The sequence below is a fragment of the Lycium barbarum genome, chromosome 9 (genome assembly GCF_019175385.1).
Source record: "Lycium barbarum isolate Lr01 chromosome 9, ASM1917538v2, whole genome shotgun sequence".
NCBI classification, from domain to species: Eukaryota; Viridiplantae; Streptophyta; class Magnoliopsida; order Solanales; family Solanaceae; genus Lycium; species Lycium barbarum.
The window spans coordinates 116778404-116922582 of NC_083345.1; the positions used below are offsets into that span (position 1 = coordinate 116778404).

The window sequence follows — 144179 nt, forward strand, 5'->3', positions numbered from 1 at the left end:
AGCTAGAAAGGGATCGGATGATGATTGAACAAGCTTGGAGGGAGAGGGAGGAGCAAAGAAGAATGAGGGAGGAGAGCCGAGCTGAAAAGAGGGATGTGCTGTTGACTACACTTTTGAACAAACTCATTGGTGAAAATCATCCTTGAGATGATTCATTGTATTCTGAATTAGGTAGATTCCAAAATATTTGGGGAGTTGAGAGTTTGGCTTACACAGAAATAGGAATTTCAAATCTGTAGAAAGTCACAGCTAGATGATACGTAGTTCATGTTCTCATTCTTGTAAATGTTTACAGGAGGAATTAATTGAGAGCTGAATTAAGTGTGGATAAAAAGGATTGACTTTGAGCTTTGGATAAGTGTGAATTGTCTGTAATTTGATGAAAAATCAATGGTGTATTGTGATTTGTAAAGCAGTCATAGTATTGGAATCTAAGCATTTGTACGACGCTATGTTTTCCAGCTTACATACTTTGGGTAGAATTATATGGCTTCGTTGATAATTATGTACTGAAAGCTACACTTTTCAATCCCAAAATTGTTTTAATAATTCACACGGAAAAGTAAAACTATGGCTGCGAAAAGCTGGTCAAATAACTTTGGTAAACAGAAACAATTTGAAACAAATGGATACTTTCAAAAGTAGACCAAGCTAAACCAAATCAACCTAAAAGACTGATATATTTTTTATTTGGCTTGGTCAGATAATTAAGATGAAAAATTGTGTGTTTAGTTCTAGTATATTGAATGAAATGGACTTGGATTTCATGTGAAAAGAAATGTTAAAAAGATCGAAAATAATACCGACAGAAGTAAGTGAATTTACCAAACCTAAAATATCAATTATTTTGCACCGAGGGAGTATTGTCCTTAGCTCCTAGTTTCTATACTCTGAGTGAATCAACATGACTAGATTTGAGTGTTCGTCTTTTTTACTACTTCTGTTTCAATTAATTTAGGGATAACTACGCGACAGAGCAAACATATGCTCTTATTTACCCTAAATAGCTATAGTTTGTAGAAATTACGGCCTGTAGCTAAATTTTAATTTTAATTATAATACATAGCTTTTGGCATATCCTCCATCTCCTACGCCCCTGCCCGATGGCCCTTCTGCTGAAGTTCAAGATATGGAGATATGTTGAAGGAAAGCATCATACTGTTGCAAGCAAGGAAGCTGATGTACCTTACATGGAAGAATTTAGCAATCAGATTTCTCCCTGTTTCATCGTCTAACCTCCTCCATTGAAGGAAACTGAGCAAATGACGACGTTGTTGCCGGATTTGAGTATTTTTCCAAATCTGACCGAAAAACACAATGTATTTTATTTTCCTGTATTCAGTATTTGAGTGTATTCGTTAATTTTTAGTGCAAAATTCAGTCTTTTGGGGTGTATTTTGAAGGATTTTTTTTATACAATCTATTTTAAATATAATAAAGTGAATACAGTGTAAAAGTAGCTACAAATAAATATAGTTGAGTTGAATACATTTGACTTAATACAACTTAGTTGAATATATCTGATTTGAATACATCAAAATCTGACTCAGCCGATCCGAATTTTGAATACAATCTACTGTAGCGCGCGAATACAATCTACTGTAGCTACGAAATGTAATTAGCTATGCTACTTGTTTTACCCTCAAAAGTTTGTTGTTTATGTAACTTTCCCAATAATTTATGTGTCGTATTTTTCATTTTAGTATGTTTAAAAAAGAAAACTACACAATTTTAGTATAATAGCATAAGATTCAAAAGTCTTCCTTACTGATTTAAACTTCATGTCTAGTCAAGTCAAAATACATAAATTGAAACAAAAGGAGTAATATTTATTAGATTTTGCTTTCTTTGAATAATTGAAATGGAGAGAGACAAGTAAAATTAGTCAAATTATAAATTTTCACAACAATTAAATAGGTAGAAGGAATTATTAAAAAACAATAATAATAATAAAGGAGATATGCGTAATACCATATGAATCATGATTTTCTCTATATTTAAACCACAACAGATAATATGGATATTGGGCAGACAACTTACACCTAACGCTTTATTAGGAGATGTATTTTGAAATGTGAATTCCTAGTCAATGAATCTCGAGTATATAAATGAGAAAGTTGCTATTGGGAATGGGTTTGTTTTACAATTCCAGATTGGTTGCACGTCAGTCCAAGATCTTCAAAGAGTGTAATCTAATAGGTATCTATTGCAAATCTTAACAGCTTGGATATTTCCTACTGTATGTGTGGCGAAATTACAACTGAAAGTACAATTATAATTGAAAAATGAAATGAAAAAATAAAAATATCTTCGGCTGAAGCGCGGATATCTCGCTCTCTTTAAGGAAATTCAAGCCCACTGCAGCAAATCTTTACCAGTCCAGCAGTAATCTTTCTGACTTGTCCTCTCCAGGATATAACAGTCCGATCACTTTATATAACTCAACAAACTCTGGACAAGATGTTGAGTCCAAAGGTCCACAAAAAAAGAACACATTTCTTCAACTAATAAACTCTCTTTTATTTTCCTCACTTTTTCAACAACTCTCCAATGTATATTTTTCTCTACACACATAAGGTAAGGAGGAAAAACTATTTATAGTTGAAAAATTCATCCTTGAATTGATTGGATGAAAAGAGTGGATTAGTGGGGTGCTAAAGTGGTGTGAATATGGAGTATAATGCTAGAAGGTTACAATGAAATAAAGTAACCATTATGTGCCATTAACCTGCAGGAGTAATGTAATAATGGTTATGAAAATTTCAAAGGAACTTATGTCCACATTCATCCATTTACTCAAATGAGTAATTAGGGAAATAATGATCCTAACGTAAATGGGAAATGCTGCAGAGTTAGGAATGTACAATTGATGCACTTTAATATAATATAAATTAATATTAAAATGCTCTAAAGGTCCATCAATCCCCCACTCATTTAATATTAAACAAGAGAGTTTATCAGTTGAAGGGAGACTGTTATGCATAATGAAAGTGTGCTCTATATTGAACCTCCACTTAGTAAAACAATAATATTTACTCCAGAGCCGTAGTGGTCTCAGACTTGAACTATGACTGCTTAAGGGAAATAAAGAATTACTGCTTGCACATAATAATCAAGGTGTTGACACGAGCTTTAACAGCCAGCACATTACGGCCTTGTGTTATGTTACACCTTGGAAAATTTCCCGTTAGCGTACAGTGAATGGGCTAGCGAAGAGCATGAGGTATACGATGATTCAGATAAGTGAGAGATAGCATTTGACGATCCTAATCGAGGTTCAAGACATTAGACGTAAAGGAAGAAGTTTGACAAGGAAGTAAAGGATATGTTGTGCGTCGGATAAGAATCATGGACGACGAGTCAACGATGGCATAATGATGTCTTGGAGAGGAGTGATAACGTCCCTTAGAATGGTATTGAGGTGTTAAACAAGTGTCAAGAAGGTTCCATAAGGATTGGAGATCAAACGAGTCGGCGAGAACGAAACCAGAACAACTGGGCACTATACGGCCCAACATACGGACCGTATAAAATATACTGGCCGTATGTTAGGCCGTATATTTAGCCAAGAGGAGCACCACCTACTGGACCAAACATACGGCCACACATACGGCTCGTATAAAATGTACGGACCGTATGTTGGTCCGTATAACTTGGTCGGGATAGGTTTCAACAATTAAAATAAGGGACCCTTTCTCATTTCATTTCATTTTACCTCACTCCTCCACAAGTCAAGAAACCTCTAGAACCTTCTCCATCATTCATCCACAAGGATTCAAGGGAAAACCAAGATCAACTACACCAAATCTATGAAAACAAGTGTGTGAAACCTAGCAAAAGCTCATCTACACCAAGAAAGCTCAAAAGAAATGAGTTAGGGTTTTGGTGCAAGAAGAGAAGTTCCACTCAAGGGTTGTTCATCCATCATCTAAGGTAAGTTTTATGACCATACCATGTTGTTTAAGGTATTGGAAGGATAAGACATTTGAATTGTAGAAAGATATAGGAGATGGGTCATGAAAGAGTGAATAGTGTCATTGTTGAACAATAGTTTGGATTGAATGACTAATATTGGTATGTTGTGATTGTAAATATGTTATGAAGGACATTTAGACCATGGAATAAGTATTATATATGAGAAAACGCGATAGGGAGTTATAACCATAATTGTGAAGAAATTGAAGGGAAATGGTGAATTGTGGTAAATGTAGATAAATGATGATTGTCGTGTGCGATGTTGCGAATGTTGGTATGAACGTTTGGGAGTTGATATACTATATGAGGAAATTTGTATAAACAAAGGAGATGCTGCCCAAATTTTCCTAGAAATAATAAGCGCGTTTAAGTAATCGATTGACTAACGTTCGTACGACCTCTCTTGAAGTTAGGAACGCGAATATTGAAGGGGAACGATCAAGCGGTGGAATAGCTAAAGAAAAAGGTATGTAAGGCTAGTCCCTTCTTTCTAACGCATGAATCCTATAGTATGATGGCCCCTCCTTCTTCATGATTTTCCTACGTATCAAAAACTATGAGTCTACGATTATAAAAAGTATCACAAGATAAAGAAAAGAGACACGTTATGAGCATGACGATATTGATGATGAATCTAAGTCTAGGAGTCCTAAAGCTCATGAACGACATTCCTACGAAGATGGCAATCCTTATACGATTCCTATGATATTATTTCTCTACCTCTCCCTGACTTTCTTATATTCCGGAACTACGAGTCAACATTGATAGGGATCTTCTTATGAGATAAAGATGAGGAATGCGTTATGAATATGATAATGAAGATGATAAGCTGAAGTCTAAAGATTCTAGAGTTCATGGTACAATGTTTCTATCAAGCTAACGACATTAACTATAATCTATTGGTGTTACTTGCTGTATACACTCACCTTATATACTAATTCCTCCAAGGTGAGGCGGAATACCTATGAATGCTCCATAATGTAATTGGGGGTTCTCGACCTTATGTCACCCCGACATTGTTATAGATTGTCCATAAGCCTTAATGCACGTCTCATGACCAATGTTCCACAAAGTTGCGAGTCTATGTTCATAAAGGATTTCATGTGAGATAAAGGTAAGAGACATGCTATATAAACGATAGTGGTAATGTTGAGCTTAAGCATAGAGATTATGAAGTCTATCCTACGATATTCATACGAGGTCCATGCTACGAATATGATGTGATTTTCATAGATTGTCTTTAAATTTAAATGTATGCATTAATGAAAGGTTACGATACGTTTATAAGGTGTATGTGATGACAATGATGATGATGAGATATACTGATCCTTGTTATGATGTATGTGATATGGTCGAGCCACTACGTGGCCGAATACGGAAGATATGCATGTGATATTGTCGAGCCACTACGTGGCCGAATACGAATATTGTCGAGCCACTCTGTGGCCGAATACGGATAATGTTTTATGTGTGTGAGCAGATAAGATACTACGATGATGAATTATATGACATAATGATGTATACGCTATGATGATTCATGTACGACGATTACGTATATATGATATGTGTATGAAATGTATTCGTCCCCAAAGGTCGCGCAAGTTTTGCCTTCATCTTATGACTTATGATTTCTCCATCATGTTTATTTCATTCATGCCTTACATACTCAGTACAATATTCGTACTGACATCCGTTTTCTTTGGACGCTGTGTTCATGCCCACAGGTAGACAGGGAGACGGCGCAGACCTTTAGGAGCGATCAACAGATTTGCAGGAGCACTCCATTATTCCGGAGGTGCTACGTGGGTTTATACTTTTGTGTGTGTGTGTGTGTGTGTGTGTGTGTGTGTGTATATATATATATATATATATATATATATATATATATGTATGTATATGTATTTTGGGCACGACGGGGTCTTGTCCCACCCCTATGTCTAGCACTCCAGTAGAGGCTCATAGATACGTATGTGTGGGTAGTATGGTCTCACGGGTTTCTCCTCGTATGTATATATATATTTTGATGGCCGAAGGGTTTATGTCTATTAAAGTAATTATGTTTCCAAATAAAAAATGGCTTTCCTATGATTGGAGTATTATATTAATGAATGTACGTTTAATGGGGATGATAAGTAATAGATTGAGTGGTGCTCGGTGGTTAGCCCCGGGTACCCGTCATGACCCTAGTCGGGTCGTGACATGTTATCCCGATTTCATGAGTGCTTTTGAGAATGAGCTCAATTCTCATAGGAAGCGGCCTACTTCCACACTCACATAGGTGAAATCTGTCAAGGGTGCTTCTGTAACTTTAACACCCCACTTATACGAGCTACAAAATTTCATTAAGAGCTTAAAACCTCAACCTTCACATATCGTTACATAATAATGCACTTACACCATAGGGAGGGAATAAATAAAAAGTGCATTTTCACAAGAAGCCATCATATGATTTGTTTTTCCCGTTGAACCTGGTTATAGGTGTTACACCCCGCAATTTTGTACGTTGAGATTTATAAGTGTTTGTTTTGTTAAGCATGGACTCTGGAGTTGCCTTCAAGGATATATATATACGATTGTATGTGCTTATCTTATGGTTATGAGGGTTTAAGTTCATATAATAAGCTACGGAAGGATTGGAGGGCAAGTGAACCAAGGAAATTAAGTTTGTTGGATTTTGGAGAAAATATAAGGGGTAATTTTGGCCCTACTTGGAGGAAGAATATATTTTAGTATATGAGGAGTTTTGAAGTAAATCAAAAGCCTAAATTGAAGTTCATGAAGTCTAGTTTCCAAATCAACAAACCGCTCATCGATGTGACACCAGAGTGGAGAGTTATGGACGTTACAAGTCGGGCTGGTAGGCTAGAAATTTGGTCAGTGCAATTGCGCAGAAGGGCAGAAATTTGGTCAGCGCAATAGCGTAGAAGGGCATCAGAATACCCAGCGCAATTGCGCAGGGTTAAATTTAGGTCGGTTCCATCAACCTTGGCAAGTATAAAAGGACTCTTTGGGTCATTTTTTGGCCATTCCTCCACCTCTAGATCATTCCACAACATACCTGCATGTTCTTACAAGTCCATAAGCCAATTTTGGTTATAAAGTGTTGAAGTTAGCCATCAACGAGGCTCGGGAAGTATATAGGATTTTGTAACTCTTGTTCTAAAAATTAAATTTTAACGGGACGAAGGAATATATCGAAGATAAATAAGATTTTAAGCTCTTCCAACTTTGATTGAGGTAAGGATACTTGCTATTTTTGGTATTATGAATTGTATTATGAAAATTTAGTTGTCAAAGCTTCGTAGGGTCTAGTGATTGGTTGAGAAATTGGGAAAACATCGTGTGGGATGTTTTATGGAGCATATTGGGGTTGATAATGTTGTTGTTGATGTTGGTATTGTTGTTGTTGTTGTTGGTTGTTGGATTGTGATTTCGGGCTAGGCATATAAACAGGGGAGATGCTACCCGAATTTTGGTAGATTCTAAACGGAATTAAATTGAAGGCTTAACATGAGCGGATGAAATTGAGCTTAACAATAGTATGAATAGTTTATATGTAGATTTACAAGCTTGGAAGGATAAACGTTGAGTGGTTAAGAAGGCCGAAGGTATGCTAAGGCTAGTCCCTTTCTTTCAAAAGGCATGATTCCTACGTTATGATTCCATATATGTTCCCATAACCTTCTTACTTCCAAAAGTTAGAAGTTCATGATTCTTAAAGCTTCTTATGATGTTAAAGGTGAGAATGTTTCTATGATGATTATGATGATGATCCGATTTCTAGAAATTTCAAAGTTTATGGTTTTAATGCTATCATGAGAATGTTGAGTATATTTCATGATTTCCTTGATTTTACTCATTGTTGTTGATCTCACCTCATGATAATTGTTCCTTCGGGGTGAGATATAGCGATGATAATTGTTCCATAATATAAATCGGAGGTTACCGACCTTACGTCACTCCGATAGAGTCGTAGCTTTTATTTGGGCACTCATGCATGCTACTTATATTATATATGTATATGATATATATATGTATATAGGGGATATGGGGAAAAAGGGCAGGCGTTATATACGCATAACCATCTGATCAGCTGGATATCGTCCCGGACGCGGGATGCCCGGACGCGGGGATATATGGGATAAATGGATCGGGTCATTCATTCTGTGGCAATATAATATGTTTATAGATTGGGCCGTTCGTTCCGCAGCAATATAATATATTTATGGACCGGGCCATTCGTTCTGCGGCAATATAATATATTTATGGATCGGGCCGTTCGTTCCGCGGCAATATAATATATTTATGGATCGGGCTGCACGTTCCGCAGCGCTACTATTTAATGTTTATAGATATATACATGAGAAAAGCTTTTCTAAGAAAAGCCAAGCATGCATGATGTTCGCCTTGAGAGGCAATCCGATGTACATGTTATCCTTAACTCATGTTATGTTCTGTATCTCTTGTTATGTTGTTATTCATGCCTTACATACTCAGTACATTATTCGTAATGATGTCCTTTTGTTGGACGCTGCGTTCATGCCCGCAAGTGCAGGTAGTCAGGTGAGCAACCCAGCGCAGTAGGATTTTCCCTCAGTGGCAGTCAGTGCGCTCCACTTGGTCCGGAGCCACAGTTTTTTTGGGTATGATATTTTGGTTTGTACATATGAGTATGATGAGGTATTTTCCCATCCTTCCTACAATTATAATCCATAGAGGTCTGTAGACATTTGTATGTAGTTAGCAAGTTATGTAGCCTTGTCGGCTCTATAATACTTGTGATGTTATAACGACCTTGTTGGATTGCATATGTACATATATGCTGGATTATCAGATATTTTTATGTTGGGCCCTTTATGTGTGCAGGTATTCTTTGAGTTGTGGCATATGATGTTCAAAGTAACTGTTAAATCTGGTGGTTCCCGGCCTATGGGTCGGAGCCCGTCATGCCCCTCGTTGGGGTGCGACAATAGGATCTCTAGTCCCCAAGTTAGGTTTCCTCATATGTGACTCATGAATTTATGGGCTTCAATCCCATCCGCTAGATGTGCTCCAGACCGTTTCTCTTGCCAAGGCCTTGGTTAGTGGATCTGCAAGATTATCACAAGATTTGACACAATCAACATTAATGGTACCACTTGTCAAATATGATCTCACAGTACTGTGTTTTCTCCTTATAGGTCTGGATTTACCGTTATAATAACGGTTTTGAACTCTACCAATTGCAGCGGTGCTATCACAATGAATTAAAATAGGAGGAATTTGCTTTTCAAAATAAGGAATTTAAAATAATAAATCTCTTAACCAATTTGCTTCTTCACTAGCTGAAGCTAAAGCTATTAGTTCAGCCTCCATGGTAGAGTTAGCAATAACAGTTTGCTTTTCTGATTTCCAACAAATAGCACCACCTGCCAACATAAAAATATAACCAGTGGTAGAACAGGAATCACCAGATAAGGTGTTCCAATCTGCATCAGAAAAGCCTTCAAGTACAGCAAGATATTTTTTTATAAAACAAGCCATAAGGTTTTGTACCCACTAAATATTTCATAACTCTCGTTATGGCATGCCAATGTTCACTACCTGGCTTGCTTGTAAACCTGCTAAATACTCCAACTGCATACGCAATATCAGGCCTAGTGCACTCAGTCACATTTCTCAAACTTCCAATTAAGCTAGCATATTCCTTTTGATTTATCACATCATTTTCACTTTGAATAGGAAACAAGTGAACGTTTGAATCAAAAGGAGTTACAACATGCTTGCAATCAAGAAAGTTATATTTTTTCAGAATTTGCTCAACATAATGTGACTGGTCAATGAAGATTCCATCACATGTTTTAGTAATTTTTATTCCAAGAATAAAATTTGCCTCACCAAGATCTTTCATATCAAAATGGCTTCTAAGAATAATTTTAGTTTCACCAATAACATTCATGTTAGAGCCAAAAATCAATAAATCATCAACATAGAGGCAAACAATAACATGTGAATTATTCCAAGACTTATGATAAATACACTCATCACACTCGTTTGTTTTAAAACTATTTTCAATCATGCAGGAATCAAACTTCTCATACTATTGCTTTGGTGCTTGTTTCAAGCCATATAGGGATTTAGTAAGCTTACACACTTTGCTTTCTTGGCCTGCTTCAACAAAACCTTCAGGTTGTTCCATATAAATTTCCTCATTTAGGTCCCCATTTAAAAAAACAGTTTTTACATCCATTTGGTGAATACGCAAATAAAAAATTGCAGCAATAACAATTAAAAGTCTTATGGATGTAATTCTAGTTACCGGAGAAAAAGTATCAAAAAGTTCTAGGCCTTCTAGTTGTTCAAAACCCTTAGCAACTAGTCTAGCCTTATATTTGTCAACAGAACCATCCGGTTTACCCATTTACACCCAATCGTTTTACAACCCGGTGGTAAATCAACTAACTTCCAAGTTTTATTGGAGATAAGTGATTCAATTTCATCATTTACAACCTCTTTCCAAAAAATAGCATCATGTGAGGATAAAGCTTCTTGTAAATTGAGAGAGTCATCTCCAACATTAAAAACATAAAAATCAGGACCAAACTCTTTTTCTACTCTAGCTTTTTTACTTCTTCTTAACTCAAAATCATCATATTCTTTATTTTTCAGAACAGACAAAGAAGAACTAGGTAGTGATAAAATATTTTCTTCAGTCCTATGTCCCCCACTATTTTTAGAATCAAATGAAAATTTATTTTCATGAAAAATAGCATCACCTGATTCTATTATTATATTATCTTTAAGACTAAAAAATCTATAGGCAATACTACTTGAAGCATAACCAAGAAAAGCACAAGTAGTGACTTTTTTACCCAACTTAGAAATTTTGGGATCCATTAGCTTTACATAAGCTAGACAACCCCAAACTCTTAGATATCCCAAATTTGTCTTGTGACCTTTCCACAACTCAAATGGTGTTAATTTTGTCAAATGGTGTTATGAGGCACACGATTCAACACATAACAAGCAGTAAAAATAGGTTCACCCCAAAAATTTAGAGGTGCACTTGACTCAATAAGCATGGCATTTGTTAACTCAACTAAAGTTCGATTTTTCCTTTCTGCTATGCCATTAGATGCAGGAGAATAAGGTGGAGTATTTTCATGAATTATTGCTAATGATCTAACAAAAGAATTAAACTCATTAGACTCATATTCACGGCCTCTATCACTTCTAATTCTTTTTATTTTTCTACCAAACTGATTTTCAACTTCTTGGAGATAAACTTTAAAATTTTCAAAAGTGATAAGCATCACTTTTATTTTTCATCAAGAAAACATATGTATACTTAGAAAAATCATCAATAAAAGTGATAAAATATCTATTTCCTCTACGAGTTAAAATTCCTTCAAGTTCACAAATATCAGTATGAATTAACTCTAACAATTCAGTTTTTCTTTCAACTTGAAAATGAGGCCTTTTTGTGATTTTGGCTTTACTACAAGCCTCACATTTTTCAAAAATTTTTTAATCATTGGGATTAATCCTAAACTACTCATGATTCCCACATAACGATTATTAATATGACACAAACGAGCATGCCAAAAATTAGTAGAAGAAAGCATGTAAACAAAATTAGAAACTTTATTCATCTCAACATTCAACTTGAACATCCCATCACAAGCATATCCCTTTCCCACAAAGTACCTTTTTCACTATTATATATTGATCAGACTCAATATTTTGCTTGAAGCCTGCTTTATTAAGAAGAAAACTAGACATCAAATTTTTTCTCATGGAAGGAGTAAAAAGTACATCTTTTAATGTTAACACCCTTCCTGAGGTAAAGCTCAACTCGACATCTCCCTTTCCAAGCACTTGAGTAGTATGAGAATCACCAAGCATGCTGGTTTTGGGCTCTTCAAATGGAGTATACACTTTGAACCAATCTTTGTCATAGCAGACATGACGGTTTGCACCAGAATTAGCCCACCATCCATCAACATTTTCAACCATATTTATGTCTGTTATCACTGCCACAAGTGGCTCTTCGGTAACGTTCACCTGAGGTGTAGGACCACGTTTCCAAAACGTACAAAATCGAGCAATATGCCCACTCTTGCCACAGACAAAGCATGGTCCTCCATTTTTGTGCTTGTTGATTTTGTGCTTGGTTATTACCACCATTATTTTTCTTGGGAGGTCTACCATTATTTTTCTTGAATATTTTCTTTCTTAGGCTCCATAGAGGTATTTTTGTTAGCATTAGGAGCATCATTATTTGAAGTAATTAAATTTACCTTATTTGTGACGGGTTGTAAGTTGCTCTCTTCCGTTTGCAAAAGTGCATCTTGGCCCCTTGCCTCTTCTTCCATGCGGATTCGCATAATCAACGTCTCAAGTGAAGTTTCCTTTTGTTTGTGGCGCATAGTTTTTTGAAATTCCTTCCATGAAGGTGAAAGTTTATCTATTATGCCACAAACAATAAGGTTATCTCCAATTTTTATCTCCTCGGACCTTAGCTCTCCAACGATCATTAGAAAGTCTTGAGCTTGGTCTACCACTGATTTATTGTCCAGCATTTGGAAACGAAAAAATCTACTAGCAGCATATTTTTTCGCTCCAGCCTCCTCGGTATCATATTTACTCTGCAATGCTTTCCAAATTTTCTTTGCAGTAGAGTAAGTTCTATCATAATAATCATAAAAATTATCTGATAGACAATTTAGTAGATAATACCGACACATGTAAGAATCCTCATCGTACTTTTCAATTTTTTCTTGAAGAGAAATAAGTTCTTCATCATTCATGGAAGGGTTATCTACTTTGTTTGGATCTTTCTCAGTTAACACATAAGAAACATTGAGAAGACTTAAGTAGAAAAGTACTTCACCCTTCCATCTCTTAAAATGACTATCGTTGAACCGAAATGGCTTGTTAAGATCTCTCACTTTGACATCCGCGGATTTTTCAATTGTAGCCATTTGGATCTCCTTAAAATTGCTGGTGAAATTACAACTGAAAGTACAATTACAATTGAAAATTAAAATGAAGAAATAAAAATATCTTCGGCTGAGGCGCAAATATTTCGCTCTCTTTAAGGAGATTCAAGCCCACTTTCAACAAATCTTTACCGGTCCAGCAGTAATTTTTCTTGTCCCCTCCAGGATACAACAACTCGGTCACTTCATATAACTCAACAAACTTTGGATAAGATGTTGAATCCAAAGCTCCACAAAAAAAGAACACCTTCCTTCAACTAATAAACTCTTTTTTATTTTCCTCACTTTTTCAAGAACTCTCCAATGTATATTTTTCTCTACACACATAAGGTAAGGATGAAAAACTATTTATAGTTGAAAAATTCATCCTTGAATTGATTGGATGAAAAGAGTGCACTAGTGGGGTAATAAACTGGTGTGAATATGGAGTATAATGACTAGAAGGTTACAAATGAAATAAAGTAACCATTATGTGCCATTAACGTGCAGGAGTAATGTAATAGTGGTTATGAAAATTTCAAAGGAACTTATGTCCACATTCATCCATTTACTCAAATGAGTAATTAGGGAAATAATGATCCTAACGTAAATGGGAAATGCTGCAGAGTTAGGAATGTACAATTGATGCACTTTAATATAATATAAATTAATATTAAAATGCTCTAAAGGTCCATCAGTATGGAGTACAAATTTTTGGTTTCTCTCGTGATCATCCTATGATACCCGCTTTGGGTTCAACTAATTTTAAGTTGCGCCGAAAAGTCTCACTGTATGAGTCTAAGGGCTTCCATGAAAGCAACTCCATTTACATAACTCGAACCCGAATATAACTATACATGGAGGGGTATGGTAAATGAGAACATATATATGCAATGACATATGGGTTCATGTCGTCTCCCTAACAATAAATATCATATACTTTATTGTGTAGAAGCTAAAATTGTGTGGGTCTCTTAGTGTTAATTTTGGTAGAAAATGTGATGCATCCATCTAGGATTTTTCCAGAAGAGAAGTAAATGGTCCCATTAGTCATATGTCTTTTAAATGTTTTAAATTATTAATTATGATGACTTATAATACGTTTTACGTAATTTTCAAATATGTAAATTTTATTTTGGAAGACTTAAAAATTTTATGTTTAAACACACAGTCAAAATTAAGATGCTTGACTCTCAAAAAGTAAAAAGTGTTAAACAGTTTGGGACGGAGGGAGTAATGACTAGTTAGGTCGAAGAAGGACTTTGAATATAAGATGTTGTGCCATAACGTGAATCTTACGTTGCCGTATAGCGACAAGCCGACTCTCCAAACTGAATTTATAAATAAGTCCTGCTACTAAATAAAATAAAGAGGATAGCATCAGCATGGTTGAAAAAGAAATACTAGAAACCTAAAAGTTTCCTATACCAAATGCATTTAGAATTTTAGATGCATACTTGTGTACTGTCAACTTTAGAATAATATCCAATACGTGTATATTGACTGACAATATTTTTTATCGTGCAATCAAATACTTAAATATAAGTAACATTCCCTTAGTGAAATTTTTGAACACGAGCCTTTACTAAGAAATTTATGATGAAAAAACAGAATAAAAGACCATATCTCATTTTCTCCTTCCTTTGCTGATATAGAAGAGAGAGCACACTTTCCAAGTCATACAAGATTACTTAAAGAACCATATTCATAACAAGTCCTGAAATTCTTTATATTGGTATCTTCCACTCCACTCTCAAAAGCCCTTCTTCTTCCTCAGCCATAATTTCCTAAGAGATGGAAGAAATTCAAGTCATCTCCACATGTTTAGTTGGTGCAACATCAAATAATGAATCAATCTCAGACAACAACACCCCAAAAGTTTCTAAAATTGAAATGACACCATGGGATTTACAATTCCTCCTTCTTGACACTATCCAAAAGGGTCTCCTTTTCCACAAACCAAAAGAAAATAATACATCATTCATTGATCACTTGAAAACATCTCTTTCTCGCACTTTACACTTTTTTCCTCCGTTAGCTGGCCGTTTTTCAACCGTTAAAAACGACTGTGATGACACAGTTTCTTTCTTCATAAACTGTAACAACGCAGGCGTGGAATTCACCCATGCAGTTAGTCCAAAATTAACTGTATCTACAATTCTTGATTCTAAACACGTACCGAAAATTGTTCACTCTCTTTTTCCATCGAACAATACTCGTAACTTCGAATGTGTTACTAAGCCTTTATTTGGTGTTCAAATAACTGAACTTGTTGATGGATATTTTATTGGATGTACTATGAGTCATAGCTTAGGTGATGGTACTTGTTTTTGGCATTTCTTGAATACTTGGTCTGAAATATCTCGTGGGTACGAAGTTATTTCCAAAAGTGCAGTTTTAGAACGTTATTTTCCCGAGAAAATGGATGATCCAATTCATCTTCCCTTGAAGTTGGATGATGAAAAATTGTTTGAAAAATTTGAAGTTCCACCTTTGATGGAAAGGATTTTTCATCTTAGTAAGGAAAGTATAGGTAGGCTCAAGGGTAAAGCCAATTCTGAAATGGATGATAAATCTATTTCTTCTTTGCAAGCATACTTGGCTCATCTGTGGCGCTCTGTTACTCGTTGTCGTAAGCTTGATGCTGAGCAAGAAGTCGTCATCAGTGTTATCGTAGGTGAGTATACTTTTGTTTACTTAATTATACGTTTTTAACATGCCTCTTATGATCACTCTTAACAATGATATTCGAGCTCACGAGTTATGACGTCTATTTATTGGATCAGGTTCATAGCATTTTTGTGATTCTTCAGTTGTTGGTATATTTTAAGTTTAGTGCTTGTGATATTTGGCTAAATGTAACTTTTAATTACTTGAAATGAACACTTTAAAAACCATTTACTTATGAATACTTATATATTTTCAGAATTATTAACCTTTACACAGAAATTATGTTAAACATGTATTGTTACTTTATAATTGAGAGCAATATACTTTAAAATCATACAAATTGAGACATAAGGTATACTTAATTATGTTTTCAACAGGTGCGAGATCAAGGCTACATCCTCCTCTTCCAGAAGGGTACTTTGGGAATGCAGTTTATATCAAGCAAGTAGAGACAAGTGCAGGGGAGCTACTAAAAAATGGACTAGGATGGGCTGCAATGCAAATGAACAAGGTAGTTAGTTCACAGAACTCTGAAGAAGTGGTGAAAATGTATAAAAGTTGGGCTGAAAATCCAATTTTATTTACTAAGGGCTCAGGATTTTTGGGGAATACTAACTTGGGGATTAGTAGTTCTCCAAGGTATAATATTTATGGTACTGATTTTGGTTGGGGAAAACCAGTTGCTGTGAGGAGTGGGATGGCAAATAAAAGTGATGGGAAAATTACTTTATTTCCTGGTATAGAAGAAGGGAGTGTAGATATTGAAGTCTGCCTTTTGCCAGAGACTTTGCAAGCAATGGAGAATGATCAAGAATTCATGGAAGCTGTAATTAATTAATGTAACACTCTTTCCTTTTTAGTTTGTCTCAGAAAGAATGATGTCTTTCTATATTTAGTAATAATTATATTTCAAATTTTTTATTTTATCTTTAATGAGATGATTTATAATAAAAAAAATTTACAACTCATTTTAGATTGTAAGCTGCACATAATTAGGACAGAGGAAATATTAAGGATCATTTATGTGTCGTATTTCATTGGAACAAGTATTCATCCCTACAGATGTCAAATAAAGCTTCATTGCTCATTGATCGAGTCAAATAGGCTCATAATTTGTCTCAGTACAGGAAGGAAGATTTTTTAAACTAATGATGTTAAACTTGTCATCATATTTATGTGACTATAAAAGTTTCTCGTTAAAAATAAAATGAGAAATTTAAAGTTGTATTATTTCAAATATAAGATATTTCATTCCTTTTTAAGCGAATTATCAAGAAAATATATCATATAATTAAGTTGAAAAGGAGGGAGAAACTAAAGCAAAAAATGTCCAATGATAACAAAAGGGTGCCTCCACATATTGACATCCGATCCAACCTAACCTAGTAATAAGCAATCTGCCAAAAACAATCAAAATATTTCTTAATAAATAGACAGCTAGTTGTTCGACGTTAATTTTAGGCTAATCTCATACTTCAGTCAATCCCTTCCACTACTAAAAAACCAGCAATTTTCGACCTCAAAAATTCGACCTCAATTGAGATCGAAATTTTTTTGACTTCATGAGGTCAAAATTTTCAGTTTTTATTTTTATTTTTATAGGATTTCGACCACACGAGGTCGGTTAATTAACGGGAAAATATAATTTCGACCTAATGAGGTCGAAACTACTTTTTTGTACAAATAATAAATGAAAAAAAAATATTTTATACAAAATTTAATTATATAAATATAAAATAATTAATTAAAAAATGAAAATTTTCGACCTCATGAGGTCGAAAAGATATTGGTCGAAAAAATTCCTATATTTTTAGTAGTGTTCGTGCTTCAAACCAATCAATCGATCGATCAAGAAGCTATCTCCACGACCCTATTGAATATTTTCCAGATTAGACTTATTACAAGTTGTCTCATGTCATTGTAAGTCATTTTAATCAAAGAATTAAAAGAACTATTATAGATTATCAATGCACCCCAAAAATGAAACTGTTTAAGAGCCTGTTTGGATGGGCTTAAAAAAACTGCTTTTTTTAAGCTAAGCCATACGGGACAACTTATTTTTTTGGATTTATTTTAAGCACAAAATAGTTTATAAGCTGACCAGTCAAACACTCAAAAAAGCTGAAACTTATAAACTAAGCCAAACGGGCTCTAAAATAGGTTTCTCTTTTGAATTAGGACCAAGTTAGTTGTCGAAATTCGAAAAAGAAATATAACTACTCCTATAAAAAAGGAATTCAATTTTGACATAAAATCTTGTGCCATGGAGTGAATCTTACTCTGCCGTGTAAGCCCGTCAACCGGTCCGGTTTAACCGGTAAAATCGGAACCGGTAGAACCGGTTAACCGTCTATTTCTTACCGGTCCGGTTTTGATTTTTTTGAAACCAGAACCGGTTTAAACCGGTAAAATCGGAACCGGACCGGTTAAACCGGTGAAATAAAAATAAAAAAATTTAGATATATCCGTTGCTGGGCTGCTGACCGTTATTGAATCGTTGACAACGGTCCATTTGCAAAAATGGCCGTTGCCAAATGGCCATAAATTCATTTTTTGCGCCCCCCCCCCCCCCCCCCCCCAACCCCCAAACTTTTTTTTTAAACACTTTAACTCATTCCCCACCCCTATATAAACCCTTCTTCATTTTCATTTTAATCCACACCAATTCACTCTTCTCTTTCTCTCAAATCTCAATCTCTCAATTATAGTTACTTTGCAATAATTAGCCACTTTAAATTTCTTTCAAAAAATATTATAAAGTCTTATTCTAGTTTCAATTATTAATTTTGCAATTATAATATTGTTGGTGGAGTTGGTGATTTTGCAACAATCCGAAGTAGCTTTGGTGGATTTGCAATTCTAGCCGCCTTCACTTTGTTGGAAATTAATCCGGCAATTTGGTACCTTCGTTCCAACTCTATCTTTATTTTTCGCAATTTAATTCTAGCAATTTAATTTGTTGCAATTTATTTTCTTGTGATTTATTTGATTGTGATTTAAATTAATTCTATTTAATAATGGCAAAGAGATTTAGACGTGGTGCCGGTAGTAGTAGTGGTATTGTTAGGGGTGGGCTTAATGAGGAAACATTTGTAGAAGAAACACCTAATTTAGGTATTGATGTTGGTGGAAATAATCCACTTTTAGGTCATGAGGCAATGCAACAACATTTTACCAACACTTTTAATGAAATTGATGATGATGAAACACAACCCCCCCCCCCCCCCCCCCCCCCCGAAAATCCCATAGGAGATACATGTCCTGCACAATCACATACACAAGACAAACCGCCTAGAACTCGTAAGCCAACCGCTAAAATTTGGAAATTTATGACTAAGGATAGGGAAAACCAATCAGTTACATGTATCCTATATAGACAAGTATTTGCTTTTAGGCAAGGAACTAGTAAGGATGGTGGAACGGGTACACTAAATGGTCATATGAGGAAAAAACATATGGATGTTTGGGGAGAGCAAACGGGTTCAAATGTGGGGGGTATTCAAATGACGATAGACCCACGAACCGGTAGAAATTTTAAGTATGACAAGAAAAAAGAGCGTGTAGAAATAGCTAAAATGGTAGCTTATGATTGTTTACCATTTTCCTTTCCCTCGGGTTTGGAGTTTGTTACTTACATTCAACGTTGTTATAATCCGTTATTTGAGGGTATTCCTAGAAGTACTTGTAGAGCGGATGTTATAGATTTGTATAAAAAATATAGATTTTATTTGCGCCATGTATTTAATTCTTTAAATTGTAATATTTCTCTTACCGCTGATTTGGGTCTTAACCTTAACAAGTTAGATTTTTTTGCTATTACATGTCATTGGATTGATGACAATTGAGTTATGCAAAAAAGAATTATAGCTTTTTTATATGATGAAGGCAAAAGGTCGTCACGATGGAAAATTTTTAGCAGATTCAATGTCTACTATAAAGAGATTTTTTAATATTTATAGAAAAACACTTTGTATTGCTTTAGATAATGCTTCTAATAATACAAAGGCGATTGGTCTTTTAAAAAGAGAAATAAACCCTCCGCTAAAAAATATTTTTCATGTGAGATGTAGTTGTCACATTTTAAATTTAATTGTTAAAGATGGTCTTGTGTGTTTTGACGATTCTATTCGAAAAGTTAGATATGCGGTTGCGTTTCTTTTTTGTAATGCTAATAGGGCAAGACTTAGAGATTTTAAGAATGCTTGTGTGGAAAATAACCTTAGACCTAGGAAAATTCAAGTAGAAATTGAGCCTAGGTGGAACTACACTTACATTATGCTACAACAAGCATATGAGTATAGGATTCCCATATAACAAGTTCACAACAAATATAATATTAATAGTGATGATTGGTTAAATTTTGCGCATTGGGAAGATGTTAAAGAATGTGTTAAACTCTTAGAAATTTTTTATAATGCAACTCTTGCTTTTTCTAGACAATTCTATCCCACGGTAACCGGAATTTTAGCCTACTTAGCGGAAATAGCTAGAGTTTTACAAGAGTATAAATATAAACCCGGTTATCAAGCGGCTATTTTTGAAATGATAATCAAATTTAAGAAGTATTTTTTTCCCATCCCAACTTTATTTATTTTGGGTTCTCTTTTAAATCCTTATTTAAAAGTGTCTTATACTAAAGCATTGGTTGGTCAAATTTATACATTTTTAGAAATTGAAGAGGGAGTTCAACCATCTTTAGCTGAAGCCGAACTCGCTATTGATGACGAGTTTAGAAAAGTTTTTACTCATTATTCTAATTTGGAAGAACGTGCTACACCCGTTGCTCCACGCCCTACTACTTCTCAAAGTAGCAAAAAGGGCTTGTCGGGTTTGTCGCATTTAAAAGTTTTACATTCACAGCCAACTTCTTCTTGTAATGCAAACTTTGATGAATATAACTTTTATTTGATACAGCCAAATGTGGATATCAATGAACTGGATGAATTGGACGTCTTAGCATGGTGGAAGAAGTACAAGGCAAGTCATCCGATACTCTCAAGAATGGCTCGAGATATCCTTATGGTTCAAGTATCAACCGTGGCTTCGGAGAGCGCATTTAGCCAAGGAAGACAACAAATTGCAAACCATAGACATTCATTATCCGACTTTAGCTTGCAAGTACTAGTGTGCATTCGCGATTGGATTAGATCGGAGCGACGCAACCAAAACTCAGAAGCGGAGGAAGGCGAAGAGGAAGAAATTGAAGATTTGATAGCAAGTGGACCGGACCAAATGGAAGACTTTGAAGATATCTCCATGGCCGAATATGATATGGGAAAAATTAACAAAATGATTCAGAATTGGTGAATTTATTATTCTACTATTTCTTTACAACTCATGTATTATTTGGAAGTTAAAAAAAAATACAACTTGCAAATAAATGTTATCCAAGAATGAATAAAATATATGGCTCATTGAGCTTTATTCTATTTACTTGTGTTCATATTTTTACTTATATTAAGTTAGGAATATACCTAAAATATACTAAGAATATACTTATGACATACATCTACTTAAATTAAAAACTAGAAATTTATATACTTGAAAAATAACTAAAATATACTAAGAATATACTTATAATATATAGTATACATATAACTTAAACATATATATATATATATATATATATATATATATATATATATATATATATATTAAGTTATACATATATATAAGTTATATATAACTTAAACATATTTATATATTAAGTTATATAACCTAAGTATATTGATATATATAAGTATATTCTTACTATATTTTAGGTATATGTATAACGTATATATATACGTATATAAGTATTTTAGGTATATGTATATATACGAATTTATAAACTTAGAAAAAAATTAAGCTATAAATAACTTAAGTTATAATATATAAGTTATAAGTATATATACTATATAGTATACTTAAACATATATATATATATATATATATATATATATATAAGTTATATGTGAGGACCCACAGCTGGGCGCTGACCATGCTGTGAACCTCTGGGTATCTGACCCCATAACTGACTGCTGTGGCATCTGCGCCCTGCTGACTAGTCATGACTACTGAGGTATTGTATGGCAAGAAATCACAGACAATTTGCACACGCTGCAGCGCTTCGAACCCGTGACCTCAGGCCTTTTGTTCTCCCTGAGGTCACGGGTTCGAAGCGCTGCAGCGTGTGCGAATTGTCTGTGATTTCTTGCCATACAATACCTCCAGTAGTCATGACTAGTCAGCAGGGCGCAGATGCCACAGCAGTCAGTTATGGGGTCAGATACCCAGAGGTTCACAGCATGGTCAGCGCCCAGCTGTGGGTCCTCACAAAAAAGGCGACTTGTGTTTGAGGATCCGCAGGTGTAACCCATGCATGCTGCGGGTTGCCCTCCATGACTTGCTCATGTACACTGCATTATTGTATGACTTGGGTCGCAGACGGATCGCACAACTATGCCATCTTCACTCTGCAGAGCTACGGGTATCGAACCCGCGACCTCAAGCTCTTTGTCCCCCGAAGGAGCGCCTCTTACCAGTTGAGCTGCAGCTCAACTGGTGAGAGTCGTCTCCTTTGGGAGAACAAAAGGCCTGAGGTCACGGGTTCGAAGTGCTGCAGCGCGTAGCGAATTGTTGTGATTTCACTGCTACAATACCTGAGTATGTCATGTCATGCAGATCATGTTCATGGGGTCAGTATGGTTAGCGCCCAGCTGTACCCAAGGGTTCACAGTATGGTTAGCGCCCAGCTGTGGGTCCTCACAAAAAAGGCGACTTTTTGTCGAGGATCCACAGTGATCTGCACTGTAGGTTGCCCCCTCTACTGACTGCTGTGGGTATCTGACCCTGCTGACTAGCTGACATGCATCTGCGCATGGACTACTGAGCTATTGTGGCAAGAAATCACAGACAATTCGCACACGCTGCAGCTCAATTGGTGAGAGTCGTCTCCTTTGGGAGAACAAAAGGCCTGAGGTCACGGGTTCGAAGTGCTGCAGCGCGTAGCGAACTATGTGTGATTTCACTGCTACAATACCTGAGTATGTCATGTCATGCAGATCATGTTCATGGTGTCCAGTATGGTTAGCGCCCAGCTGGCACAAGGGTTCACAGTATGGTTAGCGCCCAGCTGTGGGTCCTCACATTATACTTATAAGTATATATAGTATACATATAACTTAAACACATATATATATATATTAATATATATATAACTTAAACATATATCTATATATATAAGTTATATAACCTAAGTATATTGATATATATAAGTATATTCTTACTATATTTTAGGTATATGTAGTATAACACTATAACTTAAGCATATAACTTAATATATATATATATATATATATATATATATACACACGTATATTCTGTATTGCTGACTTGCTGTTAGCATGTTAGTCAGTAAATATTTAAACTTTACTTATAAACTTATATAACATATGTAAATATACCTAAAATATACTAATAAATACTATAATATATATATATATATATAATATAAAAAACAAAAAAAAAGGGATTTTGGACTGTTTGAACCGGACCGGTTCCGGTTTTTAAACCGGAAACCGGCCGGTTCCGTAACCGCTTACCGGTCCGGTTTGAACCGGTTGACGGGCTTAGCCGTGTAGCGACAAGCCGACACCCCACTCTCCAAAATGAATTCAGAAATAAGTAAATATAATAAAGAGGACAGCATGGGAGAAATGATAGTATAAACGTAAAGTTTCCTATTCCAATTGCACGTGAACTAAATTCAGTTCTTGTATCCTTGGCCCTTGCATACTGCTGCAGTTTACTGTCAACTTTCGAATATTTTCCTCAGCCTTAGAGCTCTACACATGATCAATTCGAATTTCTCTATAACGTGGTTAATTCGGATATTTTTTAATTGCTATAGCGAGATGCTTTTATAGAGAACATATAATATACTAACATAATATGAAAATCGATTTCAAATAAAACTTAATGTAATAATAAAATATTTAGAAGACAGACTGTTACAGGGAGGTCAGTATACTTTTACCCACTGTTATGGGTATAATGAGATGTACCTGACCTCTTTATCTTTAATTAGAATACTCTTTAATTATAATTAAAAGATTTATAATGAGAAGCGCTTCTCTTTAACGACATGCCTGTTATCTTCTAATAGTTCTTTGGAATCACAAATCTCTTCCATTTCACTTCCAAAACCCCTTCTCCTTCTCACTCAGTGATGGAAGACATTCAAATTATCTCAACATGTTTAGTTGGAGCAATATCAAATAACGAATCAATCTCATACAACAACAGCCCAAAAGTTTCTAAAATTGAAATGACACCATGGGATTTACAATTCCTCCTCCTTGACACTATCCAAAAAGGTCTCCTTTTTCACAAAGCAACAGAAAATAATACATCATTCATTGACCACTTGAAAACATCTCTTTCTCGCACTTTGCACTTTTTTCCTCCTTTAGCCGGCCGTTTCTCTGCCTTTAAAAACGCTGACGATGACACAATTTCTTTCTTCATAAACTGTAACAACAACGGCGTGGAATTCACCCACGCCGTTAGTCCAAAATTAACTGTCTCTACAATTCTTGATTCTACACACGTACCACTTATTGTTCACCATCTTTTTCCACTCAATAATGTTCGTAATTTCGAATGTGTTACTAAGCCTTTATTTGGTGTACAAGTAACAGAACTTGTTGATGGTTATTTTATTGGGTGCAGTATGAGTCATAGTTTAGGAGATGGGGATTGTTTTTGGCATTTCTTGAACTCTTGGTCCGAAATTTCTCGTGCGTACGAAGTTATTTCCAAGTTCCCGGTTTTAGAACGTTATTTTCCTGAGAAAATGGATATTCCAATTCATCTTCCCCTAAAGCTGGATGATGAAAAATTGTTTCAAGTAATTGAAACTCCACCTTTGATGGAAAGGATATTTCATCTTAGTAAAGAAAGTATAGCTAAACTCAAAGCAAAAGCGAATGCTGAAATGGGTGTTAAGTCCATTTCTTCCTTACAAGCTTACTTGGCTCATCTATGGCGCTCTCTTACTCGTAGTCGTAATATTGATGCTGAGGAAGAAATCGTCATCAACCTTGTCATCGGTGAGTGTACTTTTAATTATTTAATTATTTCTACCAACGTGTTTTCTACGTGTCTTTTACATGTAGTGTGAGATTCAACCATCGTTTGTTCTGATACCATAATAATTTATTTGTGTGACCACATAACCACAACATTTAAAAATTTAAATTATTAGAAAAAAAAAAACACTTCTAATTACTTCAATATGTCTTTCACACGTCGTATAACGTGCGTGCAGGTTTGTCCATTTTTTTCTTTTTCTTTTTTCAAGTGCACGTAAGTTCTTTTTTATGACCAATGTCTACAGTTAGACTTGAGTCCAGGATTTTTGCCCGTTGTGAGACCATATCGAATCCTTTGATCATGTCCGGTGGCGAAAAATTACAGTGTGTTTTTAAAGTTAAAATTAATTTATTATATATATATAGTAGATGTTGAACCCCCTGACTTCTTCGCGTATTTAACTTTTAAAAATTTTAAACCCCCTAGATGAAAATCCTGGCTCCGCCACTGATCATGTCATCTTAAAGTTTAAGCTACTAGAGATAATATTTGATTGGATATAGTCTTAGAGCCAGTTTGGATTGGCTTATTTTTAAGTGTTTTTAAGCCAAAATAGCTTTTAAGCACTTGTAGTGTTTGGGTAAAATAGAAAAGTGCTTTTAAGAACTTGTTTTTAAGCTAAAATGACAAAATAAGCCATAAGCCCATCCATACGGGCTCTTAGAGAGAAAGAAATACATTTGAACTTTATGGTCTAAAATAAGCAGGGCCGGATACCATAACACATTTGTGTGACTATAAATCATCTCATTAGAGTAAACTAAAAAGTTTAAATTTATTTTATTTCTATAAGTGACGGGTCCGAGCCGTAGAAGCAGCCACTGATGCTTGCATTAGGGTAAGCTGTCTATATCACATCCCTTAGAGTGCGGCCCTTCCCCGGACCCTGCTAAAGCGGGATGCTTTGTGCACTATACTGCTATTAGAATAGTATGTCATTGTTTCTGGAACAGACTAAAAATACAATATTACATAAATTGCGAAGGAGTACTTAATTATGTCTTCAACAGGTGCAAGATCAAGGCTAAATCCTCCTCTTCCAGAAGAGTACTTTGGAAATGCAATTCATGCCAAGCAAGTCAAGACAACTGCAGGAGAGCTACTAAAAAATGGACTAGGATGGGCTGCAATGCAAATGAACAAGGCAGTTAGCTCACAGAACTCTGAAGAAGTGATGAAATTCTATAATTGGTGGGCAGAAAATCCAGTTTTATTCTCTAAGGGCTCAGTATTTAGATTTGGCATTAGTAGTTCTCCAAGGTATAATATTTATGGTACTGATTTTGGTTGGGGAAAACCAGTTGCAGTGAGAAGTGGGATGGCAATGAAACATAATGGGAAGGTTACTTTATTTCCTGGTGCAAAAGAAGGAAGTGTAGATATTGAAGTTTGTCTTTCACCTGAGACTTTACAAGCAATGGAGAATGATCTAGAATTCATGGAAGCTGTAACTAATTAAGAGTTCTTTAGTTTTCAGGATCATTTTTCTGTGTTGTATTGCTTTGGTTAATCAGGAATAAGTATTCTTGGAAAAAGATAGGAGCAAGGAAGGGAAATGTTTGCCTCAAAAATAAATGATTTTCTTATTTATTTTGTTATGTTTGGTATGTAAGTAGAAAATATTATTTCAAAAGTATGTATATACTCCTTCCGTCCCAATTTATGTGATATAGTTTGACTAGGCACAACGTTTAAGAAAGAAAAAAAGACTTTTGAAATTGCGGTCTAAAACAATCCATAGATTTTTGTGTGGCTGTAAATCATTTCATTAATTAAGGGTAAAAGGGGGAAGTTTTAAGTTTATTAATTTCTAAATATAGAAATGTATCATTCTTTTTGGGACAGACTAAAAAGGAAAGTGTATCACATAAAGTGGGACGATGGAGTACTCCCTCCGTCCTATAATAAGTGTCACCTTAGCCAAAAAACACACATATTAAAGAAACTGATAATGCAATGTGAAGTTTACTAAATTACCCCTACATAATAAAAATTAATTAATTTTTCCTCTTGATTAGAACATGTATAAGTAGTAAGCCTTTTAACATTGAGAATCCAACAATACCAAGTTACAATGTGGCTTTTCCAATCATCATTACTTTAACTTGTCACTTTTTGTCTAAGGGTAGAGTTGGAAAAACTAGCCAATTTATGTCTTGGTTTCCTAAGGTGACACTTATTATGGGACAATTTTTTTTGGCTAACGTGACACTTATTATGGGACGGAAGGACTATAATCTAAGCAAACACTAGGGAATTAGGGGTGAGGCGTAGGGGAGGTGGGGATTGGGGCTACGGGAGTGAGAGCGGGATAGGATGTGTTGGAGGATGGAAAGGAGAAAATTAGTGTGGAATGTCGCTTCAAGAATTTATTTTTCACACTTTTACTATGAAAATCATTTTCAAGAAACTTATTTTCTTAGACAAGTGGCAGGAGTACTTTAAAAGTAAAAATGAGTAGATTGCTAAGTGCTAAGTGCAAACCTATATGTAAGAAAAACTAATAAATATGTAACAATGTGCATGCCTTTAACCCATCCTCACATTCACCCCCACTGACTCATTACAGACTCGATCAACGAACAATGAAGCTTTATTTGAGTTATTTATATCTTTAGGGATGAATACTTATCTTTTTTATTTTTAATTCAACAGTATTTATTACTGATTAACCAAAGCAAATAAGCAATACAACACGGAAAATCATCCTAGTGACTAACGATTATATAGCCAGTTTGTTATGTTTTTAAGAAGCCAAAAGTGTTTATTTTCTAAAAAGGTAGTATTTATTTTATAAAATTGAGGTATTTGGTCAAGCTTTTAAGGGGGAAAAGTACTTTTGACTACTAAATACGGAAAAGGGTCAAAATGCCTTTAACATACCAAAAATGGTTCAAAAATGTCATCCTTTCACCTATTAGATCAAACTTATCCTTCCTTCCACCTATTTGGATAAAAAAATACCCTTGATGTTAAATTTAAGTCTAAAACTACCCCTCCTTTTAATAAAAGTTGCTGTGGAATATATGAATTTTTTAATTAAATATGTGGCAATAATTTTTTTGGTCCAAATGTAATTAGACCGAAATTCAATATTAAGGCATTATTTTTATTGATTCACATATAATTAGACCCAAATTCAACTCATTAACCCAAACTCATTTTTAAAAGACCCAACATTCTTCTTCATCCAACATTAGACCTAGCTAAGATAACTCTGATTGATCTGGTGGTAGAACTAATGGCAATTATAGCCCTAAACCTTAGCCTTTCATACTGTAAAGTGGTTGAAGTTGAATAAAGTAACTTTTCCCTAGAAACTTCAAACCTTAATCAAGCACAAATTGATAATCTAATATTGTCAAAAGTGTTGTTCAAATTGACAAGTCAAACAAAAATTGCTATTTTCCAGAAATACTTTTTAAAAAAGCACTTGTACCAAAAAATACTTTGCAAAACAAACAGATTTTAAAACTTTGATCAAACAGACCAGTGTCTTAAGTCTGAGTTACAGCTTCCATAAATTCTTGATCATTCTCCATTGCTTGTAAAGTCTCAGGTGAAAGACAAACTTCAATATCTACACTTCCTTCTTTTGCACCAGGAAATAAAGTAACCTTCCCATTATGTTTCATTGCCATCCCACTCCTCACTGCAACTGGTTTTCCCCAACCAAAATCAGTACCATAAATATTATATCTTGGTGAACTGCTTATTCTTAATTTACTCCCCACAAATACGGAGTTCTTAGTGAATAAAATTGGATTTTCAACCCACCCTTTGTACATTTTCACCACTTCTTCAGAGTTCTGTGAGCTAACTATCTTGTTCATTTGCATTGCAGCCCATCCTTGTCCATTTCCAGTAGCTCCCCTGCAGTTGTCTTGACTTGCTTGGCATGAATTGCATTTCCAAAATAGCCTTCCGGAAGAGGAGGATTTAGTCTTGATCTCGCACCTATTGAGGACATAATTAAGTATTCTTTCTGTCTCAATTTATACGATACTATTTCTTTTTTCGTCGGAAGTGAATTCAAGATTTAAAGTTTATTGGTTCCTACAGTGAATTTAAGTTAATACAACAATAATAATTGCATTCATAGTCAAAATTTTAATAAATTATACTCCCTCCGTCCAGTTTTACTTGTCACATATTGACTTGACAGACCTATTAAGGAGTCAAAAATAGAATGAAAAGTTTACCATATTATTCCTAATTATTGCTAATTATCTAATGATTGAAATCAATTAAAACTTTAAAAAAATGTGCATCCAACTAATTAAGTAATGGGCTCCAACAATTCCCATATTTCCTATAAAAAGTTAGTTGTGGAGGCAAAATTTTTATATTAAGGCAAGTTTGACTAAGATCATTCTAAAGTGTTGGAAAAAGAAATTGAAAATTAGACTTATTAATATTAAGGGTAAAATAGGAAAAAATTGGTAAATTATCTTTTAATTTTCTAAAAGGAACAAGTAAAATTGGACAATTATTTTTAATATAATAGACAAGTAAGCTGGACAGATGGAGTATATATGATCTGCACAAAAGTTATCGGTTACAATGAGAGAAAATGATCAAAATGGTCCTTAATGTATGAGGGTTGGATTATTTTGGTCCTTAATATATTTCACTTGATTGAAATAGTCCTTGATGTTTCGAGAAAATGATCAAAATGGTCCTTAATGTATGAGGGTTGGATTGTTTTGGTCCTTGATATATTCACTTGATTGAAATAATCCTTAATGTATGCAAAATGTGGATGGTTTTGGTCCTAAATCCTAAATATAATGTCGTAACATTATTCAAATGTTTGACACAAAAAATCCATCAAATGTAAGTGAAAAAATTTTAATTTTTTTATTTTTACTTTTTTTTTTATTTTTATTTTTAAAATATATTATTCTTTTTATATTATTTATTTTTCATTTTCTTTCTTTTCATTCCCAACCTTTACTTCTTGTGATTCCATGTAATTGCTCGTATTTTTTTATTTTATTCATTTAGCATAACCGTGTTATTATTCTAATATTTGAAACTACACCTCTTAATATTGAAAAGAATGAGTTATTAACAAACTTGACATATAACGAGTGACGTTATTAAAGTAGAATTTCATTGTAAATGGGGTTATAAACTTATATTTTTCCTTTCTTTTGAATTATTTACTTAAGTTACGTTGAAACTTACTTATGTAATGTTAGAATTTGACATATGAGTATTATGTTGAATTTTTTCTTTTGGATTTTGAATTTAGGTTATATTTTCAATTTTAAGTTATTTGCTTTCACATTGCATGCTATTTATTTTTCACTTACATTTGATGGATTTTTTGTGTCAAACATTTGAATAATGTTACGGCATTATATTTAGGATTTAGGACCAAAACCATCCACATTTTGCATACATCAAGGACTATTTCAATCAAGTGAATATATCAAGGACCAAAACAATCCAATCCTCATACATTAAGGACCATTTTGATCATTTTCTCGAAACATCAAGGACTATTTCAATCAAGTGAAATATATCAAGGACCGAAACAATCCAACCCTCATACATTAAGGGCCATTTTGATCATTTTCTCGTTACAATGAACCCGAATTTCAGGAAAAAAGAAACAACTGAAAAAAAGAATAAGGCATACGTGATGAGATCGTTTAAAACATAATTAAAAAACTAAAAATGCACTCACCTATGATAAGGTTAATGATGACTTCTTCCTTAGCATCAAGATTACGACAACGAGTAACAGAGCGCCATAGATGAGCCAAGTAAGCTTGTAAAGAAGAAATCGATTTAACACACATTTCATAATTTGCTTTTGCTTTGAGTTTAGCTATACTTTCTTTACTAAGATGAAAAATCCTCTCCATCAAAGTTGGAACTTCAAATACTTCAAAAAAATTTTCAATCATCTAGCTTTAAGGGAAGATGAATTGGAAGATTCATTTTATCGGGAAAATAACGTTGTAAAACTGAGAACTTGGAAATAACTTCGTACCCACGAGATATTTCAGACCAAGAATTTATGAAATGCCAAAAACAAGTACCATCTGCTAAGCTATGACTCATACTGCACCCGATAAAGTAACCATCAACAAGTTGCGTTACTTGTACACCAAATAAAGGCTTAGTAACGCATTCGAAATTACGAACCTTATTGAGTGGAAAAAGATGGTGAACAATAAGTGGTACGTGTGTAGAATCAAGAATTGTAGAAACAGTTAATTTTGGACTAACTGCGTGGGTGAATTCCCAAACTGTGTCACCGTTGGCGTTTTTAACGGTGAAGAAACGGCCAGATAACGGAGGAAAAAAGTTTAAAGTGAGAGAAAAGGAAAAAAGTTTAAAGTGAGAGAAAGGGATTTTTTTAAATGTTCAATGAATGATGATTTGGGAATAATTTCTTCATTTGGTTTGTAGAAAAGGAGACCTTTTTGGATAGTGTCAAGAAGGAGGAATCGTAAATCCCATGGTGTCATTTCAATTTTAGAAACTTTTGGGGTGTTATTGTATGAAATTGATTCATTATTTGATGTTGCTTCAACTAAACATGTGGAGATGATTTGAACTTCTTCCATCTCTAAGGAAAGGTCATGAGGAAGAAGAAGAAGGGGTTTTGGATGGGGTGGAGGAGAGAAGATATTTTGTAATTGGGTTATATACTTCGGAAAAGGGTATAATTCACGCTCTAAGTATGGTTTATAGTTTACATTTGTCCTCTGTTAATGTTTGGGATTAAATTTGTCCTTCCTGTTAGGATACTTGATAAATTACCTTTATACGGATAAAAGTGTGACTTGAAATCAACAATACAAAAAAATAGTCACGTCAGATTCACCTAGACTTCCAAACCCAATTTTCTTTTTAACCTTTAACCAGTAACCAGTTTTCCAATTCCAATTCTCTTAACCCGTCTTCGTAACTATATTTGAGGGTTATTTAGGTTCTTTGAATGTGAAAGAGAATTGGATTTGAAAGTCTAGGTGGATCTGACGTGTCTATTTTTTTTATTGTGGAGTTCAAGTCACACTTCAATTCATATAAGGGCAAATTTATCAAGTATCCTAGCAGGGTGGGCAAATTTATACTTCGACTTTAGTGGGGGGACCACGACCAATAAAGAGGCTTATTGAAGAAAACTTTACACGTATAAGTTGTTTTTGATTGATTATTTGTATGTTCAATGCATAGGCGGGTCAAAGAACTTTTATAATATGGGTGCACCATTAAAGGAAGGGAAAGAAAAAAAACATTGAGTGGGAATTGATGCTTGCTCCCGAAGGTGAATAACTCAGCATTCAACCAAGTGCAACATGAATATTAGCCGATTATATTGGATCAATTTTAGAAAATATGTACATAAACTACTAACTAGTTTGGTAGATAAATCATGGGTTCACGTGCTCCATATATTAGGGTACAAAACTATCCTGCAGTAACATGCACGCAACATACAAAATACATATACCAATACAACAACATAATTGTATGTTATTTGTGTGCCAATTGCATGGTTTTACCAAATTATATATATTTTGTGAAAAGGTCAACTTTGTCATTCTACTTTTTTTTATTAGTTAACTTTGTACTCTATTTCATTATAGGGCCAATCAAGCCCCTGCGTTATTAAACTTCACACATCTACCCCCAGTTGGATGAAATCCCCCAAATCAACTAAAATTCCACGATTTAAATTAAAATTACCCAATTTATCTCGGTCCCTCTTTTACCCCTTTCTTTCTCGTTTTCCATTTTTTTCTCTTTTACTGTCTCTGTTGAAGCAGTCGACCATTGCTGGAATTTTTAATGGCCAGTGGCTATGGAGGTTTTTCAATTTCAACTTTAATCTTCAAACCAAAGTAAGGATTCAACTTGCTAATCACGGTTCTAAGCACCCAATAGTAATCCTTAACTCAGCTACAAAGTTTAATGTTCAGTTCTATAAATAAAAAAAACCAACTGAATTCAATCACTGAATAAACAAACAAGAAATTTTCAATTTGTAGTTCAAAATAATCAACTAAGCTAACAGGGATAAACCTATAGCATTGAGGTAAGGATTGATCTCACAATTTTCAAGAACATCCTATTATTAGTTTTCAAGATTTGAATCTATTGAGATTGAGATATTGTGATTCGGTATTGCTCGAAAATACGTGAAGCTATAGTTGAGCTTGTAGCTTAAAGTAAGTTGAGACTTAGGCCCCGTTTCCATAGATACAAAAAAAAAAACACTTTTTTTTTTGAATTTTGGAGTTGGAGTTGTGTTTGGCCATAATTTTTGAAATTGTAGTTTTTGGTGAAATGAAGTTCTAAAAAAGTGATTTCTTTTTTGAAAAACAAGTTTTTTGAGTTTTTGGTATTCAAACGCTGATTCCGGAAAAAAGTGAAAAAAAATTCCGGAATAAAGTGAATAATTTTTATGGCCAAATGGGGGCTTACTCTTCTAGTCCAATTTGTTTGAACTATTTTCTTTTTAGTCCGTGCCAAAATGAATGACCTCTTTCCTAATTTGGAAACAAATTCACTTTATGAATGATTTACAACCACACAGATTTTCAAGACTTATTTTGAACCATAAGTTTCAAAATTCCTTTCTCTTTCTTAAATGTCGTGCCCAGTCAAATAGGTTCATATAAATTGAAACGGATGGAGTAATAGATAATTTCATTAAAATCCACATATTCTATGTATTTGATGAAATTACTAAGTTATCTTTCTTATTATTGCTTCAAAATAAGGAAAAATGAGTCAATTTTGCCTTTAAACTATTAAAATGGGACAGTTTTGCCCTTATTCTTTTTTTTTTTTTAAATTTTTATTTGGAAGTGTGGGTTGAAAGTATGAGAAATATAATACTAACAACATAGAGCCTGTTTGGATAGGCTTAAAAAAAACAGCTTATAAGCTGTTCTTATAAGTTGCTTTAGATAAGCTAAGCCAAATAGACCCAATTATTTTTTTGGGCTTATTTTAAGCACAAAATGGCTTTAAGCTGACTAGCCAAACACTCAAAAAAGCTGAAAACAACTTATAAGCAACTTATAAGCCAATCCAAACGGGCTCATAAGAAAAGAAGTATAGGTGACATTTAACTATAGGTGACTCTTAAGTCTTTTTATTGAGTGGAGGTGACTCAAGTTTTAATTATTGAGTGGAGGTGATGTTTTTTGATTAGTGATTAAGAGGTTTTGACCTTGCCTAAAAGTTTTCATTTTGACACTTTGACCCTTAACTTTATTTTTAACACTTTTCCCTCAAGTTTTATTTTTAACACTTTGACCCAGCCAATATAAACCCTAAAATACCAAAATGGGTAAAAAAAAAAGGGCGCCAATAGCTGCACCCGTTTTTGCTCTTTTCCCTCCACTGTTCTTCTTCTCCTTCCTCGATTCGTTCTTCCTCCTTTTTCTTCTTCCTCATCTTACATTGCTGCTTCCCCTGCTTCTTCTTCATCCATTGTTGTTCCATTTTGAAGAATCTGCTCAACGAAAGAAAAAACTAAACCACCAGATTTGCAATTTTTTTGGTTGGATTTCGTTAGTGTCTACATGGGCATTACTTCATAAGTATTGCTGCTTCCCCTGCTTCTTCTTCTTCCATTGGTGCGGCATTTTGAAGAATTTGCTCAACAAAGAAAAAAACGAAACCAGCAGATTTTGCAATTTTTTGGCTGGGCATTACTTCAGAAGTAATTTCCGCTCATTTGGTAAGTAAAATATTGTTGTTTTGTTTCAATTATTTATGTGGGTTTTGCTGCTGATTTTCCAACAATTTACAGTAGCAATTGTACTTGTTGCAACAAGTGCTAAAGCTGCTGTATAAGAGCTTCTAAATTTTTGCAACAACTGTTGTAGTTTCTGCAGAAGCTGCTGTAGTTTATGCAACAGTTATTGTAGTTGCTGCCACAATTACAACAGATTATGTAGTTGTTGCAACTTCTATACTAATTGTTGTTAAATACGTAGTATGAATAAGTTGCAACAGATTTGTGAGTTGTTGCAAGTAGTGTACTACCTGTTGCAACAACTGACTGATCCGTTGGATTCAGCTTCAGTCCAATAGAACCCAAAAACTGGACCAAAAAAAAAACTGTAGCTGACTCTAACAGATTAGTTAGTTGCTGCAACAAGTGTATTACCTGTTGCAACAAGTAATATACTTGTTGCAACAACTCACTAATCTGTTGGACATCTTCAACTGTCTTTGGATTAAACAGAACTCAAAAAACTGAAGCTGACTCCAACAAATTAGTTAGTTGGTGCAACAAGGATAGTACTTGTTGCAACATGTAATCCATTTGTCTCAACATCTGATTCATCTGTTCCAACAAGTCATTAAGTTATTGTATTTTGTTACTATATTGTCATGACCTTTTTTAAAAAAAATAAAATATATTCAGGTAGCATTAATGGAGGACTCAATAACAATAGGTGTTGATTGTCATGGCGAATGGATCGAGAAGAACAATCGATATATTTGGCGACGGAAGGGTAGTCACACGTTAGAGACGATAGCGATGAGTGTCCAAAGAGATATTGTGTTTGATGATTTTGTGAACTTAATCATCACCTATTGTGAATTAACTTGTGAACCTAAAGATCTTGTCATCACTTACATGCATAGCTCTTTTGAAAACCAGAGGGTCTTGCCTTTTAAGATAACCGATCAGGATCGTTTGCGTACTTATTTGAATGATATAGCTAGGCCCATTTTAAGGGTATACGTGGTTGGAAGCCCGGTAGAGAACCATAATTTAGGTCAAGACCAACAAGATGTGTTAAATGATAAATTGGATGGGGTGGATATGGATATGGATATGGATATTCCAGATAATGGAAGTGGGGGTGAGCCGATTCCTACACCCGAAGTTGCGAGCAATACACCGTGTTCTACACAATCTTCACAGTACAGCCATGTTCAAGATGATGAAACAGGCTTTTATAAAAGGAATTTCATTCAAGAACAAGGAACAACTAGCAACTATGTTGAAACTTGCTTGCGTGAAGAAAGATTTTACACTCAAGAAGGTGATTAATTTGCGCACTGTGTATTGCTTTAGATGTGTACATCCGGAGTGCAAGTGGTGGCCGAGGGCTATGAAGCTTTTAAGTTCTGACAGATTTTGTATTACAACCTACGTAAAGTATCACACATGTGGTTCTGAGCATATTACTAGCCATAATCCACACGCCACAGTGAAAGTCATTGGTGAATACTTCAAAGATAGGTTTCTCGACGGTAAAGGCCCATCTACAAAAGATATGAGCCAATCATTCCGCACAGAATTGGGTTGTAAGGTAAGTTATTGGAAGGTCTGGAAGGGCATGGAGATTGCAAAATCTTTGACAAGGGGGAACATGAGCACGGGTATGCAGTGCTTAATGTGTACCGTTATATGTTTCGTTCTGCAAATCTAGGAAGTAAGACGGCATTGAAGGTTGATGCTAATGGGAAGTTCAAGTACTTTTTTGTAGCCTACAAGGCTTGGATGCTTGGTTTTGCGCAAATGAGAAAAGTCATAGTTGTCGATGGGACATTCTTGAAGGGCAAGTACGAAGGAGTGTTATTGTCAGCCGTGGCGCAAGATGCGGAGAATCATGTTTTTCCTGTGGCATTTTGTGTAGTGGACAAGGAGTGTGATGCCTCATACAAATATGTTTTTGAACAAATGAGAAGCTTTGTAGATGATACCAAAGAGTTGTGCATAATTTCTGATAGACATCCAAGTATCAAAAAGGCAGTTTCAATTGTCTTCCCTTTATCTCATTATGGTTGTTGCATGAAGCACCTTTGGGAAAATCTCTGAACCACCTTTCACAATACGAAGGTCAAATCTCAGTTTTATAAAGCAGCAAAATCGTACAATATAGATAAGTTCAATGACCATTTCAATCAAATCAGAGATACCGTCCTTGGGGCTGCCGAACATCTTGAACGTGTTGGATTCCACAGATGGAGCAGGGTATTCTTCCCCGGAAATAGGTATTCATACATTACCTTTCCAACAAATAACACATCTGTTGGAACAACTAACTCACTTGTTGCAACAGGTAAGTTAGTTGTTCCAACAACTCACTTAGTTGTTGCATTTTGTTATGACACGGAGACAATAACTGAAGCTCTCTCCAACAAGTAACACATCTGTTGGAATAACTAACTCACTTGTTGCAACAGGTGAGTTAGTTGTTCCAACAACTCACTTAGTTATTGCATTTTGTTATGACACAGAGACAATAACTGAAGCTCTCTCCAACAAGTAACACATCTGTTGGAACAACTACTTCACTTGTTGCAACAGGTGAGTTAGTTGTTCCAACAAATCACTTAGTTGTTGCATTTTGTTATGACACAGAGACAATAACTGAAGCTCTCTCCAACAAGTAACACATCTGTTGGAACAACTACTTACTTGTTGCAACAGGTAATTTAGTTGTTTCAACAACTCACTTAGTTGTTGCTTTTTGTTATGACACAGAGACAATAACTGAAGCTCTCTCCAATAAGTAACACATATGTTGGAACAACTACCTCACTTGTTGCAACAGGTAATTTAGTTGTTCCAACAACTCACTTAGTTGTGGAATTTTGTTATGACACAGAGACGATAACTGAAGCTCTCTCCAACAAGTAACATATCTGTTGGAACAACTAACTCACTTGTTGCAACAGGTAATTTAGTTGTTCCAACAACTCACTTAGTTGTTGCATTTTGGTATGACACAGAGACCATAACTGAAGCTCTTTATTTTCACAGGTATAATCTTATGACGTCAAGCATTGCTGAGTCGGTGAATTCAATGTTCAATGTTGAAAGAGAGTTTCCCATTACTGCTTTATTTGATGCCATAAACAGGAGATTTGCAGAAAAATTTCATGAGAGACGTATGGAGTTCATCGACTCACCAAACATCTTTGTTCCTTCAGTTGAATTTTTTTTTTTCAAAATTTGTCAACTTGGGGAACAAGTTGTTAGCCCATCAAATAGCCAACTACAAGTTTAGCGTCATCGGTCACGGTGCAGTTGCGACAGTCGATCTGCAAAGTAGATCTTGTACTTATAGAGTTTTTGACCTGGACAAAATACTTTGTCCATATGCAATGGCAGCGCTTCGTGTCCAATATGGTGACGACTTTGGAAGGTGGATTTATGACTACTCACCTCCATATTATAAGGTGGAGAATTATATAATTGCATATTGTGAGGAAATTTGTCCTGTGCCTTCTGAAGAATCTTGGAAAGTTCCTTTGGAGATATTAGAGAGAGAGAGGTACCTTCTCCATATGTTGATCCAAGCAAATCCGGAAGAAGGCGGACAAAGAGGAGGCGTGGAATCGGGGAATCATTTCCGACGAGGAAAAACAAATGCTCCTTATGCAAAACAGCTGGCCACAAAAAACAACATATCCAAGCCTAAATGCTCCATAGTTTTAAATTGCATTACGCTTTAATAATAGTTATCTGTTGGAACTTTATGACATTGTAATGTTATTGTTCCTTAGCATGGTAATTTATGTTTAACTTCCAGCAAGTAATAAATCTGTTGCAACAACCAAGTTATATGTTGGTGTTTTTTCAACTAAGTTATGTGTTACAACCATTGTTTTAAAAGGCAGTGTCAGGACTCGCCCCGGGGCTCGCCCCGGGGCAGGGCAGTGGCAAAAAGTCCTGGGGCTAACGTGCGGGGCTTAGTTCCTATGAGGCTTACGTCCTAAGCGTCCAACCGTACGCCCTAAACACGCCCAACGCCCAGGGCTCACCTAACAGTTCTTACACAAATTATATTTTAAATTCCTTAATTAAAATCATTCACCCTCATAATTGTTTAACAAAATAATGATACTTAATAGTTTTTCATCTATAGAAATAGAAGATTGGGTGTAACTCATATAACAAGTCGTAGTATTGGATATTTACTATTTGAGAACGTTGTGAGGGTGAATATCACTTAATTTTTTTTTTTAAAAAAACACATAGCGGAATTGTACATTTTCACTTGTCATTGGTCATAAGTTCTATGTATCAGAATTATCATATAATTTTATTTTTTGTTCATGAAGAAGTTATGTTTTAATTGTAATATTGATAAATTTTATTGATTATTTGCTTATACGGAGATAAAATGAATAGTATGATAGTAATAGTGTTTTAAGAAACTGTGTTTTTTTCCGTGTTTGAAAGTTAAAATGTTAGAATTGATTTGCATTTCATAATAGCTTTTATTTCATTGTATTGTTATACTTGTAAAATTATGTTATATATAATTACAAGTTATAAGCGGTGTATAATGGATTGCTTTGATCATTTTATTGTGAGAATCAAGCGCGTGCGCGCTCACACACACACACACACACACACATACATACATACATACATATATATATATATATATATATATATATATTTCATTTATTTACAGTTTTTTTTTTATTTTTTTATGTAATTTTATTTATTTAAAAATATTTATTGTAATTATATTATTTTAAGAAATATTAAAAATTAAATACTCATGGGGCTTACGCCCCGTGCCTCGAGGCATACGCCTCGTCGAGGCGTATGTAAAATGCCCCGCTTTACGCCCCCGCCTTTTAAAACACTGGTTACAACTTGTGTTTTATCCAACACGAGTAAGGATTTGTTCAACAACTTAATCACTTGCTGCACAGATATTACAATTGTTGCAACAGATTCTACATATGCTGCAACAGATACTGTACTTGCTGCAACGGATACTATAGCCGCTGTAACAGATACTATAGTTGTTGCAGCAGATTCCTTACATGCTGCAGCAGATACTATACTTGCTGTTATACCCCATTTTAAACGGGTTAAAGTAGGAGTACAACATATTGGCGATTCGTATTTTGCTTTTTAAGGAGTTGCCACCTAATTATTTTAACGATGAATTAGGACACCTATTTTAACTATGTGAGTGCTAAAAAATTAACTCCGATTAATAGTGTACTTAACTTAATGATCCTAGAACTTATATTTTAGGGATTTTATAGCGGCTGGAAAACTTGTTCAATTTTCAGGCGGCTCCAGCTTAATCTTTTCAATTCAGAAAACGATTATTTATAGGGGGAAAATCTAGGGTTTGCTTGGGGTTCAAAAACATTGGGCGGGACTTTGAATCAACAACGTTCAGATTTCAAATCCTTGGTCAGAAAAAGAAAGAAGTGGACAAATACAATTAAAATTCCCGTACCCGAAAATAAAAAAGAGAACTGATAAAACTGATTTGAAATCACAAGTAGACAAAACTCATCAAGGGATTCAGATTGAAGCAAAGGAGAAGGAAGAAGAAAACAAAACCTTACCCCTTTTCAATGGTTGAATCCGGACGGGGGAAGGACGAACCATTAATGTCCTTCCCCAAAATGACCATGTACGGTCTGATAGAAGTGAAAGGCGACTGTGGATTTACTTTTTCCATCGACGAAGGGAGAGGGAGTGAGGAGAGAGGGTAGCGGGGAGGGGTGCGGCGCTGGGTCAAAAAGAAAGGAACCCTAGTGGTTCCTTTTGTTCACTGACTCGGGTCGGATCATGGGACGGTCGGATCAGGTCGTCTAGTGGGCTGGATATTAAAATATGGGCTGGATAGGGTAGATGAATAGTGGGATAGGTCAATTAAAATGTGAGCTGATGAATAAAATGTGGGCTGCTTGATCCGAAAATGTTTATGTTGATTGGGCTCGGAGTTGGGCTAATAACTCAGCAGATGGGAGAGTCAATTTGAGCTTCTAAATTTAAATACAAAACCTATTTGAATTAACCATATACTAACGTGCGCTAAAATATTACTTAATATATGATTATTAGTGCTCAAATATCAGTAAATAAACACTATTATTTAACTGCACAAAGTAAATGCGATGCGTGTGCATAATGCGAATTATATAATACCGGTAATAATGATAATAACATAATAATAATAATAATAATAATAATAATAATAATAATAATAATAATAATAATAATAATAATGGTGGTAGTAATAAAAATAATAACAGCTAGTGACCGCAATATGATAACGAAACGCCGGTATTAGTAAGAAGCTAATAATTGTAGTAAAATATAAATAATTACTTTTTAGAGTTGCCAAAATATTAGAAGCGTAAACAGATATTTTGGAGGAGAGGCGGGACAAAATTGGGTGTCAACAACTTGTCCCTCTTTGCCCGGTAATGATGAAAGAATTTTCGGGCAAAGACGTTGACTCAGTAGCCTATTTTGTCCCGGCTAAAGGATTTTGGAGGGCTAAGGGTAAATAAAATTTGAGAGGATCATGGCCGAACTCCGGTCCCCGAGTTGCCTACATATCTCGGGTTGCACGAGAATCAGGTCGTGTGTAGTTCTGGGATAAACTACGGCACCTATGAATGACGAATCTCGATTGGTGCGAATCTTTGCAAAATATTGTCCCAGTGTCAAATTATGATGACACTGGGTGTTCCGATCAAACTTGAGAGTTCCGAAATATGAATATGCGGAATGCAAACAGAATATTTTGGGTTGGAGACGAGTGTTCGAGGTTGATCCTTGACCCTTGTCGGGAAGTCTGATTATCCTTCCCAAAGTATTGCCCCAGTTCGCTGCCGAAGAAATAGTTCCACGTAGCGCTAAAGCTCCTGCGAAATTTAAACTAGATAAAATAGTCAGTAAAAATAAATGCCGGAAGTAAAGCGATGTAAAATAAACCCGTAAAAATCTGCAATGATTTAAATAAATGATAGCCTTAGCTGAGGTTAATGCGAATGAGGTCCTAGGCCGATGATTCATGAGAATGATGCCTTTCGGCGATGATTAATGAAAATGAGGTCTCAAACCGGATATGAACATGGGCTATTTAAGCCGAATGATTTATGATAAATGAGGCTTTCTAAGCCGGCATGATGCGATGCGTTTGCAGGGCATTTGAAAGTAATAATGCAATAGATGTGTGGTGCGTCTGCGGGCATTCGCAGTGCCTTTGCAGGGCATTTGAAAGTAATAATGCAATGCATGGGTGGTGCCTCTGCGAGCATTCGCAGTGCCTTTGCAGGGCATTTGAAAGTAATAATGCAATGCATGTGTGGTGCGCTGCGAGCATTCGCAGGGCATTTGGAAGTAATAATGCAATGCATGTGCGGTGCGTCTGCTAGTATTCGCAGTGCCTTTGCAGGGCAGTAATAATACAATGGATGTACGGTGCATTTGCGAGCATTCGCAGGGCATTTAAAAGTAATAGTGCAATGCATGTGCGGTGCATTTGCGAGCATTCGCAGGGCATTTAGAAAGTAATAATGCAATGCATGTGCGGTGCGTTTGCGAGCATTCGCAAGGGATTTAAAAGTAATAATGCAATGCATGTGCGGTGCACTTGCGAGCATTCGCAGGGCATTTAAAAGTAATAATGCAATGCATGTGCGGTGCATTCGCAAGGCATTTGAAAGTAGTAATGCAATGCATGTGCGGTGCGTTTGCGAGCATTGATACAGTGCCTTTGCAGGGCATTTGAATGCAATGTATGTGCGATGCATTTGCGAGCATTCGCAGGGCATCTGAAAGTAATAATGCAATGTATGTGCAGTGCGTTTGCGAGCATTCGCAAGGCATTTGAAAGTAATAATGCAATGCATTTGCGAGCATTCGCAGGGCATTTGAAAGTAATAATGCAATGCATGTGCGGTGCGTCTGCGAGCATTTGCAGGGCATTTGAAAGTAATAATGCAATGCATTTGCGAGCATTCGCAAGGCATTTGAAAGTAGTAATGCAATGCATGTGCGGTGCGTTTGCGAGCATTGATACAGTGCCTTTGCAGGGCATTTGAATGCAATGTATGTGCGATGCATTTGCGAGCATTCGCAGGGCATCTGAAAGTAATAATGCAATGTATGTGCGGTGCGTTTGCGAGCATTCGCAAGGCATTTGAAAGTAATAATGCAATGCATGTGCGGTGCGTCTGCGAGCATTCGCAGGGCATTTGAAAGTAATAATGCAATGTATGTGCGGTGCGTCTGCGAGCATTCGCAGGGCATTTGAAAGTAATAATGCAATGCGGGTGTGGTGCGTTTGCGAGCATTCGCAAGGCATTTGAAAGTAATAATGCAATGCATGCGCGGTGCGTTTGCGAGCATTCGCAAGGCATTTGAAAGTAATAATGCAATTCATTTGCGGTGTGTTTGCGAGCATTCGCAGTGCCTTTGCAGGGCGTTTGAAAGTAATAATGCAATGCATGTGCAGGATTCGTACAAAATATTTGAGATAAGAATTGTGCAAATGCGAGATTAGTACAAAATATAAAAAGTTGTGCAAGTGCGAGATCAGTTCAAAAATATTTGAGATAAAAGTAGTACTAGTGCGAGATTAGTACAAAATATTTGAGATAAGAGTTGTGCAAGTGCGAGTGCAATTTCAATGCGCTTTTGTAAAACTTAATATGTCCAATTTTAAGGCGGACATGCCCCAAATTAATCAAGTCCTATTATAAGGCGGACGAACCCAAATAAAATGATTAAGTCCTATTGTAAGGCGGACAAACCTAATAATATTGCGTCTAGTTTTAAGGTGGACAAACCAGATACAATAATTAAGTTCTATTATAAGGTGGACAACCTAAATAATCAAGTCCTATTTTAAGGTGGACAAACCCAAATAATCAAGTCATATTTTAAGGTGGACAAACCCAAATAATCGAGTTCTATTAAAGGAGGACAGACCTAAGATGTTCAATTAAAGGCGAACAAGCCTAAAATGTAAAATGTCCATTTGAAGGCGGACAAGCCTAAAAGGTTCAATTAAAGGCGAATAAACCTAAAATGTCCAATTAAAGGCAGACAAGCCTATATGCGGTGCTTGCTTTATAATTATTAAAAAAACTGGTGCGAAGTGAACAGTTTGATGCAATGCTTGATTTGCAGTAGTGAATATCCATGATGCAGTGAGGAGAGCTTGTGCATTGCCTAGTTTGATCCTATTATTAAAGGCGAACGAGCCTACAATGTCCAATTAAAGGCAGCCGAGCCTACAATGTCCAATTAAAGACGGACGAGTCTAAAATGTCCAATTAAAGACGGACGAATCTAAAATTTCCTATTAAAGGCGGACGGGCCTAAAGTGTCCTATTAAAGACGGACTAGCCTAAAAGGTTCAATTAAAGTCGGACGAATCTAAAATGTCCTATTAAAGGCGGACGGGCCTAAAGTGTCCTATTAAAGGCGGGACTAGTCTAAATTCGGTGCTTGATTTATGATTACTAAAAATTGGTGCGGAGCGAAGAGCTTGATGCGATGCTTGATTTGTAGTAGCGAACGAGCTTGACGTAGTGCGTAACTTGCAGCAGCAAATATTCATGATGCAGTGCCAATGATTTGGGGATCTTTTACCCTGCAAAAATTTACATCTAAAAAGTTCCTGCACTCAAAGAAATTTGTGAGTTTCAAATTTAATCAGTATTAATTTGGCTTTGCCCTTTGCTTTATCTGAATCTTGCAATTGCCGACTTGATACTGTGCGATATCTTTCAAGAATAGCTAAAATATGCCCCTGCGTTACTCAAAGAAAATTTGTTAGTGTAAGATAAAATGGTTGCCTTGCATTGAACACTGAAGCTTTGGCGTTGAATCTGCATTTCTCGTGGTGATGGCATTGCAAAAATCTGGTGACGCTAATATATTGCTCGGGATTTCGATTCATGCTTTTGTCGAATAATGATAGGCCATTTGCAAAGCTGCCCCAGTGTTGCTTTGTGTGGAAAATGGAATTTTTCATTATATTAAGACCGTGTGCAAGAATGGACTGCCTACTTATCCCAAAGGAATCAGTTCAAAAGTAGTTCATACAAAGCTTTAGCAAAATTACGGGAAAGAAAGCTGATCATAGGGCGGGTGGGTGGAGAATGCTAGTGACGGTAGATCCTTTTAACCATCCTACTTAGTTCCACGCTTCCTTTTCAAATGTCTCGGTGCCAATCTTGATGGATCACAGGCAACAATAATTGCATTTGCAACTGGAGGGCCATTATTGTCGCACAATTTATTTTGTTGCACGCTTATCTTATCCTTTTCAATCATGTTCTGGATCTTATGCTTAAGTGCTGGGCAATCCTTTGTGTCATGACCTGGAATATTAGAGTGGTAAGCACAACTCTTGGACCAATCAAAATTTGGCGGTAGGCTTTTAGGGATCCATCCTTTCTTTGGCTTCAGGAGTCCTTTGGCTTTCATTCTCTCAAATATGCTGGTTAATGACTCTTCAAGAGGAGTAAAAGTGCGGAATTTTACGTGCTCTGACTGTCGTAAACTAAACTGTGCTTGATCGGGTTGATAGTGAAAGCCTCGTTGGTGAAGAGATATATGATCACGCGAAACTTGATGGTCTTGTCGTGATTGCGGCTGATATGTATACCTGACAGCTGAGTCGGTTTCTCTCTTTTTGCCATGCAAGTTGTTGAATGTCTCAGCTTGAAAAGCTGCTTGTACTGATGAAGTGTCAACAATTCTTCCTGCTCGAATGCCCTGCTCCTACTTTCTTTCTAACTTGAATTAGATCAGAAAAGTCACGTAACGCGCACATAACAACTTTTCATAATATATGCCCTTTTGCATTTGGATGAAAGTTGAAATCAACTCATTCTCGGGCAATAGAGGGCGTATTTTTGAAGCTTCCAATCTCCATCAGATGGCATATTCCTGAAAAGACTCATATGGCATTCTTTCTATCTCACGCATATCATAAAGATTTGGACTAACCCCGATGTTAACTTGAATTGTTCTACAAAGTCGCGGGCCATGTCCTCCCATGTGTACCATTTGCGAAAGTCTTGTTCTGTGTACCAATCTAATGCTAATCTTGATAGGCTCTGAATGAACAATTTCATTCGTATGGCTTCATCTTGTCCAATTCCTATTAATCTGCTACAATAGTCCTTCAAGTGCGTAACAAGATTTCCTCTGCCATTGAAGGTGTTGAATTTTGGCACTTTGAATCCTGGCGGCAACTCCGCATTTGGAAGCATGCACAAGCTTTCATATCTTAAACTTTGTACATTTCTTGCCCGCATCTCTTCTTCGACAATTCTCCTTAAATTGTGCAGCTCTCTATCTGAGTCATCCCAATTGATTGCATTCGTTTCATTGCTCAATCTCTTGTATGAGCATACTGCTAGCTGATTTTGCTGGTTTTTTGTGAAGGGTGCTGCGAGTGCAGGCTTTTGGACATTAGGCATCAACGTGACTTGCTAAGCTTCTGGTTTAATAGAGTATCTTGGCGGTATATATGTAGGAGCTGGGTGAGGAGAAATAGTGAAGGAAATGTTTTGGGTTGAGCTGGAAGCTGAAGTTGTGTTAGGAAGAAGGCTGGAGGTATTTCCTAAATTGACCAAAATGCTTCTTTGAACCACATTCTTTTTACCATCATCATTTTGTTCTCGCACCAACCCCATGCCAGTGTTGAATGATTCAAATATCTTTGCCATTTTAGTCCCGTCCTTAATGCAGATACGCAGCCAAAACAATGTTCAATGCTAGGCAACCTCTAGAGAATGCAATAAAACTTTTCCAAACACAAAATAAAATGTTAGTGCGTGAGAATATGCATAGGAATTAGATGCACAAAAATAATAAAATATGTGATAAATTAGTTCGTGATTTGATTAAGCAAGAATAGATGACCTAAGTTGTAGCACGAGCGGAGGAGAACGACGTATTGGCTTGTAGGGCTCTAACGCTTGAGCATTAATGAAAGAAAAGCAGACTACATTGGAGTAGAATTTGAAGCTTGAAGAAAATCTGAAAATTTGAAGTTTGAAGAAAAGCTGACTTATGCTGAACACCAAAGCTTGGCCCTGACTTGATTCTTATCTTTTGCTAACTCCGACGTATTTCAAAAAATTTGCCCCAGTCCTAGGAAGTTTTTTTTTTTTGAAGAAGTTTTGGTTGCATGCCAAAACTTTCCCCCAGTTTCATGCTCCTTCTTTGGGGGAATATTAGAATTTTGTAATAAATAAGACCGGGCCTTATATAGGCTGCCTACGTATCCTGTATCCGACAGGAAATCAGGTCAAACGTAGTTCATCGTGCATAACAAGGGACTTTTTAATAATGCAAAAGATTGGTCATTTAAGCTTGCAAAAGATAATGATTGATCGAGCGCTTGTATAAATATGATAGACAAACTCGGGATTAAGATAGAAAGCTCATGATTGATCGAGCGCACGACAGTTGAATTTAATATACCCGAGAGTTGCGAAGCATTGGCGGGTTGCAAAATGTCAAGGTTGAAAAACCTATGAGATTGTCCCTCGACTTGCATGCCAAAAATTGAAATTAATGAGTGCGCGAAGATAAATTAATGACGCGATTGAATGAGTGAAGACTCCGCAGAAGTAGGGTACTTGAAAAGTCATTCCTGAACAACTTGATGGAAAACGTTGAATAAATTGCAACAAGTGTCATTTGATAGATTGTGTAAATAAATTTGGACATCTACCAATTTAAGAAGCGATAAATGGTGAAAATGACAGAGTTTTGCACATAAGGGAAACAATAAAAGCCACAATAAGGGAAACAATAAAAGCAACAATAAAGGAAAAAATAAAGAAAAACAACCAAAACCTCCAACAAATTAATTATTATCCTAAGTTTGTTATGGTTAGAACCTAAAGTCCCCAGCGGAGTCGCCAAGCTGTTATACCTCATTTTAAACGGGTTAAAGTAGGAGTACAACATATTGGTGATTTCTATTTTACTTTTTAAGGAGTCACAACCTAATTATTTTAACGGTGAATTAGGACACCTATTTTAACTATGTGAGTGCTAAAAGATTAACTCTGATTAGTAGTCTGCTTAACTTAATGATTCTAGAACTTATATTTTAGGTATTTTATAGTGGCTGGAAAACTTGTTCAATTTTCAGGTGGCTCCAGCTTAATCTTTTCAATTCAGAAAACGATTATTTATAGGGGGAAAATCTAGGGTTGGCTTGGGGTTCAAAAGAATTGGGCGGGACTTTGAATCAACAACGTTCGGATTTCAAATCCTTGGTCAGAAAAAGAAAGAAGTGGACAAATACAATTAAAATTCCCGTACCCGAAAATAAAAAAGAGAACTGATAAAACTGATTTGAAATCACAAGTAGACAAAACTCATTAAGGGATTCAGATTGAAGCAGAGGAGAAGGAAGAAGAAAACAAAACCTTACCCCTTTTCAATGGTTGAATCCCGACGGGGGAAGGACGAACCATTAATGTCCTTCCCCAAAATGACCATGCACGGTCTGATAGAAGTAAAAGGCGACTGTGGATTTACTTTTTCCGTCGACGAAGGGAGAGGGAGTGAGGAGAGAGGGTAGCGGGGAGGGGTGAGGCGCTGGGTCAAAAAGAAAGGAACCCTATTGGTTCCTTTTGTTCACTGAATCGGGTCGGATCATGGGCCGGTCGGATCAGGTCGTCTAGTGGGCTGGGTATTAAAATATGGGCTGGATAGGGTAGATGAATAGTGGGCTAGGTCAATTAAAATGTGGGCTGATGAATAAAATGTGGGCTCCTTGATCCGAAAATGTTTATGTTGATTGGGCTCGGAGTTGGGCTAATAACTCAGCTGATGGGAGAGCCAATTTGGGCTTGTAAATTTAAATACAAAACCTATTTGAATTAACCATATACTAACATGCACTAAAATATTACCTAATATGTGATTATTAGTGCTCAAATATTAGTAAATAAACGTTATTATTTAACTGCACAAAGTAAATGCGATGCGTGTGCATAATGCGAATTATATAATACCGGTAATAATAATAATAATAATAATAATAATAATAATAATAATAATAATAATAATAATAATAATAATAATAATAATAATAATAATAATTGTGGTAGTAATAAAAATAATAACAGCTAGTGACCGCAATAGGATAACGAAACGCTGGTATTAGTAAGAAGCTAATAATTGTAGTAAAATATAAATAATTATTTTTTAGAGTTGCCAAAAATATTAGAAGCGTAAACAGATATTTTGGAGGAGAGGCGGGACAAAATTGGGTGTCAACACTTGCTGCAGCAGATACTACTTGGTTCACCCATATTTAGTGATAAACAAAGAAAATCAACCATATTTAGTGATAAACAATAGAATACTTAATCAATTTGATGTATTTTGAGTCAACAAAGAGGATCTCCTAAGCCAGCATGCACTAAATCGAGTGATCATTAGAGCGAATTGATGTGAACTACTCGATTCACCCATATTTAGTGATAAACAAAGGAAATCAACCATATTTAGTGATAAACAATGGAATACTTAATCAATTTGATGTATTTTGAGTCAGCGAAGAGGATCTCCTAAGCCAGCATGCACTAAATCGAGTGATCATTAGAGCGAATTGATGTGAACTACTCGATTTACCCATATTTAGTGATAAGCAAAGGAAATCAACCATATTTAGTGATAAACCATGGAATACTTAATCAATTTGATTTATTTTGAGTCAGCGAAGAGGATCTCCTAAGCCAGCATGCACTAAATCGAGTGATCATTAGAGCGAATTGATGTGAACTACTCGATTCACCCATATTTAGTGATAAGCAAAGGAAATCAACCATATTTACTGATAAACAATGAAATACTTAATCAATTTGATGTATTTTGAGTCAGTGAAGAGGATCTCCTAAGCCAGCATGCACTAAATCGAGTGATCATTAGAGCGAATTGATGTGAACTACTCGATTCACCCATATTTAGTGATAAACAAAGGAAATCAATCATATTTTGTGATAAACCATGGAATACTTAATCAATTTGATGTATTTTGAGTCAGCGAAGAGGATCTCCTAAGCCAGCATGCACTAATTCGAGTGATCATTAGAGCGAATTGATGTGAACTACTCGATTCACCCATATTTAGTAATGAACAAAGGAAATCAACCATATTTAGTGATAAACAATGGAATACTTAATCAATTTGCAAGTGCATTGTTGCAACAACTAAGTAAATTGGTGCAACAGAAGATCCATATGTTCCCCAGATTCCTTACTTGTTGCAACATCTTCAGCAGCTGCTAGATTATTTGCAACAGAATATCCATATGTTCCAACAGATTCCTTACTTGTTGCAACAACTAAGTAAATTGTTGCAACAGAAAATCCATATGTTCCAACAGATTCTTACTTGTTGCAACATCTTCACATCTGTTGCAATATTTGCACTAGTTGTTTTATTTTTACCAACAATTTAGGTATTTGTTTCAACATATCTGTCACTTGCGTAAAACTACTGAAACAACTTAAACAATATATAAGGGTACTGAGCATATAATATATATTTAACAAATTTACATAATGTGTTCATCCACCATAATTCAAATGTAAGCAAAATATGAGAGAAATTGTTTAATGCAAACATAGTTTAAGAGAAATTGTTTGTCCCCACATTAGGGCTCCAACACCTTATCAATAATTCCACAAGCCCACCTCCATTGCATCCTCTCCACAGTATTGTCACTCAATAAGGTATCGGGCTTGGTCATATTCGTGCGGGTAAGCAAAGCTTCAACAAAAGCAAGTGACCAGGAAGCACATGCCTTATTGGTCTCATTGCGGGGGATATCCTTCTTCCGAACAAACTTCCATGATTCATTCAGCAACTTTTCATGGTAAGTGTGAGAACATGCCACTCTGCTTTAGCAACTTGGGGAACAAATCCATTAACGACAGCATGTGGCAGAAGAAAGCACTGTCTTCATTACATGGGATGTTGCAATCATAAGCATTTATGATACCCTCCTCAATGATGATCTCAACAATGACAAAATTATTGTCATTAATATTCATGACAGCTATGATCCTTTTGCCACCAATCCACTCGCAGCCACCTGGGTAGGGCACATTACCTCTGGGAAAAGCGAGACCATCATCGTCCCACCTAAAGAGAGCAAGTCTATGATCATAGGGCACGGCACCCACATTTGTAGACTCATTGGACAACCCTAAGTACCTGTTGCGACAGTGATGGTAGAAGTTGAGGTCCATGATTCTATCAAAGGAATCATAGTACTCAGGGAAATTGAGTTGCCTCATACGCATCAGCAATAAGATTTCATCTACATACTGCAGTAAAAGTATCAAAATAGTCAGTCACTTGCTGCAACAGGTAGTTAGAGTTGTTGGAACAACTAGTTAACTTGTTGCAACAAGTTCATCGAATTACATGACTTGCTCAAACAGCATACTGAATTATATACATATATATGAGTGTTGAAACTTACCCAATCCTCCCACCATTCGTGCATGTTTGTCATAACCTTGAAGTCTTCGGCCCCAAATTCATGCATTGAGTACAGTGCTCTCCCACTCTTTTTGGATTTGATCAAGGTTTCAAGCTTCTTCATTTTTGGGGGGTTTACACGCTTGAAAATATCAACTTTTTTCAGCACTTGTGGCACAACTTCAGCAGGAGGAGTAGCAATAGACTTCTGTGGAGTACTTGTTTTCCTTGCTCTACAATCAGCAAGTGCCTTGGAAATTATTTTTTCCCTCTTGCGAATCCCAATAGAAGTATGGGTGAGCTGAGCTTTTTGGATGGCTGGACACCCTTCTTGGACATCAAACTCTTTATAGCTAAATTCAGTATCTTTTTGTGCCTGAAGCAACTCTTCAACCTTGTTTATCAAACCTTCTATTTTCAGCTTGCAAGTACTGCATTCACAAGCACAAGAATACACCTTGGAGGAACCGGCACCAACTGAAGAATATCTACCCAACCTATAAGGGATATCTATGGTCTGCCCACCACCACTACTTTGGGGAGTATATCCACCAACTCCACCACCAACTCTATCACCACCACCATCATCATCTCTTCTTTTATCAGCAAGACCTTCCACTGCTTGTCTTGCAACATCAACAACAGTATTCATATCAACAGCATCACCAACACCATCACCATCACCAACAGCATTAACATTAACATCACCACCACCAACTCCATCACCACCACTATCAACAACACCAGCCCTTATGATGGTTGTGGCTCCAGCCAATTCTTATTTTATCTGGTCAATCAATTCATCATGCACAGATTCCCTATGCCCTAAACTAACAAGGCATGGAATCTGCACCTCTCATTTTGTCGGGATAAGCCTTGAATGTACAACCTACAACAAACAAACAGATATATTCAACCAATAAGTGTGTAATCTGTTGGAACAACCCCCACATATGTTTCAACAACCTTCTAGGTTGTTGCAGCATATTCTTTAGCTGTTGGAAAAACCAAAACAGCAGTTGCAGCTTCCTCTGCAACTGTTCTGATATTTTCAACAGATTGTGAAACTGTTGCAACAACTGAGCAAGTTGTTCCAACATCTTAGGAGTTGTTGCCACATATTCTGAGGTTGTTGCAGTAGATAAATGTATTTGTTGCAACAAGTAGTTACTTGTTATAAAACTATTCAGGGATATTTTCCAACAGATTCTGACTTACTACTTCCTTGGGGGGGGGGGGGGGGGGTTAAAAGGATCAAGATTCATTTTTTTGTTGTCTGTTTTTGGTAGTCAACCATCTGAGGATCCTTGGAAAATAAACTTCTTCCGAGTAGTCCCTGACTTGACTCCGTAGGTGAGGAATGACTTCAAATGCCCAAGCCTAGAAAAAATTATGCCACCAAAAATCAGAATAATCAATGAAGGAAAAGAATTAAAAAGATAAAACATTGAAGAAAGAAAGTTTACCATGAAGGCCCAAGGGAAGCCATAGATGTTGGAAGTCTTCACATTAGGGTTCAAAGCTTTGCACAAATATTCAACAATCAACTTAAAACTTTTATGACCCTATGGATAGTTATTGAATGCCTCATGATCCTCCGACAGTTTAATCAAACCAAGTTGTATATTATTCTTTACATCCCTTGCCCAAAGAATAGAATTCACAAACCAAACTAAGCACAATGACTCCTTGTGCTTTCTTGACATAGTTTCTGACTTCAAGTTTGCTAGCAAATCCGCAGCCTTGTAGCTCTTTCCACAAACATCCACTAAATCCAAATCATCACCAAACTTGGATTTTTCTTTCTTGGCTTCCTTGGATGACTTGGGTGTCTTGGCTCCCTTCTTTAATGTAACTGTAGGAAGAGGCTGAGAAGGAGCATGACACCTCAGTCCGGTGATTATGGCAAACTCCTTGATGCCAAAACAAACTGGCATGCCGTAGTAGTTTATCCATATCTCATCAGTTTTGCTGCAAATAATTCTTCGTTTGAGAAGACCATACACAATGGTCATTTGAAACCTTGCATTGTTGTCCTTAGGCAAATCTAGATACATGTCAAAACATGTGGCCCTGAAGAAATCCTCTAAGTCCTCCTCATGAAGTATCTTCCTAAAGTAATCAAAGGGCTTGCCCATTACTGATTTTACAACAAGATCACCATTCAAATCACCTAGTTTATCCATCGGCATCTGCACACGGAACTTCTCAATACTGAAAGTTTTGACAACTTCATCAGTGGAAGGTCTGTCAATATCAGTCCCAATAGAAGAATCAACAGCCCCGGTCGCCGACCTTTCAAAAGATGCAATTTTATCCTCTTCATTGTCATCATTATTTACATCATGTTCTTCTTCTTCTTCTTCTTCTTCTTCTTCTTCTTCTTCTTCTTCTTCTTCTTCTTCTTCTTCTTCTTCTTCTTCTTTATTTTCATCATTGTTTTCTTCTTCTTCTTATTCTTCTTCTTCTTCTTCTTCTTCTTCTTCTTCTTCTTCTTCTTCTTCTTCTTTATCTTGTTCATCTACTTGATATTGTTTACTTTCTTGGCCAAAAACTCCTACTTGAGAGGTTTCCTGTTCAGCAGTTTGTTCAGAAAGAATATTTGCCTGTTCAGCAAGATCATCTAATGATGCCCCCTTAGCTCTTTTACTAACTGTAGATGATTCCTCCCTTTTTCTTTTTCGTGAAGACATTTTATCTGCACACAGGAGATAAGCAAAAACACTTTCAATTGATTTGTGCACCATTTAAAGTAAATAAATAATGAATTTTTACAACAGCTGAAGCATATGTTGCAACAAGTGTGTAATATATTGGAACAACTCCATCATATGTTCCAACAACTTCATAGGTTGTTGCAACAGATTATACATCTATTTGAAAATATCAATACAGTTGCTGCAGCTTCCTCAGCAACTGTATTGATTAATTCCAGCAGATGGATAATCTGTTGTAACAACTGGTAAAGTTGTTGGAACATATGATTGAGTTGTTCAGACAGACTAATCTGTTGGAAACCATCAGAACAGTTGCTGCAGCTTCCTCAGCAACTGTTTTAACAATTTTCAATAGATTTAAAATCTGTTGCAACAACATATTCACTTGCTGCAACAACCTCAGCAACTGGTTGGAATTTTTACTAACAGATTAGAAATCTGTTGCAACAGATTACTCAGCTATTGGGTAAAAATAAAAAAAAATGCCAAGGCCCTTTTTCCTAAGCCTTACAAGGACAACAATAGGACAACAACATCTATTTCACTATCAGGGTGCAATATCAGTGTATTACAAACACACAACAGTAAAAAATTGAACAAAATACACAGCATTGCATAGACACCCTGCCCATGTTCTTCCTCATCTTCTTTAACCAAAATTAGTCATTTTCAGTACTTTTATTTCAAAACCCTAACTTTTGAACCAGAAAAAACATTTGTTTCAATACAAACACACAACCATCACAAGTTAAACAAAATAAACCAACCTCAACTGTCAAACAAGTGCTGAAGTTGCTGCAACAACTTACTCAGTTGTTGGAAAAAATCAAAAAAAAAAATCAAACCCTTTTTTCGAAACCCCAAGGAGAACAAGAACACAAACAGTACAAAAAATCATAATTTCACAACCACATACATTATTTAACAACACAGAAACCCCAACAAGTAGAACAAATTGAGCAAATACGGGTATTGTCAACCCCAACAACTCGAACAAATACAGCAAATAAGCGTTTCACAAGTATTGAACAACAAAATAAACAACATTGCAGACAAACCCATGTTATTCTTCTTCTTCTCTGACCAAAATCATCATTTTCTCACTTTGATTTCAAAACCCTAACTTTAAAAGAAGAAAAAGTAGAGCGATTTTACCTGAGAGAAATGGAGAGCAGCAGTTCGTATGAGAGTCGACTTTTGAAGAGGTTGAAGACGGTTTCAAGAAGCACATTTAGCAATTAAAAGTCACCTTCACTTAAATTTTCGGACTAACAATATTTTTTATCGTGCAATCAAATACTTAAATATATGTAACATTCCCTTAGTGAAATTTTTGAACACGAGCCTTTACTAAGAAATTTATGATGAAAAAACAGAATAAAAGACCATATCTCATTTTCTCCTTCCTTTGCTGATATAGAAGAGAGAGCACACTTTCCAAGTCATACAAGATTACTTAAAGAACCATTCATAACAAGTCCTGAAATTCTTTATATTGGTATCTTCCACTCCACTCTCAGAAGTCCTTCTTCTTCCTCAGAGCAATAATTTCCTAAGAGATGGAAGAAATTCAAGTCATCTCCACACGTTTAGTTGGTGCAACATCAAATAATGAATCAATCTCAGACAACAACACCCCAAAATTTTCTAAAATTGAAATGACACCATGGGATTTACAATTCCTCCTTCTTGACACTATCCAAAAAGGTCTCCTTTTCCACAAACCAAAAGAAAATAATACATCATTCATTGATCACTTGAAAACATCTCTTTCTCGCACTTTACACTTTTTTCCTCCGTTAGTTGGCCCTTTTTCAACCGTTAAAAACGACTGCGATGACACAGTTTCTTTCTTCATAAACTGTAACAACGCAGGCGCGGAATTCACCCATGTAGTTAGTCCAAAATTAACTGTATCTGCAAATCTTGATTCTAAACACGTACCGAAAATTGTTCACTCTCTTTTTCCATCGAACAATACTCATAACTTCGAATGTGTTACTAAGCCTTTATTTGGTGTTCAAATAACTGAACTTGTTGATGGATATTCTATTGGATGTACTATGAGTCATAGCTTAGGTGATGGTACTTGTTTTTGGCATTTCTTGAATACTTGGTCTGAAATATCTCGTGGGTACGAAGTTATTTCCCAAAGTCCAGTTTTAGAACGTTATTTTCCCGAGAAAATGGATGTTCCAATTCATCTTCCCTTGAAGCTGGATGATGAAAAATTGTTTGAAAAATTTGAAGTTCCACCTTTGATGGAAAGGATTTTTCATCTTAGTAAGGAAAGTATAGGTAGGCTCAAGGGTAAAGCCAATTCTGAAATGGATGATAAATCTATTTCTTCTTTGCAAGAATACTTGGCTCATCTGTGGCGCTCTGTTACTCGATTGTCGTAAGCTCGATGCTGAGCAAGAAGTCGTCATCAGTGTTATCGTAGGTGAGTACACTTTTATTTACTTAATTATACGTTTTTAACATGCCTCTTATGAGCACTCTTAACAATTATATTCGAACTCACGAGTTATGACGTCTATTTATTGGATCAGGTTCATAGCATTTTTGTGATTCTTCAGTTATTGGTATATTTTAAGTTTAGTGCTTGTGATATTTGGCTAAATGTAACTTTTAATTACTTGAAATGAACACTTTAAAAACCCTTTACTTATGAATACTTGCATATTATCAGAATTATTAACCGTTACACAGATAATTATGTTAAACATGTATTGTTACTTTATAATTGAGAGCAATATACTTTAAAATCATACAAATTGAGACATAAGGCTATACTTAATTATGTTTTCAACAGGTGCGAGATCATGGCTACATCCTCCTCTTCCAGAAGGGTACTTTGGGAATGCAGTTTATATCAAGCAAGTAGAGACAAGTGTAGGGGAGCTACTAACAAATGGACTACGATGGGCTGCAATGCAAATGAACAAGGTAGTTAGTTCACAGAACTCTGAAGAAGTGGTGAAAATGTATAAAAGTTGGGCTGAAAATCCAATTTTATTTACAAAGGGCTCAGGATTGTTGGGGAATACTAACTTGGGGATTAGTAGTTCGCCAAGGTATAATATTTATGGTACTGATTTTGGTTGGGGAAAACCAGTTGCTGTGAGGAGTGGGATGGCAAATAAAAGTGATGGCAAAATTACTTTATTTCCTGGTATAGAAGAAGGGAGTGTAGATATTGAAGTCTGCCTTTTGCCGGAGACTTTGCCAGCAATGGAGAATGATCAAGAATTCATGGAAGTTGTAACTAATTAATGTAACACTATTTCCTTTTTAGTTAGTCTCAGAAAAATGATGTCTTTCTATATTTAGTAATAATTAAATTTTAAATTTTTCATTTTATCCTTAATGAGATAATTTATAATCACAAAAAATTCTACGACTTATTTTAGATTGTAAGCTTCACATAATTGGGACAGAGAAATATTAAGGATCATTTATGGTTGTATTTCTTTGGAACAAGTATTCATCCCTATAGATGTCAAATAAAGCTTCATTGCTCATTGATCGAGTCAAATAGGCCCATAGTTTGTCTCAGTACAAGAAATCACATTTATGTTACTATAAAAGTTTCTCGGTAAAAATAAAATGAAAAATCTAAAGTTGTATTATTCCAAGTATAAGATATTTCATTCTTTTTTAAGTGAATTAACAAGAAAATATATCATATAATTAAGTTGAAAAGGAGGGAGAAACTAAAGCAGAAAATGTGCAGTGATAACAAAAGTGTGCCTCCATAGATTGACATCCGATCCAACCAAGTAATAAGCAATCATTCAAAAGCAACCCAAATATTTCTTAATAAATCGACAGCTAATTGTTCGACGTTAATTTTAGGCTAATCTCCGACTTCAGTCAATCCCTTCCACTACTAAAAAAGCAACAATTTTCAACCTCATGAATTTGATATTTTCAAAAAAAAAATTAATTTTGTTTTATAGGATTTCGACTTCACGAGATCGGTTAGCTAACGGGAAAATATAATTTAGACCTCATGAGGTCGAAATTATTTTTTGTACAAACAATAAATGGAAAAAAAATATTTATACAAAATTTAATTATATAAATATAAAATAATTAATTAAAAAAATATTCGACGTCAAACATGAATCAAAATTTTGACCTCTTGAGGTAAAAAGTTTTAAGTCAAAATATAGATCCAGATCGGGAATTGCCCTTTTTTTCCTCTTCTTCCTCTCTTTCTCTCTTTCCTCTCCCCCAAAATTCCCACCCCACACCACCGCATCTCCGGCCAGCCCTTACCACCTGCATTCCCCAACTCGACGTCGCCGCCTCATTACACCACCAGACCACCACCAGTCGCCGCCGTCTGCATAGTGAGGTAAGTGATTTTTTTTTTGTTTTGTTTTCAATCTCATTTTATCATTATTAGTTGCATTACTTTGTACAATTGTAGTTTAATTAGTAAAATTGTTAACTTTATTTATTGTTCAATATTTGTTTTAGGGTTTAGGATGTTAACTGTATTTTGGGGTTTTGAATTATTGAAATTGAATGTTGTTGTTGTTGTATTGAAATTGAAATTCCAATTAATTTGGTCTAAAGATTGCATTTGTGTTTGATGTTGATTGTTTTCTTGTTATTCTTGGTGAAATTATTGGTTTCTTCAACTTTTTGAGATACCCATTTGGTTTTCCAAACATAAAATGTGAGTTCAAGTGTGTTATCCAATTGACCAAATTAATTGTATTGAAATTTAAATTCCAATAAAATAAAATAAGATTATTATTAATTAAGTTAGTGTTAACTTTTGTTGTAAGTGTAGAATTATTTTTCAATAGGGTTTAACAATTTAAAATTTTGTGCTATTCGTGTGGATGGAATCTCGTAGTTGGATGTACGATAGAACTAATATTGCTCGATTTGTGTTGAGGGATGAATTTGTAGCCGGTGTTTATGGTTTTGTTGACTATGCAATGACACTTGAGGATTTTACAGTTCATGGTGTGGTTAGGATGTCCTTGTGCTAAATGTGAATATATGAATTATGAGAAACCTAGAGATTGTTAGGCTTCATCTATTTGAAAAAGGTTTTAAAAGTGAATATACAGTGTGGACTAGTCATAGAGAAATTGATAGCAGTTTTAGTAGATTTCAGAACTTTGTTGTTGGTGAAAGTAGTGGGGGCGTAGAATCTAATGTCCAAAATTCTAGAATGCACGACATGGTTCAGGATGCTTATGGCATACATTCCGTCCTTCCGCTATGGGTTATCAACCGACCCTGAGTACCGAAATGGGTTCTTTACAAGAAAGAATTACTTCTACCAAAGAAGGGTCCATAACCTCTATTCAAGCAGTTTATGTACCCGCAGACGATTTGACTGACCCTGCCCCTGCTACGACATTTGCACATTTAGATGCTACTACCGTACTATCAAGAGGATTGGCTGCCAAAGGTATTTATCCAGCAGTAGATCCTTTAGATTCAACTGAAATTCGGTGGCCATGTTGAAGAACCTCCCAATGAAGAAGCCAGACGTTTTTTTTTTTGAAAAGTTAAATCAAGCTAGTCGGCTGTTGCAACTAAATGTGATAGGAAAGAATGCTAGAGCCTCGAACAAGGGTGGATCGCTACACACTAGTGGAGCTACGAGCCAAGTGACCAGTAAGGAGGAAGCTGGTATGTCTCCTTAAATCATACTTTAAATATACTCAATTTATTTACTTTATTTGACAATTACTCAAATAATTTGTTTGCAAGAGCTCGAGAGGGGGCTGAATATTACCTCAAGACAAGGCGTTCAATATCACTCACACAAAGAAAAACAAAAGCGCTGATGGTCAAGAGGAATGGGTTGACTTAGCCAACCTGGGTAAGTCGCTAATCAAACAATAATAATTACTTTCTTTTTCTAAATATATCTACTAACATTGTTTCTTTTATACTTAGCGGAGTTTCATGCCACGCTAGCTAGCCGACATGCCAGTAACCCCAGAGCTAATAGAGCAGAAGTGGATAGAGAGTGTTGGTGGTCCGACAAGGTATGGGACTGCTTATGGCATGGCGAATCAAGCATTTCGTCGCTTCCCGCCTGGCCCTTCAAGGCGTAGGTAGTTCTAGTGATGCGGATGCTATGGATCCTACCTAGCCATGAAGGAGCAGGTTGCTCAACTAACAAACTCACTAAATGCCGCAGAGGCCAGGGAAAGGAGGAGGGACAACTGAGAGGTCGCGTATGAAGGCCCAATTAGATAGCTTACTTAATTCAGGGGCGTTTTCGATTCCCCGTGTCCCAGGGATGCTCGTAGGTCACAATCCCAGCCTTCACAAGGTGGACGACTTAGGTCACGTGCTCACGTAGATCATACTACTCTTGTTGATGAGTCTAGTGAGGAGGATACAGATCATGTCTCTAACACACAACGCCATCCTTGATTCATATAGTTTGTAATCTAACTTTTATATCTTTTGTTAGATATGTAAGAATTGTATAAGTTTATGATGTTTGATGACGTTTGAAGTTGTAGACTATCTTAAGTGTTTTGTAAGTATTTGCATGTAGTTTTCATTCGAATTTGAACTAGTTTGAAGTTGAATATGATGTGTTGTTGATTATAGAATGTATAGTGTAGTGTATGTTTGATTTTGTGAGATTGTTGGCAGCTATTTGGGCTGGTTGTTGAGTATTTTTGCTATTGTGTTTTGTTTGGCAGGTATTTCTAGAAAAAAAAATCCCATAATTTCGACCTCATGACGTCGTAAATTAGCCCAGAAATTGTTATTTTTCGACCTTATGAGGTCAAAATTCTGCCCGGAAAATGGTATTTCAACCTCATGAAGTAAAAAAATAGCAATGTGGTTGCCAGATTTCGACCTCATGCGGTCAAACTTTGGCCCAGAAAATTGATTTTCAAACTCATGAGGTCGAAATCTGGCAAACATGTTTGCCTAGATTTCGACCTCATGTAGTCGAAATAATTAAAAAAAAAATTAATCTTATTCGACCTCGTGAGGTCAAAATTTTAATATTTTAATTTGTGTGGTAAAATATAATTTCAACCAAGGGTTGAGGTCGAAATTTCCAATTTTCGACCTCACGAGGTCTAAAATGGGGTTGAAAATTCCTATCTTTTCAGTAGTGTTCGTGCTTTAAACCAATTAATCGATCGATCAAGAGGCTATCTCCACGACCTAATGAATATTTTTCAAATTGGACTCATTTCAAGCAGTCTCATGTCATTGTAAGTCATTTTAATCAAAGAACTAAAAGAATTATTATACATTATCAATGCACCCCAAAAATGAAACTCTGTAAAATGGGTTTCTCTTTTGAATTAGGACCAAGTTAGTTGTCAAAATTTGAAAAACAAATATAACTACTCCTATAAAGAAGGAATTCAATTTTGACATAAAATCTTGTGCCACGGAGTGAATCTTAATCTGCCGTGTAGCGACAAGCCAACAGCCCACCCTCCAAAATGAATTCATAAATAAGTAAATAAAATAAAGAGGACAGCTTGGGAGAAATGATAGTACAAACGTAAAAGTAAGTTTCCTATTCCAATTGCACGTGAACTAAATTCAGTTCTTGCACCCTTGGCCCTTGCATAGTGGCAGTTTACTGTCTAACTTTCGAATATTTCCCTCAGACTTAAGAGTTCCGGACATGATACGTTCAAATTAATTTCTTTATAACAACGTCATTTATTTGGATATTTATTTAGCTGCTTTAGCTAGATATAATTATAGAGAACATATAATGAAAGTCGGCTCAAATAAAACTTGATGTAATAGTGAAATATTGTTATAGAAGTTGACTGTTATAGTCAGATCCACTGTTATGGGCATAATGAGATATACCTAACCTCTTTATCTTTAATTTAAATACTCTTTAAATATAATCAAAAGATTTATACTCTATTTGTCCCAAAAAAATTGTTCTCCTTTTCTTTTTAGTCCGTTCCAAAAAGATTGTCCTCTTTTTATATTTAGAAACAATTTAACTTTATGAGATGATTTACAACCACCCAAATATCTAAGACTCATTTTGGATCACACATTTCAAAAGTTTTTCTTTATTTTTTAAATTTTATGTCAAATCAAAAGAGGACAATCTTTTTGGGACGGAGGGAGTAATAAGAAACGTTTCTCTTTAATGACATGCTTGTTATCTTCTAATAGTTCTTTCGAATGACAAATCTCTTCCATTTCACTTCCAAAACTCCTTCTCCTTGCTCACAGATGGAAGAAATTAACATCATCTCCACCTGTTTAGTTGGAGCAACACCAATTGAATCAATTTCAGACAACAACACCCCTAAAGTTTCTAAAATTGATATGACACCATGGGATTTACAATTCCTCCTCCTTGACACTATCCAAAAAGGTCTCCTTTTTCACAAACCAACAGAAAATAATACATCATTCATTGACCACTTGAAAACATCTCTTTCTCGCACTTTGCACTTTTTTCCTCCTTTAGCCGGCCGTTTCTCCGCCTTTAAAAACGCTGACGATGACACAATTTCTTTCTTCATAAACTGTAACAACAACGGCGTGGAATTCACCCACGCCGTTGGTCCAAAATTAACTGTTTCTACAATTCTTGATTCTACACACGTACCACTTATTGTTCACCATCTTTTTCCACTCAATAATGTTCGTAATTTCGAATGTGTTACTAAGCCTTTATTTGGTGTACAAGTAACAGAACTTGTTGATGGTTATTTTATTGGGTGCAGTATGAGTCATAGCTTAGGAGATGGGGATTGTTTTTGGCATTTCTTGAACTCTTGGTCCGAAATTTCTCGTGCGTACGAAGTTATTTCAAAGTTCCCGGTTTTAGAACGTTATTTTCCCGAGAAAATGGATATTCCAATTCATCTTCCCCTAAAGCTGGATGATGAAAAATTGTTTCAAGTAATTGAAACTCCACCTTTGATGGAGAGAATATTTCATCTTAGTAAAGAAAGTATAGCTAAACTCAAAGCAAAAGCAAATACTGAAATGGGTGTTAAGTCCATTTCTTCCTTGCAAGCTTACTTGGCTCATCTATGGCGCTCTCTTACTCGTTGTCGTAATATTGATGCTGAGAAAGAAGTCGTCATCAACCTGGTCATAGGTGATTACACTTTTAATTATTTAATTATATTTTCAACGTATTCTGTCTTTTTTCACGTGTCTGTGAGATTCAAAATCACCATCTATTTATTCTGATACCATAATAATTTGTGTGACCATCACATTTAAAAATTTAAATTGTTAAAGAATAAATATACTTCTAATTATTTCATTATGTCTTTTACACGTCGTATCACGTGCGTGCAGGTTTGACTTTTTTTTTCTAAGTACATGCAAGTTCTTTTTAATAATTGGTGGAGTTAGACTTAAGTCTTAGGATATTTGTCCCTTGTGAGACCATATCGAATAGTATGATCATATCATCTTAAAGTTTAAACTATTAGAGATAATATTTGATTGGATATAGTCTTAGAGAGAGAAATACTTTTGAACCTTATGGTCTATAATAAGCAAGGCCGGACACCATAACATATTTATGTCACTATACATCATCAAATTGAAGTAAACTAAGAAGTTTAAATTATTTCTATGGGTCACGGGTTCGAGCTGTGAAAGCAGTCACTAATGCTTGTATTAAGGTAGACCGTATACATCACACCCCTTGTGATGCGGCCCTTCCCGGTGCACCAGATTGCCCTTATTATAATTGTCTGCCATTCTTCCCCGGTGAGACAAAAAAGAAAATAATATTGCATAAATTGCGAAGGAGTACTTAATTATGTCTACAATAGGTGCAAGACCAAGGCTAAATCCTCCTCTCCCAGAAGAGTATTTTGGAAATGCAGCTCATATCAAGCAAGTCAAGACAACTGCAGGGGAGCTACTCAAAAATGGACTAGGATGGGCTGCAATGCAAATGAACAAGGCAGTTAGCTCACAAAACTCTGAAGAAGTGATGAAATTCTATAATTGGTGGGCAGAAAATCCAGTTTTATTCTCTAAGGGCTCAGTATTTAGATTTGGCATTAGTAGTTCTCCAAGGTATAATATTTATGGTACTGATTTTGGATGGGGAAAACCAATTGCTGTGAGAAGTGGGATGGCAATGAAAAATAATGGGAAGGTTACTTTATTTCCTGGTGCAAAAGAAGGAAGTGTAGATATTGAAGTCTGCCTTTCACCAGAGACTTTGCAAGCCATGGAAAATGATCAAGAATTCATGGATGTTGTAACTAATTAAGACTTGAGACTTCTTTAGTTATCAGGATCATTTTTCTGTGTTGTATTGCATTGGTTAATCAGGAATAAGTATTTTTTTAATATACTTAGGTGGACTCTAAGGGTGTTTTAATGTGTTTTCCAGAGAAACTTGGAACTTCAAATTTTTCAAACAATTTTTCATCATCCAGCTTTACGGAAGGTGAATTCAAAGATTCATTTTCTCGGGAAAATAACGTTCTAAAACTGGGAACTTGGAAATAACTTCACACCCACGAGAATTTGAGACCAAGAATTGAAAAAATGCCAAAAAGAAGTCCCATCTACTAAGCTATGATTCAAAGAAGTCCCATCTACTAAGCTATGATTAATAAGAATACAAAACAATTCTGCTACTAATTCACCGTTAATTACATTCGAGTGAGTATTTTGAGTTTTTATTATTGGTATATGTTCGGGACCCATAAGGTTGTGAAATGTTTGAGACAATTGTTAACAGATGAATTTTGACTTGAAATTGATAAAGAAATGAAAATAATGAGATGAATGTAGAGAGAATTTTCATTTCATTGATTGGAAAAAGAAAAATATCTGGAATGTTCCGTCTGTCTTTACAAATGATGTGGGCCGTGGGTTTATTTTGACCCGAAAAACTTACTCAGTCCAACTAACAAAGACTGACCCAATAAGTATATACAATGATAAATATAATACAAGTCAGCCCAGAATGACTAGGCCCAAATATCTAATGTGTAACTGAATTCTAACAATATCTAACTATGTGATTGAACTCTAACCCCCCCCCCCCCCCCCCGCGCGCAAGTTGGAGGGTGGTGGCCCCCAACTTGGCAAGATGTAGATGATGAGCAGCACCAGGCAAGCTTTTGGTAAGCACATCAGCAAGTTGAGTGGAGGTTGATGTGTGATGCAGAGAGATCAATCCATCAGTGAGCTTGTGTCTAGCAAAGTGACAATCCAATTCGATGTGCTTAGTACGCTCATGAAATACCGGATTCTTGGCAATGTGAATAGCCGCCTGGTTGTCACAAAACACAGCAATAGGACAAGTAACAGGAAAGCCAAAATCAGATAACAGCCTTGCCAACCATGTGAGTTCAACCACAGCTCTGCTCAATGATCTATACTCAGCTTCAGCTGAGGTTAAAGATACCACAGGTTGCTTTTTCGATTTCCAACATATCAAACTACCACCAAGAATTATACAAAACCCAGTCACAGACCTTCTGCTACCAGGACAGCTCCCTCCCCCCCCTCCCCCCCCCCCCCCCCCCCCCCACCCCAGAGTCACTATCACAAAACACTTGAAGAGACATATCACAGTCATTAGTGAAAAACAGTCCATGATCAGAGGTCCCTCTGAGGTATCTCAGTAAATGAAGAGCAGCTTTCATGTGGGGAATACAAGGGAGTTGCATAAACTGACTCAGGTGTTGGACAATAAAAAACAAGTCTAGTCGAGTGTGGGTAAGAAAATTCAACTTGCCCACTAGACTTCTCTAAACTTCAGGGTTGGGTAAAGGAGTACCAACCCCAGCTTTAAGTTTTTCATGTAACTCTAAGGGGCAGACTATAGGCGAAGAGACATCAGAGTGGAACTCCTTAAGCAGATCAAGCACAAATTTTCTCTGATGAAGCAGAACCCCAGATGGAGTATATAATACTTCTATACCAAGGAAGTAATTAAGCAGACCCACGTTCTTAATTTTGAACTGGTCATGGAGGAATGATTTGAGGGCAGAAATCTCACCAGAATCAGTACCAATCAAGACAATGTCATCCACATAAACACCCAAGATTACTAATGAGTCCCCAGATCCTCTTGTGAATAATAAGTAATCATTAAGTGAGTGGGAGTAACCCCTAGTTTGAAGAGCCTGAGACAGCTTGGCATACCATTGCCTTGATGCCTGTCTCAGCCCATAAAGGGATTTTTGAAGCTTGCAAACTAAAAGAGCAGAGGAAGAGGTAGAATCAAGAAATGAGAGACCAGGAGGGAGTTTCATAAACACCTCTTCATCCAAATCACCATGTAGAAAGGCATTATTGACATCCAACTGATAAAGGGGCCATTGTTGCTTTACAGCAACAACAAGAGTTTTAATGGTGGACATTTTGACAACAGGAGAGAAGGTCTCATGGAAATCAATCCCCTCAACCCGAGTGTCCCCCCTAACTACCAACCTAGCTTTATATCTTTCAATACTCACATCAACTTTATACTTAACCTTATACACCCATTTGCACCTAATAGGCTTCTTACCATGAGGCAGTTCCACTATATCCTAGGTAGAGTTGGCCTCTAAGGCTTCAAACTCCTTTCTCATGGCATCCTGCCACTCAGGAACAACAACAGCTCGAGAATAAATGAAAGGTTCAAGAACAGGTGACTGACTGGGGATAGGAGAGGAAACAGCAGCACTGGGATTTGAATTGGAGTTAGAGGTCTGACAAACATAGCCCTGTAGGTAAGCAGGTCGATGCTTAGTTTTGGTGGAGACTCTAGGTGCAATGGGTGGAACATGAGGAGAAGAAGGGGTTGGGTCAGGAGGTGAAGACTGTACTGGTGAGGAAGGAGAAGAAGGTGCAGAAATAGGAGGACAAGAGGAGTGGAAGAATGTAGGAAATGGAGTAGGATCATCAAAAAGGCTGGAGGAGGAAATGTGGAAGGAGATGATGAACCAGTTGGAGAAGTACTATATGGAAATACGTGTTCATGAAAGATGACATCCCTGGATATAAAACAGGATTTAGTGAGGAGATTATAGAGCTTAAAACCCTTCTTGGCAAAAGGGTAGCCTATAAAAATGCAGGAAGTAGCTTTATGGTGAAATTTATCTTGATGTGGTTTAGGAACAGTAGAATAGCACAAACATCCAAAAGCCTTAAGATGATCATAGGATGGGGATGTGCCATATAGAAGTTCAAAATGGGTCTTATTGTTAAGTAGAGGAGAAGGGAATCTATTAATGAGGTATGTGGCTGTAAGAATACAATCCCCCCAGAATTTAAGGGGAAGATGAGATTGAAATAGTAGAGCTCTGGCAGTATCCAATAGGTGCCTATGCTTCCTCTCCACAACCCCATTTTGTTGAGGTATGTGTGGGCAGGAAGTTTGGTGGATAATGCCATGATCAGAGAAGAACTGAGATCCAGAAGTGCTGGAACCTAACTCCAGAGCATTGTCACTTCTAACTATCTGAACCTTGGTGTGAAACTGAGTGGATATCATACTGAGAAAAGCCTTAAGGATGGTAAAAGCATTGCCTTTGGCTTCTAATAAGTGTGTCCAGGTGGCTCTAGTGTGGTCATCAACAATTGTAAGAAAATATCTGGACCCATCATAAGTGGAAGTGTTATATGGATGCCAGGTATCAATGTGTATAAGCTGAAAAGGTGCAATGCTCTTAATAGAGCTATCAAGAAAAAGACAACCTAGACTGTTTGGCTAGAGGACCAATGGGACAGTCAAAGGACTGCTTAGGAGGGAACTGGGATCCAATGGGTGAAATAGATTTCATTTTAGAGAAAGGTAAATGACCAAGTCTATAATGCCAAACAACATTAGTCTTATTCATATTTACATTGGCAATTACATCAGTAGCATGGGAATCAGTACAAACATTTGCATGCATACTAGGAACATTAAGAACAAAACCAGGAATTGTAGAAAGACCGTCTTCAAAAAAAGAAACAGATGAAGTATTTACAGAGGAAGACTCATATGCTAATGCAGCAGGAAGATGGCATAGCTTGTACAAGCCACTGTCAGCCCTACCAAGTACCACTGGCTTCTTCAGAGAAGGGCCCTGTAAAGTACATGCAGTATTGGTAAAGTTAACAGAATGACCAGGTTTGACAACAAGTCGATACACAGATATAAGGTTGTGCTTGAAACTAGGAATGTAGAGGACATTATGAAGCACAAGGTCAGGAAACAGAGTTAAGGATCCAACATTTGTAACCTTAACTTTGTATCCATTTAGAAGGGACACTAAGTATGGCACAAGTAGAGTTTGTAAGTTAAAAAGCAAAGATTTATCAGATGTCATGTAATCAGAGGCACCAGAATCTATGATCCATATAGTATTTTCTATCTTGGTAAGTAAACAAGTTCTGAACCTATCCTTATCAGACAGCAACTTACCAGCAAAATTTGCAGATCCTAGGAAATTGGAAGGTGAAAAATTTGAGATGTGAGTCTACTGCTGCAGGGACAGTAGCTGAGAATGTTGTTCCTGGGTGAGACCAGGCAATACAGGAGCCTGGTTTGATCCTCCAAGACCAGCAGAACAACCAGATCCCCCAGAATTATCATGAGAAGTGTCAAGTTCAACATGAGCAGCTGACTTTCTAGGACCATTGGTCTTAGTGAATTCGAAATTAGGAGGGAAACCATGAAGCCTATAGCACTTATCAATGCTATGTCCAGGCCTCTTGTAGTACTTGCATATGAGAGAGGATTTCTGAGAGTCAAAGTTTACTTTGGAAGGGAAATGTGGCCTGGATGGTCCAGGGTAAGAGGATGATGAACCAGGGTAATTTGTAAAGGTAGGTGTACCAGCATGGAAAGAAGCAGAACTTGATGAAAACTGAGAAGTACTAGATATGTGTCTCTGCTTCTCATCAGCCAGAAGGATGCTGTATACAGTACTTACAGTTGGAAGAGGTTTCATCATTAGTATGTTGCTCCTAACTTGAATGTATGTGTCATTAAGACCCATGAGGAATTGGTAAACCTTTTGTTCATCATCACTCTTCTTGCTACCCCCACAAGAACAGTGACTGATGGAAATAGAACCAATCTCATCCCATAGCTGTTTGATTTTATTGAAGTAGGATGCTATGTCTAAAGGACCCTGGGAAATGTGGGATAATTCCTTCTTAAGTTCAAAAACTCTACCGCCATTTGCTTGACCATATTTTTCCTCTAGTTCACCCCAAATATCTTTAGCCAATTCTGAGTATTCTACACTACGGGCTATGTCCTTCTGAAGAAAATTTATTAGCCACGAGACCACTAAGTCATTGCAACGTTGCCACTGTCTTGCCAAGGGTGAAGTCTCAGGTGGTCTATCAGAGATATTCTTGATAAAGTCAAGCTTATTGCGTACAAACAAGGCAACTAAGATGGTTCTTCGCCAATTACTATACCCATTGCCATCGAAGGGAACTGGTACTAAAGATGAACCTAACACATCAGAGGGGTGAACATATAGGGGATGACAGGGATGCGTATAATCATCGGGGTGAAAGGAAGTACGAGAAACAGGTGTAGAATCAGATAAAGGCATGGAGGAAACCCTGCTAGTAGCAAGAGGCTCGGTGTCGTTTGTCATAATAGTCAAAACAAGGAATCAACAAATTGCACACCGCAAATATCTAAAAACCAACAACTATCCACGAATCGAAAGCTATTCACCAATCAAGTAATCAGTAGCAAGACAAACAAAGTGTGAGTCGAGAAATTTATCCGATTGAAAGCTGAACCAAACAAAAACCTAACCTCGAGAACAGATTCGAAATACGAAACCACCGATCGAAGGGCAATGCACCAGTACTAACTCTCAAATTTGGAGATTTGACCGATTTTGAGCATGACCAATCTCAAAATTTGCGGAAAACAACCAAATAGAATCCAAAATTACCAAACTTTCACAGAAAAAATCACAAAAAAATGATCGAGGGTAATATCGCACCACTCATAATCACTAGATCTATCAAGATCTAGGCTCTGATACCATGTTAACAGACGAATTTCGACTTGAAATTGATAAAGAAATGAAAATAATGAGATGAATGTAGAGAGAGAATTTTCACTTCATTGATTGGAAAAAGAAAAATATCTGAAATGTTCCGTCTGTCTTTACAAATGATATGGGCCGTGTATTTATTTTGACCCGGAAAACTTACTCAGTCCAACTAACAAAGACTGGCCCAATAAGTATATACAATGATAAATATAATACAAGTCAGCCCAGAATGACTAGGCCCAAATATCTAATGTGTAACTGAATTCTAACAATATCTAACTATGTGATTGAACTCTAACAACAATCTCATGATGAAACATTTCTATGATTCTACCTCTTAGTAATATTTCCTTTGGATCTCCAATTTTAATCCTGCCACAACAACTACTAATTTTTTTTTCTTTCCTATCCATATGTTGTGACAGTTGAAATGGACGTTGTCTGGTAGTAGTTTGTTAGCTTAATGGACAAGGGTAACATTTGTTGTCTGGAGCACGTGTTAACAGTATACACAACATTGAAAGAAACAGAAAATTGTTTCTAACATGGAAAACAAAATGACAGTTGAATTTGAATCAGAAGAAAAATTGGCACTGTAATTACCAATTACATATTAATGTCTTCATGGCTTTGAAATTGCAATAGATTTGGACCAAAGGATTTATTGCTGACTTTGCTGGATCAAAGAAAAGTCATATTAAATTGATTTGGGTGATAAGATTTGACCCGGTCTGAAGATATAGAAACTTCACCGAATAAATATCTGGGAAAAGTATGCTCTATGTCTATTTTTTGAAAATATTTATGCCACGTAACCCATACTTTGTGTATAAACACCCGATTAGCTCATATTTGTGTATAAACACCTTTATACACTATTATACACAGAGTCAAATTCAAGATTTCAAGAGGATGGGTGCACCATTACTTAAAGTTTATAGTGAAAAGGGAAACCTGCTTTAAATATTATAAAAGAAAAGAAGAAGCAATAGTCAAGTTCAATCCCGAGACCTTAAGGAAGTAATCCCAACACTTAAACAGTGCTCCACTCAATCTCTTTTGACCATGGGTTTCTTCAGATAATAATACATATATTTTAAGAATTTTACACATAATATATCGAGTTTTGTCGGACAACCATGAGTTCACATGACCCATATTTTTATACATAAAACCGCCCTGATTATACACTTTATACAAAGTTGATACATTATGTATAATGTTGTATATATTTTATATTGGACTACGAGGCATAAATATTTTTAAAAGCTGTATATTTTCGAAAATATCTCTTCTTTGTAATTACAAGTGGCAGGACTATTTTAAAAGTAAAAATTAAGTAGATTGCTAACTGCTAACCTATAAAAGCAAAATCAATAAATAGGTAAATATGTGCATGCCTTTAATCCAATCCTCACATTCACCCCCCCCCCCCCGCGGGACTCATTACAGACCCAATCAATGAGCAATGAAGCTCTATTTATGTTTATATCTTTAGGGATGAATACTTATCTTTTTTATTTTTAATACAAGAGTATTTAGTACTGATTAACCAAAGCAAATAAGAGCAATACAACACAGAAAATAGCCTGTTTGTCATGCTTTTAAAAAGCCAAAAGTGTTTATTTTCTAAAAAGGTATCTATTTATAAAGTTGAGGTATTAGGTCAAACTTTTAGGAAAAAATAAGTACTTTTGAAGCTGCATAAAGTAACTTTTTCATAGAAACTTGAAACCTTAACCAAACACAAACTGATATTCTAATATTGTCAATAGCTATGTTGCTCCGGCTCTCCAAAAATGTTGTTGCATCGGTGTCGGGTTCTCCAAAAAATGCACTTCTTTTAGAGAATCTCATACGCACCTATCAATATTTTTGAAGAGTCCAAGCAGCATAGGTCAAAAAGGTTGTTCAAATTGATAAGTCAAACAAAAACTGTTATTTCCAAAATACTTTTTCAAAACACACTTCTAATAAAAAGTACATCTAAAAAATAAACAGATTTTGAAAATTTGATCAAACAGACCGGAAGTCTTAAGTCTTAGTTACAGCTTCCATAAATTCTTGATCATTCTCCATTGCTTGTAAAGTCTCTGGCAAAATGCAGACTTCAATATCTACACTCCCTTCTTCTATACCTGGAAACAAAGTAATTTTCCCATCACTTTTATTTCCCATCCCACTCCTCACTGCAACTGGTTTTCCCCAACCAAAATCAGTACCATAAATATTATATCTTGGTGAACTGCTTATGCTTAATTTACTCCCCACAAATACTGAGTTCTTAGTGAATAAAATTGGATTTTCAACCCACCCTTTGTACATTTTCACCACTTCTTCAGAGTTCTGTGAGCTAACTATCTTGTTCATTTGCATTGCAGCCCATCCTTGTCCATTTTCCAGTAGCTCCCCTGCAGTTGTCTTGACTTGCTTGGCATGAATTGCATTTCCAAAATAGCCTTCCGGAAGAGGAGGATTTAGCCTTGATCTCGCACCTATTGAGGACATAATTAAGTATTCTTTCTGTCTCAATTTATACGATACTATTTCTTTTTTTAGTGAGAAGTGAATTCAAGATTTAAAGTTTATTGGTTCCTACAGTGAATTTAAGTTAATACAACAATAATAATTGCATTCATAGTCAAAATTTTAATAAATTATACTCCCTCCGTCTAGTTTTACTTGTCACATATTGACTTGACAGACCTATTAAGGAGTCAAAAATAGAATGAAAAGTTTACCATATTATTCCTGATTATTGTTAATTATCTAATGATTGAAATCAATTAAAACTTTAAAAAAATGTGCATCCAACTAATTAAGTAATGGGCTTCAACAATTCCCATATTTCCTATAAAAAGTTAGTTTTGGAGGCAAAATTTTTATATTAAGCCAAGTTTGACTAATATCATTCTAAAGTGTTGGAAAAAGGAATTGAAAATTTTCACTTATTAATATTAAGGGTAAAATAGAAAAAAATTGATAAATTATCTCTTGATTTTCTAAAATGAACAAGTAAAATTGAATAACTATGTTTAATATAATAGAAAAGTAAACTGGACAGTTGGAGTATATGTGATCTGCACAAAAGTTACTGGTTCAATGAACCCGAATTTCAGGAAAAAAGAAACAACTGAAAAAAAGAATAAGGCATACGTGATGAGATCGTTTAAAACATAATTAAACAACTAAAAATGCACTCACCTATGATAAGGTTAATGATGACTTCTTCCTTAGCATCAAGATTACGACAACGAGTAACAGAGAGCCATAGATGAGCCAAGTAAGCTTGTTAAGAAGAAATCGATTTAACACCCATTTCATAATTTGCTTTTGCTTTGAGTTTAGCTATACTTTCTTTACTAAGATGAAAAATCCTCTCCATCAAAGTTGGAACTTCAAATACTTCAAACAATTTTTCATCACCTAGCTTTAAGGGAAGATGAATTGGAAGATTCATTTTATCGGGAAAATAACGTTGTAAAACTGGGAACTTGGAAATAACTTCGTACCCACGAGATATTTCAGACCAAGAATTGATGAAATGCCAAAAACAAGTACCATCTGCTAAGCTATGACTCATACTGCACCCGATAAAGTAACCATCAACAAGTTCTGCTACTTGTACACCAAATAAAGGCTTAGTAACGCATTCGAAATTACGAACCTTATTGAGTGGAAAAGATGGTGAACAATAAGTGGTACGTGTGTAGAATCAAGAATTGTAGAAACAGTTAATTTTGGACTAACTGCGTGGGTGAATTCCCAAACTGTGTCATCGTTGGCGTTTTTAACGGTGGAGAAACGGCCAGATAACGGAGGAAAAAAGTTTAAAGTGAGAGAAAGGGATTTTTTTTAAATGTTCAATGAATGATGATTTGGGAATAATTTCTTCTTTTGGTTTGTAGAAAAGGAGACCTTTTTGGATAGTGTCAAGAAGGAGTAATCGTAAATCCCATGGTGTCATTTCAATTTTAGAAACTTTTGGGGTGTTATTGTATGAAATTTGATAGACTATGAAATAGTCTACGTAAATATTAGGATAATCTTTTCATAATTAACAAATGTATATTAAGCATACATTAGGCATGATCTCTTCCTTATGTATAGTAATTAGGTCCTATTATTTAGCCTAGTATTATGCTAATAGTTAGATACCTACTTTGTATTTAATGACTTTCATACATCCATACATATCACGGATTGATTTCCTACATGGTATCAGATTAGGTTTCCTTCCTCACCTCCCAAACACCTAGTCGTCACCTTCCCTCCTAACCCTAGCCGTCCTCTTCCTCCTCCCTCTTCACTCTTCAATGGCTGACAAAAATTTTCATTCTGCTTTAACTGTCACGAATATGAAATCTTTAATACCAATCACCCTTGACATGGAAACCGGCCATTATCACGAATGGGCGACACTCTTCAAAGTTCTAGCCGTGTCCATTCTATACTTGAGCACATCATACCACCAACTGACACCACCGAACTCACCGCGTACAACGCAACGAAGGCAGCTAATCTTCCGCTCTGGAAACGGCTCGATGCGGTGGTCCTCCAATGGATATACGCCACCGTATCCCATGATATTCTTACATATATTCTCGTGGTGGATGATGTTGCGGAGAAGGCTTGGAACCGAGTTGCTCAACTTTTCCAAGATAACAAGCACTCAAGGGCAGCGTACCTTGAAACTGAATTCACCACCACAAAAATGGCCGACTTTGGCTCGGTTATGGCCTATTATAATCGGTTAAAGTCACTCGCGGACCAGCCTGCCAACGTGGGGTCGCCGGTGTCCGACCAACGTCTGGTCTTGTGCCTCTTTGCGGGCTTACCGGAGACATATGCACACTTTGTCACAACCATCCAACAGAAGGATGTGCTGCCCTCTTTCTCTGAAGTGTGCTCCAGACTCAAGCTCGAAGACGCCGCTGCCAAGGAACGTGCCCGCGATTCTAGTCCCGCGGCTCTCCTTGTTGATAATGATGCTCCTTCCCCGCCACCTGGAGGCACCAATAATTCAACCAACCATCGTGATAATAATCGTGGCAGGAATTTCAACAGGAACAAGGGAAAGGGGAATAACAACAACAACAACCACGGGAAATTCGGCGGCGGCGGACAGACCAGCCACGGCCAGTGGCCGACGGCCCAGCCACCAGCAGGGGGCTACTACTGGCCTGCCTGGCCGCCCCAGTAATGGGCACTGCCCCCCTGCCCATATCCAACCAGGTCGTGGCAGTAGCGTCCCACGATGCCAAGGCCCGACAGTGGCCTTCTCGGTGCAGGTCCACGCTCACCTCAGCAGGCCTATTCCATGCATGGTCCATCCTACTCTGGGTACACTCCAACAGACGTGAAGGCCGCCATGCACACTCTATCCATGCATAAACCAGATGATAGTTGGTACATGGACACCGGAGCGACTTCCCACATGACTGCCAACACAGGTACTCTCACGTCTTATTTTAATTTGAGCAATAATTCTGGAATCATTGTTGGTAATGGTAGCACTATTCCAATTTGAGGCTATGGTTATACATCCCTACCCCACCTAATCCCCAATTACGTCTCCAAAATGTCTTGCATGCTCCCAAACGCATCAAAAACCTTATTTCCGTACGTAAATTCACTAAGGACAATAATGTTTCTGTTGAGTTTGATCCTCTTGAATTTTCTGTGAAGGATTTACCGACGGGGATCCGCTTAATGAGATGTGAGAGCACCGGGGAATTGTATCCTATCACTGCCACAAAATGGACCACTCCACCATCAACCTTCATTGCCGCATCACCTAGCTTGTGGCATTCCCCACTCGGGCATCCGGGAAATCTATCCTTAGTTCTCTTCGTAGTAATGCCTTAATTAAATGTAATAGGGCCCGAACTTCTTTTTGTACCTCTTGTCCTTTGGGGAAACACGTTAAATTTCCATTTTATGATTCATTGTCATTTACTACTATGCTATTTGATATTATTCATAGTGATTTATGGACATCTCCTGCTTTGAGTTCTAATGGGCACCGCTATTATGTTTTCTTTCTTGATGATTATAGTAATTGTCTTTGGACTTTTCCAATCTCTAATAAGTCCCAAGTTTATTCTACTTTTCTATCTTTTAAGGCATTAATACAGACTCAATTAGAAAGAGACATCAAAAACATTCAATGTGATAATGGGCGGGAGTTCGCCAATGGGCATTTTCAATCTTTTTGCGCCTCCAATGGTTTAAATTTCAGATTTTCTTGCCCCCATACCTCTCCTCAAAACGGCAAAGCGGAAAGAAAAAATGAATCCATTAATAACATAGTGCACACTCTTCTTGTCCACTCCTCCATGCCCCCCTCTTTTTGGCATCATGCTCTCCAAATGGTCACTAGAAGCCAACATGGGATTTTTAAGCCCAAATAACCGTTTAACTTAAACACTTCCACCACCACCTCCATCTCGCCTATCCCGCGAAATCCTGTAAGTTCTTTAAATGACCACAATTGGAAAGTTGCCATGGTTTATGAATATAATGCTCTAATTAAAAATAAGACGTGGGAGTTGGTTCCACGTCCCATTGATGTGAATCTTATTCGTTCTATGTGGATTTTTCGTCATAAAAAGAAATCTGATGGTTCTTTTGAGAGGCACAAAGCCCGTCTTGTCTGTGATGGCAGGTCTCAACAGGTTGGGGTTGACTGAGATGAGACTTTCAGTCCGGTTGTCAAACCGGCTACTATTCGCGCTGTCTTGAGCATTGCACTTGCACACTCTTGGCCCATTCATCAGTTGGACGTCAAGAATGCTTTTCTATATGATAATCTTAATGAGATTGTTTATATGCATCAGCATATTGGGTTTAAGGATCCAAAGCATCCACATCATGTCTGTTTCTTGAAGAAATCGTTATATGGGCTTAAGCAAGCTCCTCGTGCATGGTTCTAACGCTTTGCAGACTATGTCTCCACTATTGGTGTTTTACATAGCCGATCTGATCACTCTCTCTTTATTTATTGTCGAGGTTCTGACATTGCTTACATTCTGTTATATGTTGATGATATTATTCTCACAGCTCCCTCAGATGCCCTTAGAAAATCCATCATGTCTCTGCTTAGTGCCGAATTTGCTATGAAGGATTTGGGCTCTTTAAGCTATTTTCTAGGTATTGTTGTTACCCGGACTACACACGGCATGTTTCTCTCTCAGAAAAATTATGCAGCAGATATTATAGAGCGTGCGGGAATGACTGTCTGTAAGCCGAGTCAAACACCGGTCGACACCAAAGCCAAACTTGGTGCCACGGCCGGGCCTTCTTGCGATAATCCCACACAATATCGTAAGTTGGCCGGCGCGTTGCAGTACCTTACGTTTGCAAGACCAGACATCTCTTATGCGGTTCAACAAGTATACCTTCACATGCATGATCCAAAGGTTGCACATATGAATTCTCTTAAACGCATAGTACGATACATTCAAGGTACTATTGAGTTTGGTCTCCATCTGTACAAATCCTCCATTGCCTCTCTTGTTTCTTATACAGATGCAGATTGGGGTGGGTGTCCAGACACTCGCCGGTCCACATCCGGTTACTGTGTTTTCCTTGGCGATAATCTACTCTCATGGTCATCCAAACGACAACCTACTATGTCTAAGTCGAGTGCCGAGGCCGAATACCGTGGCGTCGCTAATGTCGTCTCTGAGTCCTGTTGGCTTCGCAACCTTCTTTTGGAGCTCCGTTGTCCCATCCGGACAGCTACATTGGTTTATTGTGATAATGTTAGTGCCATATACCTATCAGGTAACCCAATTCAGCACCAACGCACTAAACATATTGAGATGGACATACATTTCGTACGTGAGAAAGTTGCCCGTGGAGATGTTCATGTTCTTCACGTCCCGTCCCGTTACCAGATCGCATACATTTTCACTAAAGGTCTTCCGCGCGTGCTCTTTGATGATTTCAGGGACAGTCTAAGCGTACGACAACCTCCCGCTTCGACTGCGGGGGTGTGATAGACTATGAAATAGTCTACGTAAATATTAGGATAATCTTTTCATAATTAGCAAATGTATATTAGGCATGATCTCTTCCTTATGTATAGTAATTAGGTCCTATAATTTAGCCTAGTATTATACTGATAGTTAGATACCTACTTTGTATATAATGACTTTCATACATCAATACAGATCACGGATTGATTTCCTACAAAATTGATTCATTATTTGATGTTGTTTCAACTAAACATGTGGAGATGATTTGAACTTCTTCCATCTAAGGAAAGGTTATGAGGAAGAAGGAGAAGGGGTTTTGGATGGGGTGGAGGAGAGAAGATATTTTGTGATTGGGTTATATACTTGGGAAAAGGGTCAAATTTACGCTCTAAGTATGGTTTATAGTTTACATTTGTCTTTTGTTAATGTTTGGGATCAAATTTGTCCTTCCCGTTAGGATACTTGATAAATTACCCTTATATGGATAAAAGTGTGACTTGAAATCAACACAAAAAAATAGTCACGTCAGATTCACCTAGACTTCCAAACCCAATTCTCTTTTTAACCTGTAACCCGTAACCAGTTTTCCAATTCCAATTCTCTTAACCCGTCTATGCAACTATATTTGAGGGTTATTTAGGTTCTTTGACTGTAAATCTGTCCAGATTTAGTGCATTTTAGTTCAGTTTTGATGCTTTAGTTTGAAGTTCTTGATCCACGAGCTATATAGCAATACAATTGAATGGATCGACAAGCAGCATGTGCAATGCATTTTGGTATTGCTACTTGGCTAATGCTGCCAAATTATGAAAGTTAATAAGGTTTCTGCCATTATTTTATTTTTTGAATCCTTTTATATTGAAGTTAACACATGTTAAGTCATGACATTAGTCGGCATATCAAGGAAGAAAATCAATATAGTTTGATTTGGAATTTTGATATAGTTGTGGAGACGGGTTAAGGGAACTGGGATTGGAAAATGGGTTACGGGTTAAAAAGAGAATTGGGTTTGGAAGTCTAGGTGGATCTGACGTGTCTATTTTTTTATTTATCGTGGAGTCCAAGTCACACTTCAATCCATATAAGGGCAAATTTATCAAGTATCCTAACAGGGTGGCAAATTTATACTTCGACTTTAGTGGGGAAGCACGACCAATAAAGAGGCTTATTGAAGAAAACTTTACACGTATAAGCTGTTTTTGATTGATTATTTGTATGTTCAATGCATACGCAGGTCAAAGAACTTTTATAATATGGGTGCACCATTAAAGGATGGGAAAGAAAAAAAACATTGAGTGGGAATTGATGCTTGCTTCTGAAGGTGAATAACTTAGCATTCAACCAAGTGCAACATGAATATTAACGATTATATTGGATCAATTTTAGAAAATATGTACATGAACTACTAACTAGTTTGGCAGATAAATCATGGGTTCACGTGCTCCATATATCCTGGTTCAATGTAGCAGTGGATATACAGTGACATGCACGCAACATACAAAATACATATACCAAATATATACAACAACATAATTGTATGTTATTTGTGTGTCAATTGCATGGTTTTACCAAATTATGTATATTTTGTGAAAAGGTCAAATTTGTCATTCTGCTTTCTTTTATTAGTTAACTTTGTCCTCTGTTTCATTATAGGGCCAATCAAGCCCCTGCGTTATTAAACTTCACACATCTACCCCTAGTTGGATGAAATCCCCCAAATCAACTAAAATTCCACGATTTAAATTAAAATTACCCAATTTATCTCGGTCCCTCTTTTACCCCTTTCTTTCTCGTTTTCCATTTTTTTCTCTTTTACTGTCTCTGTTGAAGCAGTCAACCATTGCTGGAATTTTTAATGGCCAGTGGCTATGGAGGTTTTTCAATTTCAACTTTAATCTTCAAACCAAAGTAAGGATTCAACTTGCTAATCACGGTTCTAAGCACCCAATAGTAATCCTTAACTCAGCTACAAAGTTTAATGTTCAGTTCTATAAATAAAAAAACCAACTGAATTCAATCACTAAATAAACAATTCAATCACTAAATAAACAAACAAGAAATTTTCAATTTGTAGTTCAAAATAATCAACTAAGCTAACAGGGATAAACCTATAGCATTGAGGGAAGGATTGATCTCACAATTTTCAAGAACATCCTATTATTAGTTTTCAAGATTTGAATCTATTGAGATTGAGATATTGTGATTCGGTATTGCTCGAAAATACGTGAAGCTGTAGTTGAGCTTGTAGCTTAAGTAAGTTGAGACTTAGACCCCGTTTCCATAGATACAAAAAAAAAAAAAAAAAAAACACTTTTTTTTGGAATTTTGGAGTTGGAGTTGTGTTTGGCCATAGTTTTGAAATTATAGTTTTTGGTGAAATGTAGTTGTAAAAAAGTGTTTTTTTTTTTTTTTTGAAAAACAAGTTTTTTGAGTTTTTGGTATTCAAACGCTGATTCCGAAAAAAAGTGAAAAACAATTCTGGAATAAAGTGAATAATTTTTATGGCCAAATGGGGGCGTACTCTTCTAATAGATAATTTCATTAAAATCCACATATTCTATGTATTTGATGAAATTACTAAGTTATCTTTCTTATTATTGCTTCAAAACAAGGAAAAATGAGTCAATTTTGCCTTTAAACTATTAAAATGGGACAGTTTTGCCCTTATTCTTTATTTTTTTTTATTTGGAAGTGTGGGTTGAAAGTATGAGAAATATAATACTAACAACATAAGAAAATAAGTAATATAAAAACTTCCCATTTTAACAAATACAAACCATGACATATACTTTTTTTCTTCTTCTTCCTTATGCATTAGGGATGAGCTATTATTTCTGAACACGATATCATGTACTTTTTCTTACGTAATTACTTAATTTTCTTCTATATTAATAGTAACAGGTTTTTTTTTACTGACTCCAAGAATGATATGATAAAATAAATCAAATTCAACTATACCTTGGTACACTACATTACTTATTGTAACTTGTAAGTCATCTCAAGTTTCAATAGAGGCCGGTATAATAATCTTGAACGAAAACAATCGAATAAATATTTAGTTGAAAAATAATGATGGTAGTTAAATTTTATATTACATAAAATTGACATTGTATAAAAAGTGTCATTTAAAGTATTCAAAGTAATCTCATAATTTCCAATATAATATTTTGCTCAAGTCTTGACAATTAAGAACACTTGTCTCGAACTTTGAAAGGAGAGCAAAATTGCCCGATTTTGAATAGTTCAAGGACAAAATTGGTCATCTTCTCTTGTTTTGGAGCAACCGTTAGTAGAAGAGGTATTTTTGAGCTATTTGGCTAGTTGGAGAACATTTTAGGTGAGATTTCATAAAAGTACAACCATAAAAGTATATATCATTTACAGCCAAATTAAAAAATTATAATCTTGTAGGCTGTAGCCATACAAAATATTGCCCAAATGCCCAAATGCCCAAAACATAGATTTGTGAAGCAAATCTGCGGATCTCACCATCTCTGTTCAAAGTTCCCATCTCTCCATTCCACCTATGCTCATACCATTAGTTTGATGTCTTCTTATTTTATTTTGTTTTTCGTTTTTCATTCCCAAATCAAATTGCTTTTTTTTTTGTTTCATTATTTTTCATACTTATTTGTTTTGAAATTCACCAAAAAGGGAAAAAATAATATTATTTGAACTTACCCAACTCAAATACATTCTTATACACAATTATACACTAAAATATACATTCTTATACACTGGTGTTTATATACAATATACAATATTATACAGAGGCATATACAATTATACATACTTACATATAATTATACAAATTTATACACATGTGTATATAATGCTTAAACAAATGTATATTGTATAAGTTTGTAAGTGTGTAGGCAAAAGACATAGATTGACCTCTAAACTATACCCGAAATCTCGATATTACACTCAAACTATTACGGCGATCTATTACACACCTAAACATTTAAAAAGTGAATTTATTTACCCCCTGAAAACTGATGTGGGATAAAATATAAAAGTAATTTAAAACAGGCGCGTTTTGTTGAATTTATTTATCTTTTTATGTTTTTTTTTTTTGGCTAAATATACATATTTAGGATCCCCTCTAACCCCTCCCCCCTCTTTTTCATCTTCACAAAGAACAGCAACATCACTGCCGCCCTCTACCCCCCACCCCCCACCCCCCACCCCCCTCGTTCAGCTCCTCCCTCACTCCCTCGCTGCCGCCCTCCACCTCTACGTTAGCCCACTCCCTCTTCTCCTCCACCTTCACGCCATCCCCGCCCCGACGCCCCACACCCTTCTTCTTCTTCTTCTTCATTTCAAATTCATAAACAAAAAAATATCTGAAATATTACTCACTTCTTCTTCTCCAAAAACCACCCAATGATTTCTCCAACCAACCAAAGCAACAACCCTCCATTGGTATACTTGTGAAATTTCCCACATAAAATTAATAATAACAAATCCATTGCCATTGATGTAACATTGATAGCAACAGTAGTAGTAAAATTACTAATACTCCCTCCGTTCAAATTCATTTGTCCACAAATGCAAAAAGATTCCATCTTTTTTGCTCAATATCACATTCTGGCGACTAATTGAAGTGAAACTGGTGGCGATGGTGGTGGCGGATTGGTGGTTCCAATGAGATGGGGTGGTGGTGATGAAGAACATATATTTATTGGAGGATTTTAATGGTTAATTAGGGATTAATTAGTGTAAATATAATTAATAAAAAGAAAATCAAATGAATAAAGAAAAGGAAATGAATATAAAATTAAAATTTAGGAAATTTCCAAGGTGGCACTGACGTGGCGCTGATGTGGTAAGAGAGTGTGTTACACTTCCCATTGTGCAACTGGTTATATGTGCACCGGGGGTAAATAAATTCACTTTTAAAATGTTTAAGTGTGTAATAGGTCACCTTAGTTTGAGTGTGATATCGAGATTTCCGGTATAGTTTAGGGTCAATCTATGTCTTTTGCCTAAGTGTGTATAAGCATGTTTATACATACTTATACATAACGATACAAATTTATACACCGGTATATATAATGTTTAAACAATGTATCCACATTGTATAAGTGTGTATAAACATGGATTATACACATTTACACTAGAAAACATGTTATCCACCATTAAATCTCCATTTCAATACCAAATTCACCACACCTAAGAAGAAGAAGAAGAAGACAAAACGCTTTCCTTTGATTCCAGATCTGAAAGTTTATCGGAAATTTATTGAAGAATCGGACACAAAAAAGATTTTTTCAATGAAGTCACTCCTTTTCTCCGACGCCAGTGATGGCAAGCCGAAAATCGTTCTCTCCGGCGATGTTCTCTTTTCTTCCAGATTTGGTCTTTTCTTCAAAGCCAGAGTTGGATCTGGCCGCAAAACGTTTTCTCCAGCAATGTTGTTATTTTATTCCAGATCTGGCCATTAGAATCTGAGTGTGAAGATGAAACTTTTCTGATCTTGGATGATTTAGAGAAGGGATGGAGAGATAAAATAAGCGCTGAGAATGAGAAATATTTGGGCCTCTTCGTGTAAAAAACAAAATATGGGCTAAAACGGATAAATTTTTTGTACGAATAGGCATACAGTGTTATTTTCCCTACATTTTTTAGCCAAAAATGTAGCAGTGAGGGTAGTTTTGAGCCAAAATCATAATGGATGGTAAATCTGACTTATTCTTAATAGTCCAGAGTTATTTTTGGCCCTTTTTTCTTTGATGCCCCTTTACTATTGAAGAAAGTTTAATTTTGCTCTCTGGTCCACACATGCCCTTAACGTTATGCTATTGGTCCATATATGCCTTCATGTTATAAAAGTGGCTCAAATTTGCCCTTCCTACACTAATCCCATCCATTTTAGCCAAAATGACATATCAACTCACCAAACCAACCCTTCTTCTTCCACCATAACCCAAGATCACCAACACCTTTACCTTATATACCTTCACCACCAACAAAAAGCGTCTATTAAATATATTGGTATTACCTCCCTGATTTATTTCATAAATTAAAATTCTGATCACTTCTAAACTGCTCCCCTTGTCATACCAATTCTGGGGAAATTCTTTCTACATTTTCTGGTTCTTGTTTTGTTATCTATTGTATTTAATCATATTGTTGTTTGTCACTAAACTTTCATTATAATATCTTGAAGTTGCTTTGTATTGAAAATTTGAAGTGCTGCATATTAATTATTCTCTCGATACGTTCTCATGTTTTTGGTCAATTTGGTGTGAGATAAAGGTATAGTTGATCGATTAATGTATTGGTAAGGTGGTTTTTTTTTTTTTTTTTGTCATAATCAAGGTTAGGAGAATATTTTAATTGCTAGCAGAGCAAGTATGGTACATGTTCCGAACAAAAAAAAAACACAATTATGGAGCAGGTCAATACACTACTGCTCCCTTTTAATTATAATAAAAACTTACAGGATATATCGATTTTAGCTATTTCATAGTGAAAACAGTTTAACACTTGTAGAACTTTCTCAAAAGTCATATCTAACTGACGAAGCACGTTACGATTCTGCACAATAGAAGAACACGCGAATTTACAAGAAACATCTTAATAACGTCTAAGGTAGTCGGTTTATGTTGATGAGTTGATGATGATGGTATATACTATATAGGGTGAAGGTGTTAGTGATTTTGGATAGTGGTGGAAGAAGGGTTGGTCAGGTGAGTTGGGCTTGTCATATTGGCTAAAATGGATGGGGTTAATGGAAGAAAACAAATTTGAGCTATTTTTATAAGGTTAAAAGACATTTATAGACCGATAATATAACGACAAACAATATTAAACCTTTTTAAACATTTTTTTGCGCGGACGGCCCTTCTTTTGGGTGGTCTTTAGTTTTTGTCATTCACTTAAAAAAATGGCCGAAAATATCCCGAGGCTCTGAATTCGAACCCCTGCTCAGTAAAAAAAAAAATCGCAAGGCAAGATTTTGGGAAAAGTCTGTCTTATGCGACATAGGTTGTCTTAAGGCATAACTAAAGTTATGACTGATCCGACAGAGATTGCATGAGTCGGGGTTCGAACCCAGAACTTCAGGATATTCTAGACGACAGAGGTTGCATGAGTCGGTAACTTAAATTTGCAACTAGTCTTTTGGATTTTTTTTCCCGAAAAGAATTACTACAACAGGAAGAAAATGAAAGAAAAAGAAACGTCAAGTTAGATGTTAATTTGGGCAACAGACATATTACTCCTATACTTTACTAGGGTTTTGCAACAAAATTTCAGCTGGATTCTTGTAAACAATTTCTGCATTTGTGAATAACTTACATTCAAAGGTCCCAACTACCAATCAACAATTAACATTTCATCAGAAGGATCAAATTAATCAAAATAAAGTTCCAGAACTTGCTAAATGCAGGAATATTGTTTTGTATGTATAATCTAAGAGCAAAACAATTTTAATCAAATGAAACTATATCTTTCGTGATCACAGCAATAAGAATCTAAAAAATATAATCTCTAAGATAATCCATGGAGTAAAAGCATCATTAAGATTAAAAAGTTAGTTTCATTTTCTACAGAAGCAACAAAAGGAAATTTGCAGTGAGAATGAGTGGATTCTTTGTGTAGTGGAAGGTAAAGTTAGACTTTTCATATACCATAAGCGTAAAGTTAGACTTTTCACAAACTACAAAGTAAATCTAAACATCTTGCCGATATAATATTGATTTGTTAATATAAAAAATAATTATAAGTCGAATGTTTATATGTTAGAATAAGTCAAAATTATATATTAGTCACTCACTTATGACTTTTGCTTATAGGCATTTTTTGTTTTTAAATCGCTAATATTTTTGTGAACCTCAAAATACTCTTCCCATATAAAGCTTCTAATTGTCTTTCGGTTTCATTTTCACCATTCATCTTGTAAATATATGTACTTTCGCAAATATCTTTAAGGACATTTTAGTTAGTTATTTTAACTGAAGAAATATTTATCAACGTCTTTTATCAAATGCACCAACAATTTGTGACCATTTTCAACTTTTTTATCCAATCAAGTAATTACATAATATTTACTAAAAAAAAAAAAATCAGTTTCAACATTTTAGAATAATTTTGATAACTTGATACCTATTGACTTCTTTTAATCATCTCATCTAAAAGGGTTCACAGTTAAGGGACGCAGGTCAGAGCAAAACAATTCATTTCCATAGACTAATTTCAATAAGATCTACTGAATTATATTCAAAGGCAAATCTTAACGTCCTAAATTTTTTATTCCTGTCTATTTTTGTTTTCTTCTTCTAAATTTTACTGTAACTTTTTTGGGGGGAGAGAGGGCAGATAGTTTAAATTAAAGCAAGCACTAGTCTTATTCAACATGTGTTAATAGTATTAAATTAAAGCAAGCACGATATTATAAAAGTTCAATTATGTGTAATCATTCATTTAAATATTAATTAAATATTTATAAGTATCGGTATATACAATATTTGTCGGTAACACGTGTTTCTTGTAGTTTAGACTATTATTACACGTGTTTCCTATTTTCTTTTAATAGTTAATGTGGATTGTCACCAACCAACCACCGTAGTGTATAATAATTAATAATATATAATATATATAATCATGTATAATCAATACATAATTTATGTATACCAAAAGAAACAGTAAATTCTAATAAGCTATTTGTATAAAGATTCATTCTTTTTATCATTTGATTTCCAAAACATACTAACTAGACTAATTCAAATTCCGGAGAAGTGCATCTATAGATACTCAATTTTAGTGCCATTATCTAAATTTTGTCATAAATTTCTACATTTTTGCATGTTTATCCACTTCGGAACAACTTTAGACATGCAATATCTAAAATTTCATGTGACACTCAATTATTTTTTGGTAAAGTGCATCCACATACGGCTAAAGTTAGACATTTCATCATTTTAATATTAGAAGTTTTTTTTAAAAAAAATATTAGAAGGTAAATTAGCTAATGTTGAAAAAATGAGTTTGATCACTCTTCCTTTAATGCGCATGATGTCCCAAAAGTAAACCCGTCAATCGGTCCGGTTTTACCGGTTCAAACCGGTAACCGGACCGGTAAAACCGGAACCGGTTGAACCGGTTCCGGTTAACCGTTTATTTTGTACCGGTCAAGTTTCAATTTTTTTGAAATCGGAACCGGTAAAACCGGAACCAGATGGTAAACCGGTAGAATTTAAAAAAAAAAAATAGTTTGTAGCCGTTGCGGATTGGGCCCAAATTGGACCGTTGGGCAACAGTCCATTTGCAAAAATGGTCGTTGCCAAACGGTCCCCAACTCTTTTCCCCCCCCCCCCCCCCCCCCCCAAACCCCCTAAACTTTTTTTTAACACTTTAACCCATCCCCCACCCCTATATAAGCCCCTCTCCATTTTCATTTTAATCCACACCAATTCACTCTTCTCTTTCTCTCAAATCTCAATCTCTCAATTATAGTTACTTTGCAACAATTAGCCACTTTACATTTCTCTCAAATAAATATTATAAAGTCTTATTATAGTTTCAATTATTAATTTTGCAATTATAATATTGTTGGTGGAGTTGGTGATTTTACAACAATCCGAAGTAGCTTTGGTGGATTTGCAATTATAGCCGCCTTCACTTTGTTGGAAATTAGTCCGGCAATTTGGTACCTTTGTTTTAACTCTATCTTTATTTTTCGCAATTTAATTTTAGCAATTTAATTTGTTGCAATTCATTTTCTTGTGATTTATTTGAGTGTGATTTAAATTAATTCTATTTAATAATGGCAAAGAGATTTAGACGTGGTGCCGATAGTAGTGGTATTGTTAGGTGTGGGCTTAATGAGGAAACATTTGTGGAAGAAACACCTAATTTAGGTATTGATATTGGTGGGAATAATCCACTATAGGTCATGAGGCAATGCAACAACATTATACCGATACTTTTAATGAAATTGATGATGATGATGATGATGATGATGATGATGAAACACAACCCCCCGAAAATCCCATAGAAGATACATGTCATGCACAATTACATACACAAGACAAACCGCCTAGAACTCGTAAGTCAACCGCTAAAATTTGGAAATTTATGACTAAGGATAGAGAAACCCAAACAGCTAAATGTACCCTATGTGGACAAATATTTACTTTTAAGTAAGAAACTAGTAAGGATGGTGGAACGGGTACACTAAATGGTCATATGAGAAAGAAACATATGGATGTTTGGGGACAGCAAACGGGTTCAAATGTGGGGGGTATTCAAATGAAGATAGACCCACGAACCGGTAAATATTTTAAGTATGACAAGAAAAAAGAGCGTGTAGAAATAGCTAAAATGGTAGCTTATGATTGTTTACCATTTTCCTTTCCTTCGGGTTTGGGATTTGTTACTTACATTCAACGTTGTTATAATCCGTTATTTGAGGGTATTCCTAGAAGTACTTGTCGAGCGGATGTTATAGATTTGTATAAAAAATATAGATTTTATTTGCGCCATGTATTTAATTCTTTAAATTGTAATGTTTCTCTTACCGCTGATTTGGGTCTTAGTCTTAACAAATTAGATTTTTTTGCTATTACATGTCATTGGGTTGATGACAACTGGGTTATGCAAAAAAGAATTATAGCTTTTTTATATGATAAAGGAAAAGGTCGTCACGATGGAAAATTTTTAGCGGATTCAATGTCTACTATTATGAGATTTTTTAACATTTATAGAAAAACACTTTGTATTGATTTAGATAATGCTTCTAATAATACAAAGGCGATTGGTCTTTTAAAAAGAAAACTAAACCCTCCACTAAGAAATTTTTTTCATGTAAGATGTAGTTGTCACATTTTAAACTTAATTGTTAAAGATGGTCTTATGCGTTTTGACGATTCTATTCAAAAAGTTAGAGACGCGGTTGCATTTCTTTTTTGTAATGCTAATAGGGGAAGAATTAGAGATTTTAAGAATGCTTGTGTGGAAAATAACCTTAGACCTAGGAAAATTCAAGTAGAAATTGAGACTAGGTGGAACTACACTTACATTATGCTACAACAAGCATATGAGTATAGGATTCCCATACAACAAGTTCACAATAAATATAATATTAATAGTGATGATTGGTTAAATTTTACGGATTGGGAAGATGTTAAGGAATGTGTTGAACTCTTAGAAAATTTTTATAATGCAACTCTTGCTTTTTGTTGACAATTCTATCCCACGGTAACCGGAATTTTAGCCTACTTAGCAGAAATAGCTAGAGTTTTACAAGAATATAAATATAAACCCGGTTATCAAGCGGCTATTTTTGATATGACAACAAAATTTAAGAAGTATTTTTTTCCCATCCCAACTTTATTTATATTGGGTTCTCTTTTAAATCCTTGTTTAAAAGTGTCTTATACTAAAGCATTGGTTGGTCAAATTTATACATTTTTAGAAATTGAAGAGGGAGTTCAACCATCTTTAGCTGAAGCCGAAACTACTATTGATGATGAGTTTAGAAGAGTTTTTACTCATTATTCTAGTTTGGAAGAACATGCTACACCCGTTGGTCCACGCCCTACTACTTCTCAAAGTAGCAAAAAGGGCTTGTCGGGTTTAAAAGTTTTACATTCACATCCAACTCCTTCTTGTAATGCAAACTTTGATGAATATCACTTTTATTTGATGCACCCAAATGTGGATATCAAGGAACTAGATGAGCTGAACGTCTTAGCATGGTGGAAGAAATACAAGGAAAGTCATCCGATACTCTCAAGAATGGCTCGAGATATCTTTACGGTTCAAGTATCAACCGTCTCTTCGGAAAGTGCATTTAGCCAGGGAAGACAACAAATTGGAGACCATAGACACTCATTATCCGGCTTTAGCTTGCAAGTACTAGTGTGCATTCGCGATTGGATTAGATCGGAGCGATGCAACCAAAACTTAGAAGCGGAGGAAGGCGAAGAGGAAGAGATTGAAGATTTGATAGCAAGTGGACCGGACCAAATGGAAAACTTTGAAGATATCTCCATGGCCGAATATGATATGCGGGAAATTAACCAAATGATTGAGAATTGGTGATTTTATTATTCTACTATTTCTTTGCAACTCATGTATTATTTGCAAGTTAAAAAAAACTACAACTTGCAAATAAATGTTATCCAAGAATGAATAAAATATATGGCTCATTGAACTTTCTTCTATTTACTTGTGTTCATATTTTTACTTATATTAAGTTAGGAATATACCTAAAATATACTAAGAATATACTTATAATATACATGATACATCTACTTAAATTAAAAACTAGAAAGTTATATACTTGAAAAATAACTAAAATATACTAAAAATATACTTATAATATATATATATATATATTAAGTTAAATATATAAACTTACTTATAAACTTATATAACATATGCAAATATACCTACAATATACTAATAAATACTATAATATATATATACTATACAAAAAAAAAAAAAAAAAAAAAAAAAGAGGTTTTGGACGTTTTGAACCGGACCGGTTTCGATTTGGGGTTTCAAACCGGTAAACCGAAACCGGTGTCAGGTTCCGGTTTTTAGACCGGAAACCGGCCGGTTTTATAACCGGTTGCCGGTCCGGTTCCGGTTCAAACCGATTGACACCCTTGGGAGTATAATGTAACCTCCTATAAAAAAAGGAGTTCATTAAATAAGCAAATACAATATTCCCTCATAGTGCTGTCAACTTTCGAATCAGATCTTTTAAAATATTCCCTCACCGATAAAGTTGTAAAAGTTGGGTGGGATGACTAGTATTTTTGTGGGAAATCAAAGTTTAGGCATCATGGTATATATAATTGAAAGGTAATCATTTTTAAAGTATACATTAATACAAAAATAATCGTTAACGATGCCGATTGATGTATAATATATGTATAATTCATGTATAATATGTATATAACAGTGTATAATCAGTATATAATCTATGTATACCAGCTAGAAAAAGTAAATAATGAATTTGACCTGTTATTTGTGTTAAGATTCCTTTTTTAATATGAAATTAAGTTTAGAGTTTTTGACTCGAGCTTTAAAAATGAAGAAACCTCTGATAGAGAATATTTATCCCTTAATAAACCATACATGATATGAATTCAAATTAATATAACTAATGAATATCGGATAATGAATGATTAAATTAATAAATTAGTAATTTTTGTCCCCTATTAAATTAAGTAAGTTATCTAAAATAATGAATAAACTTTTGCAAAAAACATGATTTGGTAATCAGGAAAACACAGCGTATCACTTGCTACTATATACTATTAAAGGGTCTAAGTTTTGCTGTCAATATATATATATATATATATATATATATATATATATATATATATATATATATATATTGTTCCAAGTTAAGTTACATTTAATAATAGATGCTCCTTTTTTTTTCTTTTTTCATTTTTTGTAAACCCTCTTTACCTGAAAGCTCCGCCACTGCCATCAATGTAAGTACTAACTTAAATCTTGTCTTAAAATCTTGGCACAATACTTTAAAAGCCTCTTAAACTTGCTAGTAAATTTTATTTATATCCTTGAATTATAATCTGTTCCAATTGAGTACCTGAACACAAGATAACATGTTCCTATTCGACACTTCTGCCTCAAAACTTTGAAAAAGTTTCTTTACATGTTCTCAAGCGCTCATTACGTAGATAAGTTAATCATTTAAAATATATCACTTTCTCTTTTATGCAATTAGCCTCAATAAGCTGTAAATTTCAGACCTATTCAATTGATGCTGATGCATATATAGTTAAAGGACAGGACATATTTTATGTGATGAACTTACCTACATATTGAACACTTGAGAATACACGCAAAAACTTTTTCAAAAATATGCACATGCAATGTCTAATATAAGAACACTTTGTCGCGTGTTCAGTTATTCAATTGAAACATGTTATAGTTTGAGTTTCTAAATAAAATTTACTAAAAAAACTAAGAGATAATCGACGTATTTAGCCAGAAGTTTTCAACACTTTTGAGTGTATATAAGGAATCACAATAACTCTTCCACACCACCCCAGCCAAAACCCTTTCTCATTCTTCCTCAAATCTTTTTCATTGAGATGGAAGAAGTTCAAATCATCTCCACATGTTTAGTCAGATCAACATCAAATGAATCAATCTGTGACAACAACACTCCTAAAGTTTCTAAAATTGATATGACACCATGGGATTTACAATTCCTCCTTCTTAACACTGTCCAAAAAGGTCTCCTATTTTACAAACCAAAAGAAGAAGAAAACACCCTTGTCATCAAATCAACATTCATTGACCCCTTAAAAACATCCCTTTCTCACACTTTACACTTTTTTCCTCCGTTAGCCGGCCGTTATTCAACTGTTAAAAATGCTGACGATGACACGGTTTCTTTCTTCATAAACTGTAACAACGCTGGCGTGGAATTCACCCACGCTGTTAGTCCAAAATTAACTGTATCTGCAATTCTTTCTTCATCAACTTTAATAACACTGTTTCCGCTCAATAATGTTCTTAATATTGAATGTGTTACTAAGCCTTTACTTGGTGTACAAGTAACAGAACTTGTTGATGGGTACTTTATTGGGTGCACCATGAATCATGGCTTAGTAGATGGGACTTCTTTTTGGCATTTCTTGAATTCTTGGTCCGAAATTTCTCGTGGGTACGAAGTTATTTCCAAGTTCCCAGTTTTAGAACGTTATTTTCCTGAGAAAATGGATGTTCCCATTCATCTTCCCCTGAAGTTGGATGATGAAAAATTGTTTGAAAAAACTGAAGTTCCAACATTGGTGGAGAGGATTTTTCATCTTAGTAAAGAAAATATAGCTAAACTCAAAGAAAAAGCAAATTCTGAAATGGGCACTAAATCTATTTCTTCTTTGCAAGCTCACTTGGCTCATTTGTGGCGCTCAGTTACTCGTTGTCGCAGACTTGATGCTGAGGAAGAAGTCGTCATCACCCTTATCATAGGTGAGTACATTTTTAATTACTTAATTATATTTTGAAGTAGCTTAGATGTCTTTTTTCACATATCGGTGAGATTCAAACTTACCACCTCTATTTGTTCTGTTCTGATATCATGATTCGTATGACCACTAGGGGTGTTCATGGTTCGGTTTGGATCGGTTATTCATTAAAATCATAATCAAACCAATTTAGTCGGTTTTTAAATGTCTAAAACCATAACCAAACTAAATAAAATAATAATCACCGGTTTGGTTATTGTCGGTTTGGTTGGATTTTTCGGTTTATGACTAGCAGCCATGTGACTTATCAGTAAAACATTAAAAAGTTGAAAAAAACATGTCTTTTTTTTTTGTTCAAACGATAACTTTTATTTATCGTTTAAGGTGGAACATACATCATAAAAATATTTTTACTATTAGTGATAGTGTCATACTCAAGTTACCCAAAGTTGCTAAACTATTACATATATAGCTAAAAACTAACTAAGTAGTGGCTGCACCATTTTTGTCATCTTAATACACATACCTGGAAATAAAGTAGAGCATAGGAGCTTTTAGTTGTTGTTACAAACATACATATTAATTAAACATAAAGACTACCTTAAATTAAAATGAAAATATATAAAATAAAAAAACTTTGTGTAATGATCCCAAACTTTGGGGCAATACTTGCATTTTGTCCTCAATTCTCCCATTTTATTAAAAACACTTTGTGTAATGATCCCAAACTTTGGGGCAATACTTGCATTTGTCCTCAATTCTCCTATTTTATTAAAAACACTTTGTGTAATGATCCCAAACTTTGGGGCAATACTTGCATTTGTCCTCAATTCTCCTATTTTATTAAAAACACTTTGTGTATGATCCCAAACTTCAGATGTTTTTCTATCATTATCCCCAGGGCTAGGGTCTCAACTACAAAGAGTTGTTTTTTTTCTGCCTTTTAGGAGGATTACCCACGGAAGAAGTATCAGGGCATTACCATGTGCTTGAGTTGCAGCAAATGCTGATGTTACTGAAGTATCTTCTATAGGAACCTCCAAATCTACAACCTCTGTCCTTTTCATATGAAAAATATTAGAAGTTTAGGACCCATCAGACAAGAAAAAAGAAAGGTATAAATTCGAGAAAAAAAAAGAAGAAACAACCTAAAATCAAATGGCTGACAAAGAAAGGCTAAAAATTTAAGTTAAAGACATTAGACTCTAACGTGAGCTTCTGTTAGTAGGTTTACACTTAACACTTAAAGAGTTAAAAGACTTAAACACATGGGCTTAGACTATTCTTAAAAACATGGACATTAAACAATCATGTGAAATAAATAGACCAAAAATCAAATTAATGATTAAAAGGTATAAAATACTTATAATTATTTATGAAAAACTAATATTATAAATATAAATAATTATAAATTTTATGCATATAATTTATCGGTTTGATTCGGTTATTTATTCGATTGTTTTTTAATATAATCATAACCAAACCAAATATTATCGGTTTTTAAAATTTAAAACCAAATTAAACCAAACCAAATCAAATGTTGATTTTTTTATTCGGTTTGATTAAATTTTCGGTTTGATTTTGATTTTAACCAAAATCGTGAACAGCCCTAATGACCGGTATATTTAAAAGTGTAACTGTTAGAGGAAAATGTACTTTTAATTATTTCATTATGTCTTTCACGCGTCATATCACGTGCGTGCAGGTTGGACTTATTATCCTTTTCTTTTTTTATTCTTAATAATTAGTGCCCGCAGTTAGGTTTGAGTCGAGGACCGCAGACCGTTGTGAGACAATGTTGAATCGTGCAACTATCTAATCTTAATAAAGTTTAAGCTTTTAGTGATAATACACTTTTTTAATCCCACCATTCACTGTATGAGATGGTGTTTGACTAGAGATTGTGTTTAAGAAAAAGTTTTTTTTTTTTTTAAATTTATAGTGTAAAATAACAATAGAAATTTATCATTATTTTCTGCACATTCTAAAGATACTTTCTCCGTCCCATAATAAGTGTCATTTTAGTCAAAAATACGCATATTAAGAAACCAATAATACAATATGAAGTTTACTAAATTACCTCTATATAATAAAAATAAATAACTTTTTCCTCTTGAGTAGAGCTTGCAAAAGTAGTAATCCTTTTGACTAATACCAAGTTATTATGTGACTTTTCCAATCATCGTGTAAATGTTGTTTTAACTTGTAAGTTTTTGTCTAAGGGTAGAGTTGGAAAAACTAGCCAATTTATGTATTGGTTTTCTAAGATGACACTTATTATGGGATAAATTTTTTTGACTAAGGTGACACTTATTATGAGACGGAGGGAGTATAAGACAATATCATATGAGTCGAGACATAAGGAGTACTTAATTATGTTTTCAACAGGTACAAGATCGAGGCTAAATCCTCCTCTTCCAGAAGGGTATTTTGGAAATGCACTTCATTTCAAGCAAGTAAAGACAACTGCAGAGGAGTTGCTGGAAAATGGATTAGGATGGGCTGCAATGCAAATGAACAAGATGGTTGTTTCTCAAAATTCTGAAGAAGTGGTGCAAATGTACAAAGGTTGGGTTGAAAATCCAAGTTTAATCAGTAAGGGTTCAGTATATGGGGGGAATACTAAATTGGCCATTGGTAGTACTCCAAGGCATAGTATTTATCGTACTGATTTTGGTTGGGGAAAACCAATTGGTGTGAGGAGTGGGATGGCAAATAAAAGTGATGGGAAAATTACTTTATTTCCTGGTGCAAAAGAAGGAAGTGTAGATATTGAAGTTTGTCTTTCACCTGAGACTTTGCAAGCAATGGAGAATGATCAAGAATTCATGGAAGTTGTAACTAAGATTTAAAAATTCCTTAGTTTTGTCATGTTGTATTGCTTATTTACTTTGATTAATCAGTAATAAATACTTTTGAATAAGAAAATAACAAAAAATAAGCATTCATTGTTGCTCTCAAATGTACATGCAAGTATAGGTGATTGCCAAGCGACTTAAATAGAACAATCGAACTAACATAGACATTTAAGCTCAGGTTGAAATCAATGAGAGAAGTGTTCAGAGTTATGCACAATCCTGTTGAGTATACGCTCGGATGACTAAACGATTTAATTTATCTAGTTTATTGATTAACATGGTTAATATTGCTCGTAAGAATCTTTCGAGTCCTTGCTCACCTAATCAAGTTAACCTAATGTCTATATCTCTATAGAATCATAATTAACAAGATCACACTAACAAATCTCTTTCATTAATCAAGCAAGGCAATTAGGTATATGTCTATCCTAATCGTGAATTTGTTTCTGATGCCCAGGTTATTGCAATCTGGAATATTCACTTCCCAAGTCAATTCAAGACTCGTAGATAGTATCTCACTATTAGTTGGCAGCAAAATAATTAAACCCAGAACTAATAAACAAATCAATAGAAACTCAATAATCGCCAATTTGAACTTCAGACTATTTACCTGTAAAACGGTTCAGTTGAATTTATAGACGTGGTCAAGGCCACGCGGATCAAAGTGACAAATAAGATTATGATATGCGTATTAAGCTAATGTAAATATGCGTAAATAAAGTAAATAGTAAGGAAAAGCCTAGGGTGCAGGTAGCAATTTCAGACTTAGACTAGCTTCGTCGTTCCGATTCCAGAGCTAGGGGCACATATTCCATGTATTACGCCCCTGCCCATAATGAGCTTTAAATATATGGCAATAATGAGTAATGAAGAGGGCCATAGAGCATGATTACATCATATCTGTAAGTCCGTAACGCTTGAATCGACCAGTAACGAAAGACCGTTATGCTCTCGCCCGGAGCTGTTCTAATGCCTTACCGGGCCTGGCGCTTTTTCCGGTACCATGGTTCTACCACCGATGGTAGTCATGCTGACTCATCTTATGACTTGTCCCCTATGCCACACGTGTTTTAACTGCATTGGTACAGCTACATTCTCCGTATTTTGCCCAATACACAGACGTCAATATTCATGTAGCTCAATAACCCAAGAACTAACTATTAAAGATACAATTGAGCTAGCTTAATAATAATCATATCAGTAGATGAATTATCTGTATAAGCAATTTACTGAATTGTAGCCGCATAATGCAAGGATTAGTCATATATGAATTGTAATACATAGACTACCAATACATGAATTGTATGAATTGGTTTGTTTTAAATGTATAGTATGTAATTTAAAGCTTGTGTTTACTTTTAATTAAAATAAAATAATTTTATTACTAGTTTACCCTCGATAATATATAATTTAAAGCACGTGTTTACTTTTTTTCAAAAAATACTAGTATTAAAAATAAGATAATTCTTTCCACCAACCAAACCTTACCTAATGGTTGGCTGGATACAATGCTGGCTATTAATTTTTTTTTTTTTTTGTTTTTTTTGTTTTTTTTATTACATAGGGCGTAGGGAAAGGGAAAATGGGAGAGGGGATTACAATGTGGGGATTTGAACCCTCACCAATAAGGTGAAAGTTCAGGTAGTCAACCAATTGAGCTACTAAGTCCCTGCCAGCTATTAATTTAATGATGCACGTTTTAACACAATTTTTTTTTTTTAAAAGTTTCAACAGGTGAGTGTTCATGTTGTGTTTATGAATACTGTTATAAAATAAAAGCAGTGCAATAAATTAAAGTAGCAAAAATAGGGGAGAGAGAGAAATAGAAAGTAATACTAGTAAGTTTTCTTTCCTTTTTTTTTTAGGTATCCATTCTTATTGAAGTTGGAGGCTATTTATAAGCCTTGAATAACTTGGGCACCATGACTTGCTACATTGCAAAACTAAGGCACCATGACTTGCCACAGTGCAAGGGTCCCACATGGTCATCCACCAATTTATTATTCACAACACTCTCGCTTGGATGTCCATGTAAAAAAAAAAAAAATCTAGTGAAAAACCTTTCCAGGAAAACCCACTGGGACAAAACCTTAGTTAAGGAAAAAAGAGTGCAGCGCGTATTTTACTAGTAATCTCTTAATGAGGAGTACTCCCCCCGATGAAAACATCACTCAATGTCTCGAAAATGATGCATTCCAATCTTGTGTATTAGCTTCTCAAATATTGAGATTGGCAATGCCTTAGTGAACATATCCGCCATATTATCAGAATTTGTTCAATATCTATTTCATCTTTCTGTTGAAGATCGTGTTGAACTTTGACGAAATGAGCTTTATTTCGTCTCCTTTGATACATCATTCTTTCAATTGAGTTATGAAAGATTCGTATAATATTGTTGGAATCTTCATCTTCAAATAAATATCACATGATTGGAAAATGTGTTGAGGTATTGATCTTAGCCAGATACATTCCTGACTTACTTTACAAGTTGCTGATATCCTAACAGACTTGAATAACTATAATCGACTGTCATGTAGAACGTCATATTATGGCAGCATCCTCACATGCTCACATATAATTTGTTTGAGATCTAACTTTATAGAGATCATATGAATGCCCTGCATTTCATAACCAACAAATCTTGATAATATTGGTTAGAATCAATAAATTCATATCATTATTTGATTCATCCTGATGTCTCCATGAATAAAAGTGAGGCTATATCTTGCCTACCTATCAATAAAAACATTATCTCATGGATAGTAATAGCAGGATACAGTAGTGCATCAATTGCACTAAGACATGGCACTTTCTAACCATTTTCGTGAGATCCAAAATTGATCTTTCTTTATGTTAAGCGATCTTACAGCCATTGGGGTACTCAATGGAATCGCTTTAAGGCCTTTCAATCCTTTAAGAATTTTCATATAAACTTCACTGTCTAGCTAGACATGAAAATATTTCATTATATGCATTCAAGTTTTTCATGTACTGCAAGACTGTATGAAACCTCATTGCATCCACCACAGGAGAACACATCTCCATACAATAATGTCAGGACTTTTGCGAAAAAACCTTTATACCACAAGGCACGAGTCGTATTTTATATCTTATGAATTAATAATTCATTTCACTTTCGCTCAAAAGTTTCTTTATACCCCACTGACATTATATCTTCAAATGTTTGGACTATAGATCCAAAATATTTCATATTTACCACGTGAAACCAAATATACTTGAATTGCGTATTTTCATTTGGCTAATCATCTATCTGTCCACATTTCTTGACAGTTTTGAATTCAAGATCCTTGTCCCCAGTTATAATGTTGAGCGCTACATTATATCAAAGATACCGTCGACAGTCATTTGAGATCGGTTCCAATGCGACATAACTTATCGAGATCTCTTCATTTTTCATCACTTTCAGGTACTTGAACCTTTTCGAAGGTTTCATGAAGTGTTATATCGTGATGCTCTTTTAAAGCACTCGCCACATTATTACAGCCATGTTGATCATTTGCTCCTCTCCTTTTTCAAGGAGATTTACCTTTAGAACCGATTGGTCTATCACGCTTCAGGCGTGCCATAGACTCTATCCTTCAAAGACTTTAATTCTAGTAGGAGCATTTGCAGCTGGAATATGATTTTCACTTTGGTCAGCAAATGCGTCTGGCAGTTAACTTGAATTATATTTTAAACGAGGATCATACTAGTGATAATTCATTATTTATAATTTATTTTTCCAGCTGCTTATCATATCTCCCCCTAATGTTAGGAAATCTAAATTTACCCCCAACCTTATTTGGGGAACCCATCTTTGTGCGTTATGGTGGACCAATTAAATCATATACTGCACATTCACATTTTTAGATGAAAATTACTTGGTTCCTGACCTTGAACCAATTGTAATAGGTGAACCTTGTTGCCTTGATGCATATAAGCTGCTACATATTAAATAGCACATCTCATACCAAAACTCTGTTTGGGAGATTTGTTCTCATAATCAATTGTTTAGCAACTAATTAGAGGCATGTAATTTCTGCTAAACCAACTTGGATATAAACCAGCATTATCAATGTAATTTCATAGTTTGGAACCATGCTCTTAATTTAACAATTTGAGCAAACAACCTCGCAAAAATTAAATTGCAAGTTGATACCAAATGCACATGTGACCATAATATAGATGCATCTATTAAAATCATATAATAGCAAACGGTCCACATGGCAGGTGAACGGGCTCATATTCACCTTTTTATGTTCCAGAATTATTGAGGGATTCAATCCCATCTTTAGCTGGTATAATGTTCAATTTATCATGAGAATAAGTAGGCAGTAGCACAAGAGAATTCTTGAAGAAACTTTTATTTCTTCAATATATAATAATGTGAATTCTCAATTATTTTTGCATCACATTAGAACCAGTCATGCCAACTGATATTTATTTCAATAAACTTCTACCCGCTGAGTACCCGGGCTACCGGTACAATCTGATCGAGTAGCCTTAGCTGTTCGACCACTCTCCACCGGATGATGTTGACCGAGCTACCTAGGTCAATCAAAATACGTTTAATTTGAGTTTTAAAGATAAGAATAGAGATTAACAATGCATCATTGTGCGGTTGAATGATGCCTTCTGCGTCCTCGCTGCTGAAAGAGATGGAACCCTCGGGTATGTAATCCCGGCCGCACTTTTCACGCACAGCAGAGACCTTGGTTTGTTTCATCACCGGCCCTCGTGGGGTATCGGTGCCCCCAATTATCATGTTGATTATATGCTGGGGTTCCACTGGCTCGGCCCTCTTATGGGTCTCCCTTTCCTTGTAGTGACCTTTGGCTCTTTCACTCAGCAATTCTCGGAGATGGCCATTCTTCAGTAACCGGGCTACCTCCTCTCTTAACTGGCGACAATCCTTAGTTCTGTGTCCATGGGTTCCATGATATTCACACATCATGTTCGGGTTCTGCTGGCCCAGATCCGACCTTAGAGGTCTCGACCATCTTACATCCGGAATACGGCCAATGGCCGATACGAGGTCCGAGGTGCTGACGTTGAAGTTGTACTCCGATATCCTCGGCGAATCTTTGTTGCCGGCAGAGCTTCCGGCATCACTCCTGAATGAGAGACCTTGACTGTTCGACGGGCGCTCGACCCGTTTATCACCCTGACCGGAGATATGGCTCGGGCCAACCCTGGATTTCTCTGACCTGAAGCTTGGTTTCTCTGAATGGGAATATGGCCGATACCTTTCCCTCGATGACCTCGCCTCCGGTTCGTAATTTTTCCTTGGTCTCTCAAAACTTTTGTTCATGCTTACTGGCCCCGGGAGAAGCTCGAGTTGGTCATCCTCCACCCGAATCTTCGACTCGTATCGATTATGGACATCTGCCCATGTCACTGCCTCGTATTCCAGCAAGCTTTCCTTTAATTTTAACGAAGCCGTCGAGCACATTTAGCCCCTTTGTGAAAGCTTGTGCAGCCCATTCCTCCGGAACCGGGGGGAGCTCCATTCGTTCCCTTTGGAATCGGTTGACAAATTCACGCAGTAACTCATTGTCTCTTTGGGCTATACAAAAAATATCCGCCTTCCGAGCCCGCACCTTTTTGGCTCCGGCGTGCGCTTTTACGAACGCATCGGCGAGCATTTCGAAAGAAGTGATTGAATGCTCGGGTAGATGGTCGTACCAAGTCAATGCTCCTTTTGACAGAGTTTCTCTGAACTTTTTCAGCAACACGGATTCGATTTCATCTTCCTCCATATCATTGCCTTTTATAGCGCAGGCGTATGAGGTCACGTGTTCGTGAGGGTCCGTTGTGCCGTCATATTTTTGGATATCCGTCATTTAAAACCTCTTCGGGATCAATTTCGGAGCCGCACTCGGAGGAAATGGCCTTTGGATGTACCTCTTTGAATTCGGCCCTTTCAAAATAGGCGGAGCCCCCGGGATTTGACCCACCCGAGAGTTGTATGTTTCCACCATTTTTTCGGTCGAGTCTACCCGCTTCGCTAACGTTTCGAGCATTCTCAAAACCTCGGTGGATGAACCAGCTCCGGACCCACTGCTTTCAACCATCCGTGCCTCATCTCTTCCGGGTTCAGCAACACCCTTCGCCTTCTCCGGGGTCGTTTTATCTCTTCCGTTTTGCAACTGGGCTATTGCGATTCCCTGTTCGGCAATCGCCACTCTCTGTTCCTGCAACATTTCAAAAATTAAACGTAAGTCAATATTATCATTCGGAGTATCCGGTTCTTTCCGGCCCTGTGACCGGGACAAAGTAATTGAATTGTGAGTATTTAAAGGGTCAGTGGCCGGTCGGGCGGCATTCTCCTGGTCCACGGTGTTTTGATGGTTGAGGCCCTCCCTCGAATTAACGGGGTTAGGGTCAGCGGGGTTCGGTAATCCTCGTGGCCCGCTGCCTTCATTTTCGGCCACGATCTCGTTATTGTTGACGTGACCAGATTGCCCACTGTTAGCCATTTGGTCCATTTTTTCAGAGACGAACAAAAGATGTTTTTGATTTTGACGGGTAAGATAGAGACCAAGATCAAAGACCACTATTATCCTAACCCCACGGTGGGCGCCAAACTGTTTACCCCAAATTTGGATAATCAATTAAATTTGTGAGTAGGTATAGGATATGTGGTTAAGCCTCAATCTATTGGATGGAAAAAGGATATGTACGGATATGATATGAAGAGAGAAATAATGATCAGAGATTCGCTATGGATTTATGTGTCTACTAATATATGAGTATTACTTGATTGGACAAATTTAAGAGATGAACACAACGAATTCGGATCAAAATACGATATTGAGAGAGAGATTTGTATATATTTTCTAGTACAAAATGTTCTTGGTATGAGGAAGCCAACCCCCAAAAGTAGGGCAATGAGCCCTATTTATAGTATTGCCCCATGGGCTTCATACAACATGAGAAACTAAAAAATAAAGAAAAAACTCTGAAATGGATTCGGTTGGCCGTACGGTCTGACACCCGTACGATTGACAGTTGAACATGGCAGGACGTTATCGACGTGTGGCAATCGCGTAACGGATCTCCCAGTCCAACGGCCACGATCAAACGGACTAACGGCCACGATCAAACGGAGGAACGACCATGATCAACTCGGCTACGGGAAAATCGGACCAAACGATGTTCTTCCCTTTCCTCGGTTCAAGCACTCCTCCGATCCAGAAAGTAAATCTCCATACCCGTGTTGATCTCTTTCTTCCCTCGGTCACCGGTCTCACCGGTCTAACATATATTCGATTTTTACCGTATACAATGAAGACTTGAAGAAATAATTTGGACAGCAAGAACTAAAGAAAAGGAAGACCACAAGATGTAGAAGATTTAGTGATATTAAGAAATTTGTACATCTACATTTATGTTACTGAATGTACGTACCATGCATGTGGCGAATATATATATATATATATATATATATATATATCATACCATTCTGTTAATAGGTGAATCATATCGTCGTTTTGAGGTACAGAACTTTACGTTAAAAGAAACTAATGAAGTAGGTGATTTTTTTCTTATTTGCTATGTTTTAATGGGTAGAATTATTCGGAATATGTGCTATGAGTAGCAGGTACTCAATAAAATAATTGAGGTGCGTGCAAGCTGGTCTGATATCACCGTTCATGAAAAAAATTAATGAAGTATTATTATCATCACAGAGGTCCTGGCGTGCACTATATATTTGATCCCTAGCGGGTCTGGCTAGTGAAGTGAGTCGATAAAGTGATCAAAATGGGTAGCTTTCTATTTGTTAAAAGTTGGCTTAGAAAAAATTCCATGTCAACAAAATTTATCGAAAATATTACCTGAATTGGATGAGTGACTTTAAAGGTGAAATGACAATAAAAGAGCATTTTTCTATTACAAAATAAAGAAAAGTGATTTTCTAAGACAATTCATATTAGCTGAGTGACTATTTGAGAAATCAACTTGAGATGTGTGGTGGATGATTAAGATTTTTCCTGGCCAAGCTTCTGAAAAACCAAAAGTACTTATATCTTTTGCAGTACTTATTTTAGAAAGTTAGGGTGTTTAATCTAGTTTTTTAGAACAAAAAAGATGTTTTCGAGTAGTAGCAGAAGCTGAACTCAGAAGCTAAAAAAAATATTTTTCTCTAGAGGTACTTTTTAATTAGAAGTTGATCAAGCACGGACTAGTGCTCCAAGCCTCCAATACAATGTTGGCAAAAGTGCTTTCGAAATTAATTAGTCAAACAAAAAACCTACTCTGGACAACTATTTTTTTGGTTAGAAAAATACTTCCGATAAAAATTATTTTTCAAAATAAGTAAATTTTTAAAAGTTTGAACAAGCAGGCTAAAAGTTCTCCGATTTGAAGCCCAAAACCGAAAATATATTACATGGAGTGTTTTAATTTTGTTAGTGGGTTTATCCTACATGAATCTAGAATAATTTGACCATTAACTAAAATTCAACAAATCTTAACCAATTCCAATATATTTAAGTTTCTCAAAAATTCTTGTTGTTCCTAATTTATATGACGACATTTCACTTTATATGCAGAGGTGAATCTAGAATTTAAATTTTATAGATTCATTCTTTTAAGATTTTTAACATTAAACATATTAATTTTAAAGTTATATATATATATATATATATATATTCTTATAATTTTAATTTATTTTTATACATAAATTTATGCTCGGCGTCGAAAGTTAGTACATACAATAGTACATCCACCCCTGTGTACATGCAAGAATACCCTATATTAATAAAAAAACACTACAATCCCGGGATAACTTATCCCGGGATTAGTTATCCCGCGATTTTATTCCAACCAAACATGGGATAAAGCGGTACTAAATTTTTATCCCAGGGCTATTTTTGCTTATCCATCATACCAAACGACCCTAAGGTAATAACTGAAAGTTGTTTTGAAAGAGAAATCTTCACACAAAAGTTTAACGTATTTGAAACGTATAAATTGTTAAAAGTTAATACAGCAACATAGTGGTGGTAAAAAAATTATATGTTGTAATGTCTCAAAATACAAAATTATGGAGCCGTTTGGACATGATTTCATCTCATGAGATGAAATCATGTTTGAACATGCAATTTGGATTTCCTAAGTTGCAGTTTTTTTATAAACATAAAAATCCCACAAGTTGTGAAAACTATCAAAATTTGTCAATTCTTATACAATCTTACCAAATGAGTAAATCAAAGTTCATAATAAAATTAATACGCTACTAGAAGGCCTTTCTAAAAAATGCAACATCAATTGATCAAACTTTAGTTCAATAAAAAGGAAAATTTAACATGAATAGTAATGTAACTACTCTTTAATATAATCCTTCCACATGGTAAACATGATTGGTAAATATATTTTACCAACTTGCAGATTAATATTTAAAACAAATGGTTGGTAAACATGATTGGTAAATATATCTACCAACTTATGAGTCTTTTTTTACAAAATATAAACGTATAGGTCAAATTTTACATTTATATTTTTTGAAATCATGATTTTAAATCACAAATCATGCCTTTTTGGATGATTTGGGATTTCATCTCATGAGATGAAATCAGAGATGAAATCGCATGTCCAAACGATGATTTCATCTCATGATTTCTTCTCATGAGATGAAATCGCATGTCAAACGCATACTATATAAATTGGGATGTAAGAAGTATAACCTTCGTATACCTTTTAACACTGACATGCATTTTTGGTCAAATATATGAAAAGTTGATATTCCAATTGTACCCAAAGTAAACGTTCATCATGTGGTATTCGTATATTTATTACTCCGACTATCTTTTTCTAGATAGTGTGTAATAATAATGTGTTAGGTGACTTGCTTTACGTCATTTTATTGTCAAGACGTCGATAGAGTTAGGAATGCTTGTATTGCCTCACGATTTAAATCTGGCACTCAGGTCGGAATAGGACAATTAATAAGCCATTATTTTCGCCAGGCAAATCCTTTTGGTCACACATACTTGTAACATGGATAAAATAAATGAGAGTAAAAATGATACTAAGAGAGTCCGATCTAATATAAGTGCGAAAGCAACAAAACAATATATGATATAACAAACCACCCATAATAACCGAAACATAGAGTAAGTCTTGGAGCTACTAGTATCTGAGTATAAAATACGAGACACAACTCGAGATCAAAGACATATAGAATAATAAATTTGACCCCATCTAGTAACGGCGAAAACATATATGACTCCAACTATTAACGGAGGACAAATCTATTCCATTTTGCATAGTTTCAGAGAAATTTGACCCTTTATCCTTGATTAAATGCAGTAATGTCATATATATATATATAATAAATGAAAAATTGTCCCCACTTAGTTAGGTGATATATTGATTGATACAGTTGGTACAATTTTATGAGATTATGTTAAGTTCTCACATTGTGTCAGGAAGGTGTTACATTTTCACAGTTGTAAGAGGGACAAGGAAAAACAAAATCCCCTTTATGAATTACAATAACAAACACATGTTAAGTTTATGTCCACATCTTTTATGTTTTGGTTTCTCGCCGAATGTTCGATATTTGTTTTGAGATCTGATTAATTCAGATTTGGCTTGAAAATTTTCACTTTAGGAATAGAGCACTCCGCCAAAGGCAATTTCACACCTAGAGCTCTAGAATGAAAGAGTACTTATCACTCCACACCACAATTTTTTGTGGTAGTTTATGTTCACGTCAATGCAATTGACATGTGTTTATAAAGTTTTGAGCATTTTACATGTAATGGATTAAATAATTTATATAAGATGACAATATAAAATCTTTTACACTCGTAACTGATTTAATTATTCACACTTAAAGTATTTAATAAACTCGTAATGATATAAGTTCTATATACTGAAAGAGTGTAATTAGCATTATTCGTACAATTTAATCTATTTTAGCAGGACTTTATTCTATTACAAGTTATCATATTAGATTTTTTTTAACAACCCTGTTGGAGTTCATGATATACCACATATTGTATATCCACAATATACAGTAGTGGATCCAACATGATGGACTGTAGTTGCTGCATTATTTAGTTATGGGCCACATTGTATTCATTTATTCTTCCGGGTCAAAGCCCATGTATCTAAGGACCAATAAGTCTTCCCTTTGTAATCAGATATTCACTTGGCCACATTTCACAATTAATAAAATTATCTCTCTATATTAGTTTCCTCTCAATGAACCAATTCTAGTTTTGATCCGTTTCGTTGTATTCCGCAATTTTAACATGGTATCAGAGCGGAGATCCTAGTTGTTTGCACGATTCTCCGTTGAGCGATGTTACCCCGATCAAATATCGTCAAAATTCTATATATCGATTAGGGTTTGTGATTTCTAATCGTTTTCTAGTTTTTCGGAGAGTTTTTCTTCTGATTTGTGGTATAATCGGTGTGTTTCCGGTGTGTTTCCCGTGATTCCGGTGTAGATTGTGGTATTCCGTTGTATTTCTATTCATTTGTGCCGTAATTGCATTTTGTTTGGTCCTTTTGACCAAATTAAAGGCTGATACTGGTTTTCGACTGAAAGACCATCGGGTAACATCTTTCCTTGCTAATATTTCAATCGTAGTTTGTGGTAATTTGTGATTTTTGCCATTATTTTGATATTTTCTGATTATAATCTGTAAGATTGTTTTTCATTCAACGCTGACATGGTACTTCAAGTGCGAACTCGTCTATGAATGCTTCTACCCTAGATTACACTAGCCCTATCTATCTGGCCTCGTTTGATGTGCCTGATGTGTCTTTAGTGCATGTTCCCTTCTCAGGGACTGGTTTTTGGGGGGTGGAAGCGTAGTGTAACAGTGTCATTGTCAGCTAGGAATAAGATAAGGTTCATAGATGGCTCTTGCACCAGGCCACCTGAAAATTCCCCTTACTGTAGTCAGTGGGGTAGGTGCAATAACCTTGTAATATCTTGGCTGACCAGTTCTTTGACTCCTAACATTGTTGAGAGTGTGCAATACTCTGAGACTGCTGAAAGTATCTGGAACTAATTGAGTAAGAGATATGGTACTGTTAGTGGTACAAAAAATTTTGACCTTAAAAAGGAACTAGCATCTACTAGTTAGGGATCCCTTGACATTGCATCCTATTTTAACAACCTCAAAAAAATTGTGGGATGAGCTTAGTTTCATGTCTGACAATCACATTAACAATTGTACATGTGCTGCAAAACCTGGCCTTGAGAAAAAGGATAAGGAAAATAAAGTGTATCAAGTTCTCATAGGCCTGAATGAGACCTATGTTAGGGTGAGAAGTAATTTGCTTATGATGAAACCATTTCCCTCTCTTGATTCTGTATACAATGTACTCCTTCAAGATGAAAGACAAAGACAGATTAGCTTTCCTTCTCACTTCAACAATGAATCTGCCTCTTTCCATGCCAGTTCTCACAAGAAATCCCATGCTACTCATCAAAATCAACCTACATACTCTCATGTTAATCATCAAAGTCAATCTACATACCCTACAAAGACTTATAATCAGAGGGTTAACTTTGATGAAGACAGGTTTGCACTTTTTTGTAAATAGTGTAAGAGGACTGGGCATCTGATGGCAAAGTGTTTTAGACTACATGGCTACCCACCTGATTTCAAGTTTTCAAACCCAAAGGGAAAGAGGGTGGCTGCTAATGCTGAGGTCCAGAATCCTGGTTCTGAGAATGTTCAACCTCATGCCACTCCTCCTACTGATCTTGCTTCTGTTTTTGCTAGACTAAGCAAGAAAAAATCTGCACAACTCATGGTCATGCTTCAGGATACTCACCTTTCAGACACTCATACCAGTCTTAGGGCATCCTCTAACTTTGCTGGTAATTCTCATTTACCGGATAAAGTAGCTAATGTGTCTCTTATGGTTCATGCATGATCACTAAAGTAGATAATTGCATTTGGATAATAGACTCTGGGGCCACTGATCACATGACATCTAACAAAGACCTTTTAGTTGATATCCAACCTCTAGTTGCCCTTATTTAGTAAATCTTCCTAATGGGTATAAAGTAAAAGTCACTTGTACTGGTTCCATTGAATTTCTCTCATTTACTCTCCATCATGTGCTTTATATACCTAGTTTTCACTACAATCTTGTGTCTGTTTTAAAGCTCATTTAACAATTGGACTGCATTGTTCTGTTTACCAAGATTGCCTGTATTGTACAAGCCCCTTTAATGAAGAGGCCACAAGTGCTTTGTAAGCTGGAGAATGGGCTCTACTGGCTTGTGCAATCATATTCAGCTTTAGCCTTACAAAACAAGTTCCCCTCTATTTCTAGTTCATATAATCTTTGTAATTCTTTTCCTGTTTCAGTAGCTACAAATGATTCTAGTTCTGCTTGTAATGTTCTTTGTGATATAAATAAAGAGGTCCTATGGCATAACAGATTGGGGCATATGCCTTTTGTTAGGATGAAGGGAATCTGTCATATTCCATGCAAGTTTTCACCCAAACAACCCTTCTTATTTCAAGTCCACCCCCTAGCAAGACAATCTTGGTTCCCATTTCCTGACAGTTCAATCAAATCTTCTTCTCCCTTTCAGCTTATACATATAGATACTTGGGGGCCATATCATAGTGCTACTTACACTGGGTGCAAATATTTCCTCACAATAGTTGATGACTTTACTAGAGCTACCTGGACCCATCTCACGGGATCCAAAAGCAATGCCTTCACCTTAATCAAAGCTTTTGTTGCCATGGTCAAAACACAATTTAATACCTCTATTCAAACCATTAAGAGTGATAATGCACTTGAGCTAGGATTTGGGGCTCATGTTAGAGAGTTCTTCATTGACCATGGGATCATATACCAAACCTCTTGTCCATACACACCTCAACAAAATGGTATGGTTGAAAGAAAACATAGGCACCTGCTAGAAACTTCTAGGGCCTTGCTATTTTATTCTAAAGTTCCTATTAGGTTTTGGGGAGTTTGTGTACTTACTGCTACTTATCTCATCAACAGATTCCCATCCAAGCTTCCCAATGATAAAACCCCTTTTGAAATGTTGTATGATCATCCTCCCTCTTATTCCCACTTAAGGACCTTTGGTTGTCTATGCTTTTCCACTATTCCAAAATGCCACAGGGATAAGCTCTAACCAAGAGCTGATCCTTGTGTGTTCCTTGGATATCCTTTGGCAAAGAAGAGCTACAAATTGTACAACTTATCTACTAAACTCTTTTTTATATCTAGGGATGTTGTGTTTCATGAGAATTCCTTTCCTTTTGCCTCTTCATCCTCTCCTGTTTCACTTTCTCCCAATTTTCCTACTACTACTCATGATTATCCTCCTGATCCTCCTTGCCAAACTACACATCTCGATTCCTCACCTACTGTCTCTACTCCTCCAGTTCCTTTTCCCAGTGTTTCTCCACATCCTCCTCCTCTTAGGAGATCTACTAGGTCCCATAACAATCTCACTCACCTCCAGCAGTATATCTATGACCTCCCACCTTATTTATGTGACTCCAGTTCTACTTTGTTATATCCCGCATTTTTGCGCAATCGGATAATTCAAGACAATCGCGGGAAGACAGCAAACAAGGCCATATTTTATTTTGTTTAGCACATGAGTTGCTTAGGAAAAATTTAGAAGTGGAAATAATGAGAAAGGTCAGGGGCGTAAAGGGAAATTCGCAATATGACTCGTGGGCATATGGAGGAAGACGAAGGGTAAATTTGGAATTCGGAAAATAATTTTTCATGAATTGCAAAAAAAAAAAAAAAAAGGGTGGGCTTGGTGTTGGGCCATGTTGGCCGTCCACAACATGGTGGGCTCAAGCCCACATGAAAGCTTATTGACCAAGTTTAAAAGATGACTAAGTCATCTTTATCTTCATACTAGTCTCTAGAGATTTCAAAAAAATAAGAACAAGAGAAAGTTGAGCAAAGTTAAAGGGACCATTCGGCCCCTTTAAGCTTGTAACAATCTTGAGCCAATCTTCACAAAAAATTATTCTTTTCTAGCCAAACAATCCCTTGAAAGGCCCTTAGCAAGGTGGAGTATTCATTGGAGCAAGAACAACACAAATCCTTACAAGTTGGAAGTTTTAGTCAAGTGAAGAAACAAGGAAAAAGGTAAGGTTTAATCCTCTCTTTATGCTTTGTGGATGTTTATGCATGTTGTAGTATGCAAAAGTGAGTGAAATTTATGAATAGCAAGAATATAGGTGGTGGCCGTGCATGTATGTGGGTGTGTGGAAATCATGTTTTAATTGTTTCATCTAGTGGATAGTTGTGGTTGTGATGAATGCTATGTTAATAATGAAAGTTGAATGATGTTAGTGAAGTTGTAGCCATGTATGTATGATGTTGGCTGTGAGTGGTATACTATATGTATAGCCGTATATATTATTGAATTGTGAAGGAATAGTGAGCAAGTTTTATTTAGTATTTTGGTTGTTGTGTTGAGGATTTTATATTGCAAATAAAGATTTGATAAGCTTGGTGAAGTGTTAGTAGTTGGAAGTTTGTGTAATTGAAAATAATGTTCTTGCATGGATGACATATAATGATATTAGTATGGTATTGTTGGAATATATATTATAAGGTTGTTATTGTGTTCATTGGAGTTGGAAGGTTTTGAAGAAAGTAGTAAATTGATTAAGTTGCTATCATGTATCTTGAATTGAATATGGAAACTGTTAGTGTTGTTGTTAAAATTATGTTGATAGATAGTTTGGCCGGGTTTGAATTCCCGGATTGTGCTTGATTAAAGATTGGCTAAGTTGAATGTTGAGGATGGTATATTTACAGAGGAAATGCTGCCGGAATTTCGGTAGCCAAGTGTTACCTTAAGATTCCAACTATAAATACCCTAATGAAAGTTTGGGTAAATGTGACCAATTTGCAGATTTTGGCGGAATTGCAACTTGAATTCGGAATAGCATAAGGAGCGGAAAGAGGTATGTAAGGCTTCACCCCTCCTTCTATGGCATGTCTTAAACATAGTAAGTTGGATACGAGCCTCGGGGACAACTCTATTTTCCGGAATCCGCGCCCAAAGTTTCCCCTTTTTCGTTCAGTAGAATTGAGCTAAAAATTGTGTGAAATGTTAGAAAAACTTCTAGAACTTATATAGAGAGGACCCGACTATCCTAAAACCCTCCCAAGTGACGTCATGAAATGTGATGAACGTAAATTTGGTACGCCGCCTCATTTGACCCGAGGTGGGCCCATGGTTCCCGGATTTTTCTTATTGTTCCGTTTGACCTATTTTGAAGTAGAATCCAAAGGAAACTTTTGATCCTTATACCGCTTATCTAACGACAAGTAATGTAGCTATTCTAATGAGAATATTTCTACGATGATATTGATAATGATGAAGTAAGGAAGAGAATATGTCTATGACAAGTACGACGAGAATGATTGTATGTCTAAAAGTCTTAAGTGAAGGATTCAATATGAATACAAGAATAATGGACTAGTTCTTGAGTCCAACCCTATTCCTTTGTCATGACTCTATTTTCTAAAGACTCTAAAGTACATGAAGTAATGTTTTCTGAGTTTTACGATCTTGTCCCATGATTTCTCTTAATGCGATTTTTCGTGGATAGTCTCACCTTATAATATTAGTCCCTTCAAGGTGAGATAAAGTCATGATGATGATTCCATAATATAATCGGAGGTTTACGACCTTATGTCACTCCGACTGAGTTATGGCTTTTGATTGGGCTCCTATGCATGCTTAAGATGTAATGATTACACCGTGCCTATACGACCGGGCATGACACCGCTAAGGCGGCCAGCTATTGGATGATTACACCGCGCCTAGACGGCCGGGCATGTCACCGCTAAGACGGGCGGCTATGATTACACCGAGCCTAGAGGGCCGGGCATGACCACCACTAGTGGGCGGCATGAGATGACTACCCCGGACGCGGGAGGCCCGGACGCTGGCTAATGATGTTGTGTGATTCAGACAGGTTATGTATGTATGTATGTATGAAAGTAAAAGTGAGCATGCATGATTCCGCCTTAGGAGGCAAACAGTTATGGACATGTTTTATTCATATTTGCACAATGTCTCATCATGTTATTGTTCATGTTCCGCCCATGTTATTATTTTATAATCCATGCCTTACATACTCAGTACATTACTCGTACTGACGTCCCTTTTTGTGGACGCTGCGTTTCATGCCGCGCAGGTACACAGGTACGCGATCTTGATCCCTAGGAGCTTCCCCAGCGGTGTATTGGCAGTGCTCCAGTCGTTTCGGAGCTCCCGTTTATTGGTACTATTTTGTGTATATATTCGGGCACGACAGCACCCGGCCCTTCCTATGTCTATGTATACTTTGTTTAGAGGCTCGTAGACAGATATGTACAGTTAGATGTTTTGGTATTTTGGGTTGTTCGCGTCGCTGTATAACGTGATAGCAAAGTTTACTAGTCTATGTTTATGATGATGCCACTAATGTTAATGTTCAGTAACAGAAAAAAAAATATATGGCACAGTTCCTACGGCCCGCTGAGAAGTAAGGTAAAAGGATAGATAAGGGGTGCTCGGTACAAGTACCGGGTACTCGTCACGGCCCCTAGTTGGGTCGTGACATAATTCCCCTCACATTGATCACTTAACTGATATATCTGCACTAGAACCACACACCTATCACCAGGCTGCTTCTATCCCAGCTTGGCAAGATGCCATGAGAAAAGAGTTTGAGGCATTACAAGCCAATAACACCTGGTCCATAGTGCCTTTGCTTGCTGGTAAGAAGCCTATTGGGTGTAAATGGGTGTACAAAATTAAATACAAGGCTGATGGTTCTGTTGAAAGGTATAAAGCTAGGCTAGTAGTTAGAGGGGATACCCAAGTGGAAGGCGTTGATTTTAATGAGACTTTTTCTCTTGTTATCAAATTTTCAACTGTTAAGTGCCTGGTTGCTATAGCTACTAAAAGAAAATGGCCCATATTTCAACTTGATGTCAACAATGCCTTTTTACATGGTGATTTGGATGAGGAAGTTTATACGAAACTTCCACTTGGTCTGAGCACTGATCTTGTTTCCAGCACTTCTTCTCCTTTGGTTTGTCATCTTCAGAAGTCATTGTATGGTCTAAGACAAGCCTCTAGGCAATGGTATGCCAAGTTGTCCCAGGCACTATATTCTAGGGGGTACTCACACTCTCTTAATGATTATTCGCTTTTCATCAAAAGGTCATCCTCTTCTATTGTTCTTCTTGCTGTGTATGTGGATGATATCATCCTCTCTGGTGATGACCTGGATAAAATATTTGCTCTCAAGGCCTTCTTAGACAACCAGTTCAAAATCAAGGATCTCAGAACTCTCAATTATTTTCTTGGGATAGAAGTTTGTTACTCTCCCACTGGTCTGTTGCTGCATCAGAGAAAATTCATCAAGGATCTTCTTAAGGAGTATTGTCGTGATGTTGTCAGTCCTGTCACCTGTCCAGTTGATTTGTCGGTAAAACTGAAGGCTGCCATGGGTGATCCTCTTTCTAATCCTAAGAAATACACGAGTTTGGTGGGCAAACTAAATTTCTTGACACACACAAGACCCGATCCTTCCTTTGCTATGCAACACTTAAGTCAATATCTCCAGCATCCTTCCCAGTATCACATGAAGGCAGCTTTGCATTTGCTTAGGTACCACAAAGGCACCTCTGATGTTGGAGTTTTCTTCTCTAATTCTTCTAAATTTTCTCTTTCTGCCTACTGTGATAGTGACTGGGCAACATGCCCTGACACCAGGAGGCCTGTTACTGGGTTTTGTGTCCTTTTGGGTGGTTCTCTCATTTCTTAGAAAGCCAAGAAGCAGCCTGTTGTATCCCTTTACTCAGCTTCAGCTGAGTAAAGATCAGTGAGTAAAGTGGTGGCTGAATTGGTTTGGATGATAAGGCTCTTATCTGATCTTGGCCTTGTGGTTTCTACTCATGTTCCTGTGTTTTGTGATAATCAGGCTGCCATTCACATAGCCAAGAATCCCGTTTTTCATGAGCGCACCAAACACATTGAAGTAAATTGTCACTTCATTCGTTCAAAACTTGGTGAAGGTTTGGTTGATTTGAATCATATTTCTACCACTGCTCAGTTAGCTGATGTTTTTACAAAGCCTCTTACTGGACAGGTCCATCATTCAATTTTGCTCAAGTTGGGTGTTCAAGGCCCCTCCAACTTGTGGGGGCGAGGAGGGGGGGGGGGGGGGGGAGTTTGTTACATCCCGTATTTTTGAACGTCGGATTAATTGTAAGTTGAGCTGGGGCCCATACGTTAAGATATTTTTTTGGGACATGTGACAAATTATATGAATCACATATGTGAAGTTAAACACAACTCAAGAAGGACCCTTGGGCCAAATCAAAGTGGAAGTCCTCCAAACGAATATTTTTAAGAAAACGTTTTCGGGTGACCTGACTTTGGGGGGCAAAAACGGTATTATAAGTTTGGAATTTGGAAAAATACCAAGAAATAGAAGTTGTAGATAATTGAATTAGCTTTCCAACCATAGGTTTTGGGTTCCCAGGTGACGGCGGTACAAGGAGATATGGATGTTTTAAGGTCGAAAGGTCAGTGGGCTAGGCCAACTCTGGACCAACCGGGTTGGCCCAAAAAAAAAATGAATGAAGAGAAAAAATCAAGGCCCAATGTTGAAGGGGGTGGCCGGCCATCATAGGCCCAAGTCCACCAAGTTAATGAATTTTTCCATGTGCCAAATTAATATAAAGGACCATATATTCATCATTTATCTAAGAGAAGCTTCAAGAAACAAAAGATGAAGAACAAGAGCAAAAAAACTTGAAGGCCATACGGCCTTGGCTTGCAAATTTTTGCCCTTTGAAATCTTCTCCCAAAAATTATTTTCTTGTGGTATTCCTACTAATTCAAGGGTCCTTTACAACTTGGTGTAATTATTTTGGAAGAAAGAGCACTTGTTTCTTCAAGTTGATAACTTGGTCAAGTGAAGAAGATTGTAGAAAAGGGTAAGAATTAATTCCTTTTTATTATGTTATGAAGGTTGGTTTATGTTGTAGTATGTAGAAATGAGTAAAATTTATGGAAATATGGAAGTTTACAAAGTGGGTTTGCATGTGTGCATGTGTATGTAAGGTTGTATAAATAAGATGAGTTGAATTTTATGTTGTATTCTAGTTGTAGTTGTGGTGGACCTTATATTGGAAATGGAAGAAAATGGTTCAAGTTGGCATGGAAAATTATTGGAAATAGTTATAGGAAATTATGTGATTTTAATGAAGTTTTTATGTAATTATGGAAGTGGAGTTCTAAATGTGAATTATTATGTTAGTTGGTGAATTTGGAAGGATAATAGTCCATATTGGCATGAAAGATTGGTTGTTAAGTTGTTATGGGAAGTTTTGTGATTTTATGGTAGATTTAAGTAATGATGAAAATGAAATTGTTAAGGTGTGAATTATGATTATGGTTGATGAAATTGGAAGATGGAAATATGTTATGAATATGTAGGTTGAAGATTAGAAGTTTTGGATGGATTATGGTTTTGGTGGAAAGTTTGTATATTTTGTATATCTTGTGAATATTTTGTAGAAATGATATGAAATGCTTCCGAATTATATTGTAATGATCTTGATTAGTAATGAATGTGAAGACATTGAGATTGGTTTGGAAATGTGAAGTTGGAATGAAAGTTATTGCACTATGTTGGAAAGAGGACTAGTTATACTATATTGTGTTTTGTAGTGATTGTTGTTGTTGTTGGGTTGTTGTTGATTGTTTTGGCCGAGTTAAATCCTCGGGGATGCTATATGTATAGGGGAGGTGCTGCCCAAATTTCTGTAGACAAGTATGAATTAAGATTGAATTCTTAAAAATTTGAAATTGATAATTGGTAAAAGTGACCAATTGCAGATTTTTGACGAAACGGGAATTGAATTTGGACTAGCGTAAAGGGAGAAAAAGGTATGTAAAGCTATCCCGATTCTTCTTTTGGCATGTCCCAGGTGTACTAGGATTGAATTTGAGCCTCGAAAAGTACTCTATTCATCGGAATCCGCATTTGAAAATATCCCTTTATCATTCAATGGAATTTAATCCTTTAAGGATATTTTGGTTGAAAGAATTATGTGAACTTTTACAAATTGTCTAGAAAGTTATGGAATGTCCCTAGGACCTCTATAGGTGATTCCATAGGCATAATATACGTAATTCGAGCCCTTCGCTTCGGTTGTCCCGAGGTGGACCACTATTTCCGATTTTACCCTTTTGTATCTATGATTTGTCTTCGAGCAGTTCTAAAGAAAATATTTTAATTACTCTGCTAACTACTAAATAAAAATTGTTTTAAATGCTCCCTTAAGTCTTATAAACTATTTTGGAACATGGAAACGATCGTAGAAAGGTTATTTCTCCGTAATCCATTATGACATCCGAAATACACTCACTATGATTCTGTCCGATTTCATTATTTCGATTTGTCATCCGATAGGTCTTATTGAGTCTCTTGAAATATATGACATTCGTTTGAATTATTTTGATAAGCCCCATAATGTATTTTGAAACATGGAAATGATTACAAAAAGCTTATTTTGACATATGCTATTGGGATATCCGAAATGCATACACTATGATTACTACTCCGCTTCTGTCATATGGTTTGTCATCTGAATTATGCTACTGAGTCTCCGTAAATGTGCTATATTTTATTTTGCATTAGTTTCTCACTACTCCATTCGTGGATGCCTCAACGTTTCCTTCACTGAGCCCGGGCCAGGATATGTTATCACGCGTATTTCACTGCATTGTTCGCCGCGCCTCGATGTGAGGGGGCAGGTATACATGTACATGGGTTGTGGAGTATGCTGTGCCATGTACACATATTCTGATATATGATGATATGATATGGTATGGCCATCTGATATGTTCGACATGTGCACATTCTGATATGATATGATATGATATGTTACGGAGTTATTCCCTACTCTGGAGTTATGCTGTGTTGTGGCGCTAGTGTCGGGGTGGCGACCACGTTCTGTTCACCGAGTCCCTTGGCGGGGGCCGGATATGATATGGCATATGTTTCTGCATACACTCTTTATGTTCTGGAAATATGCATCTGATAATCTGGATATTATACTCATTTTTCTGTACGTTCTGTTCCGGTCATGATTTTGTTCCGTAATGGGACCAGATATGACATATGTTTCCTGCATGCACTATTTATGCTTTATGATCAGCGTTTTGCTATTCTGGATATTCCGTTCATTTTCTGTACCTTCTGCTTCGGTTATGACTTTGTTTACTACGTTCCGTGCTTTACATATTCAGTACATTTTCCGTACTGACCCCCTTTTTTCGGGGGCTGCGTTTTCATGCCGCGCAGGTTCAGATGACAGATTTGTTGATCCGCCTGCTTAGGACTATATTCTGCTATTTTGGGGCGCTCTTTTGTCCGGAGCCTATATTTTGGTACAGTCCTTTGTTATTGTATATATGTACGCTATTCAGGGGTATGACGGGGCCCTGTCCCGTCTTATGATTCTGTTGTTATCTGTAGAGGTCTGTAGACATACATGTGGGTTCTGTATATGTTTTGGGTTAATGTGATCTGTGATAGCCTTATCGGCTTTCACGTGCTATAGATGTTCATCTATGATAACTAGTAACGCCAACTGACTTTTATATTGATACATTCTATTAATATGCTGATTTGGGTTATTGGGTACGTATGGGTGTCCAGCACGGACACTAGTCGCGGCCTACGGGATTGGGTCGTGACAGGGTTGTTGGAGTTCATGATATACCACATATTGTATATCCACAATACACAGTAGTGGATCCAACATGATAGGCTGTAGTTGCTGCATTATTTAGTTATGGGCCACATTGTATTCATTTATTCTTCCGGGTCAAAAGCCCATGTATATAAGGACCAATAAGTCCTCCCTTTGTAATCAGATATTCACTTGGCCACATTTCACAATTAATAAAATTCTCTCTCTATATTTGTTTCCTCTCAATGAACCAGTTTTAGTTTTGATCTGTTTCGTTGTATTCCGCAATTTTAACAACCCGATATTTTCCAAGTGAGTTTTCGAGTTACTTCCTTATTATAGCATGCTAATTTTAACGAATTCCATATCAAAGTGGGTATTATAATATCCATATAACATATATGTATATATTTAGTGTTTGGAAAATATTATACTTGTATGATAGTATAATATTAGATGCTGAATTAGTTAAGAGTAAATTAGTGGGTCAGGCCCACCACTATAGCTACCAGTCACGTTTTATGTGAGAGTGGAGGCACAGAAAAATATTACTATTTTATTCCTAGTCAGGAAAAAAAAAGGAAAAGAAAAGAAAGAGAACTGCTAGGGCAGTCCGTTTGCTGCTGCATCCAAGAAATTATAACAGTGAAAATTCCTCCTTTAGTCAAAGCAAACATTCAGGTGCATCTTGTTATTGTCTCATATAAGCATTGATTGTTGTTGAAGCACTTATTCAAGTTAAAAGCGTTGGCTAAAAAAAAGTTAGAGATAAGTAATTGATTACCCTAATGATTATGGTAATGATAGCTAGTTGTAGGATGGGATATAAAATAATTGGTTTCAGATTGTGAAATTTGCTATTCTTTCTCTGTAAATTCACGTGCTGCATAGTCATTCTTGTTTCTTGGCTCATTTTTTGTTTGTTTGTTTCTTTTCTTTCGTTCGTCCCTTCTTTTTGTATTCTTTATAAATATTACTCCATCCGTTTCAATTTATGTGAACTCATTTGACTGAGCACGACATTCAAGAAAGAGTGAAGATTTTTAAAATTTGTGGTTCGGAATAAGTCTTGAATATTTGTGTCGCTGTAAATCATTTCATAAAGTGAATTTGTTTCCAAATTAGGAAAGAAATCATTCATTTTAGCACGGATTGAAAAGAAAATAGATTCACATAAATTAAAATAGAGGGAGTACTATTTATTTTGGGATGTTGGGATAAGAACACACATATATATAAATATATTATATAATTGTTTACTAATGGTATTGAGGCACAATTTCCACTTTTAAAAAGAATTATGGAATCAAGGTATAGAATGTTGAGATTTTGTTCCAAATCTAAAATTATAGGATTAGTTTCCTACAATAATTTGGACCATTTATTTATGGTATTGAATAGATTGAGGCTATTGGAGATTATTTGAAGGAAATTTGACACTTCAAGAGAGGTTGCGTTCCGGTTATAAGGCAAGTGAGGCTTAAACTCTTAGTTTACTTGCTTTTCATAAAAAACATATGGATTATGTTGTACTTATGCATTTAAACCATTTAGTTCGTGTGTGTGGGCAAGCATGATCTAAATTGGATAATTTTCAATTGTCTAAAGTAATGACCGTATGAATCCTCTAGCGTAATTTCTCTTAAATAGATACTTGCCAGGATTGCCTCCTACCCGGGGGATTGAGTTTTGTATTGATACTTTACCGGGGACTCATCCCATTTCTATCCCCCCATAACGTATGGCACCAGCTGAGTTGAGGGAGCTGAAAGAGCATATTCAAGATTTGCTTGATAAGGGCTTCATCAGGCCCAGTGTGTCATATTGGGGTGCTCCAGTGTTGTTTGTCAAGAACAAGGATGGTTCCATGCGAATATCCATTGACTACAGGCAGTTGAACAAAGTCACTATCAAGAACAAGTATCCACTACCCCGTATAGATGATTTATTTGACCAGCTTCAGGGTGCAATCTGTTTCTCCAAGATTAACTTGAGATCGAGTTACCATCAGTTCAGGATCAAGAAGGAGGACATCTCCAAGACAACATTTCAGACTCGTTATGGCCATTATGAGTTTTTGGTTATGTCTTTTGGGCTTACTAACGCCCCGGCAGCATTTATAGATCTTATGATTGAGTGTTCAAGCCATTTCTCGACACTTTTGTTATAGTATTCATTGATGACATATTGATATACTCCCGCAGCCAGTTGGAGCATGAAGGTCATTTAAGGCCATTGTTAGAGAAGTTGCAAGAATACATGCTCTATGCCAAATTCTTAAAACGTGAGTTCTGGTTGGATGCTGTGGCATTTTTGGGTCACGTGGTTTCTAAAGATGGAATTCTAGTCGATCCAAAAAAGATTGATGTAGTGAAGCAGTGGCCTAGACCTACTACTCCTACGGAGATCAGAAGTTTCCTGGGCTTGGCTAGTTATTAGAGACGCTTTGTGGCTAGGTTTCAGTCATAGCAGCACCACTGTTAACCAGATTGACGCAGAAGAATGTCCAGTTCAAGTGGACGAAGGATTGTGAGTTGAGTTTTCGGAAGCTCAAGAAAGCTTTGACTATGGCTCCAGTATTGACTTTGCCTACTGGTGAAGAAGGCTATTCAGTGTATTGTGATGCCTCAAGAGTAGGCTTAGGTTGTGTTCTGATGCAAGGAGGCAAGGTGATTGCATATGTCTCCAGGCAGCTTAAGAATCACGAGAAGAACTACCCGACTCTTGATTTAGAGTTAGTAGTAGTGGTCTTTGCCTTGAAGTTGTGGCAACATTATTTGTATGGTGAGCCATGTGAGATATTTACAGATCACAAGAGTCTTCAGTATATTTTCAAGCAGATAGATTTGAATTTGAGGTAGTGGAGATGGCTTGAGTTACTAAAGGATTATAATATGACAATTTTGTATGACCCGAGGAAATCTAATGTAGTGGCAGATGCTTTGAGTAGGAAGTCGATGGGTAGTTTGGCTTCCATTTCAGCCTCAATCTGACCTTTAGCCATAGATATTCAGCGGTTGGCCAATAGTGGTGTTAGACTTGATGCCACGCCCTGTGGAGCGATACTTGCGTGCGTGATTACACAGTCTTCTTTGATTGAGCGGGTCAAAGCTCATCAGTTCAAGGATCGCCAGTTTCTTAAGCTCAAAGAGCAAGTGGAGCAGGGACAGACTAAAAGAACGACTATCGACTCCTATAGAGTGCTATGGCATGATGGCAGACTATGTGTACTAGATGTGGGAGACCTGAGGCAGACTATTATGGAGGAAGCTCACAGTTCTCGTTATTCCATACATACTGGAGCTACAAAGATGTATCAAGACTTGAAGAAACATTTCTGGTGGATGAGGATGAAGAGAAACATATCTGATTATGTGGCTCGTTGTTTGAATTGCCAACAGGTTAAGTATGAGCATCAGAAACCTGGAGGGTTAGCTCAGAATCTGGTTATTCCCGAGTGGAAGTGGGAGAGAATCACTATGGATTTCATGGTAGGCTTGCCACGTACTCTGAGGAGACACAATTCAGTTTGGGTGATTACTAACAGACTTACCAAATCCACACATTTCATACCAGTTCAGACTACATTCACAGCAGAGCGGTTAGCACGAATATATGTCCGTGAGATAGTTCAGTTGCATGGCGTGCCTGTTTCTATCATTTCTGAAAGAGGATCACAGTTCACAACTCAGTTTTGGCGGTCTTTTCAGAAGGCTTTGGGTACTACAATTGAGCTCAGTACAACATTTCATCCGCACACTTATGGTTAGTCAGAGCGGGTTATTCAGATCTTGGAGGACATGTTGAGAGCATGTGCTATCGATTTTGGAGGGCATTAGGATGAGCAGTTGCCTTTGGTAGAGTTTGCCTATAATAACAGCTACCAGTCCAGTATTGAGATGGCTCTGTATAAGGCCTTGTATGGTAGGCAGTGTCGCTCCCCAGTTAGTTAGTTCGAACTAGGTGAGAGGAAGATTTTGGGTTCAGAGATGGTTCAACAAGCTTTGGACAAGGTAAAGGTAATCGAAGACCGATTCAAAACAGCTCAAAGCAGGCAAAGAGAGTCCGTGATCTTGAGTTCATGGAGGGTGATATGGTACTGTTGAAAGTATCGCTGATACGCTCAAGTTACACCTATTAATGGCGTAAAGCAGACGTTGTCAAATATAGTAACCCAAACAAGGTTGGGGTCGAATCCCACAAGGAATATGAAGAGAAGAGGGTACTAATTGTATGCGATACTAATCTTTAAAGGCTTTAATCCTATTTCGAGTATTTTCAAAAAGGAGATTGGTTTGTATTTGCTATTTTGAATTGTTTGAAATTTGTTTGGATTTAGAGAACCAAAGTTGTGTCCCCGCAATGATTAGATGTTATGCTATGGGTGTCAATATGATATATTTCTAATGGGTCGCGGTTATGCACGCACTTAATCTCTAATACACTTCCTAATATTTTCCAATAGTTAGAAAGTATTTCTTTTCATGATTTTCCCAAATGCGGAAAAGTTATAAATACGGTTGATTAAATATGCTAAGTAGAACTCATCTTATTCCTAAGCGAGTTCATTAAACGAGGGTTAGCGCCCCGAGTCCTTGTTATATTATTTTAAATCACACCCTAGTTCATTTTTCCAAATAAAATAGGGTTTGTGCATGAACAAGTGTTTGGAACCACTTATAGAACAATGAATACGAGAAATAATAAAATACATCACAACCCATTATATATATATACAATGTTAGATACCCATTACATAACACCCATCATTTTGGGTCCACAACTTTGATTAAAGAGACTAGTCACACATTATGGTCTCAAAAGTAGTAAGCAATAAATGAGACATAAAGCTTACAAATGTAATAAAGATGATGGAATATAGAATCTTGTTGTCTTCACTAAACTCCAAAAGGGGAGTATTCAATGCTCACCCACCAATGGGACTTTTTAAGTGAGTCCAAAAATAAAATCTGAATCCTTAAAATGACCTAAAATGTTCTTTAAATAACCTCAAAAAACGTGCAACAAAAACTGTCAAAATTGCCCCTGATAGCAAGATCGACGGACCGTCGATCGTTCGACGATCCGTCGATTTCTTTGTCTTTTGTAACTTCAGCCCCGTGTACCGTTCGACGGTGCCGTCGACCAATTCGACGCTCCGTCGAGTATCCCGTCTTTTTCTCCTCTGCTGAGATATCCTTCTTGACGTCACGAACGATGAAACGTCGATCAGTTTGACGCTTCGTCGATGTCTCCGTCCTTCGTCGTCTTCAACTTTGTCATCACTGGAAAATCAGGATTATCGATGATTCGAAGGACGGTTCGTCGATTGATCGACGGACCGTTGATTCTCATTTCTGGCAACTTTTTCTGTTGTTCTTTGCTTTTTTGCTTTTGGGCCAGTGTTTTCCCAAAACACAACAAAACATATTAACGAGAACCAGACTTACTTGAAAACAACCAAGATTCATAGTAAAAAGGCGTCGAATGTGCCACAAATCTGCGGCACATCAATACCCCCAACTTAAGATCTCTGCTTGTCCTCAAGTAATTCAGACAAAACAATCTACAAAATAAAATTTGCAACTATGCTAAAAATAAAGTAAAAGTGACTACACTGGTGTTTGCTCATTGCTACTGGCAGGTGCATTTTAAAAATCAACTCTCTCTTTCATCATTTCCCAACAAGGTTCTTTTCAAAACAAACTCATTAGAATTGACCCTGACACTTCAATTGATGACATCACATTATTAGAAGCATTTATGCGTGTGAGTATTCACCATTATGCCCTCACTTAGCTTAGAAAATGTCCCACACACAATTTGACAATAAGAATTGGGACAAGGATAGATGAGAATAGAAAGCACTCGCGCTCACAAAGAAGTTCATAATTTACCAGTGCAGATACCATATGCTTGCCTTTAATTTCAATGCCTAACACTTTCGGATGGTTCAGTTGTGATCACTATAGGACTTGTTCTTGGGTTGTAATGTAGGCTCGGGGACGGGTAGGATACGTATTTGGGAATTAGTGACTCATCCTCCTTGACGCTACAAAATTTTACCTTTCTTCTCATGCCCAATCTATTCATTCTTCAACTCATGACCACGATGTGATTTTACCCTTACTAGAATTTACAATCTTTTTATGAGACAACATTATTATTGCTATAAAACTATTATTATTATGTACATGAAATGTATATATACATGAGACAACATATTTTTTTTTTGTACATCACATCTAGTTCTTGATTATGCAACTCACACACCCCCAACTTTAGGCTCTTGGCCTTTACTTCACACATATACCACCCCCAGCTTAGGCGATCCGCCTCTTTTCTCTAGTAGTGTTAGGGAGGAAATGGGTGCAAAGATGGAATGAAGTCATGAAATGGGGAAAAGGTTTGTTACAGCAAATCAAGAGAAAAAGTCAAAGGCTCAACATGGGAACTAGTGATATTCATATAGAACAGGTTTTGGGCTTTTTAAGGCTGACGTGACTATTCAGAAGGAAAGCTATGATCACTTCACAACCGACTATCCTAAGCAATATAGCACGACCTACCAGGCAAGTTCTGGATCCACATATGCTAATAATGAACACAAGAAGTTCTCACACTCACAATGGCATAAGGATTTGAACACTCAATTCATACACACTCTAATATCTATGATGTCACAAAAAGAACCATACATGTCAATTCATTACAACCTGAGATACGCAATCAAATTTTGGAGGGGTCAATTTCAAATCAACTCATAAAACACATCATAAAGATCCTTTTTCATCCAAAATCCATGCCATAAGTTCAAAATGCAACAACCATGAGAGTCACAATTACTTTAATCCATCAAACAACTATAAATATCCATAAAACAAATATAAATATCCACAAAACAAATATAAATACTGAAAAATACATCAAGTTTCCCCCACCCCCAGCAAAAAGAAGATGCATTGTCCCCAATGCATCAAAAATCATACCATCACCCCATGGTGGTGGTGCCGACCTGAAATATTCTAATCCTGTTTTTGCTGCTGAGGTGCCTCCCCCGCAGCAGTCTGAATGGGGGTCCTCTCGGCGGCTGGCTCGGTGGACTGAAGCGATGGAGCTGACTAGCTCTGTAGCTGCAGGTCCTGAGGAGCTATCGTGATCAGCCTGACTGGCGCTGGGATAGCACTAGTGCTGGAAGATGCGCCGGTGAACCTCGTATCTAGGAGTGACCTCCGCATACCCTCCTGAAGCTCGAGGTTTTCATCCTCATTTTCATCCTCCTCATCCTCATCATCAGCTATTTTGACGGGCCTCTTTCTTTTGCGACTCTCTCTCGACTCATCCTCAGTTACCAAATCAACTACTCTGATCAAATCGGAAATGCTGGCGACTGGTGCAGTGGGTGTTGGGTCATCCACAATAATCGGCTCTCTCGTCCGAAGGGCCTCAATCTCAGCTCGGATCTGGTCAAGCTCGGTCTTCAAATCTCCTGAAGTTCCAGACTCATTCTTCTTTTCAATAGTGAGTATCCGCATCTCCAAACTGTCAAGTCGTGCATTGACTCGAGCATGATGCCTCTCCATAGCCTCCTTAAGGGGCTCCAACTCCGGTGCAATCTCTCTCCGGACGAACCTACCCAACTGCTGTACTATCCGGGTCATCTGCTGATCAGCGCGCTCTGCTTTGATTGCAAACTCCCTGAAGTCGGCTCTGTTGAGGACAAAGAGATCCTCGGAGGCTGCTGCTGTGGCTGACGGAGGAATATGAGATGCAGATGGAACAGCGAGCCGAGGTGGTGCCTCAGAAAAAGGGGTAGCATCAGCTACAGATGGTGTGGAGGCCTCTGTGGTGGACAATCCTTCTGTGCCCTGAGGTACTAAATCCGTGACATGCTCAGCCTGCTCACCCATGAGCTCTAACAATGAAGTACTAGTGGCCTGAGATGTACGGAGGGTCTCATCCCTTCTCCTTGTGATGTCGCACACCTTTGTTGCCTGAAGAGTAGCTGCAAATGCCTCAAGGTGCCACACCTGGGCCAACCGACACAACTGCGTGATGAGGCACGGGAATATCAAGGCTGTCGCCTCCTGTGGTGCGCGTGCCCGGATGGCCCTACTGATCAAATCACCCAGGTTCATTGGGTACCCCGATAGCATAGAAGCCACAACCACTGCTCTATATGGTGTGACTATGTTATCTGCTCCCGTAGGCAGAACCCGATAGATGACGAAATTCCACCAGAATTTAGCTTCCAAGCTGATATCTGCCTTACGGATGTTGGCACCTAAATTTCTCAACCACGGGCCTGGTCCGCTGGCCCTCTAGCTATCAATTGCGCAAACCATTCTCGTACAGATTGCTCAGCCCGTCTTTCCATTTTATCATTATATTCCACTGTGGTCGGTGCCACAATGTCATCACCAAAATAAAACCGGTTAATTGTGCGCGCTGAGACTTCAACATGGACACCCCGAACATACACCGTATCCCATGGAGGGGCAGCTTTCAAAGCTTTCTTGTTCTTATGGCGCTGCTCGAGCATTACCCTATATGTAGCACAAAATTCCCGAACCATGGACGGGCAATAATCACCTGGAGGCTGGGTGAATGCCTCAAGATGATAGTGCCTAATGAGATCGGTGATCTGAGGATAGCTCTCCAAGCCGCTCATACTGATCTGTTCTTCCTCTTGAATATTTCTCCTTGGATGACCCCCGGCCTCTGTATTGGCCCTTCGTACATAGTACTTTCGGCACCCTGCATAAGGGAAGCGGACTGCCGCTATCTCCATTATTTGCAGCCGCAGCCGCTCGTGCTCCTCATCTGAATTTCGCTCAGGAGCGGCTGGTTGGTCTGTCGCTGCATCACTAGAATCAGCAGATGTGGAGAATGATGCCCCCTCGGTAGACTGAGAGGAGACTTGAGTGGGTGATGCTGCTTGGGGTGTGGTGGTCTGCGCCCTCGATCGAGTTGTTGGGACTGCCGCTTGATTGTTAGATTTTGAGGGTTCGTCCCTAAGAGTAAGGGTTGTTTGACCCCGACCTCGGTCTTGTCTGGGACCACTACCCCGCTTGACTTGCTTCTTTGGAGGCATTCCTGAGAAAAGAAGACACTGTATTGTTAAGATAACCATAAAAACATAAAGAAATCAGTTAAAAGTACAAAACATGCGATCATTGTTAAGGCCGCCAGCGGTCCGTCGATGTGCTAAAGAATCGTCAAATAGATCGACGAAGCGTAGAAGTTCTCGTCGAACTGTTCGACGCGCCGTCGATCGCATTGTCGATCGCGGGTGAGCCACTGGAAATATCGATCAAAAAATGGTGAGAAAGACGCCCCGTCGATCAATTCGATGGACCGTCGATCTCATCGGCGATCTCATTTTATCACCAAATTTGCCACTGGAAATTTCAACTAAACGACGGTGGGAAAGACGCCCCGTCAATTGATTCGACGGGTCGTCGAATCCACCGTTGATGCTGTGTTTGGCAAGAATATTAGGCAAGGCTCATTCGACGTTAAATAGGACGGTCCGTCGATCGAATCGACGGGTCGTCGAATTGAGCGTCGAATGTGTTTCGCATGCAAGACTACGGATCCTATACATTATTTGGCCGATGTGCCAATCGTTACGTATTTTGGGGTGACTCAGACTTCACCCCATGTTGGCTTGGGTTAGACTAGGGAAAATATTTGGCGGGCAAAACAACATGAGGGTCGTAGTGCCCTCCAAGCCATTGTGACACCCAATGCCCCTCTTTGGCATTTCATCGAACAGTTGGTAGGCAAAACAACAACAACCTCATGACTGAGGTGTATTTGTCGTAATGCCCTTCAACTTGGATAAAAATCAATCACCCAACAACCACAGACAATTCAACAAACCACCCCCAGCAAAAAATACGAGCATACCAGGTGAAAATAACACAATGCAAACAAAACAAGGAAAGCAGCAAAAAATAAGCACATAAGCCCTAGAATGCAAAAACAAACAATTACAAGGGAAAACTAATCCAGTAAGGCACATACCTGGAAGATGAATGCAAGTTTCTAGAGATGGAAAACTACTCGAAAAATCACACACAAGGAGGGAGAACGTAGTAGGGTAGGGGGGCGGGAGTGGCGATAGGGCTGGGGAGGAAAGCGGGAGTGGGTAGGGTTGGGAAGCAGTTAAGGCAAAGGGGGAGAAGTGGTAGCAAAAGAGAGAGAGAGAATTAGGAGAGGGAGACGTTTCATCTGAAAAATGGGAGGGGTAATAGACATGGGATATAAACCCACGTCCCTGAATCGTCGGGTTAAAACGACGGAGGGAGTGTCCAATCGACGGAGCGTCGATCAATCGACGTTCCGTCTTTTTGACTCAACTCGTCGTGTCTCTCCTCCCTCTTTTTTTTTTTAAACAAAGAGCAGAAGAACGCCCGTCGATCTGACCGTCGATCAGTTCGACGGAGCATCAAACCTGTCGTCGATTTGCCATAATTTCCAGTGACCAATCTTTCCTGTGATCCACGCGACGGTGCATTCGACGTCTCGTCGATCGGATCGACGGTCCGTCGAATGTGTCGTGTAACTGCTGTCCTGGCAATTTTCTGGGTTTCAACACTTAGGTTCTGCAACATATCAACAAACATATAAAACAACACAACAACAAAAATCAACGGAATGAAAGAAAAAAATATATTGCGAAAAATGCACATGGGTTGCCTCCCAAGAAGCGCACAATTTAACGTCGCGGCACGGCGTGATACCACTTTGGATGCTAAGGTCCGGTGCTATGCTTTAACCGGTGAGCATCGACAATCTTGTCACCATCAACCATCCAATGGTAGTGCTTTACCCGATGGCCATTGACTCTGAAAGTACGCGTCCCGTCATCAGACTTTAACTCCATTGACCCATTGGGTGACACACTCACCAAAGTAAAAGGGCCGGACCACTTAGATTTCAACTTGCCCGGAAAGAGCTTCAACCTTGAATTGAACAGCAACACCGAATCACCCGGTTGAAAATCTCGCTTCAGAAGTTTGACATCATGATAGTGTTTCATCCTTATTGATCCTTGGCGTTGACATTGGTCATAAGATTTCACCATCAAATTTGCATCATGATAAATGGTGGGCCAATAATAGCCACATTCAAGCACTTTAGCTGCTGTGCGGTTCCCACTGTGATGACCCCCCACGGGAGAGTCATGGCAAGCTTTCAAGATTTCCATGGCCTCAGATTCGGCCACACATCGCCGAATGATGTTGTCGGCACAAGTACAGAATAAATAGGGCTCATCCCAATAGTATTGACGACTATCTCTCAAGAATTTCTTCTTTTGGTAAGCCTTGATATCGTCGGGGATAAGACCTGTCACCAAAAATTTGGCGATATCTGCGTACCAAGGGGCAACATCACAAGATACAACCAAGAGCCTTTCATCAGGGAAAACATCATTCAACTCAATATTTCCACTTGGTCTCCCAGCTTCCTCAAGTCAAGATAGATGATTCGCAACTTGGTTTTCACAACCTCTTCGATCTTTGACCTCAAAGTCAAACTCTTGCAACAACAAGACCCAACGAATCAACCTTAGCTTTGCATCTTTCTTTGTCATCAAGTATCTCAAGGCCGCATGATCCGTATGAACAACCACTTTAGATCCAAGTAGATAGGCCCGGAACTTCTCAAACGCGTAGACAATGGCTAGAAGCTCTTACTCGGTGACGGTATAATTCATTTGAGCTCCATTGAGGGTCTTGCTAGCATAATAAATTGGGTGCATGATTTTGTTGTGCCTTTGCCCAAGCACCGCACCAATAGCAAATTCGCTTGCGTCACACATGAGCTCAAATGGCATTGACCAATCCGGACATACAATAATTGGAGTAGAGGTGAGCATTTCCTTCAACTCATTAAATGCCTTAAGGCATTTCTCATCAAATGCAAACTTAGCTTCTTTTTCAAGAAGCTTACACATCAGGTTGGCGATCTTGGAGAAATATTTGATGAATCGCCAATAGAAACCGGCATGTCCCAAGAAACTGCGAACCCCTTTTACAGAGATTGGTGGAGGGAGCTTGGCTATGACATTAACTTTTGCTCGATCTACCTCAATGCCCTTCTCGGAAATCTTATGGCCCAGGACAATCCCTTCTGTCACCATGAAATGTCATTTCTCCCAATTAAGTATAAGGTTGGTTTCTTCACACCACTTCAATACCTTGCCGAGATTGGCAAGACATTCGTCAAAAGAATCACCAACAACAGAAAAATCATCCATGAAGACTTCCAAGAAATCTTCCACTATATCTGAGAAAATAGACATCATCCACCTTTGGAAAGTAGCCGGAGCATTGCATAAGCCGAAAGGCATGCGGCTGAAAGCAAAAGTGCCATAGGGACAAGTGAAAGTGGTCTTCTCCTGGTCCTCTAATGCAATGTTGATTTGGTTGTACCCCGAGTACCCATCCAAGAAGTAATAATAAGCTCTTCCAGCTAGCCGATCAAGCATTTGATCAATAAAAGGCATAGGGAAGTGGTCTTTACACGTTGTGGTGTTTAGCTTTCGGTAGTCCATACACACTCTCCATCCGGCGACTGTCCTTGTAGGAATCAACTAATTCTTGGAGTTAGGGACAACAGTGATGTCCCCCTTCTTTGGCACACATTGCACCGGGCTAACCCATGGACTATTTGCAATTGGGTATACAACACCCGTATCCAACCATTTGATTATCTCTTTCTTGATCACTTCTTGCATAGGAGGGTTTAGCCTCCTTTGATGCTCTACACTTGATGAACTATTCTCCTCAAGCTCGATTCTATGTTCACAAATACTGGAGGGAATTCTCCTAATATCCGCAATAGTCCACCCAATAGATCTTCGATAAGCCCGCAACACTTCAAGCACCTTTTTAGTTTGTTCCTCACTCAACAAAGATGAGAGAATAACTGGTAAAGTATTATCTGGGCTAAGAAAAGCATACTTCAAATGAGAAGGAAATAGTTTGAGCTCAAGTTTTGGAGGCTCAATAATCAAAGGCTTAGCCGGCGGAGTGGTTCTTTTATCAAGATCAAGAGATAGTTTCTTCGGCCCATAAGAGTATAAACCCCGGCCAATGAGAGAATTAACTGTTTCAATATACCCTTGCATGTTATCAGCCCGAAGTTCACCAAAATAGCCGAAAGTGTCTCGTCAAAGTGCTCATCTTCTAACTGATGCTCCACTGCTTCGTCTATCACATCGAACGAATCAATGACCGAAATGCTCTCATAAGCACTAGGAAACTTTAACCCCTTGCTAGCTTGGAAGGTTACTTCTTCATCATTGACCCGAAATTTTATTTCATTCCTTTCCGGGTCCATTAGGGCTCTCCCGGTGGAAAGAAATGGCCTTCCCAAGATAATTGGGACTTCTTTGTCAACCACACAATCAAGGATGACAAAATTTGCCGGTAATAAGAATTCCCCTACTTTAACAAGGATATCATCAACAACCCCTACCGGTCTTTTGATGGTTCTATCGGCCATTTGGAGATGCATGCTCGTTGGTCTAGGTGTTCCCAAACCAGCTTGCTTATATATGGCCAGTGGCATCAAATTAATACTAGCTCCATTGCCACATAAAGCACAAGCAAAATCATGATGACCGATGGTGCAAGGGATAGTGAAAGCCCCGGGATCTCCCTTCTTTTCAACCCTTGATGACGAAATAATAGAGCTCACACGGTGGGTGACTCCCACCGTATCATGCTTGATTGGCCTTTTCTTCGTTAACAAATCTTTCAAGTATTTAGCAAATCCCGACATTTCTTGGAATGCGTCTAGGAATGGGATATTCATTGACAACCCTTTCAATTGGTCGTAGAATTGTTGGCACTTGGCATCCTCCGTTCTTTTCATCAATCATTGTGGGAACGGGGGAGGATACTTATATGTTTGAGTCAAGGGCTTAATTGCCCCCGTGACCTGGCTCTTCTGAAAGCTATCACCGGTAGCTTTTTCAACACTTGGCTCCTCGTCACCCTTTTGAACACTAGGGTGCACTTCCTCCTCTTTCTCAACAATAATAGGCCCTTCAATTGGTGCCTCTATTTCTTCTTCAACCTCTTCTTCAACCACCTCATCAATAATTAGCTCAACAATTATAGGTTCAACCACTTTCTGATTTTCCGCGTTTAGGATCTTTCCGCTTCTAGTGGAAATAGCTTTGCAAGAGGCAATGTTATCGCCTCCACTACCCCTTGGGTTCAGAACTGTGTCGCTAGGGAAGCCCCCTCTTTGCGGTGGATGTTGCTCACGAGAAATATCTCTCATTTGTGACTCAAGTTTATGAATCGAAGCGGTGTGAGAGCCTACCACTTCGGTCAAATTTTCCATCTTCTTGTCACTCTTATGCTGGTTGTCCAATATCTTTTCAAGCATAGATTCCATCCGAGAGGTTCCTTGATCATTGGAAGGGCCTTCTCGCCAATTTTGAGAGTTAGAAGTACAGCCCTTTGGTGGAACATAGGCATTGGAATTCCGATTACTATAATTGTTGTTGTTGTAATCCCTCCAGTCCGAACCACCATATTAATTTCGGCCATATTGATTGCTTTGTTGTTGGGGTCTCCATTGCTTTTGTTAACCCCCTTGAGAGTGATCGATATAGTTGGCATCCTTACGATGTGGTTGCCTCTCAAGATAAGCTTCCTCCGAGACTTGGTACATTCCGGGAGTATAAGGTGGCATCTCTTCGACAACATTCACACTTTTAGCTTCTTTCTCTGTAAGCCTCTTCGACAATAAATCCACGGTGGTTTGCAATTGGGAAAAAGCATGATCTCCCTCATGTTTTTCTTTGGCCACCGCGGCAGCAGAGGGACTACTATATGACAGGACTTCACTATCACTCGAGTGCCAAGCCTGATTGTGGGTGGTGAGCTTATCAAGCAAATGGGTGATAACGATAAATGACTTGTCCATGAAGCATCCTCCTGCAGCAGTATTGACAGCAATCTGATTCATTGTATCTAAGCCCTTGTAGAATTTTTCCGTGAGAATAGCATCCGGAAATCCGTGAGTAGGAGATTGAGCTAGATAATACTTGAAACGCTCCCATGCTGAATATAATTGTTCCCCCCGGAAGTTGTTTGAACTCAAAGATTTTATCCCGAAGCTCAGCCTTTTTTGCTTGGAGGGAACCATTTCTTCAAAAATATATTGGCTAGCTCGTTCCAGGTATGAATAGAATTGCTGGGGAGCTTTTCATACCATTCCCTGGCTTGACCAGCCAAGGAATATTTAAAGACCCGTAATCGAAGTGCATCGGCAGAAACAACACCTTGGGATTGTTGAGAACATACATGCAAGAAGTTCTTCAAATGTCGAAGTGGACAATCCTCCGAAGAATTTTGGAAATAACCTTCAAGTTTCAGCAGCTGATAGACAGAACTATCAATTTTGAAGGTAGCATTTCCAGTTCTAGGAGGGACCACAGCAGAAGCATAATCAGCTTCATTGATGATTTCAGCGAATATATTCTCATCGTCATCCTCTTCTGGTGCAGGTGGGTTCACTTGGAGTCCACCTTGATTTCCTTGATTCTGATTCGGTCTTCCTGCCATGTTCACCTGGTTCACCACAATAGCAAACGAGGTGTGATGGAATAGAAAAAGTTTTAAAGAAGAGTTCACAACAATCAGTGATTTCTAAACCGTATTCCCCGGCAACGGCGCCAAAATTTGATACGCTCAAATTACACCTATTAATGGCGTAAAGCGGACGTTGTCAAATATAGTAACCCAAACAAGGTTGGGGTCGAATCCCACAGGGAATATGGAGAGAAGAGGGTACTAATTGTATGCGATACTAATCTTTAAAGGCTTTAATCCTATTCCGAGTATTTTCAAAAAGGAGATTGGTTTGTATTTGCTATTTTGAACTGTTTGAAATTTGTTTGGATCTAGAGAACCAAAGTTGTGTCCCCGCAATGATTAGACGTTATGCTGTGGGTGTCAATATGATATATTTCTAATGGGTCGCGGTTATGCATGCACTTAATCTCTAATACACTTCCTAATATTTTCCAATAGTTAGAAAGTATTTCTTTTCATGATTTTCCCAAATGCAGAAAAGTTATAAATACGGTTGATTAAATATTCCAAGTAGAACTCATCTTATTCGTAAGCGAGTTCATTAAACGAGGGTTAGCGCCCTGAGTCCTTGTTATATTATTTTAAATCACACCCTAGTTCATTTTTCCAAATAAAATAGGGTTTGTGCATGAACAAGTGTTTGAAAACCACTTATAGAACAATGAATACGAAAAAATAATAAAATACATCACAACCCATTATATATATATACAATGTTAGATACTCATTACATAGCACCCATCATTTTGGGTCCACAACTTTGATTAAAGAGACTACTCACACATTATGGTTTCAAAAGTAGTAAGCAATAAATGAGACATAACGCTTACAAATGTGATAAAGATGATGGAATATAGAATCTTGTTGTCTTCACTAAGCTCCAAAAGGGGAGTATTCAATGCTTACCCACCAATGGGACTTTTTAAGTGAGTCCCAAAATAAAATCTGAATCCTTAAAATGACCTAAAATGTTCTTTAAATAGCCTCCAAAAACGCGCAGCAAAAACTAACAAAATTGCCCCCGATAGCAAGATCGACGGATCGTCGATCGTTCGATGATCCGTCGATTTCTTCGTCTTTGTAACTTCAGCCCTGTGTACCGTTCGACGGTGCCGTCGACTAGTTCGACGCTCCGTCGAGTATCCCGTCTTTTTCTCCTCTGCTGAGATATCTTTCTTGACGACACCAACGACGAAACGTCGATCAGTTCGACGCTTCGTTGATGTCTCCGTCCTTTGTCGTCTTTAACTTTGTCATCACTGGAAAATCAGGATTATCGATGATTCGAAGGACGGTTCGTCGATTGATCGACGGACCGTTGATTCTCATTTCTGGCAACTTTTTCTGTTGTTCTTTGCTTTTTTGCTTTTGGGCCAGTGTTTTTCCAAAACACAACAAAACATATTAACGAGAACCAGACTTACTTGAAAACAACCAAGATTCATAGTAAAAAGGCGTCGAATGTGCCACAAATCTGCGGCACGTCAATCGCCCATGAAGGGTGTTATGAGATTTGGCAAGAAGGGCAAGTTGATCCCGAGGTATATCAGCCTTTTTGAGATCCTAGAGCAGATAGGAGCAGTTGCATATAGCCTGGCTTTACTGCCATCCTTATCAGTAGTTTATTCAGTTTTTCATATTTCCATGCTCCGAAAATACTCTCGAGGCCCGAGCCATATTGTTTAGGTTATCGACCACGAGACAGTTCATCTTGATCAGAAATTGGCCTATGAGGAGGCCCCGATAGCTATTTTGGACAGGCAGGTTCACCAGTTGAGATCTAAGAGTACTTCTGTAAAAGTTTTGTGGAGGAACCATCCAAGCGAGGAGGCTACTTAGGAGGCAGAGCAGGACATCCGAGATAGAAACCCGTAACTCTTTTCTTAAATTTAATCAAACACAAAGAAGCTTCAATGCATATGTGCATTCGTTACAGGTATACTGTCAGTGCGCTTGCACATGAATTTTGAATTAATAGATCATAGATTTACATAATTATATTTGTATGTCGACCCATTCGAGTTACATTAGTATTTATTTTCTTTATTTGTAATTTTTGCATGATGGTACGGGGTCGCTGGTACCCCATTTTGCATGTGATCGATGGTATGAAGTCGCCCGGAACAACCCTAGTTTATGTTGGTTTATAAATTATGATTGTTGGATGTCGTTGCTAGCGGTTTTGAGAGTTACTTCCTTGATTATAGTGTGCTAATTTTAACGAGTATCATATCGAAGCGGGTATTAATAATATCCATATAACATATATGTATATATTTAGTGTTTGAAAAATATTATACATGTATGATATAATATTAGATAGTGAATTAGTTAAGAGTAAATTAGTGGGCCAGGCCCACCATCACAGCTACCAGTCACGTTTTATGTGAGAGTGGAGGTAGAGGTGGGCGTTCGGTTTCGATTTTTTCAATTCGGTTTTTTTGATATAATATTAGAAGCGATTCCATTGACATTAATTCATATTCTCAAAAGCAATAAAACATAAAACTGATAAATTGAAATCAAAATCAAACAAACAGGATACACAAGAACAGAAAACTATAATCATGATATAGGATTATTAGGTGTTATATACCTACCATAAGAATAATTAAGAAAACACATAAAGGACATACATTAATCCTAAAGACACATCCTAGTTACCTTTCTTTGTTAAAGATATTTGATTTTCTCAATTGAAGTGGAAAATTAAGGATACAAATGCAAAAGAGGACTTATTACAATTGGTTTTTTATGCTTTAAACTTAATGGGCCTGGAATATTTTAATTTTTTTTTTGGTAATGTATTAAATTTCGGTGCGCATTCGGTTTTTCGGTTCGGTTTTATCAAATTTCGATTCGGCTATTTCGGTTTCGGTTTTTTTACGGTGGAAACCAAACACCGAACCAAACTAGTTCGGTTTGTTGAAGTTTCGGTTCGGTTCAGTTCTATTTTTCGGTTTTCGGTATTTATGCCCAGCCCTAAGTGGAGGCATAGAAAAAAAATTACTATTTTATTCCTAGTCAAGAAAAAAAAAGGAAAAGAAAAGAAAGAGAACCCTTTGCTACTGGTAGGGATCTAGTAGCTCAATTGGTTGGCTACCTGAACTCTCACTTTATTGGTGAGGGTTCGAATCCCCTTCCTCTCATTTCCCTTTCCCCTACCCGATGTAATAAAAACAATTTAAAAAAAAAAAAACCTTTGCTTCTGCATCCAAGGAATTGTAACAGTGAAGATTCCTCCTTTATTAAAAGCAAACATTCACGTGCATCGTTATTGTCTTATATAAGCATTGACTGTTGTTGAAGCACTTATTCAAGTTAAAAGTGTTGGCTAAAAAATTAGAGATAAGTAATTCATTACCCTAAAGATTATGGTAGTGATGGCTAGTTGTAGGATGCATGTAAAAGAAGGGAGATGCTATTTGGGCAGAAAATCACGGACAGAAAATGGGCAGAGAAAGTGAAATATCTCACATGCCCTTAACAACTAGGAAATGCTTAAGTTAAACTTGTCCCTTATCTATGAGAGTATGTTCATTTTAGTCCCTCAAATATTATCCTGAGCATATTTGATCCCTTATCTATGGGAGTAGGTTCATTTTGGTCCCTTAAATATAACACTAAGTATATTTAATCCCTTAACTATGCTAAAGTGGGGCACTTTTGGTTCCCCTAATAGAACCCGTTTAAAAAGTAACGGTACTAAATCTATGTGATACTCATGTGACTCGTAAAAGGCTAAACCCATCGGATAAAATGCAATGCAGAGTAATGGCATTTCTCTAAAAAATGCAACTCATATAAGATATTAGCAAAGCAACTCATAATATTTGGATCATGTGGTTGGTAACCAACTCTTAAACGGTAATCTGGCAGTACACATGGAACCGTTCCACTTATTTTAGAAGCATGTGAATATAAAGTTTTTTTTTGTTAAATATTAAAAAATCAAAATTCTTTTTAACAACTGTTATAAATTATCTTAATTTGCATTTAGAAGCATGTGAATGCAAATTTCAATATATTAGATAAAGTTTCTGCCTGTTTTAAAGAATGAGTTTAGTATTTTTGTCCAATGGGTTTAGCCTCTTATAAGTCACGTGAGTGTCACATTGGTTTAGCACCGTTACTTTTTAAACGAGTTCTATTAGGGGAACCACAAGTGCCTCACTTTAACATATTTAAGAGATTAAATATGCTTAGCGTTATATTTGAGGGACCAAAATGAACCTACTCCCATAGATAAGGGATCAAATATGCTCAGGGTAGTATTTGAGGGACCAAAATGAACCTACTCCCATAGATAAGGGACAATTTTAAACCAAACCTCGCCTAAGCATGTTTGATAAGCTTGCTTAGGTTAACTTCCTAAGCACGCTTAACAGTTTTGCACTGTTTGAGGATGACCTTTTTTATTAAAATACTTAGGGTGTGTTCGGTAGGAAGGAAAACATTTTTCGTTTTAATTTTCTCATGTTTGTTTGGTCAAAAATTTTGAAAAACATTTTCTTTAGGAAAACAAGCTCCTTAAAAATGGGGAAAATGACTTCCCTAATAAAAATAGGGAAAACAAGTCCACAATGCATTCCACCAACCACTCCCACCACCCCAGCCTCACCCCACCCCCATCCCCCACCCCCAAAAAAATTAATTTTGTTTTGAAAAAAAGTTTTGCATTTTTTTTAAAGTTTTTTGCACCACCCACCTCCCACCCCCAACTACCAAACCCCAACCACTCTCACCCCCACCCCCAACCCCACCGCACCCCCTCCCATCCTCCCCACTCCTCTGCCCTCCAAAAAAAAAAAATTAATTTTGTTTTGAAAAAAAAAAGTTGAATTTTTCTTTTTGTTTTTTTGCACCACCCACCCTCCACCCCCATCTCCAACTACCAAACCCCAACCACTTCCGCAACCATGTGCACCACCCCACCCCTAACCACTCCCCCAACCCATGCTGCACCCTACCCGCACCCCAATTTTATTTTTTAAATCTTTTGAATTTCTGCACCACCACATCTCCCCCTCCAACCCTGCACCCCACCCCGCACCCAACCCCCATCCCTCCCCCCCCCCCCCCTCCAATTTTTTTTTTAAAAGTTTTATTTTTTTATTCTCTACACCCACCCCCTATCCCTCACCCCCCCCCCCCCCCCCCCAAAAAAAAAAATTTTTTACTTCCTATTTAATTTTACCTATATTAAAAAATTATAAAAATTGAAAGTTTGCGTGGTTATTGGAGGGGGTGGATGGTGTAAAAATCCGAAAAAAGTAACTTTTAAAACTTTTTTTAAGCTTTTTTTTTTGGGGGGGGGGGGGGGGGGGGGATGTGGTGGTTTAGAAAATCCAGAAAAGAAAATTTAAAACTTCAAAAAAAACAAATTGGGGTGGAGGGGTGGGTGTGGTATGGGCCCACGCTGGGGGGGGGGGGGGGGAATATGGTGGTTTAGAAAATCCAGAAAAAAATAAAAACTTCAAAAAAAAAAATTAGGGGCGGGGATGGTTGTGGGGGTTGGTGTGGTATGGGTCCACGCGGGGGGGGGGGGGGGGATGTGGTGATTTAGAAAATCCAGAAAAAAATTTAAAACTTCAAAAAAAAAAAATTGGGGTTGGGGGTGGGCGTGGTATGGGGTGGTGGGGTTGGGGTGGAGTTGTGGGGCTTGAGTGGGTATTTTTCTGAAAATATTTTCTACCAACCAAATGAACATGAGAAAATAAGTAAGAAATACACTTATTTTTCGGTACCTAAACGAACATAAGAAAATAAGTAGAAATTCATTTATTTTCCAAAAACACATTTTGCAGAAAACCATTTTCCTCGTTACTGAACACACCCTTAATGTTTTTTTTTTCCTATACGTATACGTATTAATATACATATATTAATTCTTCCCCAATTTTCGCACTAAAAGAAGCGCGGCAATTCTCCTTCGTTTTTTCTTTTTAGAAATTTTTTCTATCTCTTTTAGTTTTAACTTCACCAAAAAGAGGTTTGACAAAGGAATTGAATCGTGTTTATTTATTGTGTATTTGTAGTAGAAAAATCGGGCGTTTAGGGTCTCAAAACTTAATCTTTATTGTGACTTTGTTTTGTGAGTGTAATAGTGTGGTGATTAGGAGAATGGAAGTTATCACACAACATACTGATGCTATATTCACATATTTTGTGTCGATTCGGTCTTGAAGGAGACTGTGAGCTGGAGATCCGAGTAGGCGCGTCGTGATAAGAATAAAACTTCCGTCCGCTTTTCCCAAGAGGTACTAGCACTTCTATATCACTTGGTTTAATTTTAGTATTTTTGCCTCGTTTACTATTAGGTTTCTATGGAAAAAATGGTTCTAGCAACTATGTGTGGATCCTAAATTACTTACTGACATAGTGACATATTGACAGTAAGAAAAGGGTTGGTGTTAATGTCTATAGTAGGTCCTCTCGAAGATAGATGGATTTTGTTTTTAGAGCTTTATGTGCATGTCTTCCATTTTTTCTTTACCTTTTCTGTTTGAAATCTTTATTCTTTGGTTCTTGTATATAGATATATATTTGCCTTCTTTCTGCGTGTGTCATCTCAGCTTTGTGAGTGTGACCTAGACTAGTCCTATTGCATTGGCTCACTGTATTTAACGATCAACATTCCCTTTATTGTATTTACTATGTGGCTTTAAGTTTGGTAGTGTATGTACTACAGATATTATCGATAATTGATTGCTCAATGATAAATAAATTAATGAGAGTAATCACTTGTAATGTGAACAGGGTATTCTACTAATCCTTGTAGCTCTTCCTAAACTTTTGGCTTGCTAGTCTTTGAGCTCTACGTTTAGACGACTAGGGGTCGGGGTTGGCTTTCCTCGTACTTGGAATCCACTCGGACAGTTTGATAGTAACTTATGGTAGCCTCCTCTTTTATTCTGGCTAGTCATTCATAAATTGAACTCTGAAGTCGATAGCTCATGGCTTTTAAAAAGAGGTCCTTCTTGTTCTACATTTTTCGAATTTCTCAATGTTTCTTTCCATTAATTCAGTGTATTATGCTGTGTGGTTTATTGAGAAAACAGGTTAAGTGATATTCAGACCAGGTTAAAGTGCAGATTATTTTTGTCGTTTTACCATATCAGTTCATCGTCAAATCCCCAATACAACTGAATGCTTGCAAGTTGGATCATATTTGATTCACTTTTTTTTTTTTTTTTTTTTTTTTTTTTTAAATTGTTTTTCTTATGACTATGCAGTCATGCCAAAGGTTAAACCTTTTAAAGGTACTAGTTCTATTATACATATATTTATTTATTACTTCTAGACTTTTATACATATATCGAAACTATATAACTTTGTTTTTTCTCTTTGAAGCTTCGATTTTATTTTAGGAGTACTGAAGCCAATGCATATAGACATTGTAATTCCATCCTTGGGAAGAAAAGGGCTACACATAGGCAAAGGACGTGGGATGAGTTTAACGATCCAGCCAAAAGTACCAATGAACTTTTAAGTAATGTGCCAAAGGGTATATACAGAGATCAGTGGGCTAGTTATGTTGATTATCGTAAAAGATCATCAACAATTGTAAGATTTTGGCTATTTTACTAAGTTTTACTGTCATTTTAGTTAAATATTAGATTAAATTTCTAAGTTTTGATTGTTTTTGTTGATAGGAGTTTTGTAAAAGAAATAAAGAAATCTGAAGCAAGCAAAAAATCCACACACTGGTGGTGATAGACTATGAAATAGTCAATGTAAATATTAGGATAATCTTTTCATAATTAGCAAATGTATATTAGGCGTGATCTCTTCCTTATGTATAGTAATTAGGTCCTATAATTTAGCCTAGTATCATGCTGACAGTTAGATACCTACTTTGTATATAATGACTATCATACATCAATACAGATTACGGATTGATTTCCTACATGGTATCAGATTAGGTTTCCTTCCTCACCTCCTAAACCTTGCCATCACCCTCTTCTAACCCTAGCCGTCCTCTTCTTCCTCCCTCTTCTCTCTTCAATGGCTGACAAAAATTTCCATTCTGCTTTAACTGTCACGAATGTGAAATCTTTAATACCAATCACCCTTGACATGGAAACCGGCCATTATCACGAATGGGCGACACTCTTCAAGGTTCTAGCTCGCGTCCACTCCGTACTTGAGCACATCATACCACCAACTGGCACCATCGAACTCACTGCGTACAACGCAACGAAGGCGACTAATCTTCCGCTCTGGAAACGGCTCGATGCGGTGGTCCTCCAAGGGATATACGCCACCGTATCCCATGATATTCTTACCTCTATTCTCGTGGCGGATGATGTTGCGGAGAAGGCTTGGAATCGAGTTGCTCAGCTTTTCCAAGATAACAAGCACTCAAGGGCAGCGTACCTTGAAACTGAATTCACCACCACAAAAATGGCCGACTTCGGCTCGGTTATGGCCTATTATAATAGGCTAAAGTCACTCGCGGATCAGCTTGCCAACGTGGGGTCGCCGGTGTCCGACCAACGTATGGTCTTGCGCCTCCTTGCGGGCTTACCGGAGACATATGCACACTTTGTCACAACCATCCAGCAGAAGCATGTGCTGCCCTCTTTCTCTGAAGTGTGCTCCAGACTCAAGCTCGAAGACGCCGCTGCCAAGGAACGTGCCCGCGATTCTAGTCCCGCGGCTCTCATTGTTGATAATGATGCTCCCTCCCCGCCACCTGGAGGCACCAATAATTCAACCAACCGTCGTGATAATAATCGTGCTAGGAATTCCAACAAGAACAAGGGAAAGGGAAATAACAACAACAACAACAACCGCGGGAAATCCGGCGGTGGCGGCGGCGGACAGACCAGCCACGGCCAGTGGCCGACAGCCCAGCCACCAGCAGGGGGCTACTACTGGCCTTCCTGGCCGCCACAGCAATGGGCACTGCCCCCCTGTCCGTATCCAACAAGGCCGTGGCAGCAGCGTCCCACGACGCCAAGGCCCGGCAGTGGCGTTCTCGGTGCAGGTCCACGTTCACCTCAGCAGGCCTATTCCATGCATGGTCCATCCTACTCTGGGTACACTCCAACAGACGTGGAGGCCGCCATGCACACTCTGTCCATGCATCAACCAGATGATAATTAGTACATGGACACCGGAGCGACTTCCCACATGACTGCCAACACAGGTACTCTCACGTTTTATTTTAATTTGAGCAATAATTCTAGAATAGTTGTTGGTAATGGTAGCACTATTCCAATTCGTGGCTATGGTCATACATCCCTACCCCCACCTAATCCCCAATTACGTCTCCAAAATGTCTTACATGCTCCAAAACTCATCAAAAACCTTATTTCCGTACGTAAATTCACTAAGGACAATAATGTTTCTATTGAGTTTGATCCTCTTGGGTTTTCTGTGAAGGATTTACCGACGGGCCTAATGAGATGTGAGAGCACCGGGGAATTGTATCCTATCACTGCCACAAAACGGATCACTCCACCATCAACCTTCATTGTCGCATTACCTAGCTTGTGGCATTCCTGACTCGGGCATCCGAGAAATGCTATCCTTAATTCTCTTCGTAGTAATGCCTTAATTAAATGTAATAGGGCCCGGACTTCTTTTTGTACCTCTTGTCCTTTGGGGAAACACATTAAATTGCCATTTTATGATTCATTGTCATTTACTACTATGCCATTTGATATCATTCATAGTGATTTATGGACATCTCCTGTTTTGAGTTCTACTAGGCACCGCTATTATGTTTTCTTTCTTGATGATTATAGTAATTTTCTTTGGACTTTTCCGATCTCTAACAAGTCCCAAGTTTATTCTACTTTTCTATATTTTAAGGCATTAATAAGGACCCAATTCGAAAGAGACATCAAAAACATTCAATGTGATAATGGGTGGGAGTTCGCCAATGGGCATTTTCAATTTTTCTGCGCCTCCAATGGTTTAAATTTTAGATTTTCTTGCCCCCATACCTCTCCTCAAAATGGCAAAGCGGAAAGAAAAATTAAATCCATTAACAACATAGTGCGCACTCTTCTTGTCCACTCCTCCATGCCCCCCTCTTTTTGGCATCATGCTCTCCAAATGGCCACATACCTCCTTAATGTACTTCCCACCAAGGTCCTTGGGTATAAATCACCAACGCACATTCTCTACCAACGAACCCCCTCCTATTCTCATCTCCGGGTTTTTGGGTGCCTATGTCATCCTCTTTTCCCATCTACAACTATTAATAAGTTGCAAGCAAGATCCATCCCGTGTGTATTTTTGGGCTATCCGTTGAATCATAGGGGATATAAATGTTATG

General features: G+C 36.9%; 7 protein-coding genes, 1 non-coding gene and 3 pseudogenes across 8 annotated transcripts in view; 8 read left to right on the top strand and 3 right to left on the bottom strand.

Annotated features, from left to right (window-relative positions):
• LOC132609586 (trihelix transcription factor GT-3b-like) overlaps positions 1 to 447 on the top strand; it is a 10779-nt gene extending 10332 nt beyond the window's left edge. The window contains exon 2 of the mRNA XM_060323646.1: positions 1 to 447. This exon is cut by the window's left edge and continues 487 nt beyond it. Coding sequence (XP_060179629.1) covers positions 1 to 146 — 146 coding nt within the window. The 3' untranslated portion in view covers positions 147 to 447.
• A 14051-nt stretch (positions 448 to 14498) lies between these two features.
• Positions 14499 to 16592, top strand: LOC132611979 (protein ENHANCED PSEUDOMONAS SUSCEPTIBILITY 1-like). The gene is made up of 2 exons (XM_060326332.1): positions 14499 to 15612; positions 15983 to 16592. The coding sequence occupies exons 1-2, from the start codon at positions 14730 to 14732 to the stop codon at positions 16441 to 16443; spliced, it is 1344 nt and encodes a 447-aa protein (XP_060182315.1). The 5' UTR covers positions 14499 to 14729; the 3' UTR covers positions 16444 to 16592.
• Positions 16593 to 23814: 7222 nt separating this feature from the next.
• Positions 23815 to 26296, top strand: LOC132611989 (protein ENHANCED PSEUDOMONAS SUSCEPTIBILITY 1-like). Its single transcript, XM_060326343.1, has 2 exons — positions 23815 to 24697; positions 25751 to 26296. The coding sequence occupies exons 1-2, from the start codon at positions 23815 to 23817 to the stop codon at positions 26197 to 26199; spliced, it is 1332 nt and encodes a 443-aa protein (XP_060182326.1). The 3' UTR covers positions 26200 to 26296.
• Positions 26297 to 27897: 1601 nt separating this feature from the next.
• LOC132609587 (protein ENHANCED PSEUDOMONAS SUSCEPTIBILITY 1-like) lies at positions 27898 to 31419 on the bottom strand (annotated as a pseudogene).
• A 23779-nt stretch (positions 31420 to 55198) lies between these two features.
• Positions 55199 to 56988, top strand: LOC132612008 (uncharacterized acetyltransferase At3g50280-like; annotated as a pseudogene).
• A 4930-nt stretch (positions 56989 to 61918) lies between these two features.
• Positions 61919 to 64015, top strand: LOC132612019 (protein ENHANCED PSEUDOMONAS SUSCEPTIBILITY 1-like). The gene is made up of 2 exons (XM_060326369.1): positions 61919 to 62818; positions 63510 to 64015. Exons 1-2 carry the CDS (start codon positions 61939 to 61941, stop codon positions 63956 to 63958), a joined length of 1329 nt encoding a protein of 442 aa, XP_060182352.1. The 5' UTR covers positions 61919 to 61938; the 3' UTR covers positions 63959 to 64015.
• A 4141-nt stretch (positions 64016 to 68156) lies between these two features.
• Positions 68157 to 69293, bottom strand: LOC132612228 (uncharacterized). The gene has a single exon (XM_060326542.1). The coding sequence runs from the start codon at positions 69291 to 69293 to the stop codon at positions 68157 to 68159; it is 1137 nt and encodes a 378-aa protein (XP_060182525.1).
• A 2334-nt stretch (positions 69294 to 71627) lies between these two features.
• LOC132612229 (uncharacterized acetyltransferase At3g50280-like) lies at positions 71628 to 73559 on the bottom strand (annotated as a pseudogene).
• Positions 73560 to 91611: 18052 nt separating this feature from the next.
• Positions 91612 to 95590, top strand: LOC132612040 (uncharacterized acetyltransferase At3g50280-like). Its single transcript, XM_060326387.1, has 2 exons — positions 91612 to 92659; positions 95044 to 95590. Exons 1-2 carry the CDS (start codon positions 91774 to 91776, stop codon positions 95505 to 95507), a joined length of 1350 nt encoding a protein of 449 aa, XP_060182370.1. The 5' UTR covers positions 91612 to 91773; the 3' UTR covers positions 95508 to 95590.
• A 24413-nt stretch (positions 95591 to 120003) lies between these two features.
• LOC132612230 (uncharacterized) lies at positions 120004 to 122032 on the top strand. Its single transcript, XM_060326544.1, has 4 exons — positions 120004 to 120152; positions 120467 to 120629; positions 120719 to 121055; positions 121263 to 122032. The coding sequence occupies exons 1-4, from the start codon at positions 120004 to 120006 to the stop codon at positions 122030 to 122032; spliced, it is 1419 nt and encodes a 472-aa protein (XP_060182527.1).
• Positions 122033 to 133305: 11273 nt separating this feature from the next.
• LOC132612446 (small nucleolar RNA R71) lies at positions 133306 to 133412 on the top strand. Its single transcript, XR_009571806.1, has one exon. It is a non-coding gene; the product is annotated as a small nucleolar RNA R71 (small nucleolar RNA).
• Positions 133413 to 144179: the final 10767 nt, after the last annotated feature.

Excerpts from the sequence above, each read along its gene's own strand:
- LOC132611979 (XM_060326332.1), top strand. The coding sequence starts at position 14,730 with ATGGAAGAAATTCAAGTCATCTCCACATGTTTAGTTGGTGCAACATCA. Across the intron at positions 15,613-15,982 it reads CGTCATCAGTGTTATCGTAG|GTGCGAGATCAAGGCTACAT; the intron begins GTGAGTATACTT and ends TGTTTTCAACAG.
- LOC132611989 (XM_060326343.1), top strand. The coding sequence starts at position 23,815 with ATGGAAGACATTCAAATTATCTCAACATGTTTAGTTGGAGCAATATCA. Across the intron at positions 24,698-25,750 it reads CGTCATCAACCTTGTCATCG|GTGCAAGATCAAGGCTAAAT; the intron begins GTGAGTGTACTT and ends TGTCTTCAACAG.
- LOC132612019 (XM_060326369.1), top strand. The coding sequence starts at position 61,939 with ATGGAAGAAATTAACATCATCTCCACCTGTTTAGTTGGAGCAACACCA. Across the intron at positions 62,819-63,509 it reads CGTCATCAACCTGGTCATAG|GTGCAAGACCAAGGCTAAAT; the intron begins GTGATTACACTT and ends TGTCTACAATAG.
- LOC132612228 (XM_060326542.1), bottom strand. The coding sequence starts at position 69,293 with ATGACAAACGACACCGAGCCTCTTGCTACTAGCAGGGTTTCCTCCATG.
- LOC132612040 (XM_060326387.1), top strand. The coding sequence starts at position 91,774 with ATGGAAGAAGTTCAAATCATCTCCACATGTTTAGTCAGATCAACATCA. Across the intron at positions 92,660-95,043 it reads CGTCATCACCCTTATCATAG|GTACAAGATCGAGGCTAAAT; the intron begins GTGAGTACATTT and ends TGTTTTCAACAG.
- LOC132612230 (XM_060326544.1), top strand. The coding sequence starts at position 120,004 with ATGGCACCAGCTGAGTTGAGGGAGCTGAAAGAGCATATTCAAGATTTG. Across the intron at positions 120,630-120,718 it reads TCGATCCAAAAAAGATTGAT|GTTTCAGTCATAGCAGCACC; the intron begins GTAGTGAAGCAG and ends CTTTGTGGCTAG. Across the intron at positions 121,056-121,262 it reads TTATTTGTATGGTGAGCCAT|CCATAGATATTCAGCGGTTG; the intron begins GTGAGATATTTA and ends TCTGACCTTTAG.